Source organism: Acipenser ruthenus, chromosome 15 (genome assembly GCF_902713425.1).
Source record: "Acipenser ruthenus chromosome 15, fAciRut3.2 maternal haplotype, whole genome shotgun sequence".
NCBI classification, from domain to species: Eukaryota; Metazoa; Chordata; class Actinopteri; order Acipenseriformes; family Acipenseridae; genus Acipenser; species Acipenser ruthenus.
Genome location: NC_081203.1, coordinates 15904142 through 16022593, shown reverse-complemented (window position 1 = coordinate 16022593; position 118452 = coordinate 15904142). Strand labels below are relative to the sequence as shown.

General features: G+C 44.0%; 1 protein-coding gene across 3 annotated transcripts; it reads left to right on the top strand.

Annotated features, from left to right (window-relative positions):
* The first annotated feature begins 23209 nt into the window (after window positions 1-23209).
* Window positions 23210-99769, top strand: LOC117422225 (alpha-actinin-1). 3 transcript variants are annotated; one of them, XM_058987203.1, is made up of 22 exons: window positions 23210-23555; window positions 52851-52965; window positions 55522-55641; window positions 56669-56755; window positions 67854-67941; window positions 69139-69217; window positions 71665-71746; window positions 76500-76585; window positions 85827-85919; window positions 86318-86548; window positions 86680-86827; window positions 87639-87789; window positions 87893-88001; window positions 88461-88601; window positions 88989-89171; window positions 89401-89535; window positions 92000-92179; window positions 92739-92885; window positions 95342-95422; window positions 96041-96106; window positions 98359-98517; window positions 99326-99769. In XM_058987203.1, exons 1-22 carry the CDS (start codon window positions 23445-23447, stop codon window positions 99482-99484), a joined length of 2751 nt encoding a protein of 916 aa, XP_058843186.1. In that variant the 5' UTR covers window positions 23210-23444; the 3' UTR covers window positions 99485-99769. The 3 variants fall into 3 exon arrangements, with proteins under 3 accessions (XP_058843186.1, XP_058843185.1, XP_058843184.1); XM_058987202.1 differs by lacking the exon at window positions 95342-95422; XM_058987201.1 differs by lacking the exon at window positions 96041-96106 and having other exon boundaries at window positions 23212-23555.
* Window positions 99770-118452: the final 18683 nt, after the last annotated feature.

Genomic DNA, 118452 nt, shown 5'->3' with positions numbered 1-118452 from the left:
TGCCTTACTGTCAGGAAATCTGCTCCTGTTTCACTTCCTAGGGCAATAGCCTCGGCTATGACAGGATAGTTTAATATTCTACAGCAACGTGGCTCAATGTAAACATCTAATCAGGCTTTTATTTCCCGAAGTGAATTAAAGTGGGGTCAAAACGCATAGTAATACATGGGATAAATGAGGGCTCAACTTAACTCATTAATTGAGCAGTTGAAGACATGCCAAAGATTGGATGGTACTGAGACTGAACTGCTCTCTCGCCCCATAGAGAGCAGATGGTCCCTCCAGGGCAGGCTTGAGGCAGCACTTTGAAGGACAAAGTGGGGAAGATCCAAAGGCATACATTTGATAGCTACAGGAGAGTCAATGCTGAGTGTTAATAGAACAACACTGTAAGAGTCTGGTCAGATTACATGTATTATACTCCATTTCTGTTTCTGCTTAGAACATTATTTAACAAGCTTACTAACTAATGTCGAAATAGGGAACCAGGATGATTAATTGATCAATGACTGTTTAATTGAGACTTGCAAATCAATAATCAATTAATCAGTCAATTGTATCTCTAATGGTTTTCCATTTATGAACCAAAGTCACCACAATTTCAGAGAGATTACAGTGGCACCTCATTTCAGAAGTATAATCAGAAGCAGACCCAGTGCATGCATACATACATACAATTTAAAATTAATCTCTTTAATGATTGTGAAAGCAGCAGCAGCATTGTTAGAGAGATGTTTTGTTTGAGTGTGTTAGGTTTGCTCTTAGGTTTGCTTTCATTCCACAGCTGGTTGGTGATCCAGATGGAAGCAGAGTGAGTGATGATTATTATTATTATTATTTGTTTATTTAGAAGACACCTTTACCCAAGGCGACGTACAGAGACTAGGGTGTGTGAACTATGCATCAGCTGGAGAGTCACTTACAACTACGTCTCACCCGAAAGACGGAGCACAAGGAGGTTAAGTGGCCTGCTCAGGGTCACACAGTGAGTCAGTGGCTGAGGTGGGATTTGAACCGGGGACCTCCTGGTTACAAGCCCTTTTTCTTTAACCACTGGACCACACAGTGTAGCCTGTTTTACTCAGACCCCTTTCTTCTTCATCAGTCTCACGAGTGCAGCAGTACCCGCAATTATTATTGGTACTCAGGGAATGACTGGGGAGAGGGTCCGTGTTTCCATCCATGCTAAAGATTTAATGAGCTGATATTGAGAATAAATGGGTGATGGGGCATTTGTTATTTTTTCTGTAAAGGTGACATGTTGACCCATTCAGTTACTATTGTAGAAATGGCATAAAATGATAAATGATTTGTTCTGCATTTATTTATGTGTTCTGATACTTGATGGAAGAAAGCCTTTTAAAGGGTAGCATTCAAAGATAGTATCACCTCAATTGCAAGAACCCACACCTCCTATTTCCTCTCCAACAGGAGATGCAGGGTTAGAGTTTCTGTTAGATGTTATTGCTGGCTCCATGTGTTCCCTTACCTGACCATAGCCTGACTTTGACAAGGGTACTATGTTACATGTTCAGGCACATCTTACTATCAGTATTTTAAAAACGTGTTGTGTAATGAAACTCTGTTGAATGTCCAGTATACTAGATGGAATGCACCACAGGGTTAGAACAACATTGAACTGAAGGAAAAGTTAATTGCCTACAGTTATAATTGTTTTATATTTATTTTATTTGTTTGTCCAATTATTATTTTCCCCCTGATGTTCTCCCATTTTGGAATGCCCAATTGATTTTCCCCTCACTGCAACAATTCCCCACATGGCTCAGGAGACCTAAAGGTCCAGTGGGCATCATCTGATCCCAGGACCAAGACGCTTCCTTTTTCACCCAGAAACTGAAGCGCAGATGTTAGTGAGCTACCGACCTCTGGAGGACAACGGCCAGTCCTGCAGGTGTCTGCTTTGAGCTCACAGGGTGCCTGGCCAGCAGAGTTTGCTGTACTGTCCTACTTCAGGACGTGAACCTGCGCTGTAAAACTCAGAGCCCTCCGAGCCTCCGAGCTGGTTCGTTACTGACCGTAAAGAGGGCCTTGAAAGGGTAGGAACAATTTTCAACATGCACCACCAGACCACGGGTCGCTGGTGAGCGGTGAGTCGAGGACACCCTAGCCGACCTAGCCCTCCCTCCCCCTTGGCAGCGCTTGGCCAATTGAGCGCCGCCCCCTGGGAGCTCCCGTCCTCGATCGGCAAAGGAATAGCCTGGGCTCGAACCGGCGACATCCAGACTATAGGGCGCATCCTGCACTCCAAGCGGAGTGCCTTTACTGGATGCTGGGGTTCCCACCTCTGACTTACAAAAAAACGTGACACCAGAGTCATTTCGTACAAAAATAAATAAATGAATCATATACTTTGACATTTAATGTCCCGGGAAGTCTTACAAATTTCGCAGGACAGCTGCCTCAAAAAGAGAACAATCCAGGCAAAACCAGAACGGGTGGCAACCCTACTGGTTGCGCCACTCAGAGGCCCCACAATTTTCACCTTTAGACAAAAACAGACCTTGGTTTTTCTAATCTATTTTAATAATGTTGCTTCTTGATAATACGTGATGACTGACTGCATCATATATTCATCAGCTGCTTTGTCTTGTCTGTAGGAATGAGTATGAATGTGATCAGTCATTTCCATGCCCCAGTATGAATGAGGTGGATGTCTTTAATAAGCATGCTTCAGCTTGCCATTGGGCACAGTTAGAAAGGCTCTTATTTATTGTGACGTACCAGTCACGTCATACAGTCTGGCCCTCCCTTTTTTGTCCTGTCAGCTGAAGCTTTGTTCAGGTTTTTGTTTTGTGGTTATGGAATGAAGCAATTCCCATTGCTGCTGCTGAGCCTGTCCTGAGCGGAGCCATCAGTGAGTGATTCAGTCTGAGTGTCTGGTGACTACGTCTTGGCCTGGAAACGGGGCGATCACCTGACCACTTTCCATTACATATAATCAAATCCTTTAACTCACAGCATGCAGACAACTCACATGGAAAACCACAGCCACATACAATACAGAGCCAGGTGTCAAGAACCTTGGTAGTACATTATTCAGCATGTTACTGAGGATATCAGAATCTGGAGATACAGGAATGTCTGTCTGTCTGTCAATCTGTACGTCACACTTACATTTCTGCATATCTCTGGAGAACCGCTTATCCAATCCAATTCTCATGGAACTTGGTTGTAACATTACTAGCTGAAGGATTTTGGGGACATAGTTTGTATGTCACTTAAATGTGTTGCATTAATATGCTAATTTGTATTCTCTACTATTCTGTAATACTGTCATGGTCGCCACACTGATAGCTGTGATTTTGAATTCATGGCAATGGCAGTTGGCTTGTTTTCCAAAGGAGTTAAAAGCATGAGCCTATGATTCTTGACTGTCTGGCAGCAGTTGCAGTCTTTGATCCTGAATGTCTGGTCAGCCTTCGCTTTTACCAATTATATGGCCATTAACTAACAGCTAACTGTTCTAGACCTTTCACTCCACACTCCATACTTTCAGTTCGGAATTGTGGTCGATCGGATTTGTGTTTGTTTTTTTTCTCATTAAGCACTGTACTGGTATTTTCTATACAACACACCATACTTACTCAAGAAAGAAATGAAAGGTCAGTACTGCATATTTAACACAATTATATAAGTTTAAAACAACAATACGATTGACTACAGATAAAAACTGTACTGAAACAGTTTCAGAGTTTATAGTAGCAGGCTACATCACTCAAAATACAAATAAAAAAGGCCTAACATACAGTACAGAACACTAGAAAAACAACACTACAGCACCTACCTTGTTTTAATGTCCTTGGGTGAAAAAGTCCTTTATAGTCCTTTATAAGTACCATCTAAATTGTCATCAGACCTTATCCATTCATCGACTTCAGCCACATCAACATCATTTCCCACTACAAGTCTTGCTAAATCCACGAGGTTTTCACTGCCCTGAGGTGGATTCTTCTCCTCCTCATCATCATTCTCTGTAGCAGGTGCACTTAACATGTTCTTCCACGCGTTTGCCAGGCCTGTGGCTTTCACTTCACTCCATGCTGAAGCACAAGTGTAGACAACATCAAGTAAGGTAAAACAAGTTTTAAGTGCACTTTGTGAAATAGTGAAATTCTTTCTGGTGAACTGCTGTCTGGTGTGGGCTCTGATCCATTCAAAATGTGGTGCAGGAATTTGCATCTGTACAGGGTTTTCAAAGCTTGTAGGACTTCTTGATCCATTGGCTGAATTTTACTGGTTGTGTTCGAGGGAAGAAACATGCAGTGAATCTTCCCATCCCGTGAGTGAAGCTCCTTGGGATGTCCTGGGCAGTTACCTAGCAGCAGCACAGCTTTCTTTTCCAGTTTAAGTGAGTTTAGATGAACTCAGACTGCACACACAAAATCATTGTGAAGCCAGTCCTTAAAAAGTTCTTTATTCATCCACAAATTGTTTGGGCTGCATATCTCACGGGCAGGTTTTGCATGTTCACGTGTTTAAAACATCTAGGTGATTTGGATTTGCCTATCAACATCAGAGGCAGTCAATATGTTCCAGCAGCATTGGCACACTCCACCAAAGTAACACGATCCTTGCACTTTTTGTACCCCATGGCATGCTTTTCATTTCGGGATGCAAGCTTTTGTCAAAGTCCCACATAAAATATTAATACTCAAACTGAACGCAGTAGGGATTCAAGGAAATGCATGAACATGGATCAGGGAGTGGTTAACACAGGGATCAGTATTAGGTCCTCTGCTATTCCTCAACTACATTATTCATAATCTGCATTAATGATTTAGATTCCGGTATAGTAAACAAACTTGTTAAATTTGCAGACGACACAAAAATAGGAGGAGTGGCAAATACTCTTGCAGCAGCAAAGGTCATTCAAAATGATCTAGACAGCATTCAGAACTGGGCAGACACATGGCAAATTACATTTAATAGAGAAAAGTGTAAGGTACTGCACGCAGGAAATAAATGTGCATTATAAATATCATATGGGAGATACTGAAATTGAAGAAGAAATCTATGAAAAAGACCTAGGAGCTTATGTTGACTTGGAAATGTCTTCATCTAGACAATGTGGGGAAGCTATAAAAAAGGCCAACAAGATGCTTGAATATATTGTGAAAAGTGTTGAATTTAAATCAAGGGAAGTAATGTTAAAACTTTACAATGCATTAGTAAGACCTCATCTAGAATATTGTGTTCAGTTCTGGTCAAATCGTTAAAAAAAGGATATTGCTGCTCTAGAAAGAGTGCAAAGAAGAGCAACCAGAATTATCCCGGGTTTATGCAGACAGGCTAAAAGAATTGAATCTATTCAGTCTTGAACAAAGAAGACTGCAAGGTGATCTGATTCAAGCATTCAAAATTCAAAAAGGTATTGACAATGTCGACCTAGGGGACTTTTTCGACCTGAAACAAGAAACAAGGACCAGGGGTCACAAATGGAGATTAGATAAAGGGGCATTCAGAACAGAGAGAATTGTGAGGGTCTGGAACCAACTCCCCAGTAATGTTGTTGAAGCTGACACCCTGGGATCCTTCAAGAAGCTGCTTGATGAGATTCTGGGATCAATAAGCTACTAACAACCAAACGAGCAAGATGGGCCGCATGACCTCCTATTGTTTGTAAAAAAATTTATGTTCTAATGTCAGAAACTGTGCTTTTAACAATTCCGAAATCGTCCGCAATCTTGCTTTGACCGTCACCATGATCAGTTCTTTCAAGAATTGTCATTTTTCTTTGTGTTAGCTGAATTCTCTTTCATTTCGATGCAGCCATTGTAATTTAAACCTCGTTTTTATGAGCCTACTGTATATTAAAATACTTTGTTTACTGGCACCAAACTAAAGTAGCTTTACCTTTTGTAGTTAATACAGGTTTTGCGCATGTACACTACGTTTCCCGGGTAACCTCTGCAGTAACTAATCTCTGATTGGTTGAAGCTGCGTATAGGGCCTACATTACTACAAAATCTTGGGGGACATCAACGTTGTTCGGATTTTTGATCAGTCCGGATTGTCGACGTTTGGATTTGCAACGTTTTACTGTATTAAATTTTTAAAAAGCAGTGATAAAAACAAGTGGTATAAAACAGGATGATAACATTTTCTCTTCAAAATACATATGCCAAATTATAAAAATGTGTTTTCAATCTTAATTTAAAAGCAACAAGAGATGGTGCCTCCCTATAACAGAGATCGAATGATTCTTGGTGTTAGATCTCCCCCCGACCTGTGAGGGCGCTGTGTAAAGGGAACAGAGTACCTGGTACAAGTTGGATCGACAATTCATTCCCAGGTTTCAGTGGAAGTCGGCCATGTCGAAAGGGAGGGGCTGCGGTACACTAAACCATTGAGCTGGAAGGTTAACGGCGTGACATCCGCGGATTGGAGGAGCGGATGTGCTAGTTAACCAAGGGATCATGGTTGATGGTATAAATAGGGGACGTAGTGATGTGATCTGGTCCTTGTAATGGTTATGCTATTTGACCGAAAGGACCAGAGTGAGAAACTAACCATGAGTGTTTTTGTTCGTTTTGTCAGTCTGTCTAAAGTCTACTGTTTGTCTTGTTTGTTAGACTAGACGGCTAACATAGGAGAGGAGGCTGTGTGGTCTAGTGGTTAAAGAAAAGGGCTTGTAACCAGGAGGTCCCCGGTTCAAATCCCACCTCAGCCACTGACTCATTGTGTGACCCTGAGCAAGTCACTTAACCTCCTTGTGCTCCGTCTTTCGGGTGAGATGTAATTGTAAGTGACTCTGCAGCTGATGCATAGTTCACAAACATCTCTGTAAGTCGCCTTGGATAAAGGCGTCTGCTAAATAAAGAAATAATAATAATAAACATGATCCAGAACTGTCGCCCACGGCCAGCACAAAACCCGGTCAACAGAGCACTAACTGTTCACAAATATAATTGTAATTTCACCACCCGCACTGCAGCACTCACTGGGAGAGGTGACCGTGTTTGTGTTTGGTGTGTTTGGACTTTGTTATTATTTGCAGGACTGCAACCCTTCATAAATCCCTGTGCAATACACATCACTGTGTATTGCCAGTCCTCCTATTTGTCTTCTGTTTGGGTATCAGACCCCTGGATTAAAATGAACAGAACTCATTTTCACCCATACTTTGTTGTCTGTCTCTTCATTGTTGGATTACCACAATGCACCTCCACCTACACGTACCACTTACCACTGTGCCACACTCCCTTACAAATCGTGGCAGATCTGTGGGGCTCTAGAGCTGACCGCTCTGCCACCTACCTTCTTTCTCTGTATCCATGGAATAGTGAGTAGACCTTCATCCTGGGATTTCAGAGAGTGACATACTGTGTTTTACAGCATTTATAGAAATAAAGAATTATCGTTAATTTTTTATCTACGTGTAGTACTGTACGTTAAATTGAGTTTTACATAAATATGATTGGATATTGCTTGGATTAAAGGCAATTTGTATCGAATGCGAGTTAACTGTTAGTTGTATCGTGTAACAGGTCAAATCCCCCGCGGTGACGTCATAGGCAACACATTGCTACAATTTATGTTGCCAGTGCATTGACTCGTGTAACAAGAGCTTTAGAGTGTAGTTATCTGAGGTGGGCCCAGCCTGCAGGCCACACTCCATCTCCCACCTCCAGGCAACCCTACATTGGGCTCCCATGCTTCCAACACACAGCAGGCCTTCAGAATTCCATTCACCTTACCTGCTGTGCTTTATTTTGCAAATATGTAGAAAAACACCCGGTGCTTGATTAAAGAAGTTCTCAGCTTGCTTGCCTTGCCTTTCAGTAAGCCTATTGCTGTGTCACTTCCAACGTGTAACAGAGTAGGTTCACTTGGCACCACCTGTTGTGAAGAGAATCATAGAATGCAACTGTGTACTAACTATAATGGCCCTAGCAGGTGGTCTGTGTCATTGATATGACCAGATGATAAAGACACTAATCACACAAATAAAAGTATGAAAAATTGATTTAAAAACCTTCACACCTTAAAATGAAAAAAACCCTGTTTACTCACAACACTAAAAACCCTCTTTACTCACAACATTAAAAACCCTCTTTACTCACAACATTAAAAACCCTGTTTGCGGGGCTCCCTAGTGGTGCTTCCGGTAAAGGTGCTCTGTGTGGAGTGCAGGATGCGCCCTATAGCCTGGACGTCGCCGGTTCGAGTCCAGGCTATTCCACTGTCGACCGTGGACGGGAGCTCCCTAGGGGGCGGCGCACAATTGTCTGAGTAAAAATGGGGTAAAAATTAATTGGCGACTACTAAATAAAAAATTTAATTTTTTTTTTAAAAACTTGTTTATTCACTACATTAAAAGCCCTTCGCAGTGACTGATTGCGGCACCAGTGTGATCACAAGTCTTCCCATATATAGAAGTATAAAGAAAAGCGAGTTTCACAATGTTTAACCTGCATCAATACTCTTTTGTGGCTCTTGTTTAGCTGTATTGTTATTGAGCATCAGACAGGGTTTTGTTTTGACAATCCCCACACTCCCCACCACCTGGAGAGCTCTCCATGTTCATCACAGCAGACCTGAGATGGGTGCTGCACTAGTCCATGCTACCGTAGTTTAACAATGCAAGTACAGAATACACAAGCTTTCAATGGAACAAACAATGGGCCTGGCCCTGTTCACAAAGCTGAAACTCGCCCTGTAAAGGCTGTTTTCTTAAGGTTAGATTGTGCGTTTAGTATATTCCCATATGAGAATACTAGACGTCCTATACCCTGGCTGTGGAGATGCTCATGTCTGTATGTCACACTTCACAACTGTGCAGATAGAAACCTTTTGAAATATTGTGCAACTGTGACAAAACATGCTTCTGGCACAAGACATGAAAGAAGTTATTTACAAACCGCTAACCAAGATCATGCAACAGTCTCTTGACACAGGGGTTGTACCGACAGACTGGAAATTTGCAAACGTAATACCGATCCACAAAAAGGAAGACAAAACTGAACCAGCTAACTATAGACCAATAAGCCTGACTTCTATTATATGTAAACTTATGGAAACTATAATAAGATCCAAAATAGAAAATTACCTATATGGTATCAGTATCCTGGGAGGCAGTTGGCAAGGTTTTAGGAAAGGGAGATCGTGTCTAACTAACCTGCTTGATCTTTTTGAGGATGCAACATTGATGATGGATAATTGTAAAGTATACAACATGGTTTATTTAGATTTCCAGAAAGCTTTTGACAAAGTCCCGCATAAAAGATTAATTCATGGACTTTTTTGAGTTGATCAGTGGCAAAAACTCCTAATAAATCCATTTTGATTCCATGTTGTAACACAATAAAATGTGGAAAAGTCCAAGGGGGGTGAATACTTTTGAGAGCCACTGTAATGCATGACGTAAAAAAATGAAAAGTGTAATAAAATAAACATTTCAAAAGAAGATATTGTGTAAACAGATGTAAACTGCTGTATGTACATACAGAATTGTGAAAACGAAGTCATTATTTAACATAACATAAATTAATACATTAAATACATTAATACATTAAATTATTTTGATTCTGGTATAGTAAGCAAACTTGTTAAATTTGCAGACGACACAAAAATAGAAGGAGTGGCAAACATTGTTGCAGCAGCAAAGGTCATTCAAAATGATCTAGACAGCATTCAGAACTAGGCAGACACATGGCAAATTACATTTAATAGAGAACAGTGTAAGGTACTGCACGCAGGAAATAAATGTGCATTATAAATATCATATGGGAGATACTGAAATTGAAGAAGGAATCTATGAAAAAGACCTAGGAGTTTATGTTGACTCAGAAATGTCTTCATCTAGACAATGTGGGGAAGCTATAGAAAAGGCCAACAAGATGCTCGGATATATTGTGAAAAGTGTTGAATTTAAATCAAGAGAAGTAATGTTAAAACTTTACAATGCAGTAGCAAGACCTCACCTAGAATATCGTGTATCACTTTGTTTGTAATCCTCGGGTTTGACCTAAAACCAAAAACAAAGTCCTGTTCTTTCCTCACCCACACGTAACACAGAACACAAACATAGTGTTTATTTAGTGCATGAAACTAGTACTCATGGTGAAATGATGTTGTGAAACAGGGAAGTGCTGGTGTCCGGGTTTGTTGCTGGCCTGCGCCTGCAGCTCTGGATAGTGTTACAAACGATAAACAAACAGTTTACTTCAGACAATAACAAAACACAACACTCACATTTCAATCCCAGGTTCTCTTTTTAGGTTTGTTCTAACCATTTACAAAGGAACAGATCACTTTCACAATGACCCCTATTTATACCCTCGCTCATGACCCCAAGGTTAACGAGCGCATCCGCTCCTCCAATCCTCGGATGCCATGCCGTTTACCATCTGGGTCATTGAGTTTGGGTACCGTAGCTCCGCCCCCTTCCTAAATGACCGACTTCCACCTACCCTAAGGAATAAATTGTCATGCGTTTTAGTTAAGGGTACTCTGTTCCTTTTACACAGCGCCCTCACAGGTCAGGAGGGAGATCTAACACCAAGGATCATCCAATCTCTGTTACAGTTGCATGTAATGGGTTACTCCTGAACAGGTCGAGAGGGAGATCTAACACCAAGAATCATTCGATCTCTGTCACAGTTGCATGTAATGGGTTACTCCTGAACAGGTCGGGAGGGAGATCTAACACCAAGAATCATTCGATCTCTGTCATAGTTGCATGTAATGGGTTACTCCTGAACACTCATCATGCTCTAGGGATATATGATGTTAGCCTGTCTGTCTGACTGGCTTTTTGCATGTAGAAAGTCTAAAATCGCTACAAACCGTAAAATACGCCGAAACTCATTATATTTATAATATAGTAATTTCTCAAAATATAATATAAATCTCACAAAATTCGTTCCTTTGATTGTACTGTTCATCTAAATTACATTCGAATTTTTTCAAGTGGTTTTTATGATATAACAGTTTGTTTTTCAGACATGCGTCAGTCAATTTTGGAACTGTGTCACCGGCATTTTCAGTTTTGGTCTCCCTATTTTGACCTGGCCGCAAGCCCAACTTCATATTACACATACAAAATGCTTCTAAAACATCTTAATACCATTATGCACTGGCTGCAGACCTGATTGAAAGTAACTCCAGTAAGTAAAACATAAAATAAAATAAAAATGCATTTAAATATTTCGTGGCGGTATTTCGAAGCCGTAACCACCTACCAATCGACAAAAAATACATCCTTGGTTAGTGCAATGTGTCAGGAAGACATACCTCTTTGAGTTATTATCCTACCAGGTGTGGTTTTAGAAGATAAATGGGTTGGATTAAGTGAGTGTTAGAAGGCACCAAACAGTGGTACAGGGAAGCAGCATTCCTTTTTGTGCAGAATTAGACGTGTCATTATTAACACATGGGATGATGCATGAGATCTATACATTTGGCAGAAGTAGTAACGAGACAGCGATATGTAACTCTTGCAGTTTATAACATCTCAAATCATAACTTTAGTCTCCATGTTAGAAATGTGCAGCATGAACAGTATTTCAAATGCACTATATGCACATATATAAATAACATGATTAGTGTGTGTAGAAACTCCACTAAGAATACAAAAGATACATTTGAAAGGCACATTTTTACTTGACAATATATATATTGTGAACCGGCCGACACTCACGGTCGTTCGTTGCCCCTTTAAAAATACTGACCCAGACACAAGAGTAAAGTTTTCCAGCACGGTTGCGCAATTTTTTTTTTTAACTGACAAACACAATAAACAAAACAAAACACAAAATAAACACCTAGCTCTATACGAGCACTAACTAGACGCACAGGAACCTAACTAACACAGGACAGCTAGGCCGTTTACCTGTAACACAAAAAGCTTCAAGCAAACCACACAGGTTTACACTGCACACCCTTTTCTGTCGAATGCTCGGAAGCAGAGCACCTCTTCTGCCTCCTTCTACTCCGCAGTCGTGAGCAAACTAACTGCTTCTGTTTTATACCCTGCACCTGGCTCTAAGGTGCAGGGGATAATTAAACAATAAAACAATTAACAATTAGGCCAACAAAATGTGCCTACGCACATGTTTTTCTGCAGGGAGGATTTAACCCCCTCCCTGCTGTCTTACACATCCCCCCCCTTGTCTTTTCAAGACACCGGCCGTTCGACGGCCACCTCCCTCCACCCTTAAAAGACCACCCACCCTCAAGTCCGATTTCTTGGATCTTCGCCCTCTTCCACGGGCGGGCTTGAGGGTGGGTCGGTCTCTCCGGCGCTGCCAGGGAGGGACCATGACCCGACGACACTGGACCCCACCGGGATGACAGGACCGACTGCAGCGACGGCCAGGACACCGGAGACTGCAGCAGCGGGCAGAGGTCTTCACCTGGGGACCGGCGTAGTGATGTCCAATCACCCATGGGGAGAGAAGCAGCAAACAGGGGGAGGGTCAGCGATGTCTGGCAGCAGCCCAGCAATGTCTGGGTGATCGGGGAGAGCGGAGTGGGGAACCAGGTGTAGAGCTGTGGCCTCTGGTGCAGGCTCCTGGGTTCCAGGTCTAGTGCCGGGAAGTCTATGCAGACCGGCAGGGTGTCCAGGAGCAAGGGGTAAGGGACTGTACCCGGCAGCACCGGACTGGTTTCCAGGGGAGGTGGTCGGGGCTGTGGTGGAGGTACCTCCCTCACCTCCTTTGGCTCTCGGGACGGCCGCTCTACCCCCTCTGGCTCCCAGGACGGCAGCTCCACCCCCTCTGGCTCTTGGGACTGCAGCTCCACCTCCTCTGGCTCTCGGGACCGCAGCTCCACCCCCTCTGGCTCAGGAGACAGCAGCTCCACCCCCTCTGGCTCAGGAGACAGCAGCTCCACCCCCTCTGGCTCAGGAGACAGCAGCTCCACCCCCTCTGGCACTCGGGACCGCAGCTCCACCTCCTCTGGCTCCCGGGACCGCAGCTCCACCTCCTCTGGCTCAAGAGACAGCAGCTCCACCCCCTCCGGTTCTCGGGACCACAGCTCCACCCCTTCTGGCTCTCGGGACGGCAGCTCCACCACCTCTGGTTCTCGGGACGGCAGCTCCACCCCCTCTGGTTCTCGGGACGGCAGCTCCACCCCCTCTGGCTCTCGGGACGGCAGCTCCATTCCCTCTGGCTCTCCGGACCACAGCTCCATCCCCTCTGGCTCTCGGGACGGCAGCTCCACCCCCTCTGGCTCTTGGGACGGCAGCTCCACCCCCTCTGGCTCCCGGGACGGCAGCTCCACCCCCTCTGGCTCAGGAGACAGCGCTGCTTCTCCAGCCTGCTCCCCCTTTTGGAGCAGCAGCTCCAGCTCGGTCGGCTCCCGCGCCTGTCTCTTCACTGGGGCCAACCCCAGCTCTCTCCCCCATCTCTCCAACTGCTCTTTCTGAGCAACGGTATTCCCATTGATCCTTTCAATTAATTCTTTAAAATCCATTTCCTGGGTTATAGGGGCGCCCACTCTCGCTGCCACCATATGTGAACCGGCTGGCACTCACAGTCGTTCGTTGCCCCTTTAAAAATACTGACCCAGTGTGGCAATGCGCCCCGCCCCTGTGTGCATTTGTGTGTTATGTGTTGCGTGTTGCGTGTGTAAATGTTGGTGTATAGATTGGTACACGGGATATAAACGGGTCTGTGTTTCACGTGTGTTTAAAAAGTGTAGATTTGTATTTAGGCACGAGGAGAGCACAAATCACTTCACGTGCTGGTTAAATGTAATATGTGAGCACGGGGTGGCACAGAATTAATTCACGTGCTGGGATTCAAGTGAATAATTAATTAGTAATTGAATCCCAGCACAACAGTATATATAGAGACACGTAGCACTCAGTCGGGGGGTTGGTGTTCGGTGAGTGGAGAACGGGTTAGGAGACGGAGGGTATTGTAATAAGTAGTAAAAGAAGCTCACCGTGTTTGTCTGTGTAATCCGTTTTGTTTGTCTGTTTATTTTGGCTCAAGTGCCGTGTCCTGTGTTTTGTTTTTGTGCTGTTTGAAACCTTTTATTTTGTTAATAAACGCTGAGTGCAGCCATTGCACTCAGCTCATCACAACCATTGTCTGTGTCTGTGAATTCCTGCTTCTGGTCTGACGCCACCCACTCCGGCCGTCTTTGTGACACGTGGTGTCCTGCGTGGGATCGACAGCGCCTCCAGGACTCAGGCCAGAGCAGGAACCGCAGTTTTGGATTTAAAAAAAATATATAAAATAAAAAAAAATAAAAAAAATGGCAGAAGACGCCATCAAAGTGCGGGACTGGATGCTGGAAAATGCTGGGCTGGAGGCCCAGTCTATACCAGTAGTCGTCCAGTTCCTGCAGTTTATGGATAGGGAACGATGGGAGGCTTATGCAAGGGAGCAGACCGTAAGCACCTGGGAGGAAGGTGTGGGTTTGGTCCTCAGCTACCTGGAGGCAATTATAAGTGGAACAGCAGCCCAGGTAGCAGTCCCACCAGCAGAGGAAGAATGCCTGCTGTCCCCGTCTCCACCAGCAGAGGAAGAATTCCTGCTGGTTTTGCCTCCACAGCCCAAGCGGGAGGAGCCTGAGCGTCCACAGCCCAAGTGGGAGGAGCCTGAACGTCCTACGCCTGAGTGGGAGGAGCCCGAACGTCCTACGCCTGAGTGGGAGGAGCCCGAACGTCCTACGCCTGAGTGGGAGGAGCCCGAACGTCCTACGCCTGAGTGGGGGGAGCCCGAACGTCCACAGCCCAAAAGGGAGGAGTCGGTGCGTCCACAGCCCAACAGGGAGGAGTCGGTGCGTCCACAGCCCAACAGGGAGGAGTCGGTGCGTCCACAGCCCAACAGGGAGGAGTCGGGGCGTCCACAGCCCAAAAGGGAGGAGTCGGTGCGTCCACAGCCCGAAGAGAGGGAAGTCGGGGCTTCCACAGCCCTAGGACCCAAGCTGCCAGCAGAGGGTGAATACCTGCTGGTCCCACCTCCACCAGCAGAGGGTGAATGCCTGCTGGTTCCACCTCCACCGCAGTGGGAGGACTGCTTGCCCCTCCCACCTCCACCAGCAGAGGGTGAATACCTGCTGGTTCCACCTCCACCGCAGTGGGAGGACTGCTGGCCCCTCCCACCTCCACCAGCAGAGGGTGAATACCTGCTGGTTCCACCACCGCCAGGAGCAGAGGAGCTGGAGCTGCCTCTGCCTCCACCACCGCCAGGAGCAGAGGAGCTGGAGCTGCCTCTGCCTCCACCACCGCCAGGAGCAGAGGAGCTGGAGCTGCCTCTGCCTCCACCACCGCCAGGAGCAGAGGAGCTGGAGCTACCTCTGCCTCCACCACCGCCAGGAGCAGAGGAGCTGGAGCTGCCTCTGCCTCCGCCACCGCCCGGAGCAGAGGAGCAGGAGCTGCCTCTGCTGCCCGTACCTCCGCAGGGAGTACGGTGGCCGGAGCCCCAGAAAGGGGAGCTGCCGGCCACGAAGAAGGGGGAGGAGGTCTGGAGATCACCAACCCCAGCAGCAGTTGCGCTGCCGGAGATCGTGGGGGAGGTCCGGAGACCTGCTCCCACTGCAGCTTCTTCGCTGCCGGCAGTACTGAGGTCGGAGCCCCACCAAAGGGAGCTACCGGCTACAAAGACAGGGGGAGAGGTCAGGAGACCACTTTCCCCAGCAGCAGTTTCGCTGCAGGAGTGGACCAACAGGCTGTCAGCCGTGCCACTACCGGCAGGGGTGCTGACAGCATGGCCAGCCATGGGCCCACTAAAGCCTCCCTTCCCAGCCCGAGACTTTGTCATGGACTGCTGGATTTTTAAGGGGGGAGGTGGCCGTTGAGGCCATGTGTGCTGCGCACAAGGGGGGGTATATGTGGCAATGCGCCCCGCCCCTGTGTGCATTTGTGTGTTATGTGTTGCGTGTTGCGTGTGTAAATGTTGGTGTATAGATTGGTACACGGGATATAAACGGGTCTGTGTTTCACGTGTGTTTAAAAAGTGTAGATTTGTATTTAGGCACGAGGAGAGCACAAATCACTTCACGTGCTGGTTAAATGTAATATGTGAGCACGGGGTGGCACAGAATTAATTCACGTGCTGGGATTCAAGTGAATAATTAATTAGTAATTGAATCCCAGCACAACAGTATATATAGAGACACGTAGCACTCAGTCGGGGGGTTGGTGTTCGGTGAGTGGAGAACGGGTTAGGAGACGGAGGGTATTGTAATAAGTAGTAAAAGAAGCTCATCGTGTTTGTCTGTGTAATCCGTTTTGTTTGTCTGTTTATTTTGGCTCAAGTGCCGTGTCCTGTGTTTTGTTTTTGTACTGTTAAACCTTTTTATTTTGTTAATAAACGCTGAGTGCAGACATTGCACTCAGCTCATCATCAGCACCGTCTCTGTCTGTGTATTCCTGTCTGGTCTGACGCCACCCACTCTGGCCGTCTTTGTGACACCCAGACACAAGAGTAAAGTTTTCCAGCGCGGTTGCGCTATTTTAAATTTTTTAAATTGACAAACACAATAAACAAAACAAAACACAAAATAAACACCTAGCTCTATACGTCTAACTAGACGCACAGGAACCTAACTAACACAGGACAGCTAGGCCGTTTACCTGTAACACAAAAAGCTTCAAGCAAACCACAAAGGTTTACACTGCACACCCTTTTCTGTTAACTGCTTGGAAGCAGAGCACCTCTTCTGCCTCCTTCTACTCCGCAACCATGAGCAAACTAACTGCTTCTGTTTTATACCCTGCACCTGGCTCTAATTTAATAATAATAATCACCAGGGGCAGGGGATAATTAAACAATAAAACAATTAACAATTAGGCCAACAAAATGTGCCTACGCACATGTTTTTCTGCAAGGAGGATTTAACCCCCTCCCTGCTGTCTTACAATATATATATATTGGCCCTGTAAACCATTAAGCCTTGAATGGGATACTCCACTTTACTTGGCTAAATCAAGTATAAATCATGTCATAATTCAAATGTTGTCCCATACAAATAAATGACTAATATTTTGGTGTACCATTGCCTATTTGAGCCCTTGTCAGTATGAATGAATGTTTCTGTGCTAGTGTTAGTGTTTTCAGTGTGATGGCTCTTCAGAAAGCCTGCCCTGCGTGGAGCAGCACAGCTCTGAGGAATCCATTGTTTCAGCCCTCAGAAGGCAGTGGAATTCCTGCCCCTTTAAGAAAGCATTTCTCAGTGAGTTGTTGGCAGGCTTTCTGCTTATTCTGTGACATCATTTTCCCAAACTTCCCATGTTTGTCCATATAAGGAAGCGAGTGAGAGTTTCACCTTTCCCCTCAGCTAACGAGGCAGAACGCGAGACCGGCTCCCAATGAGCTTCCTTTACCTTAATAGGCAGGGAGACCTGGCTAGCGAGGGACTGTTTACATTGCAGCCCCTCTTACAGCTGCTTTCCTCACTACATACTTTAGAGAGTAATGCAGGGAATGGCAGAGGGGATGTACTAAATGGGAGAGGGAGAGGAAATCTAAGGAATGCTGGACATTTTGCAGAAGAGGAATTTCACCTGAACGTCTGTTTTTCAAAAGCAAACAAAAAGTAACAAAAACCTTTCAGCCGCATGCAGTGGAGGCTGTCTGTTGAAAAAACGAGACACTGGAGTAAACATTTCATAGCTCAGGAACTTCTCCATCTGCACCAATAAAACCCTGTAAAACCTCCCCTCGTTCCAGTATGAAACTGGGGCTTTCTGTCACCAGCTCCATCTGTAATTGCAAAAAGGACAGTGACCAGCCCTTCCTGAGTAACAATACTCGCTGACAGCTGTTTGCCCTACCTGCTTTTATGGGGTTTTACCACTGCACTTGTGAGATAGCTTGATTGTTAAATTCATTTGCATATGTTTTAAAAGAGGGCACAATTAGCTATTTAATTATACCAAGTTAGAAATACTAAAAGAAACTTAATCAATCCAATGTCAGCCATTTCAATTGATTTTTATGAAGTTTATTTCAGTGTTTCTAATTTCAGCACTATCAAGGGTTTATTATCTGTATCTATTTCTATATCTGTATATATATACGAGAATTCAAATCCAGAAAAGAGTACTACAGTATATCCAGAGAGAATCAGGATCCAACATGATACTTGTCAATCACTACAAATGCTTTGTGAAGAAGAAAAGTCATTGATAAACTGAAAACTCTCTCTATATTTTTTATTTAGTGTGTCCAACTATATTACCCCAGAATATCCAATAATTTCCCCCCTCACCATGGCAGACCTGAAGGTTCAGTGGACGTCCTCTGATCCCAGGACCAAGCCAGCTTCCTCTTTTCACCCATGAACTCGAGAGCGGATGTCAGCGAGCTACTGACTGCTAGAGGACAAGGGCCCACCCTGCAGGTGTCCATTTTTTAGTTCATTGGACACTGGCCAGTAGGGTTTGCTGTAGCACGATGAGGATAAACAGTCCTTGACGGTTTTGCTTTCCTAACACACCGGAGCGCCAGAGCCACTGTGACGCTTCCTTTCCCCAGCGAAGACCGGCGACTTCGAACAGCCAGGACGCGAACCTGATGTGCAGGGTGAGTCATACAGTGCAGGTTCATGTCCTGGCTGTGCAAAGTCACTGCAATTTGATTGGCTTGTGTAATGCTGAAGTGTGCATATCCCAATTACCCATAATTCTATAGGGCAGGCGGGGGGCTTGTGTCCTACTGCATCTAAACTACTTTCAGGAGTGTAAACATACAGTCAGAAAGGTCTGTATTCTGACGAGTGCACAGGTCAGACTCTGAAAGAATGCACATCATTATTTTGTCACTGTCAGCTGTGTACATCCCCTCACGCTCAAATTTTTTGCAGTGTTGTTTAATTGTTATGCACGGTTTAGGCATTTTAGAAACAAACATCTCTTCTCTTCTCTTCCATTACAGTTTGAATTCCCAAAAGTGGTGGGAATTATACATCTGCGCAAGTGCTAGTCAGAGCTTCTGTTTCCCTTCAGACCGTGTCCATGGTAACGACTGTGCCTTGACAACTATCATTGCAAGTATTTATTAAGTGTTATTTATATAAACCTCCCAATTTAAAAATGTCATTCTATGTTTGCTTTATAATGCTTTTTCGTTATATTTATTTTTATTTTTATGTGTTGCATTTCATTTTATTTGGTGTTATTTCGTATTTGATAAAAACACAAGGCTCTAATTATTAGGAACATGTTACTGATATACAGCATCCCATTCAGTATTTATCACTTTTAGATTTACAATTGATGTTTATTAACTTTAAAAAGTGACAAAAAGTCAACCTCTCCCTTATAAAAGATTGCCACCCTAAACAGACACAGTAATCTTGTAGTTTTCCTATGCTTTTTCCATGCGTGTACTAGGGTTACCATGCGTTCACTGGGCTTCATAACACGTTGCTGTGCTTTTACTATGGTACAGTTTTCTAAGGGCTAACACCTATCACTGTTTCAATGCTGAGAGAAGTCTGCTGTTTGCAGCCCCCCTGGTGCTTGTTTTATTGTTAAAGTGAGTCATAGACAACACAGTGAGGCCTGTGACCTGAAAACTCAAACCAACATTCACTTCTTATTTTTCATGGTTGGAAGTAGTTCCCTTTGTAGAGGGAGACATGATTCAACACTGCAGAGGGTAACAGATTGAAAAGCAGCTCATCTGATTCTATTGTTTGTGAATGCAAACCTTGTGAAGCTGGTGTCGTTAACCAGTATCAGTCAGTATCAGTACTCACGTTCAGTATCTGAAACAGACAGCCCAATGTTGCACTAAACATAAGAACATAAGAACATAAGAAAGTTTACAAATGAGAGGAGGCCATTCAGCCCATCTTGCTCGTTTGGTTGTTAGTAGCTTATTGATCTCAGAATCTCATCAAGCAGCTTCTTGAAGGATCCCAGGGTATCAGCTTCAACAACATTACTGGGTAGTTGGTTCCAGACCCTCACAATTCTCTGTGTAAAAAGAGTGCCTCCTATTTTCTGTTCTGAATGCCCCTTTATCTAATCTCCATTTGTGACCCTGGTTCTTGTTTCTTTTTTCAGGTCAAAAAAGTCCACTGGGTCGACATTGTCTATACCTTTTAGAATTTTGAATGTTTGAATCAGATCGCCGCATAGTCTTCTTTGTTCAAGACTGAATAGATTCAATTCTTTTAGCCTGTCTGCATACGACATGCCTTTTAAACCCAGGATAATTCTGGTTGCTCTTCTTTGCACTCTTTCTAGATCAGCAATATCCTTTTTGTAACGGGGTGACCAGAACTGAACACAATATTCTAGGTGAGGTCTTACTAATGCATTGTAAAGTTTTAACATTACTTTTTTAAATTCAACACTTCTCACAATATATCCGAGCATCTTGTTGGCCTTTTTTATAGCTTCCCCACATTGTTCCCCACAAATGTATATATTCTGAATGTAAAGTCATGACATTTCTTGGTGTGAATCTGTATTTTTACATTAGGGCCAAAATTTAGGTTCAAAATTCAGTAAACACCAGCCTATAGCTTTTATACAACTGGGGACATGTTTGGTAAATATCAGTGAGAACTAAGAATAAAGGGCCTTGAGTAAGTTACCTTGAGTTCCCATGATAAATATAGGAGAACCAGCTACACGAGTGTGTGTGTGTGTGTGTGTGTGTGTGTGTGTGTGCTTGTGGGTTAACAAATGGCCTTCCTGTAACTGTCACTGCGGTCTGACAAGGTGTCTTAATGTCATTTCAGTCATTACAATTTCAAAAGGGAAGTCATATCTACATATACTGCAACCGGGAACTGTGCAGAGCCAGGATGCAGACCTGTGTTTCTCAGTATTTAAACCCTTTATATCTTCAGTCTTTTTATTTATCAATTTACAAGAAACTTAATTAGATGTCATCAGTTTTTAGAGATGGAAGACATACCCTAAAGCTGTGGTATTGCAAGGTATTCAGTACATTTTATTATGCCCGAAGCATATAAACTGTGGTATTGCACAGTATTCAGTACATTTTGTCATGCCCTAAGCATATAAACTGTTCTCTTTCTTTTTCACTTCTTGTGTTACAGGTAACAGGAACCCACTTAAGTTAAGCTGAAAATGTGAAATAAGAAGACACTCTTCTACTTAGAGACAGAGTTAGCTAGACACATGAACTTATTACAAATCCTGTTTTAATGAAAAGAAAAGAGCACAACGCAGCAACAGTTTAATATACCATGTCTTTAGAATCATAGTCTACCATGCACAGCTCTTACAAGATGCAACACAATCTTCTCAAATCTGCCATTTTCATTGGCTGATAATGGCTTCATGATGTTTTTGAATACACCTAGAAAAGAAATGGTAAGGTAATTCCTATTTTTGTTTGTTTCTAATTATAAGTGTATAACTAATTATTATAACTAATTATAAGTTTTATCTTATAATTTTTGACTTGGCATTTTTAATTTCAATTTTAGTACCTAGTCCAACAAAAGTCAAAGAACTGTCCTTTGGCAGCCATGCTTTTCCTTGGTCATTTCACATGAAGAGTGGAATTGTCCCCATCCTTTCACTGGCTTCTTTACTGTCATTAACCAACCAGCTGCTTCCCTTATTGGCTGATTTACTTTCAGTCTATAACTTTTACTCAGAAGATACAGCTGAGCTGAAATGACTTAAGAATTGAAGCAGAAACCAACTTCCTGAGTCATGGCACCCGAGACGTTTTCTTTAACCCAGTGTAGTACCAGGTATCATGACTTCACATTTAAATCCATGTTTGCTGTAATATGTGTTTCTTTCTAAACTGCACATTTGAGACCACATGTAGCACATGGAAGATTTATGATTTATATTTGTATCACACTTTAAATTGTCCAAATAGGTTTCTTTATTTACCCCCAAAATAGTTGGTGAAAATGTTTAATGACTTTGCTGTATACCAGTATACAATAGTATATCATGTGGGATCTGAAATATTGGGGAGCATGTATCAGGGAGCAACAGCACCATACACAATTAAAGTGCAACATGTTCAGCTTGTAGCACAACAGAACCCAGATTGCGTCCGGACACGTCAGACACTTACAGTGGCTGTTAGCGAGCTACCGGGCCGTGGAGGAGAAAGGTGGAAGTGAGTGGGTGGCAGAAAGAGGTGAGGTGATGCGGAGCAGACAGGCATGAGGGGATCCGCAGGAGTGCCAGGCCAATGTGCCACCCCCTTTAGATCCTCGTTCAGCATCAGTAACTTTGCAGAGCCAGGATGCAGACCTGTGCTCCCTGCCTCACCCTGCACACCACGTGGTCATGCCTTTACAATGTGACCCCCCCTTTAGATCCTCGTTCAGCATCAGTAACTTTGCAGAGCCAGGATGCAGACCTGTGCTCCCTGCCTCACCCTGCACACCACGTGGTCATGCCTTTACAATGTGACTCCCCCTTTAGATCCTCGTTCAGCATCGGTAACCTTGCAGAGCCAGGATGCAGACCTCTGCTCCCTGCCACCTTTACCAAGTGGGCCACTTATGGATCCTCATGTTCTGTATTTTAACACAACAGCTTCACTAGCAGAGGTAAAGGTATGCAGGAGTTTGTGCAGCTCTAACAGTTTCCTGTGGTAACTGCCGACCCCCATAAGTGCACTTGTGTTGTATTTGTAGCCCTTGTTCTAATGAGCGATCGTAGTTTTTGACATTGTCAACAAGGATAGAACCAAGAAACACAACACAAGTTGTAACAACGTATGCGCTGGTTTGCACATAAAATAACACTACACCGGTATACAGGGAGATACAAAATGAGGGGGACAAGATGCGTGTCCTGATGCAACAACAAGATGTTATGAATGAGGTCATGTTTGAAACAAGGTGCTGTGCATTTACCGGTTACCTTAATAAATATCCAAGTGTACCTACGTGATGCAATAAAAAAAGAAGAAAATCATAATTTTGCAAAGCGTTTCCGATTACTTAATACACACACACTACCTTTTTATACAGTATACAATAATTAAAGATAAATGCTGTTATACACACAACACTACTGAGAGAGACGAGAGAGAGAGAGAGAGAGAGAGAGAGAGAGAGAGAGAGAGAGAGAGAGAGAGAGAGAGAGAGAGAGAGAGAGAGAGAGTGAGAGAGTGTAGAGGGAGGGGGTCACATGGCCAATGGCAGTCAACTACACTTAGATCTACGACAGACAGAGAAACCGGCCAATGAAAACCGAGCGAAGGCAGCGGCTGCTACTTTAATAGCTACCGACCACCAATCAGGCCGGATTTGCAAACATGGATTTTTTTTTTCTTATACGCAAAGATTTGGTTGAGTCTCTTTGCAGCTGCACAGCGGACTGCCTTTTTTTTGCAACAGTCGGAATAGGTGCGACGCTAAAGAAAGCTAGGGAGAGCGTATCGTGAGGAAAGGAGAGACCCACACAGATCTACCCTTGTTTGAGTGAGCCCATTGAATTTACATTGTAGCAATATTGTATTACACGGGACCCGGGGTGCACGACAACCAAATAAACGATCAACATGGAACAATATGACGGCGAGATCGGCGAGGACGGCATGTACATGCAACAGCAGGACGATTGGGATAGGGATATGCTACTGGATCCTGCATGGGAGAAACAGCAGAGGAAGGTAACGAATCCATGGATATTATTATCACAACAAAGTTGTGCTGATGGGTGGTGAGCTAAGCTGAACTGATCGTCTGTGTTCGTGCATTTCTGTGTGAAGCTGATGTGTGCAATGCTGTATGGACGGTTTTAGGTGGCAGGAAAAGGACAGTCTTGTGGGATTAAGCGCATTCTTTTACTATACCCCGTGTTGTTTACAGAACAAGACGAGAACGCACACAGTGCACTGAGTATGTTTGCGGCCGGAACTGTTGAATTGTGTTTGTATTTGTAGTGTCAAACGTGATACCCCCTCACAACCAAAACACCAGCCTAAATACGGCAGGGAGAATATTCTTGTTGAATCGTTTTTATAAAGCACTTCACTAATGTAATGACGTTGTGAGGATACGAATGTGATTGAACCACTGCAGTTAGATAGGTGGTGCCAATCAAGGAAATAAACTGTAGTCATAACTCACATAGGGTTAATGTTTCTAAATTAAATCCCCTCCATCCCCGCAAAAATATATGCTCCCACTAAAAGCGGTATGTGTGTGTGTGTGTATATGTATGTGTGTGTGTATATATATATATATATATATATATATATATATATATATATATATATATATATATATATATATATATATATATACATACAAATGTGTGTATGTGAGCCCTAGCACTTTAAATGTTTTACAGCTTGATTTAGCAGCACGTAATGGTTGTGGCGACCTACAGTGTTGAGAACGCATCTGCACAAATACATTCCTCTTCAAACAAAACGTCGCTGTTTTTTCTTGCTTTGTAGCCTCGCTAGAGTATAAAAGCACAGAGACGCTGTTCCAAACAGAGGGGTTTGTTCAGTAATTTTGTTCTGGCTAACTTACTTGCGGGGATTTGTTTTTCTTCTTTGGAGCAAGATGCCTAAAGCCCTGACTCTGAACTGGAACCACTCGGCCGCAGAGCGTACCCCGCTCCTTCCTCCAAACACCGAACCGGACACTTCACATCCATTTGGAGCCGAAAATAAAGGGGCTCAATTAATCTCTCGAATTTGTAAAATGAAAGAGTCTGTCTGCCTTGATGTTCAACTTGGTGTTAAGGTGTAGCTGTTGGAAAATGAATAGCGGCTTCTTGAAGTTTGTTGTTTTTTCGGCCGAGGTAGTCAGGGAAGGGTGTTGTTGGCCTGAAAGGTTTTGAACAGAAGCCCAGGTATCTGCTACAATATTGCATGGTTTTAACTGCTACTGCTAGTTAGATAACCATAGACAGAACGCTTATGTGTTATTGTTTGTAAACCTAAAGCGACACCGAATTTAATTTTATTTACAGTTTTTTTAAAACCCGCCAGTCATCTCTGCCCCGGGCTATACATTCTGCACGAGAGGAGTGCGCTTTCATTTCTTTCTTTCTCTTTCTTTCTTTCTTTCTTTCTTTCTTTCTTTCTTTCTTTCTTTCTAATGTTACTTTTTGTGAAGTGTCTTTTCCTGGCGAGGAGAGAAAGAAAGCACTATAGTTTTCGATACCGGCTGAAATGTGTTCTCACGCTGCAGTTCCGCTGTTTTACTCACTTTCTCTCTTTATGGAGAAGGAATTTAATTTTGATTTTGGAATCCGAGGAAGCGGTGTGGTTAGGGTTGGGCATGCTTGTGACAGACTTGCCCAAAAATGGTAATAATCTCTCTGAGTTAGGAAAACTTTTCAAAAAAAAAAAAAAAACCCTGGCTCTTGGTTTTCAATATGAGCTCATCGTCAACCAGCCACAGAGCGGGGTCGGGGTTTGCTGTTCAGGTGGGCGGGGTCAGAGGTCACAACGAAACGCCGATTACTGGACTTCTGTGTAGAATTACGCAGTTTGGTGACCTAGCCAAATAGAGATTAGTTTTTGATACTGTGTTTAATTGTGAAACCAAATACATATTACACCATAATTCATATTTGATTAAAACATAATTCTGGGGGAAAACATGCAATATAAAATATATGCCAAACTGAATAAAACAAAAATCCAAACTGGGCATTTAAAAGCACTTTAAAAAGGTAAACAAGCGAGCTGGGGTGGTCATGTTAGCATAAGGGTGACGGTTAGGTTTGAGCAACACAGACATGAAACGCATCTCCTGGAAGCAGATACAATTCCACATTGTGCCTTGCATTGGTGCAATATTACTCATGCTGGATCGACATTCTATTTTTTTTTTTTTTTTTTTTTTAAATCTTATTTTAGGTTTGGTAAACATGAACCAGGTTGATATGTTCTGTACAGGGCTAGGCATAGGTAAGAAAACAAATATATTGGCAGTGAAGAAAATTCATGTTTCACTGTTGTGGTGAGAGACTTATGATGCTTATTACACTTATATGTACATTCACTGCAGGCAAATTCAGTTGGGGGTCCCTATTATTTATATATATATATATATATATATATATATATATATATATATATATATATATATATATATATAAATTTTTGACTCATCAAAGTAGCCACCTTTTGCAGATATAACAGCCGAACACACTTGTGGCATTGTTTCTACAATGGAAATCAAATATTGTTCGGAAAGTTCTTCCCAACACTGTTGCAGAAGTTCCCACAAATGTGTTGCACTTGTAGGTTGCTTTGCTTTCACCCTTCTGTCCAGTTCATCCCAAACCAGCTCGATGGGGTTTAAGTCTGGAGACTGTGCTGGCCATTCCATGATTTGAAGCTTACCGTCTTGTTCTTTTCTTCTAAGGTAGTTCTGACATAGCCTGGAGGTATGTTTTGGGTCATTATCTTGCTGTAGGATGAACCCCTGACCAACTAGGCGTATACCAGAGGGTATTGCATGGCGCTGCAAAATGCTGTGGTAGCAGTTTTGGTTCAGGGTGCCACTAACTCTGTGCAAGTCGCCGACTCTGGATCCAGCAAAAGAGCCCCAGACCATCACGCTTCCTCCTCCATGTTTGACAGTTGGTGTCACACACCGAGGAACCATCCTTTCGCCTACTCGACGGCGTACAAAAACCCTGCGTGATGAACCAAAGATTTCAAATTTTGATTCATCGGTCCATAAGACCTTCTTCCAGTCTTCAGTAGTCCACTGGCGGTGCTTCATGGCCCAGGCAAGCCTCTTTTTCTTAATTTGCCATCTTAGCAATGGCTTTCTTACTGCCACTCGACCTGTCAAACCTGCAGCTCAAAGTCTTCTCTTCACAGTTGAAACTGAGACTTGCTTACTTCGACCAGTGTTAAGCTGTGCTTGAAGCTGTTGTCCTGTGAGCCGCCTATCACGCAAGCTGTTGACTCTCAGAAACTTGTCTTCTGATTCTGTTGTGGCTTTGGGTCTGCCAGACCCCTTCCTGTCAGAATTCCCTCCAGTTTCCAAGTGCCTTTTGATGGTGTAGGAAACTGTACTCACTGACACCTTGGCTTTCTTTGCAATTTCTCAAAAGGAAAGACCTACACTTTTAAGGGTTATAATGGTCTGTCTGTCTTCCTTTGTTAATTGCCTTTTTCTTGCCATTATGAGAGCAATATACTACTTCCTGCAGTAAAATACTGTCCAAATAATGCTTAAGAGGGTGTAGTAACACAGTCTGTTCCAACACTGCTTTTATACAGTCAGAGGGTTTGTAAGTAATCAACAAAAGTTGGGACACCTGTAGGAATTGTTAGCATCAACTTTCAAGGCTTAATTTACTTCCATTGTTGCAGAACAGCTGTAAGTTGTTAACCCATTACTTGTTCCCTGAAAAAGGCCTTTTTGTATAACTCTGAAATGTACATTTATTTTTCAGTTTTTGGTAACCTAAACTTTTTTCTTTAACCTCTGGCAGTTTACTGCTTACCTTTGTTCCATTTCAGGTTATTCACTGGACTTGAACTGCTTAAATTTCAATAAAAACTGGAAAAATGGGGGTGTTCTAAAACTTTTGATCGGTAGTGTATATATAATAGGGACCCCCAACTGAAAATTTGCCTGCAGTGAATGTACATGCAAGAGTAATAAGCATCATAAGTCTCTCACCACAACAGTCTTTACAGCCAATATATATTTGTTTTCTTTACAATATATATATAGCTGATATGTTTTACAAAATATATTTTCTTGGGGACCCCCTGAGTATCCTCAGTTCGAGAACCACGCCTGTGGATATAACAACACGGTGCCCATTTAAGTAATATATTTTATAAAAATAATAAAATGGCTAACTAAATTGCCCAGCTGTCTGTGGGTGCAGAGCTGAGGCCTGTGAGACTGTATGACCTGACTGTCTCTAGGTGCACTAGTTTGCTGCCTTGCTGTCAACTTCAGAGGTGCCAAGTGGTTAGAATTGAAGAATTTGGTACCGTTTTGGCCTAGTGGTCAGAGCTGAGAGGGTGGCTGGTTGACAAATTGAGCCGCAGACTCTGTGGAATGAGAGAGAGGGTGCTGGTGGACACAGACTCTGGAATGAGAGGGGGGGAGCAGCTGGTGGACACAGACTCTGGAATGAGAGGGGGGGAGCAGCTGGTGGACACAGACTCTGGAATGAGAGGGTGGAGCAGCTGGTGGACACAGACTCTGGAATGAGAGGGGGGAGCGGCTGGTGGACACAGACTCTGGAATGAGAGGGGGGGGCTGGTTGACACAGACTCTGGAATGAGACAGGGGGGCTGGTTGACACAGACTCTGGAATGAGAGGGGGGGCTGGTGGACCTAGACTCTGGAATGAGAGGGGGGGGCTGGTTGACAAAGACTCGGTGGAATGATATGGGGGAGCTGGTTAACACAGACTCTGTGGAATGGGGGTTGGGGAGGCTGGTTGACATATTGAGCCACAGACTCTGTGGAATGAAAGGGGGGGCTGGTGGACACACTCTGTAGAATGAGGGGGTGCTGGTTGACAGACTATGGAATGAGAGGGGGGCTGGTTGACACAGACTCTGTGGAATGAGAGGCGGGGCAGGTGGACACAGACTCTGGAATGAGGGGGGGCTGTTTGACAGACTATGGAATGAGAGGGGGGGCTGGTGGACACAGACTCTATGGAATGAGAGGGGGGGCTGGTGGACACAGACTCTGTGGAATGAGAGGGGGGGCTGGTGGACACAGACTCTGTGGAATGAGAGGGGGGGGCTGGTGGACACAGACTCTGTGGAATGAGAGGGGGGGCTGGTGGACACAGACTCTGTGGAATGAGAGGGGGGGGCTGGTGGACACAGACTCTGTGGAATGAGAGGGGGGGCTGGTGGACACAGACTCTGTGGAATGAGACGGGGGGGGGGGCTGGTTGACACAGACTCTGTGGAATGAGAGGGGGGGGCTGGTTGACACAGACTCTGTGGAATGAGAGGGGGGGGCTGGTTGACACAGACTCTGTGGAATGAGAGGGGGGGCTGGTGGACACAGACTCTGTGGAATGAGAGGGGGGGCTGGTGGACACAGACTCTGTGGAATGAGACGGGGGGCTGGTTGACACTGACTGTATGGAATGAGGGGGGGGAGGCTGGTGGACACAGACTCTGTGAAATGTTAAGTTTGCTTGTTTCAAAACCCAGCTCAGGGTTACTCATAGTAAGTTTGCTTTAATGTTAACAACAATGAACCCTCTTTAAAAGCCTAATTGGTGTTGATTACCAAGCAGAGCACACAGAGTAGGACCTGTATGAAACACTTTTTAAATCCATCTATGGAATAGTTTACCAGTTGAAGTTGGAACATCTACAACACTGGTACAATAAAACCGATTGAATATTGTCATGGGGCAGTGCAGTGCAGTACCACTGTGGGCTGAATTTTGTCCTCCTTGTGGCTAAATATATTTACTACCCCCCCCCCCTCCCAAACCGGGACGTTTTTATGGAAAGACTGTGAAAGGAGTCTGATTTTTAAACTGCTCCTCTTAAGAAATTGGTGGCTGATTGCAGCTCCATCCTTGTGAAATAGGTTTCCTGAACTGCAGAGCCAGATGTAACTCCCAGAGCAAAGCACCATTACCACAGCCCAACGCTGCTCACAAAGGCTATTGTGCTAATGGTACCATTTAAATGAATACACTATCAGTTCAACTTGACTTGTGGCTTTGTAAGTAGTTTATGTAAACTGCTAAACTGACACAGAATATATTTTTTTGCATTACTGAAGAGTGAATTACAATGGCAATTCAGGTTGCGCTTTATCTGTGTATGTCGCTCTGTAATATAATGAGCATTAGAACAGTCCATTCTTAGCTCAGGTACTGTCCCCATGCTATATAATGAGCATTAGAACCATCCATTCTCAGCTCAGACACTGTCCCCATGCTATATAATGAGCATTACAGTTCATTCTCAGCTCAGACACTGTCCCCATGCTATATAATGAGCATTACAGTTCATTCTCAGCTCAGGCACTGTCCCCATGCTATATAATGAGCATTACAGTCCATTCTCAGCTCAGGCACTGTCCCCATGCTATATAATGAGCATTACAGTCCATTCACAGCTCAGGCACTGTCCCAATGCTATATAGGCACTAAAACACTCAGTTCTCAGATCTCCAGCACACACACACACTGCAACCAGAGATTTTCTCGAGTGTGTTGGGGTGGGCCCATATCTCCACAGTGGTAATAATGAATGAATTAGAGCTAAATCATAATGAAAGTTTCCCTTCGAATCTTACCCCAGGGGAATTTCCTTGGCTTGCAGTTTGGAATCATAAATAAAATATAATGGTCATGGAAAATTGTAAAACAATTGTGTGTTTGTGTTACGAATAAGGCTGTAATAGTTGAATAGATTTAAAAACGTAACCCTTCTATCAAACACTCAATCATAAAATAAGTTCTTACTAGACCAACGCTTCTCATTTTAAACAGGATTTGATCCTGCCTTCCTTGGCGTTCCATGTTCCACCCGTCGAGCTGTCGTCCCACACTCTAATTGGCACTTCATCAAAAGCATACTCAGAGTGACTTTACTGCTCGTGTAACTGCGAAGTCTGAAGCTGGGCTGTAAACTTCCTCCGCTGTTCCATCGTCTCTCCGAGCTCGTAACTCAGCAGAGTGGTCTGCCTCGTTCAGGATGATCAATGGAGCGAATCCTGTAAGCTTCCTCCGCTGTTCCATCGTCTCTCCGAGCTCGTAACTCAGCAGAGTGGTCTGCCTCGTTCAGGTTGATCAATAGAGCGAATCCTGTAAGCTTCCTCCACTGTCCCATCATCTCTCCGAGCTCGTAACTCAGCAGAGTGGTCTGCCTAATTCAAGTTGATCAATGGAGCGAGTCCTGTGGAGCCAGAGCCACAGACCCCTCATATAATGATAGCAAGTCTGCTGTTGGCTTGCTAAACACACTTGGCCTATTCCATTCCCTTTGTCTTCCTTCATTAATGAGGACATTTCTTTGCAACTTCAAGTATGGCTTGTGTGTTTTTGTCTCTGGTGCTGTGATGGGAAGCTCAGACTTCCCTGGTTGTTGAAATTTAAATGTCCTATGCTTTCAAATAGTGCTGGGACAAATATTCGAATATTAGAACGAACTCTGGGAAATCTAATGGGTGGCAGAAATGCCCATGTTCATAGAACATAATTTATAAATGACTGTATGAGAGATATCATGCACAGGAAACCAATGCAAACATGCCTCCTGTAATAATTAACACCCATTCTGCTGTACATAGTGCTTCTCTTCTTTCTTAAATAGGCAATACACTGGCTTGATTTTACTCCTGAGAAATAACACTACTTCTATAGAAATTATATATTTGATTCTGGTCACTAGCCTCCATTCTTGGCTCTTTTCTTCCACCTTCTTCGTTTTAGCAAAACACCCTGCTTATTCAACTGCTTAGGATTCTTTATTTTGAGTCAGGAGAAGCAGGTTGTACCCTTGTGCCTCTGTACTGGATGCATATTCCATTAGAGTGGCTGAAGCTGCAGTGTTTGGAAGTTGTGACTGCCCTGTAGAGACCAGAGAATGTGAGTGGAGCGATGACAGTTCTGCTCGCTGCTCATAATATCACTCTGCTCGTCTCTTTCTTTCATTCCACTCCACTGCTTACGATTTGCGTTCTGCTCCCCCACTCCAGACAAAACAGGCCCGCTCCGCTCACATGGTATTAAAATAAAAATAAACTAGCCGTTTTGTCCCCCACTGTGTTGCCGATTGCAGATGTAGTGTACATTCAGAAAGCAATACTATTTCATTTTCCTTGTTATAATTGCATAGCTTGAACCCATTAAAAAAAATAAAAAAATGCCCAGCTATGATCAGCAAAGAAAAAAGCCTGAATAAAGTGCTCAGAGAAGTTATCTAATTCATTTCAAAGATGATTTCTCATTATTTATTGGTACTGAAAGAATGCGTACATTGAAAATAAACAAAGTCAGGAAATATCGTTCCTACGATATTGTGTACTCGCCTATTTCAAACTTTGCATAAGATTCAGATCAAATTAGCTTTATACTGGGCTTGTTTATATGTTAGTATCTCATAAGGAGCTCCAAGCAACCCACAAACACATATGAGAGTCTAACAACGGGGCTGACGGACCACCCTGTAGCGTATGAACTATCCTAGAGTGCAGAAAATATAAACCATCTTCACAGCGCTGTATTGGAGCATAACCATAGAACTGTATAAGAACAATATAGGTTATGTAATAACTGCAGACGGATGGGTACACTGATGTTTCTCACATTGTGTACAGGACAGCATGCTGGTTTATTTTGCTTGCCTCATCCACACACACTCCTCTGCTCTAGTTGTGTACAGGACAACATGTGTGCACTAAAGCCAGCTTGGTGGATTTGTCTAGTCAAATTCTAAGGAAATCGCTGCATGTGTTGGCAGTATTATCGTTAGCTTGGTGTCATTGTGCATTCAAGGTGGAGTCTGTGTTTTTATTTATTTTTTAGCCCCCCCTTTTTTTGGGCGGGGGCTTTCCTCTATTTTTGCATTCGGTGCCCATTTAATTTCTCTCTGCCTGCTGTGCTTTATCCATAAAAGAAGAAAACTGACAGAGGGTAGGGAACCCCTCTTTACACAGAGTGGTGAGGGGATGGAATGGGTTATCTAGCCATGTTTTGATTCTGAATAACTGGGATTCTTTAAGACCCAACTTGACAAAGTTCTGAGATCAGTTGGCGACTAGGAACCGGGTGAGCAAAGATGGGCCGAAATGCGTAGATTTCCCTATGTTCTGTAAAAATCCACAGCAAATGTTTAGATGCTGTCCAGTGATCCAGGACGGGAACACATGCAATGTTGATGTGTGCAAGTCCTAGTGCAACGATGGCCTTCCATAAAAAGTTTGCTGGCAGACCAAAGCTTACATTGTTGTCCCATGTAGTTGCAGAGGACAATGGTGGAGCCCAATTTGAATATGCTGTGTAATATTATTAATACATCCTTTTTTTTTTTTTTTTTTTCTTTTGCTGATACGGCATGGCTAGTGGCTGTCCTTCATTGAATGTCTGCTCTACTAGTGTTTTGCTAGGGAAAGCTAATCAATGAAACACCAGTCTATAGTGAGGGGGCTGACCAGGGGGACAGAGGCACTGTGTTTGCACAACAGAGGGATCGGTGAGGTTTTCAGGCTGATTTGAAAGGGGTCTCGCGTGCCCCAGATCAGTGCTTCCCAACCTTTTCTCTGCTGCGGCACACTTTGATATATACTTTTTTTTTTTTCCTCCAATGAAACCCTCTAATAAAAGCCTCTACGTTTTAAATCTCCTAAAAAACAATTCAAGCCGCCCTCAAAAGAATGTCTTATCAGTTTAAGCTGTTTACAGTGAAAGCTGTTCAATGCCACAGGCTACAAGTCAGAGCAATAGGTGATATTTTGCCTAGATACCGAATGTATTAAGATATTAAATGTTTTGAAATCCAATGGCCCAGTGTTTTGGATTTTTAATTATAAAAAGCTAATTGTGTAACAGCCTTACATTTCTTGTATTATTGAACAAAATAAGTTTCCATTTAAAGTTTCAACTGTAAGTAAAAAAGGTTATAAACTGTGAATATTCATAAAAAAAACAAGTTAGACCTGGTAAAAACAGTGGGATTAATTTTGAGGATTCGCTAGTAAAGCAGAGATGGCAGAGCAAAACGTAAGAGAGTAATAATGTGCGACACATGACCATTAATGTGAACCCTGGGCCTGCCTGAGGGAGCAGAGTCGCTTGATCCGGGGCGGAACTGAAGATAAGGCAGTTGGCTGGGCTACTGTACTGAAGAAACAGCTGCTTGGATATGTGTGGATTGCTGCTCTCACTTTGAATGGGACATTAGCCCCTTGCCTGATTGCCAGCATCCCTGTGTTCTGTGGAGAGCTCAATCTGAAGAGTAATCTTGAGCCAGCCTCATTGCAGCTCCACTGTACTTCACATTCTTATAAGAGACTAGAGATGTGACACATTGACTCTTTCGTAATCCTTTTCACTGTATGTAGTAACAAGTATCAAAATAAAAAAATAAAAAAAATGCTTAAACAATAATATGTGATTTTTTAGCAAGTTGCATTTGAACAGGACGTGTGGTTAAGAATCTATGCCTTTAACTTTCCCAAGTGTGCTGCTCTCACTGCAGCACTGCTGCTGGGTGGTTAAGATTGATGGGTTTAGATTTACACACTGGAACAGACTGTGATTCAAGTATTCAAATATGTGAAGGATTTTTTAAGGGAGAATGGTGCCAAGTGATATTTTCACCAGACAGTGCTTTTGAGGGGGATACATTTAAGTATAATGATAATGGAAGCATGACTGTGGTGGAAGTTACATGTTTTTTTTTGCCTCAGTGGACAGCAGGTTAAAGAGTGCCACACAGTTCAATGCTGTTTCTATGGGAGAGGCCCTGCAGTGATTTGCACTGGAATTGCAGCTTGTGTGTTTGTAGGAAGGTACAGGAGCAGCTGCAGCCACTGTGCCTGACTGGAGCCAGTGCTGGGGTTCCATGTCTTTCCATGAGCACCAGATCTATCAAACACACCTATTGAGGGCACTTCATTTATTCTTTCAATATGGACAGACACAGACGTTTAAAGCTAATATATTGGTTTGATGCCCCAGGGTAGCAGTGGACTGTTTGATGCCCCAGGGTAGCGGTGGACTGTTTGACTGATCCCATGTATCCGATATTCCTTTTTGTTTTGTTTTGAAGTTGTGGAGGAGCCCATCTAGGTGTCACACTTGCATGTTTTAGTTTAGTCTTGAGATACACAAATCCAGCTGGAATGGTACCACAACTTTAGCACAAAACTGGCCAACCATTTCGTTAGAGCCGTACCAATAAATATTGAGAGTTCTTAGAGCTATACAAAGGAAAAAAAACTGTGAACATATATCTGTAAATGAACCATGTTTCATGTCTAAACATTGCTCTGCAAATGAACCATGTTTGGCATGGAGCTGCAGGACCCCTGTATTGTGATGGGTGTTTGCTGTGTTGGTGTAGGGCATGGAGCTGCAGGACCCCTGTATTGTGATGGGTGTTTGCTGTGTTGGTGTAGGGCATGGAGCTCCAGGACCCCTGTATTGTGATGGGTGTTTGCTGTGTTGGTGTAGGACATGGAGTTTACAGGACCCCTGTATTGTGTTCATGACCTTGGCAGGGATATATTTATGTAGCGGACATGCCTTGTTATATCAGTATGCACAGGCGGTGAAGGCCATTAGCTGGGATCAGTGGGAGTTTTGAAGTGTGCCATTTAGAGCCAGATAAACACATCTGCTGGAGTTGTGTGTTCTGTCTGGATGTGCAGCAGATTTATTTGGATTGAAATAGAACCACATGCCATTTCATTTGTTTCACCCTTTTGCATGGTGCCAGTCTAAAACATTACAGTATGTTACAATTGATTTTTCAATATAAAAAAATATGACTATTACATTTTTTCACCTTTTCTGTTGCCTTTCTTAAGATAAGTAGTTCTGGGTCCTGTTGATTCAATATTGAGTTCTCATTTCTCTATCGGTGAGTGTGTCTGGGACTGTTTAGGACTGCACAGATGTCCTCATTCTAGATCATGTGACAAAAGCTCGGGGGGGTGGGAGAGTCTGTATACCATTTTTTGCGGTTTACCACAGTTTAGGTATTTACACAGTTCCTGTTACGCTGCACTGCAAACATCGTAATTCCGGTATACAACAGTTAATGCCATGGTGTTCCTATGAGCGACGTGATTTTCCCATGAACACCTCGGCACTGCTCAGCTGTGTCACCTGACTTCCTCTTGAACACTCCACCCACTTCTACCTTGCTGTCAATCATCACCATCATCATCGCCTTTGCATTTTTCTACAACACACCTGCTTCTGAACCAAGCAATGATACTTGCAGCCTTAGCAAAGTGTCTGAGGAATGTCTTTTTGTGATTACTGTAGATTTTGGTCATGGTTTTGAAGGAAACAGTCAATACAAGTTTCAGCGTCTCAATTAGAATTAGCAGACAAGCGACTGCAGCAGGATAGCCTACTTTATCCTCAAAGCAGTTTTGTTATTTACAGCATTCAAACTTCATTAGGAAAGTGAAGATTTTTTTTTTTTTTTTTTGTGCAAACTCCACTTGTGTAATAATCATTAACAGCACTGGAAGCTTGTGCAATGTCACGTGAACTGTAGATAGAAATCTATAACATATGCCTTGGTATAAAATATATTTAACTGCTGCTATACAGATTTTATTTACCCCGTGCTAAAAAATAACGTACTCTTCTCTGCTCTTAAATAATAACCCAGTGGTTCCCCTGCCATTCTACAGGCCCGGCGGCTGCCTTTTTTGACCCGGCATGCCGCTGGGCCTGTAGAATGGCAGGGGAACCACTGGGTTGGAAAAAGTGACATTTGGTGTTTTACGTCCTGTGAATAACCCTGTGGTTGTACTGAAACATGATTGGCTGTGAAATTACAGCCAATACAGGAAGTGGCCAATTATCGCGGAATTAGGTCAGACGGTCTGAAAGTAATTAATGCTCGTCTTGCTTTCATACCCTTCACATTCAGACCGTCACCCAAAAAGCGGACCGCCGAAGGTCAGTCAAATACCGTCCATTTTCTCCTCAATAGGGAGAGGGGAGCTCTGAGTTTTGAACACACTGAATCGGAGACCTCCTATTCCTCTGCACTGGGAGAGGGGAGCTCTGAGTTCTGAACACACTGAATCGGAGACCTCCTCCTCCTTCGCGCTGGGAGAGGGGAGCTCTGAGCTTGTGTTCCACTGACGCCCACACAAAGCTGTTTTTCCCTGTGTGGCAGGAACTGCAGTGTTTGAACTTGGCAGGTCTTTTTGTTCTCTACCACGTTCTAACCTCTGCGTTTCCTGGTGGAGGCAAGAAGAAACACATGAAGAGGTTGTAGCTACTGTAGCAAAGTAACTGCATGGATCTTGCCTCTTGCGAACTTTGGTTGACCTCTTGTTTTCAAATGTGCAGTTTTATAGCAAACCTATATTTTCATTGTAAAACATGACATCTGGTGCTGCACTTAAAGTTCTCAGTTTGGTTTGTGTACGACTGATGCAGTCTAAAGGTTTATTATCCAGCTCTTCAAAAACCAGCTCTTATTTCCTCTCTGTAGCATCATTATTCCCACAAACCTCTTGTGTTGCTGATGTTCCAGTTGGTTTGCTGACCCTATGCTATCAATACACACATACCAGTTCACAAAGCTTTAACTCCCTCAGTATGGAAAGATTGTTAGAAAAGGTTTAATCGACAAACATTTGATATGCATGATCCTTTTACAGTGCATAGTGGTCCAGTTCACTACCAAGCAGAACTGCAGAGTGGACCGACAGCATGTGTATGCGTGCGTGTGTGCTGTTTTATTGACATCTCACCCCCTTTGTGGAGGTCTGAAGGCTTGGCATGTGTCCACACATGTGGTTAGAAGGGTTTTTGTTCTGATAGTCGATGCTGGGAGTATAGGGCAGGGATGTCAAACTCATCTGGCAGCAAGGGCCATTTAAGTTAAGACTGTTGACTTGGTTGGCCGCACCGTAAAAAAATAAAATAAATAAATAATAAATAAAAAAATAATACATAATAATGTACCTGAAAATGTCTGTCTATAGAAATTGTATGTAGGCCAATATACTACTTTACACAAAACACATTCCCCCCACTGCACGATTCCTAGTCATCAACATATGCGGGCACGGTTTCAATCAGTTAATCAACGTATTACTTCATGTATTTTATAGTGCAAAAATAGGCAGATATAACTGGAAGCAGCTTTCCTAGAACACTGACAAAAGAACTCAATATCACAAATTTAATATCATGGAGGAAATGGAGTATTTTACTTTCAATGGAAATCTCAAACAGAACAAACAAAAAGTCAGCGTATATAATGCAAAGTAGCCTTGAGCTGCTGTTTGCACTGAAAATCAATCGGCACCATCTGATGATCTGGCGGGGCTGTTGTCACATTACAGGGAAATGGGTTTGCAAATAACTCAAAGATGTTTTGATGAAACTGGAAGTCTTGAAATCGACAATCAAATGATTTGATCAGGTTTGCTACTTTTTTCACGGCAGCGCTTGCAGTCATTCATCAAATGAATCTTTGTGTAGCTCTTGAATCTCTTGGCAGGCAGTGAAGTGAAAAAAAAAATTAATTTGAAACATGCTGCTGCCACAAATTCATCTTGGCTTTGAAAGCTCTCACCTCTTCTGAGATTACTGAGCTGCACAAGATGTTTTCCTCGTACCATGGGCAGCAGTGTGGAGTAGTGGTTAGGGCTCTGGACTCTTGACCGGAGGGTTGTGGGTTCAATCCCCAGTGGGGGACACTGCTGTTGTACCCTTGAGCAAGGTACTTTACCTAGATTGCTCCAGTAAAAACCCAACTGTATAAATGGGTAATTGTATGTAAAAATAATGTGATATCTGTATAATGTGAAAAAATGTATAATGTGATATCTTGTAACAATTGTAAGTCGCCCTGGATAAGGGCGTCTGCTAAGAAATAAATAATAATAATAATAATAATAATAATAATAATAATAATAATAATAATAACATCAAGTTCTGTATTTGACAGAACTGAAAGAACTGCTTCAGTACTGCCCTTGACTCGGCCATCGTACATGTGAAAATACAGTAAATCATCATACTGCAATTCCAACTCATTTAACAAGGCACAAAACTGTCGATGCTGCAAACCCCTGCTGTGAATGAAATTCACACACTTGATAACAAAGCTCCTTACGTGTTCGAATCCTGCAGCTTTTCCATGTAATGCCTGATGATGCAGAATGCAGTGCAAGAAACTTGGTACTTCTGCATTTCTTTCTTCCATTTTTCCCAGCACTCTGACAGCCAGCTCACTCTTTTACCCAGTCATATGGTGTCCCAGTTAGTTTCTTCCCAGGTAATGCTGCACTTTCCATGGCTTCTTGAAGTTTTTAAAAAATCCTTTCCTATGGTTGTGGTGTTCATGCTTAAACTTAAAGGCTCTTCAATAGCATTAAAGTTAATATTTTCTGCCATTTCAGTAATTTGCTAACAAATTTGCTAACAATAAAACTGGCCTCCACAGCACTTTCATTTTTTCTTATTTTCACTTTGTCAGCATGAGCCATGCTGTCAAATTCAGTGAAAAAATAATCTGTCCAATGATGAAGGAATCTTCTGTATTCCGCCTCCACCTTTCACTTCAGTGACATCTCCAACTACTTTTTGGCTACTGGTTTAAAATTTTACACAAGGTCAAATAAATAGTTTAAACAAGCCTTCGCTATCCTAATCAAAATCATGTGTGCTGTGCTGTTACACGTCTACGTGAGGAAACGGGTCCTATGCGCCATTTGATAGGCTATTTTACTACCTCTGTGATCTGTGATTGGCTAAATGGGAATGTCACTCCTACAATGCAGACTACACATGTTGAATACACATCATATATTAGAGGCAGGTTGTTTAAAAGATGAATTCCAAAATGATACAGTACATCAGTGCAATTTTAGAAACTTGGAAACTAAAAATTGCCCCCGGCCGTATGCTTGACACCCCTGGTCTAGGTGGATTGAATCCCCTTCCCACCCTATAAAGGTAAGACATTGAGTTTGGCTTCTAAATAAATCTAGATGCTAAACTTATTTGACAAATCCAGCATCTTTTAAAAAGCAAATGGAAGATATGAAAGCATGTTTGTTGTGAGGAGGATATACAGAAGGATTTTTTAAATGCTGCTCACTCGCTGGCCGTGCTCGCGATTCTTCTTTTCTGCCTGGCCACCTCATTAAACTGATTGTGTTTTGATCAGCTGAGGGGGAGAGCCGAATGGTTCAGCTGTCTTTGAAACTGCATAACGATAAGAATAGTCAAACCTGCAAGGAGTAGGAAAATAAAACATTAAAATCTCAAAAGAAAACTACCTTTTAATGAGAATATTCAGCATGACGTCTGGAGGACCAATGAGAATGTTGATAAGGATAATGGATTGTAAGCCTTATCTCTGGGTACCCTCCTATAGTGTTCAGCAGTACTGCTGTTCAGTGTGGCTGGACCTAGTTCTTAAGCAGGAACAAGGTTGTCAGGCTGGGTTGGTGTAGGAATGCATCATCCAGCCTGGAGCGCACGGTCACGTGGACAATTGGGAAGATTCCCCTGATAAACGGGGCCCTGTAGACATTCTGCTACTGTGTTGTGTTGCTGTCGCTTCGGGCCCAGCATGGGAGTGGTTAGAAAGGCGACTGCCATGATTGGTTTGGTGTCCTGTCTGTCATGGGATTTTAGGGTTGGCTGTACTGCTCTGTTCTCTGCAGACTCTTTGTTCGTCCCCCATCACCATTGTGGGTGTAGGTTTTTAAAAGGTGCTGTGACTTTAAAGCGATTTATCCACAAGGGTGAACCAAAACCTTTTATTTCCAATATTTGTTTGCTGCCGGATAAGCGGCGCAGTGCTCACACTGTGTTGAAGGTTGGCCTCTAATCCTCAGCCAGGACTGTTAAGCCAACATCCCCAGACACACCTTTCGGGTCACAGATCTGTCCTTCCTAAACTCAACCACTGCCTAGCTTTCAAACAGCCACTTCTGTTCTTGCACCCTTACTTTAAATGGGGATAGAAGGACATTACCGGAAACAATGTTGAATCTCGGTGAAAACACCAGTTTTAAAATCTGTCTTTCTGTCTTTCTTTCTGTCTTTCTGCCTTTCTTTCTGCCTTTCTTTCTTTCTGCTACTCTTCCTCTTCTCCCCTGTTCCTTCACCACCCTCTCCCCTCTCTCAGCTGCATTTTTGCTGCTTCTAGGCTGGGCTCTGCTGTTGCCGTGGCAACCAGTTCAGAGCACTGCAGAGCTCACAAGGGAGAGAGGATGTCTTTAGATTTAAATAGTCTAAACAGTTAAATAGGCTGCTGCATTAAATAGGCTGCTGCATTAAATAGTCTGCTGACCTATAAGAACCTGTAAAAGAGCAATAAACCATGTTGAACTGCTTCTATAATGTCCGTATATGATGTCTACCATACACTGTCTTCCTTCTTCCTGAGGCTGCACATCCCCAGTGGATATCGTGGAGTCACTGTACACATGTATGTCACACATACAGTTTCATAACTTGATATCCGCTGTGGAGGAACCTGGCAGTCTGTCTGTACGTCTGATCAAGTGTCACGCTTACATTTCAGCAGTATATATGATGGATGGGGAAATATGGCACTGAAATACGTAGTTGTAGTCAAAAGTTTACATACCCCAATGGAAATTTATAGAAATTTCCCCAAATCAGACAATTTTAGGAAAAATCTTGTGTAGCAAAAGTTTTGCTTTTGTGGATGAGGATGAGGAAGAAGTTAGAAGAAATAGATGTTTACAATTATTTATTTATCTATTTATTTATTTATTTATTTATTTTTGCAAAACTCCAAAAATGCTAATTCAGAAGTATTCATACCCTTTGATGCTATGATAGTATTGTCTACAATGTGCTAGACATTTCAATGTGATAATGCATAACCTAATTCTAGAAAATGCTGGATTGTAGGTGAACATTCTTAGAGTATAAAAGGGTTAGGCATAGGATGATTGCTGTCATTACCAATAAGTCAATATGGGAAAAAGGTAAAGAGCTATCTGAAGACCTTAGGAAGAAAATTATTTATCAAAGCTGGATAAGGGTACAAGAAGATTTCCAAGCATTTGAATGTCCCAATTTCAACTACTGTTTCTATTATCAAGAAGTACAGGACTCATGGTACTGTCACAACTTTCACCAAGAAAAAGTAGAAGAATTGTGAGGAAGGTTAATAAGAATCTGAGATTGACTGACTGCCAAAGATATTCAAAGTGAACTGGCTGCAAGTGGGACTGGGGTTTCCATTTCAACCATAAGTCGAGTATTGCATGGTGAAGGTCTCAATGGTTGCAGGCCAAGGAAAAAGCCACTCAAAGTCCCGATCTAAATCTGATTGAGAGTCTTTGGTATGAGTTGAAGGCTGTGCACAAGAGAAGACCTTGGAATTTGAATGAACTGGAACAATTTTGCATTGAAGAATGGTCCAAAATCACAAAAGAATCATGCCAAAAGCTCATTGACAAATAATTTAATAGGTTATTATTGCTAAAGGTGCCTCAAGTAGATTTTAATTTCGTTTTCCTTGTTAGGTTAGGAATACTGTTGAATTGGCATTTCTGGAGTTTTTCAAAAAAAAATTGCTGAAATAAGTAATTCTTGTAACTTTTTTTTTTTTTTTTTTTTTATCATCCACAAAAGCAAAACTTCTGTTTTTGGGAGATTTCTAGAAATTATTACAAACTCACTTTATACAGGAATGTCCCTCCCAACGTGAACACGGACTGAATGCCAACCTCTAACTGAAATACTTCCAGGGCTACTTTAAGTGGGACACCCTGTATCGTACAGACATGAAGTAGCTTGATGCACAGGATTGTAGAGATCATGAATTAAAAAAACAAAAGTACTGAGACGTGAAGGTGTGTTTACAGCACACAGGTTGTACAGCAGTACATACATTCTGTGATACAGATAAAAGTCTTTCTATCTAATGAACTGTCAATTGTGTTTTTTTTTGTTTTTTTTTTTTAAAGAAACTTCCCATTCATAAGTCCTTCACTTTTTAGTGCTATGCTGCACAATGCAGTTCTGTGACTAACTTTCTATTCAAATGATGACTGCACTTGTTGTATTACACTGCACTCGAGTATATTGAAATAGTGCCGCAGGGAATGAATTACGGTACGCTGAGAGGGTCAAGACAGGTGAGTAACACGTGTTTACAACATTAATCTAAAACAGCGGTTTTGTTCTGGAGCATTGTCTGGGGTTTGGTTTGTGTTACTATGGCTGGTGATTTTCTCTGTGTCCTTTTTACCTGTACTCTCACACTCTGTGTAAATATTGACACTTGCTGGTTTTGAAAGAGCATCTGCTTCCAGTGACAGGCTCTTTGGAAATGAAAGCATCATTGTGCACGGAAATTACCTTTTCAGCTGCTCACCGCTTGTTCAACAAAGACATTTAGAAAATATACACAGTATACAAAAACAATCACAAACTGAAACCAGCAGGTATTTGGTCTGTAGCGAGGCACCAAATTATAGGCAACAAGATGTCCTAGAGAGGTGGTGTAAAGGACAAGAAGTATTACACAAAGGCTTTAATATATCCAGTTGTCTCTGACTAAGAGAACACCCCTTGGGAAGCAAGCGGAGTGTTCACTTAGCTGAAGTGTTCTCTAAGATGGAGTTAGCAACCAGACACTATGAATCAATCAATCAATCAATAAATATGCTTGACTTGTCATGATGCACGTGCATCAACATATAAAATGAACTGAATAAGTAAGAGAAAAGCAATAGGCAAATGTATGTTAATAAATGTTAGTGCTGAGACGAACATTGAATTTCCATGTGCTGATATTCGTTCATGATTTAAACATCGTGGATATTCGTTCATTTTCTAAACTTTATCAAAGCCATTACATTTAATACTGTAATAAAGCTGAAAAATATCCCTGATGTAAGAAAGGCCTTACTTTAGCCTTGTGAATGTAACTACAAAACAAAGAAAGCAATGCAGTAGTTAAATCTTGTGTGTTTCAAGTAGAAACAAAGTAGACCACGCATTATTAAATAGTTCCTGCCATTGTTGTGTCTTCACAATAAACAAAGTGGCCATAGACACGTTTTCATCAAGTAATAACATTCGTTTTTAACTTGAATAAACACTTCAAATAAAATAATCAGGGAAAAAGCAGGCGTTTGTACAATGAAAAAAAGCATTTACTTTGTTTTATTTCTCTTTTTTGCATTCCACTTACAAAAACTAGGAATGCATTATTAAAGAAAATGAAAACGTTGATTACTTTGAGTCATTTCTTTTGCAAGTATGACCTGTATCCAATTGCAGACAGAAATGGACCTGATTTGACTTGGAATCTATATTTTATTATTTATTTTCTTTATTTATGTATTGGCATTTATTTATCAAATAATGAACAGCAACACTCACCCAGAGTGTGGGGCTGATCTTAGCTGACATTCGGACGCCCCAGGAGAACACGCCCCTACTGCTCCACGCCTGCCAATGGGGTGCTGGCAGGAAACACCCCCACTCGCAGCAGCAGCAGTGACAATGGCAAGCAGGTGACAAGCAAGGGAAAGCGAACAGCGGTTTCAGCAGAGTAAATCTTGCCGCTGGCCTTTGCGATAATATATAGAAAATCTCTAACGGATCAAATAATTTCTGACGGATACACTTTTTTTTTTTTTTTTTTTTTTTTCTGCCTTTTGAATACATGTAAAAAAAATAAAATAATAATTTGAATATTTTTCCCTGCACTAATAAACTATAATTATAAAGAAACAAACTAATGTTAATAAATTCTGTCTCTCTCTGTCTGTCTGTCTGTCTGTCTGTCTGTGTGTCTCGCACCCCCCGATTGAGACACACGGCTGACAAATCTACATGCTGTATTGTACAACTACTTGGAGGTTGTGCTTCTTCACATTTTCCTTTTACTTTCTCTAGTTCCTGACAACACACACTATCTCTGGCAGACTTCATGTTCTGGCAATTACCACAGCAACACCTGCCAGTTCAAGAGTTTTATTTCGAAATGAAGGGAGCATAGGCGAAGTGGTTTCGTACCAGTATATTCTAGAAGATCTTCCCTTAAGCCACTACTGTCTGAGGAAATGGCATCGGACTTGGAATCGGAGCTGCTTCCAGTCTTGAAGCCACATTTACTTGTGACTGACCTGACACAATCACTAAGTGGACAACACTCGTCCTTCAGCGTGTTCCCTTCGTGACGTCACGAGTCCAACGTCACGGTACCTGCTCAGCTATGAAACAATCTGCTTTTACATCGTGGTGTTCCCCAGTTTTGAGTTACAGGATTTTTTTTTTTTTTTTTTTACGTAATTGTTTGAAGTGTTAAAGAACACATTTCACGTGTTTCTGGCATTTATAAATTGGGCTGTGGTTCCCCTTTAAACTGGGCTGTGGTTCCCCTGCCAGTGAGCGAGACCTGGCATGTCTGCTGCAGTTCAATGAGGGATGTTTATTTCCCCTTGACTAGGTGACTTTGTAATCCGCCTGCTTGAAAAGTATAACTGATGCAGCTTCCGTGTTTAATTGCAGTAAAGGAAGGACTTTGCAATGAAAATGAACTAAGCTCTGCTGAAGCAAATGAATGACATACTGATTTCATTCAGTGGCTGATGTCTTGGGGTTTAGTTGGGAGTCTAAACGTTTACGTGTGCGTGTGTTTGTGTATTGTGCACAAACGTGACACCCTCCACTCACCAATAGAACTACATCGGTCACCTATTGTGCTTGGGACTCATAATTTGGACTCATTTGTGGCAGTGCTACAGTAGTCACAAATTGGGAGTCGAGTCTTGGACATGCCAAGCTCGAGTCAAGGCACAGAGTTTGCTCAAGTAGAGTCATTAGTTCTGACAGTTCAAGACGGCTTATTAATTGGATTCATTTTACAAGAGATTAGCAATATACAAGTAAAGAAAATAATTTCAATTAAATGCTAAATTGAGATGCACAATAATGTGGTCACACTTGCCCCACTGATGTTCACTATGAAAGGTCCACGGTTTCTGCCTTGTGTTTTGTCTCCATTTCAGTGAATTCACAATTCCTTGGCCTATTTATAGCAGGTTTTGTTATTGACCATACAGAGGCCCTTTTACCTGTGCTCGGTTGGGTTGGATGTACAGTAATGGATACCACAAAACAAGAATGCATTTAACGACTTATTTACAAGTTTACTGATGGCGGCCTGAGTTTTTCACCTTTTCTCAACAGTAAAACTCCCTGACAGTTGTGTGTGTGGTTTTTTTTTTTTTTTTTTTTCCCAGATACCTTAACTATATGAGAAAATGTTGTGGCATTTAATTTGAACATAGCAGCTACAAAGGAAAACAGTCCAAGTAAATGCAACTGAGGCGAAATCAGAGTTTTAAAACCATTGCATACTCGCATATATGTGTGCTCCAGTTCAAAATCAATGAACTCAACTGAATTTTCTTATTATAGAAAGAAATGTCTGTTGAAAGGCTAAGAGTTTAGCATAATAATGTGTGTTACAAAATACCGGTAAGTAATTTTCGTTATTTTCAGATAAAGGGTTGTTTCATTAATGCACTTAAAAAAATAAATAAATAAAAATAAATACTGAAAATATTTCACACAGAACGCATCGCACCATAAACCCTTTAACAATATACTTGGCACAATAAAATCCCAGTTTGTCTAAATAAAATCACCAGTGTAGTTAAAATGCGCAAATGTACAGTAATACTAAGAGGTCAATTGTATTTTGAATAACCCTACTAACGTAAAAGCCTGGTATTGTAGCTGCTGTTTTCATAAACACATGCAAAGTACTCCAGCAGCACAAATGAACATTTTTTTTATTTTTATTTTTTTTTAACCAGTGTAGTAATTGATCTGTTTACCCGATACGACAAAATCCAGCCCATCATGCTCGTTTTGGTTGTTAGAAATCTTGCAAAGAAAGTAAATTAGACAAAAGACAACCACTAGGGCTACTAAAATAAACTGTAAGTACTTTTTATTGCTTTCATGCTGACCCTGTAACTGTCTGCATTGGCAGACTTTTGCAGTGTGACTGAAGCAGGGTTGCCAGATTTCTGACCAGAAAAATAGCAACCTCATTCTTCAAAACAAGCACAACCCATGTTTAGAGTGTGGCCGTTGTTTATGTAAATTCCAACCTGCGACTCAAGTTCCAGCCGTGACTCTCAAAAAACAGACCCAGTCCCTGTTATAAGTGGACTTGGCACCTCTGCTCGGAGGCGTTGTGTGCTTTCCTCTGATCCCGCAGTGTTCAGGAAACTGATCTGCTAGCAGTGAAGTCTCTGTTCATTCTGGTCTTTCCACCACTCATGCATGCAAGTAAAAACACAGCAGTCTCACAGCAACACATTACACAAAATACGGATTAACACAAAATCCAAAAAAATATAAGAACATTGCTAACATTTGACATGTGGTAGAGTTTTAATGACACATGTCGGCAAATTTTATATTTTTGCACTTTATAGCAAATGCACTGTGACGAAATAAACAAGTATCAATGAACTCTCTTTTGATCAGCTTCTAGCGCGTTCCTGTTATGTGTTGCCTTTGCTGTGACTTATAAAAAAAAGTAATGTGCACTGGGATTCACTTACACCAAAAGAGCAGAAGAAACTACAGCCAAAATAAACTTCAGCAAAGAGATCGTGGTGGCGATCTCAAAGACGTTCAATAAATTGATGGGGTTTCCTCCCATTTATTTTACTTATTTTAAAACACTTTTGACATTTTGACTGTCCGTTCAACCAGATTGCTGTTGTCATCTGGCTGAAATCCAAAATAGTTTCACACCAAGCTTCTCTCTCCGGCATTCGCCATGACTGCTGCATTCTCAGAAAGCGCAAGGAAAAAGCAGAAATGAGTCGGCTTCGTTCATATTGTTTTTAAAGCACACAATTTAGTTTTTTTTGTTTTTAAAAGCTTAAAAAAAACTCAGTAGTGATATCGAAAAACCATGATACTTTGATCTTTATTTTACCCCGATATTGGGTATCGTAGGATTTTGGTATCATGATATACCGGTCACAAATGGAGATTAGATAAAGGGGCATTCAGAACAGAAAATAGGAGGCACTCATTTACACAGAATTGTGATGGTCTGGAACCAACTCCCCAGTAATGTTGTTGAAGCTGACACCCTGGGATCCTTCAAGAAGCTGCGTGATGAGATTCTGGGATCAATAAGCTACTAACAGCCAAACAAGCAAGATGGGCCAAATGGCCTCCTCTCATTTTTGTAAACTTTCTTTTCTTTGTGTTCTTATATATGGGCATTATTACCCTATAGTGCATATACTTTAAAAAGGGATTGATTTGTAGACGTAGTCTGGGGCAGTGCCGTGACTGCGGGCTTCACAAAGATGCACATTTGAAAGTTAAAAAACAATGCCTGGGCCCAGTTTCAAAGCTGTAATATAGTAGAAATTGGCCTGACTCCTGAAAGCTGCTTTCCTTTGTCAGATATCTGGCTGCCTTCTTCCAAGTGTCTGATGTGGGAAGGGAGGAGAGATCTTCCTAGTGTGTGTGGAAGGGGAGGAGAGCAGAGATCTTCCCAGTGTGTGTGTGGAATGGGAGGAGAGGAGCGGAGAGATCTTCCGTGTGTGTGTGTGTGTGGAAGGGGAGGAGAGGAGAGGAAAGATGTGTGTGTGTGTGGAAGGGGAGGAGAGGAGAGATCTTCCCTGTGTGTGTGTGGAAGGGGAGGAGAGGAGAGATCTTCCCTGTGTGTGTGTGTGTGTGGAAGGGGAGGAGAGGAGAGATCTTCCCTGTGTGTGGGTGTGTGGAAGGGAAGGAGAGGAGAGATCTTTCCTGTGTGTGTGTGTGTGTGGAAGGAAAGGAGAGGAGAGGAGAGATCTTCCGTGTGTGTGTGTGTGGAAGGAGAGGAGAGGAGAGATCTTCCGTGTGTGTGTGTGTGTGTGTGTGTGTGGAATGGGAGGAGAGATCTTCCCTGTGTGTGTGGAAGGAGAGGAGAGATCTTCCCTGTGTGTGTGTGTGTGTGTGTGTGTGTGGAAGGGGAGGAGAGGAGAGATCTTCCCTGTGTGTGTGTGTGTGTGTGTGGAAGGGGAGGAAAGGAGAGATCTTCCCTGTGTGTGTGTGGAAGGGGAGGAAAGGAGAGATCTTCCCTGTGTGTGTGTGGAAGGGGAGGAGAGGAGAGATCTTCCCTGTGTGTGTGTGGAAGGAAAGGAGAGGAGAGGAGAGATCTTCTGTGTGTGTGTGTGTGTGGAAAGGAAGGAGAGGAGAGGAGAGATCTTCCCTGTGTGTGTGTGTGGAAGGGGAGGAGAGGAGAGATCTTCCCTGTGTGTGTGTGGAAGGGGAGGAGAGGAGAGATCTTCCCTGTGTGTGTGTGGAAGGGGAGGAGAGGAGAGATCTTCCCTGTGTGTGTGTGGAAGGGGAGGAGAGGAGAGATCTTCCCTGTGTGTGTGTGGAAGGAAAGGAGAGGAGAGTAGAGATCTTCCGTGTGTGTGTGTGTGTGGAAAGGAAGGAGAGGAGAGGAGAGATCTTCCGTGTGTGTGTGTGTGTGTGGAAAGGAAGGAGAGGAGAGATCTTCCGTGTGTGTGTGTGTGTGTGTGTGGAAGGGAAGGAGAGGAGGAGAGGAGAGGAGAGATCTTCCGTGTGTGTGTGTGTGTGGAAGGGAAGGAGAGGAGAGGAGAGATCTTCCCTGTGTGTGTGTGGAAGGGGAGGAGAGGAGAGATCTTCCCTGTGTGTGTGTGTGGAAGGAAAGGAGAGGAGAGATCTTCCATGTGTGTGTGGAAGGGAAGGAGAGGAGGGGATAGATCTTCCGTGTGTGTGGAAGGGAAGGAGAGGAGAGATCTTCCGTGTGTGTGTGTGTGGAAGGGGAGGAGAGGAGAGATCTTCCCTGTGTGTGTGTGGAAGGAAATGAGAGGAGAGGAGAGATCTTCCCTGTGTGTGTGTGTGTGTGTGTGTGTGTGTGTGTGTGTGTGTGTGGAAGGGGAGGAGAGGAGAGATCTTCCGTGTGTGTGTGTGTGTGGAAGGGGAGGAGAGGAGAGATCTTCCGTGTGTGTGTGGAAGGGGAGGAGAGGAGAGATCTTCCCTGTGTGTGTGTGGAAGGGGAGGAGAGGAGAGATCTTCCATGTGTGTGGAGGGAGGGTGAGGGGCAGCCCTTGGACACTGGACAGTTTTTGAGAGGAGCTGGCGGTGCAGCAGGAAGTGATTTTGGGAGTCCAGTTGATTGTGAAACTGGGAGAGGGGCAGCTCACTGCACAAAGGAAGAGAAACGCCATGGTTTCCTTCAGATATTTACACACCCATTTTATTACATCTTTCCCGAATTAATTTTTTGTGAATTCTTCTGGCCGCCTGTGGTAACCATGTAGAACTAGTTGATACCGTTTATCGTATCAGCATGTAGTACTCCATATACAGTGCCCCCCTGTCTATTTCACTGTGTGACTCGCGCACTGATATTCAGTGCCCCCCAGTCTATTTCACGAAGTGACGCTCACTGATATACAGTGCCCAGTCTATTTCACGGTGTGACTCACACACCCAAAAAAGGTGAACTATTGAAATCCATGAATTGGTTAAGGGCCCTTATACAGGACAATACAAAACTTGTAAAACCTCCTGTCAACATGCCTGCCTAATAGTGAACTAACCAAATGAGTGAATTCTCGAGGGAGTGTACAAGCTTTAAGGCCCTATAGGTTATGGATTTGAGGAACTTTTTTGTGACCAAAATGAAGAAATGCCACATGTTTTTCCCTGTGTTGTCCTTAAACCCCAGAGAGCTGTACTCATGGCAGGTCTTGCAGCGTGCTTCATTGGAGCCGATTTCAGTTCAATCGGAAGTTAAAGGTAGAATAAATAAAAACCATTCTCCCGCCTCCCTGTGCCATGGTCTTTAGTTTCGTATTCTTTTGTTTCAGAAAATTGCTATGTGGTTCATAGCAATTTTCTTTACTAAAGACCATGACAAGATTCTTCTAGTTTTTGCAACATTAAGGGAGACTAAAGGTAAGAGTGAGACTGGTTGGATTATTGGCCTCATTGTATGTTAGCAGTGACTCTGCCAGTGCATCACAACGCACAGGGGTTGAAGGTGAGGCTCAAAATCGAATTAGTCTCACTGTCTCTCAAGTCAGACATTGATGCAAAAGCCCTTGTGATGAATTTTGTAAGTGTGTTTAGTAGATATTACTATTAACCTTGCTGATCTCCTGCTTTAAAAATAAGGATGTAATGAAGAACATAAACTAAGAATTGAAAACCAGAAGTTCTATATTTTAAGGTGTTCTCACAGCCCACGGCTGGTCAAGGTAGGGGTAGCAGTTTGTAGCCTGCAAATATAATAGTCTTGGCTCTGTAAAACCTGTTCATGCTTCCTAAACAAAGAAAATAGTTGAAATATTACTCGGTGCTGGTCTAAGCCCCCATTACTGTGTGAGCCCTTATGAGTCTGAAACTAAGGGGCTGATCTGGTAAAATCGCAGCCGCGTGGGGTGCAGGGCGAGTCCTACAGTGCAGGTTCGCATCCTGGCTGTGTGGGTTCGGAAGGCAAAACCGTCTGACTGTTTGTTTCTCCTCATCATGCTACAGCGAACCCTGCTTGCAATGTGCCCAGTGAGTTCAAAGTCAGACACCTGCAGTCTGGCCTTTGTCCTCCAGAGGTCGGTAGCTCACTGACATCCGCTCTCGAGTTCCTGGGTGTAAAAGAGAAAGCTGGATCGATCGTGGGATCTGAGGACGCGCACTGAACCTTCAGTTCTCCTGAGCTGTGTGGGGAATTGCTGTGGTGAGGGGAAAACATTATTGGACATTACAAATTGGGTAGAAAATTGGGGGTAAAATAATTGTGCACAATAAGTGTGTGTGTGTGTGTGTGTGTGTGTGTGTGTGTGTGTGTGTGTGTGTATATATGTGTGTGTGTGTATATATATGTGTGTGTGTGTGTGTATATATATGTGTATATATATATATATATATATATATATATATATATATATATATATATATATATATATATAAATAAATAAAGGGGGGACTGATTTTGATTGGCCCCTGCCCACCTAACTGTGTGTCTGTGGTCTGGCACAGAGAGTTGGAAAAGAGGGGAGGGGGCAGAAGGGATGCTGACAGTTCCAGGAAAAAAGCATATTTAAATAAATACGCAGCCAAAAATAGCTTTAACTGCCTTGCAGGGGATTTCTATTCCTGGCCATGGAGATATAGAATGTGACACTTTTTCACTTTTTTCTGTGTAGCCAGAGCAGCGCATTAGACCAGTGTAGCACACTTCAGTACAAGCTGCTGGGGCTTCGACACGTACAGATATGGGAACTGTTTCCACTTCCCACGCTTCAAGATTGTGCCAAATTCACAATGAACAGTCCAAAGACCAGCTCATGAAAAAAGCTCAGAAATGGTGTGATCAAACTCGCCGTGGCTTAGTCTCCCTGTTTTATTATTTATTTTTCTTAGCAGATGTTATTAGAAGGATCAAACTTGGCGTGGCTCAGGTAGTCGACCTGTTTTTTATTAGACAGTCTCCCTGTTTATTAGAAGGATCAATCTTGGCGTGGCTCAGATAGTTGATCTGTTTTTATTTGACAGTCGCCCTGTTTTTTAGAGGTCAGCAGCTGTTCATCTTTTCTATGTTACTGCTCCCTTGCACTCCTTGTGAGTGCTTCCACTGCAGTTACTGTCCTTAATCTTTTTTTTTTTCCTCTCTGTGTTGGGTGTTTTCTGCTGAGTTCAGTAGCTGCTCTTCAGGTCGAGTTGTCTGACGTAGATATATTTAACATAGGCTAGATCAGCCAAGATATCTTTGTTTGTTAGTGGCGGCACCATCTGGGGGCGGGGGGGTGTTCTGGACCTTCGAAGGTCAAAGTGTACCCTTCGCTGCAGCCCTACTGTTAGGACGGATGGACCTGAGACTGCTTTTCTTACATAAGAAAAAAAAAGTGGCTTGTGAAAACCGAGCATTACAGAATCAGAACCTAGGGATGGTTTTACATGCATAGTGGGGGTGTAGGTCATGATAACCCTTTTTCATTATACTTTAATTGTGTATTTACAGTATATTTGAAATGATTTGTTATTGGCAATGCTTCTCTTGTTGTCTGAGAGACAGACCATGTAAATTCATACTTTGCAGATTCCTGCGTTGTGCATCCCAGAGCAGCCTGTCTGATTAGTGGTGGATGTGTGCTTGTGTTGAAGCCTGTTTCAGTGGTGGATGAGTGCTTGTGTTGCAGCCTGAGTGGTGGATGTGTGCTTGTGTTGCAGCCTGTCTGATCGTGGTGTGCTTGTGTTGCAGACGTTTACAGCCTGGTGTAACTCTCACCTGAGGAAAGCTGGGACTCAGATCGAGAACATTGAAGAGGACTTCAGGGATGGCCTCAAACTCATGTTGCTGCTGGAGGTCATATCAGGTACCTCCGCCCCCTCGTCTGTCTGTCTGTCTGTCTGTCTGTCTGTCTGTCTGTCTGTCTGTCCAAGATTTACCCATGGCTGGAGTTTTAATAATGATAGTGGTCTGCAGTCTCTATACAACTGTAACATTTGCCGGTCACTGTTACAAAAGCTCTACATTGAGACGTTCCAGTGCTTTGAAAAATAAACTCCAAGTAGAAGTTTCTCGTCAGGCGATGGAGAGGGCAGGTAAATGGGTTAGTAGAGACATGCAGGGGAAGCTTCACGTCAGGCGATGGAGAGGGCAGGTAAACGGGTTAGTAGAGACCATGCAGAGGAAGCTTCACGTCAGGCGATGGAGAGGGCAGGTAAATGGGTTAGTAGAGACTATGCAGACAGAGGAAGCTTCACGTCAGGCGATGGAGAGGGCAGGTAAATGGGTTAGTAGAGACCATGCAGAGGAAGCTTCACATCAGGCGATGGAGAGGGCAGGTAAATGGGTTAGTAGAGACTATGCAGACAGAGGAAGCTTCACGTCATGCGATGGAGAGGGCAGGTAAATGGGTTAGTAGAGACATGCAGAGGAAGCTTATCGTCAGGCGATGGAGAGGGCAGGTAAATGGATTAGTAGAGACCATGCAGAGGTTTTGTTGAGTAGGTTTAAGTCACTGATAACAAAAAAGGAGGTACGCCAGTCATATAGGTGAGGTGCAGGTTAACGAAAACAAGTCATTTCAAAAAGAAAAGATGAAAACCGCACACTCGAGTGCAATCCAGAAATAATTGATTAAAAGCAAAAAGAAAAGCCGACATTTCGCCAACCGAGTGTCTTCATCGGTAAAAGTGTGTACAAAACAGATCTAGTTAAAGGGTTCAAGTAAAAAATCACAGGTGAAGAGAAGTCATTGCATTCACGTGAAAATTCAATAATTAGTATGAGATCAATCAAGGAAGATTTAACAAAGTCAATTACCAATTTAGAGTTACATAGCTAAATTGTTCTATTCGTTTGACAAAACCAATTTTAAATTGAGAAACAAACTAATGTATACAATTTTCACAAGAAGCGCTTATCAATTACCATATAGTTGCTGTACAAAAGTATAGACAATCTAGAAATATTATAAAGAAATATACAATTGTTTAGAAGGCACATTACTTGAATAAAAAATGCAAATCTATATAATCATATGAAACATTTTTTAGATTAATTAAGTCAATTGCCAATTAATGTCTCATGATTTAAGATACATAGTTCAAGTGTTCTATCCGAGTATAAAGTAAACCATTTAAAATCGAGTAACAGATGTTTTATATAGTTTTCACAAGAAGCACTTCAAATCAAATTCCACATTCATACCATGGGGGGTTAATGTTCTCAAAAAATCAATCCAAAACAATTCTCTTTGTAAAAGCAAATTATCACCTCAAATTTAACCTTTTCAATTCCTAAGTAACGAACAGAGGAGCTAGGATGTTGCGCCTCAGTAAAGTGAGCAGCTACAGGATACACTGTATTTCAACATCTAATAGTACTACGATGTTCAGTCGTTCTGGACTTAAGAGAACGAGTAGTTTTGACAATGTATGCTTTACCGCATGAACAAGATATCCTAGAGATTACACAGTCGTTTTACATGCTATTACTCCTTTTATAGGAATGGCTTTACCAGTAAGTGGATGTGCAAAGAAGTGTGACTTTTAAATGTGCTGTTACATTGAGCACAGGAGCCACATGTGTAATTCCCATCTGATAGGGGGGGCAGAAGGGTCTGTTTTGATGCAGGGGGTAAATGTGCCCTAATTAGGGTATCTCTTAAATTACACCCTTGTCTAAAAGTTAGACGGACTGGGTCTAAAAATGATTTTGATATTGTAAGATCAGATTGTAAAATATGCCAGTGTCTATTGATTATACCTTCTATTTTTTCTCGCCATTTGGAATATTTAGTAATCAACGTGACTGGATTTGAGTTGGTGTTTAAAAAATCCTGGAGATGATATTCCACGTTAAAGACATTTTAGACACAGCAGCATTGAGGCACTTGGTTTTATATCCTCTATTTTCAAAGCTGGCCCTCCTATCAGATTTTGTTTGATCCTACAAAATTGACTGTATGGTAAACTATTCTTTAAAGGTAAGGAATGGCAACTGTCTGCCCTTAACAGTGTGTTACGATCAGTAGGTTTATGATAAAGATTAGTGTACAAGCAATTCCCATCTGTGACAATCCACAAATCCAGAAAGTTAATACATTTATGATCAAATTGAGATGTAAATTTGAGATGTTCATTACAAGAATTCAGGAAGTGGTGAAATTGTTCAAGCTCCTGAACATTACCTTTCCATAAAACAAAAACATAATCAGTGTATCTTTTCCAAGTCCCTATATGTTTTAAGAAATGGTTAATCTTGGGATTCAAAATTAATCATTCTTCCAAATATCCAACATATAGATTTGCATAATTAGGGGCTAACGGAGCACCCATAGCAGTACATTTAGTTTGAAGATAAAAATCTGATTGAAAAGCAAAATAATTTTTAGTTAATACTAATCTCCTCTCTCTCTCTCCAGGCGAGCGCCTGGCCAAGCCAGAGCGAGGAAAGATGCGGGTTCACAAGATCTCCAATGTGAACAAGGCCCTGGACTACATCGCCAGTAAAGGGGTGAGGCTGGTGTCCATCGGGGCTGAAGGTGAGAAATGAACTTCCTGTGTAATCCTTGTACCAACCACAGGGGGTTCAGCACACAGCAGTGGCTACATTCATCTAAACACATGGAGGTGATGAGGTCTTCAATGATGCACGTGATTCTACATCAGCAACATGACTAGATAGCCCATTCCATCCCCTCACCACTCTGTGTGAACTGCTGTCTACTACCCTCAGGTCTTAGTTTACTTTAGAAGGGACCAAGCAGGCACTGTGATGGCTGTGTCTATGCTTGTGTGGGTGTTCTTGAGGCCCATGCTGTGTGTGACAGTCTGTGTGTGAAAGTGGAGGGGGAAGATGTGTTCGTTTGTTAAGGTGTGTGAGAGTGGAGGGGGAGATGTGTGTGTTTGTTTGTTAAGGTGTGTGAGAGTGGAGGGGGAGATGTGTTCGTTTGTTAAGGTGTGTGGGGGTGGGGGTGGGGGTGGTGGTGGTGGTGGGGGGGGGGGGGTCTGGTTGATTCATCTCTTGCCCCAGTCAGTTATTGTATACAGCTGATACAGTTATTGTGTAATCAGCTATATGATTTATAATTGAGACAGACAAATCCCATCTGAGATATCGCTCTTTTCCCAACCCAGTTCTCAGTTGTCCTCTTTAACAGCCGGTTGTGCTGAATTGTCCTCTCTGTGCTGCAGCTCTGCAGAGGCACTGAAAGCAGGCATAGCTCTGACAGAGCACAAACGGGAATGGGGCTGAATGCATCTCTTTAAGCAAAGTGAGTTTGGATGGAGCAGATGAATCCATGCAGAACCGAGCGGGTGAAACATTTACACTGTAAACACAAATACAAATAAAAACTACATTGGATTTTACTAAGTTACCTGAAAATGTTCTCTTTCTTATTAGGATGTTGCATTCCTTTTTTCCCAGCGTGTTTCCTCAGTTTGTATCTTGATGCATTGTAAGCCACTTTGATTGAATTGTGAATGTGCAAATCAGTGTGAGAATGTGATCAATACAATCGAAGAAACGGGGCTCCCCTTTCTGAATGCCTGCCTGTGTGTCCACAGAGATCGTGGATGGCAACGCGAAGATGACCCTGGGAATGATCTGGACCATCATCCTCCGCTTCGCTATTCAGGACATCTCCGTCGAGGGTAGGTCTGATTCTCCCCAGCTTTCCAATATCTCTGCTTCAGAACATAACCCAATTTACTGCACAATCAAGGGGACGCCATCTGGGGCTTGTTTGTTTTCCAGGCACTTACTAAATGCCGTAATAAATCATTCACCTGTTCATTGTACCATAGGTTTGGCCCCTTTCAGTTTAGGAGTGGTTTGGGCCCAGCTGAGCTGATGATAGTCAGTGACAGAGTGGGGCGCCGGACCGGCATTCAAAACAACAGGAAAGCATTCAGATGGGCCCGGCACGCGCTCTGTTTTCAGATGGGCCCGGCACGCGCTCTGTTTTCAGATGGGCCCGGCACGCGCTCTGTTTGTGTTTCTTTTGTAAAATATTTCTCGTGCTCATTCATAGGCTGCTAGCTCTTTTGACGAAGTCCTTGAAATTGGGCAGAGACTGTGCTGGATGGAGATGGCAGTTCTGCTGTAGGGAACACAGACCCATACCTGCTGTCAGGACTGCAGAGCCCAGTATAAAGCTGCCTGAGGTCAATCGGGAAGCAGCTTCATTCCAAGTAATCCCTGTAATGGACTGAGACAGCTTTTAGTTGCAGAAAGACATTTTTTAAGTGAAGGTCCTTGAAAGACATTTTGTAAATAGGGTGATGTGTTCTTGTTGAGGTTGTAAGCTGTATGATGCAGTCGCTCTCTGATGCATACATGTGGATGTGCTGCAGTTGTGGAGGCACAGTACTAGGTGCTCTAAAAAGTGTTGCTATTAAAACTTACAGATTTAGGTTGAAATGTAGGTCTCTGTGGCAAAGTGGTGAGTGAATACAGGTGAGTGCAGTGCAGAGCGAATATAAGACAGACAATGATTTCCAGGTGCATGGGTGTTTATTGATTTAATTAACAATGTCCAGAGCCTTATGGCAAACACCTGTAAATAATAATGTTGGAGTGATACAGCGGCGTGTATCACTCGGTATTTGTAATTCCCCGGGTTTGACCCGTAACCAAAAAGTCCAGTTTTACACACCAACACAAAACACAAACACAGTTCTTAGGGATAGTGAATATGTGTAAGTGGTGTAATACAGTTCTCCGTGAAATGCAGGGGTGAAAGTGATGTCCGGGTTTATGCTGGCTTTCGCTACAGCTCCAGATCGTCCAACTGGTAGTCTATTAAAAACAGACGACAGTTAACAAAACACTAACAAACACAAGACAAAACTCACGGTTCACGAAACAGCACACAGACTCCTTGTAGGTTTTTAGCTCTAACCATTTACCAAGGAACAGATCACGTTAGCTATGACCCCTATTTATATCCTCGCTCATGACCCCTAGTTTAACGAGCGCATCCGCTCCTCCAATCCTCAGATGCCACATCGTTTAACGTCTGGGTCACTGAGATACCGTAGCTGCGCCCCTTTCCTAAATGACCAACTTCCACCTACACTACGGAATAAATTGTCGTGCCATTTAGTTAAGGGTACTCTGTTCCCGTTACACAGTGCCCTCACAGGTCGAGAGGGAGTTCGAACACCAAGCACCATTCGATCTCTGTCACATATCCCACCGCTCCGAGTGGAGCCGAAGGAACACTCGGCTAAATCTACCTTTCCCATTACTCCCCCCTCTCGGGGGGGGGGGGGGGGGGGGGGAATAATACGCATTTTGGTGGTCTTTCCCCGCACGGTGTACCATGTGGTACATGAAGGGCTGCAATGCCAGATACCACCAAGTTATCTGGGCATTGCTGTCCTTAATTGTGCTTAACCACTTGAGTGGGGCGTGGTCAGTGACGAGATCAAATGAGTGCCCCAGCAGGTAGTATCTCAATGAGTGAGTAGCCCATTTGATGGCCAAACACTTTTTTTCGACAACGGAGTAGTTGCGCTATCGACAGAGCATTTACTTATATACAGAATGGGATGTTCTACTCCATCTACCATTTGGGACAGGACTGCACCCAAACCAACATCCGAAGCATCGGTATGGAGGATGAATCTCTTGGTGAAGTCTGGAGTGATGAGAGCGGAGGCCTGGCAAAGTCTCTGCTTAACAATATCAAACGCCCCCTGACATTCTTCTGACCACTTAATTGAATTTGGTGTGCTCTTCCTGGTGAGGTCAACAAAAGGATTAACCACTGTGGCATACTCAGGGATAAAGCGGCGGTAATAACCGGCTAACCCCAGTAGAGACCTGACCAGAGTCTTGTTTTTGGGGATTGCCGCGTCCACCAAGGCCTGGACCTTGGTGACAACGGGTTTCACCCTGCCATTCCCCATTATAAATCCAAGTATTGTGTCTCTCTTTTTGGCAAATGCACATTTTCGCAAGTTAGCTGTCAGCCGGGCTTCCCTTCGAGACTGAAGGACGGCTGTGATCCTAGCCAAATGCTCTCGCCAGGTGGAGCTGTAAATCACCACATCATCAATATACACTGCTGCATATTCACGATGTGGATGTAAAACCTGGTACATCAGTCTCTGGAAGGCAGCGGGCGCACCATGTAGCCCAAACGGCATGGTTGTGAAATGAAACAGCCTTTCTGGTGTTGAAAATGCGGTTTTCTCTCTAGAACTATGAGTTAAAGGGATCTGCCAATATCCCTAAGTCAGATCCAGAGTGGAAATAAACCTTGCCGTCCCCAGTCTATCTAGAAGCTCGTAGACCTGAGGCATGGGATACGCATCAAACTTGGCAATAGCGTTTACCTTGCGGAAATCAACGCAGAAGCGGTTGGTGCCTTCCTTTTTGGCCACTATCACAATTGGACTGCACCACTCACTCCTGGAACGCTCAACCACCCCAAATTCGAGCATGTCCCATACCTCTTTGCGAACGCCACCTTGTCGACTTTCCGGGATCCGATACGGTCTCTCTCGCACTGTGACACCTGGGGGAGAGACAATGGCATATTCAAAAAGGTTAGTTCTACCGGGCACGTCAGAAAAAACGTCGTTGAATTCCTCAATTAACATACGCAGCTCCTGTTGCTGATCAGCAAGTAACTGTTCCCCCATCGAAATGTCCTTTGTGCTAGAGGTCTCTAGCTCGGGGCCCAAATCATCCTCTATATTGCCTGGGGCTATAAATAAGGCCTCCCTTGCCTGCCAGGGCTTTAAAAAATTTATATGATAAATTTCTTTTTCATTACGGCGATCGGGCTGTCTAATTTCATAATTCACCTTTCCGATAGCCCGAATCACTTCATATGGCCCCTGCCATTTAGCACATAGTTTTGATTCTGAGGAGGGAAGCAGCAGCATTACCTTGTCTCCAGGTCGAAAGGTTCGATTTAATGCATTTTGATTGTAATGCTGCTGAGCCGATTTGAGATTGTCCTGGGCCAAACGACCGACCAAATCTAGGCGATCTCTAAGTAGGAGCACATGCTGCACTACATTTTTGGACGAGCCTTTGTGCTCTTCCCACCCCTCTCTCGACAGATCGAGGATACCGCAAGGCTGTCGGCCGTACAAGAGCTCGAAGGGGGAGAACCCTGTTGAACTCTGCGGCACCTCTCTCACTGCAAAAAGGAGGTAGGGGAGAAGTGTTGCCCAATGTTTTTGCTCCTGATTCACAAATCGTCTCGGCATCGCCTTCAAGGTCTGATTAAACCGTTCCACCAAACCGTCCATCTGTGGATGATAAACAGACGTCCTGATGGGACGTATTTTTTAATATTTTGTATACTTGCTGTAACGTATTAGACAGGAAGTTGGTTCCATGATCAGTCAAGATATCCTTGGGGATCCCTACTCTAGCCATAATCTGCACTGTGGCTATTGCAGCGGCACTAGTGGACCTCAATGGAACTGCCTCTGGATATCGCGCTGCATAATCTACCACCACTAATATATGCATATACCCAGAGTCAGAAGGTAGCAAAGGGCCCGCTATGTCCATTGTAATGCGTTCAAAGGGAGTGGAAATAATTGGCAGTGGGACCAAAGGGAGCTGGCAGTCTGGGCATGTGGCTACATATTTCGACACATCTTTATGAAGTCCTACCCAATAAAATCGAGCCAATATTCGCTCCCTTGTCTTGTCAGCTCAGAGGTGCCCCACAAAAGGGATATCATGCACCAGCCTCATGACCTCGGTCCGACAAGACGGGGGAACCAATAATTGTGTTACAGGCTGTCCTGTGCCTGTGACAAGGTTTACCCTGTACAGTAACTGCCCCTTGATAATGAAATGTGGAAATCCTAGTGCCCCAGCGCCTTCAACATCCTTAACTTCAATAGACCGAACCTGTCCCCAAGTGTGCACTAGTGAGGGGTCGTTATTTTGGCCCCACACTATGTCCGCGCTTGAGTGCCACATGTCCGGTATACTGAGAGGGGCGGGAGTAACATCTGCCCTTGATGGCCCAGTAACCTCGCCCTCAGGGTCACACTGCGTTCCGACCCCCTTTGACTGGCGTTTGTTACAATTGTAGCAGGCTCCCACCAGCCCCCTCATTAATGCCTTGTCTCATTAATGCTCCCTCCCATTTCCGCATCCTTCTCTCTTTATTTGTTTTTCTTGGGCGGAACAGGGGAGAACATTTCAGTTTGAAAGGGAAACACATTACCAATCATTTCCATTTAGTCTTTCTCTGCCACGTTCACGTGTGCGGTCAGGACTGCCATTAATTTCACCAATTCTTTATAGTTTGGCCAGTTTCGACCCAGAATAATTGGGTGTGGTAACCTTTCCGCCACCCCCACTATCGAGTGATGTTTTATCGGACCGACCGATTAAATATACTTTGACTGTGGGGTATGTTGCCGTGTCTCCATGGATACAGGAGATAGCCACCTGACCTTGTGGCTGCCACAACACACCGCCCAAGAGAGATGTTCTAATTAAGGTCTGACCACACCCTGTGTCCACTAATGCATGGGTTTTCACATTTCCCAAAATTGCATTAACAGTACAAGGCCCCTCCCGACCATTTTTCTCTCGCTTACCCGCTTCTGATGCCAGATTGCATGTGGCCACGTCACACTCTATCGCAGATGGGCATGACTTGGCCTGATGACCCGGCTGGTGGCACCTAAAACAGGTAGGGGGAAAGGAGGGCACAGAGGTTACATATCTGTCTCGCTGCTGGTATGGCAACGGGGCGGGGGCAGCACCTTTACCCCAGCTGGGGGTCAACCTTGGTCTACATAGAGGAGAGGCAAGGTTGCCCATTGGGGCCGGCGGTCTAGAAGGTCGTTGAGCCAGTCCCGGTGGTGGGGGTGGAGGTGCAGAGACAGGGGGTGGCGCTCGGATGCTCCGCAGTGTTGGAGCGGTGAGTAGCCCGGACTGGGCTGACACATGGAGTGTTGGGGGTGTTGGGGTTGTGGCACCGTATCCACGCCTGGGTCTCGGTGCCGACCACATGGCAAAACTGCTCGATAACAATGGCCTCACCCATCCGCGCACTTGTTTTCAGTACCGGGGTGAGCCAGTGTACCATGTGGTCACAGAGCTGTTGCGCCACCACCCTGGGGGCGTGTATTTGGGGACCTCTTGTACTCCCTGAGCCTCACTCGGTGGGTTTCCTCTGTAATATCACTATGTAACACAATTTCTGTTCCTGGGTAGTAAGTGTTATTTCCTAATTGCTTATGCCTCAAAAGTATAGAAAATGGCTATTATTCCCCACAAACTTTGCTTTTGTGACCAGGACAGTGATATTTTGAAATTTACCTATTTCCAATGAGAAAACTGGCGAATTTGTGTCTTTTCGTTCACATAGTCAGAAAAAAACAACATATGAATCCAAATTAACATGTATTTATACTAAAGTAATACAAAAATGACTACAAAAGATTTAGAAGTGAGTAGTTTTTCGAGATTTACGATTATACTGTAAATCACTTTCACGAATCAGCCCCCAAATGTAGTCTCCCATCATGTTCTCGTTATACTGTCCTTGGTAGCGGCGTTCAAAGTCCAGTATATCCTGGTAGAAGCGCTCGCCTTGCTCCTCCGAGTACGCTCCCATGTTCTCCTTGAATTTATCAAGATGAGCATCAAGGATATGGACTTTGAGGGACATCCTACAGCCCATTGTGCCGTAGTTCTTCACCAGAGTCTCAACCAGCTCCACATAGTTTTCGGCCTTGTGATTGCCCAGGAAGCCCGAACCACTGCGACAAAGCTGTTCCAAGCCGCTTTCTCCTTACTAGTGAACTTCTTGGGGAATTCATTGCACTCCAGGATCTTCTTTTATCTGTGGTCCGAAGACACCGGCTTTGACCTTTGCCTCAGACAGCTTAGGGAAGAAGTCTTGAAGGTACTTGAAGGCTGCCGACTCCTTTTCTAGAGCTCTGACAAATTGTTTCATAAGGCCCAATTTGATGTGCAGTGGTGGCATCAGCACCTTCCGGGGGTCCACCAGTGGCTCCCACTTGACGTTGTTCCTCCCCACAGAGAACTCGGTCCGCTGTGGCCAGTCCCACCTGTGGTAGTGCGCCTTGGTGTCCCTGCTGTCCCAAAGGCAAAGATAGCAGGGAAACTTGGTAAAACCGCCTTGGAGACCCATCAGGAATGCCACCATTTTGAAGTCTCCTATGACCTCCCAGCCGTACTCATCATACTTCAAGGCGTCCAGCAAGGTCTTGATGCTGTTGTAATCCTCTTTGAGGTGCACCGAGTGAGCCAGGGGAAGAGACGGGTACTTGTTACCATTATGGAGCAGCACGGCTTTGAGGCTCCTGGATGAGCTGTCAATGAAGAGGCGCCACTCATTCTGGTTACAGGCAATTCCGATTGCCTCGAACAGACTGGTCACATTGTGGCAGAAGCAGAGCCCATCTTGAAGGGTGAAGAAGCTGGAAAAAGGTTGGTGACGCTTCCTCTGATCTGCGACTTGCACACTTTCATCCGACAAGTTCCACTGCTTGAGCCTAGACGTCAAAAGCTCGGCATTGGACTTGGTGAGACCAAGATCTCTAATCAAGTCGTTGAGGTCTTTTTGATTGGGGTAGTATGGGTTTCTCTCCTCAGCTCCACCTCTGAAATTGTCATCTGGATCTACAACGTCTTCCTCGCTCTCTGACTTGCTGCTCTCTTCTAAAGACGGCTGCTCTCTCTCCGGAGGAGTGGGTACGGGGAGCTCATGGCAGTGTGGCACCGGGGCGATGGATAAAGGAAGGTCCGGATACGTGATAGCAGGTGCATTCTTGCCAGTCCGACGTTTGGAAAGGTCCACCATGCAGAAGTAGCAGTTGCTTGAGTGGTCAGTGGGTTCCCGCCAAATTCTTGGGATAGCGAACTTCATGGCTCTCTTTTCCCCTCTGTACCATCCTATAAAAATACATTTATTTCACCCATGACTAATGTGTAAGAGATTCTCGCAACATTTTTCATATATGATATATTTTTTCAATAACATTGAAAATTGTAAAACATTTTAAAATTAAAAACTTTTACAATTTTAAAAATTAACAAATTTTATAACATAAAATTCCGAGCAACAATTGTCCATCTTACCTTCCAGAGTTTTTTTGCAGTGCTCGCAGGTGAAATGAGGTGCCCAGGGTTTGTCTTGATCCCCGACAGGCATGCCGAAATATGCCTTGTAGGCCTCACACATCTTAGCAGATGCTTCCACGGAGTACTTTTTCGCTCTTGTCTTGATAAATTGGCCGCAGACATAGCAAAATGCGTCTGCTGGATGCTTGCAGCCTCTTGATGCCATCTCAGAAAAATGCAGATATGTATCCACTTAGGCAGCTGGAACTAAATTGAACTGGTGGGCTTAAGGCCCCTGTATTTATACTACTATTTATATTACTGGAAAATTCTAGAAAGTTCTAGAAGTTACTCCAAGTTTACTCAGCACTGAATCTATCTGGAATGTTCTGGAAAATAGGTAAATTTCAAAATATCACTGTCCTGGTCACAAAAGCAAAGTTTGTGGGGAATAATAGCCATTTTCTATACTTTTGAGGCATAAGCAATTAGGAAATAACACTTACTACCCAGGAACAAAAAAAAAACAAAAATTTGTTACACGGTGTATTCAGACGGCGGAGGATGGCTAGCTTCACCAGGTCATACTGAGCGGCGTCATCATCCGACATAACCTGGTAAGCTGCCTGTGCCTCTCCAATCAGGCAGGGACCCAGTTGGCTTGCCCAGAACTCTCGGGGCCATGACGCAGTGTTAGCCAACCGCTCAAATGCCACCAAGTAGGCTTCTGGGTCATCCTCCACCGTCATTTTGTGAGTCCTCGCCTTTGGGGCCGTCATGACGGGTACCGCTGCTGTCTTTGCTCCCAGTCCGACCCTCTCAATTAGCACCGCGTACCTCTCCTCTCTCCGTCTTTCCTCGGCAGCATGTCTGCTGTCCAGCTGCTCCAGCAGCGCCGACAGTGCTGCGTAGTCCATCCCACTCTGACACCACGTGTGGCAAAGTGGTGAGTGAATACAGGTGAGTGCAGTGCAGAGCGAATATAAAACAGACAATGATTTCCAGGTGCAAGAGTGTTTATTGATTTAATTAACAATGTCCAGAGCCTTATGGCAAACACCTGTAAATAATAATGTTGGAGTGATACAGTGGCGTGTATCACTCGGTATTTGTAATTCCCCGGGTTTGACCCGTAACCAAAAAGTTCAGTTTTACACACCAACACTAAACACAAAACACAAACACAGTTCTTGGGGATAATGAATACGTGCAAGTGGTGTACAGTTCTCCGTGAAATGCAGGGGTGAAAGTGAAGTCCGGGTTTATGCTGGCTTTCACGACAACTCTGGATCGTGCAACTGGTAGTCTATTAAAAACAGACGACAGTTAACAAAACACAAGACAAAACTCACGGTTCACGAAACAACAGACTCCTTGTAGGTTTTCAACACTAACCATTTACCAAGGAACAGATCACGTATGCCAAGTCCCCTATTTATATCCTCGCTCATGACCCCTAGGTTAACGAGCGCATCCGCTCCTCCAATCCTCAGATGCCACACCGTTTACCGTCTGGGTCACTGAGTTTGGATACCTTAGCTGCGCCCCTTTCCTAAATGACCAACTTCCACCTACCCTACGGAATAAATTGTCGTGCCATTTAGTTAAGGGTACTCTGTTCCCGTTACACAGTGCCCTCGCAGGTCGAGAGGGAGATCTAACACCAAGCACCATTCGATCTCTGTCACAGTCTCACAGACTGGACCATTTCTCCTTTTCTTTTTTTTTTTCTTTCTGTGTTAATCAGTTAACAAGCTTAAAAGTGTAATTTATTATTATTATTATTATTATTATTATTATTATTATTATTATTATTATTATTATTTCAATTCCATTATGTGTGGTTTTTTTTTTTTTACTCAGTTATGAACCTGTTCTCAATATTGAACAAGAAATGCTAAATATTTCCAGGACTCTAGTTCCTGCTGCAGTCTACTGGCAATTTCTATCTGAACGTTAATCACTGAACACTCTTTTTATAGTGCTGTTGTTGTTTAATTGGTTAAGCATAAAATTGTAAAATCTAGAAAACTGTTTTAAACATAAATGTTGTCTGAATCTTTTAACCTACAGACATACATCACATTGTTTTAATAACACTTTTTATGACCTACCGTTAAATTCATTCATATAATAGACTCTTTTTGTTATTATCAATTATCGTTTAATCATAGTGGCCAACTTTACCTTCACTACCCTTTTTACAAAGGCTTATTTCTGAAAAACAACTAATGCTGTTTTGGTCCTTTTATTGAATTGACTACAAGCCTCCCATTTTGAAAGTCAGAAATTCACATGCCAGTATAGGAGATATCACCAAAACAAGAGTGACAGATTAAGAACCTGTGTGCCAGTGGATATCTCCAGTTCATTACTGTGTTCTGTCCATAGTGAAAGTCGCCCTCCTGAATTCATGATGCTGTACACACACTGTGCTACACCATATCTATTTAACCTTTTAAATTTCACCAAATAGCCCTGGGTGGAACAGTCCACCAGTACTGCACTAAGTACTATACTGGATTGGATTTAGACATTTTTGAGGTATCTGACATTGTGACCAAATCTCTGTCTGTCTGTGTGCTTGTTCACTGTTTTGTGTAACATATATAACTGTAGCTGGCTTTTCTTCTGGCTGACTGTACGAATGTAGCACCCCCACATGCAAGACAGTCGCAGATCCACATTGATGTTGATATACATAGAATCGTGGGTTATGGATGGAGAGTTCGGGTTTACCCAGTGGAAGTGGGTTGTCGAGGATTTGTGGCACACTCTACAACCCGGTTTCTCAGAGACGTCGGATTCAGTGGCCAAGAGTTGCGTCGCACAGTGAAGAACTTATCTGAAGCAGCAGAAAGGAGCAGCAACTGGCTGTGGTTGAGACGGAAAGATTCTGGCTGGGGACAGGTAAGTAAGCTGGGCTGAGTTGAGTGGGGGACGGAGGGGGGTGATGCTGGGACGCCAGAATCACCGTCGAGCCCTCTTGAGGTGTCGTGGGCTAGTCGACGAAACACTGAGGATGGAAGGTGCCCACTTGAAAACCCCAGAGATGTACCCTACTTAGCTCAATCCAGACGGTTGTCATGCTGATGCGCTGGGGAGGCCGCACTTTGGTTGATCCCCGGAGCCAGCATCGCAGCCGTTGTGTGTGCTGATGCGCCAGGGAGGCAAAATAAGCTGATCCCTGGAGCCAGCATTACACTTCAGCCATTAACACCAGACAGAAGGATATCTACATCATCATATGGAAGGAAACGTAAATGGATGGAGACACATATGGATCACATTAGTTTACTGTAAAGCTACGTCTTAGTTGGTGCTTATCTTGGCGAGAGCCGAGTTCAAATCAGCATGAAGTTTTAACATCTACTCTCGTGTAATGGAAATCTTGTGGTTCTGACTGAGAGATCACATATCTGTACAGATTAGCTATCGGCTAAATAGAGACTGGACTACGTTTTGCAAAGACGTAGACTTGATGAGAATGGAGAGCATGTTGGGGAGGATGAGTGTAACATTTTCCACCATCACAGTGGGAACAAAAGCTGTTTTTTTCCAGATCTGTGTAAACCGTGAACCTTTGTGCATTACTGTTAATTGATCAAGCTGTGGTTTGTTACTGTTAATTTGGTCTCACCCAGTCCTCTTTCCCCCTCCACCCAGAGACCTCAGCCAAAGAAGGCCTGCTGCTGTGGTGCCAGCGAAAGACAGCGCCCTACAAGAATGTCAACATACAGAACTTCCATATAAGGTAAAAGGACCACAGTAACCGCATGCCTTATTAATGCCAGCCAAGTGTGGTGTGTCTATCTCTGTGTGTGTTGGGGTGGGGGGGGGGGGGGTTGTCTGTCTGCATGTTTGTGTGGGGAGGGGTGGTGGGGTTGTCTGTCGACGTGTGTGTGTGTGTGGGGGGGGGGGTGGTTTGTGTGTGTGTATGGGGGGTGGTGTGTGTGTGTGTATGGGGGGGTTGTGTGTGTGTGTGTGTGTGTGTGTGTGTGTGGGGGGGGGGGGTGGTTTGTGTGTGTGTATGGGGGGGTTGTGTGTGTGTGTATGGGGGGGTTGTGTGTGTGTGTGGGGGGTGGTTTGTGTGTGTGTGTATGGGGGGTGGTGTGTGTGTGTATGGGGGGTGGTGTGTGTGTGTGTATGGGGGGGTTGTGTGTGTGTGTGTGTTTGTCTGGGGGGTGGGTGAGTGTCGGCCTGTTAATGCAAGTGTGTGGTATAGCACACTCAAGGGGGCATTTTCTTATCTCTTTATGGAAGACATTCCCACAAACTTGAAGAGCCTACTGTGGGGTAACATTTCCATGGCTTCCTACAAAATTAAACTAAAAGTGGAAAAATTAAATGTTTGGGAAGAAATTTAGGTCCAACTAAATCTGTCTAGGGATAACCATTGATTTAATGAAAACTCTTATGCCAAGTAGGGTTAGTTTTTGGTAAAGGAGTAAAGTTGAAAAATATTGATCTGGGTTTCTAGGGAAGTAAAAAATGCCTCGTACACTAGGAGGTGCTGTGGTGATACTGCTGGGTGAGAGTGAGGTGCATCTTTCTGTGAATTGATTTGATGTTCAGCAGTGTGGAGTAGTGGTTAGGGCTCTGGACTCTTGACCAGAGGGTTGTGGGTTCAATCCCCAGTGGGGGACACTGCTGTTGTACCCTTGAGCAAGGTACTTTACCTAGATTGCTCCAGTAAAAACCCAACTGTATAAATGGGTAATTGTATGTAAAAATAATGTGAAATAATGCATAATGTGATATCTTGTAACAATTGTAAGTCGCCCTGGATAAGGGCGTCTGCTAAGAAATAAATAATAATAATAATAATCTTCCCAGTCTCAGGGACTTGATTTGTATTTGCAGTAAACAGAATCCTTGCTGTCTCAAGTTTTCAATTCTCTCTCTCTCTCTCTCTCTCTCTCTCTCTCTTTCTCTTTCTCTTCCCCCCCAGCTGGAAGGATGGCCTGGGATTCTGTGCTCTCATTCACAGACACCGCCCAGAGCTCATAGACTATGGCAAACTGCGCAAGGTAAGGGCCAGGACCCAGACCTGGAGAGCTTTACCTGAATCTCGTGTCTGTCTTCTGTTCACCTGCCCATATAGAGGTGGATAGGATACCGGTGAACGCTTCTTAAACTGGTGCTTGCTGATTCAATAATTCCATGCCTCACTCAAATATCTCACATGCAATTTTGAAAGACATAGCCCTATATTCTCATTAAAGAAAAAATAATCCAGTGGGGAAGCAGAAAGCTCACTGTTTTACATGCCTTACTTTCAGGTAGACTGTTTCACTTCCTAGATAACTTCTCCTCAGCTGTCTTCGGCTTCAAAGCATGTCACTTGCTGCCAAGCATGTCACTCATCCATGTACATACTGGGGGGGGGGGGCTGCTGGAGATCTTGTCACACTGAGAGCTTGAATTTTAGATTTACATCACTGATGGGGGAATGTACACTTGTTTATATTTCATTTCATTCCTGTCCTAATATGAATCCGGCCCAGCTGTGCTCAGAGTTTTTCCCTCCGAGTGCAAGTGCTCTCACAGGCCGTTGCATGCCAACTCTCCCTCCCTCCCTCAACACTACAGTTTAATAACAGGTTTGTGTGCTGATCTGAATCCACAGGGAAAAGCAGCATCTTTCATAGAGGTGTGCTGAGAAGGAATCAGCAAATATAACACAGAACAGCTACTGACTCGAAGGCAGAACTGCCAAGAACAAAGGCAATATTAAAGGGGTTCTATGTAAGAATCATTCTAGAGCTCTCCCCAGTCCTGCTCATCCGTTCCACATGTGCACATGTTGGCGCAAATATTTAAAAAGTACAATTTGGCTAGCATCTTCCTTTCCAGGCCTGTGCCATTTTTTACTTCCTGTGTTTTAGAATCCTATGATATTGTGACCTTTCAACTGTCGACCCCACCTACTTCACATTGAAGTGTGGGACTCAGCAGATCAGAGTTCACATTAGCCTGGGTCATTGTCCCTCCCCACGATTCTCAAACGCCAAACCATTTTTTTGCTTCATTGTTTCAAGTTGCTGTCTTAAACTGGCAGAAGGAGCGGCTCGGGCAGATTGCAATCTGACCCCTCTAGCTGGGCCTGTCCTTGATACCTGACCCCTCTAGCTGGGCCTGTCCTTGATACCTGACCCCTCTAGCTGGGCCTGTCCTTGATACCTGACCCCTCTAGCAGGGCCTGTCCTTGATACCTGACCCCTCTAGCAGGGCCTGTCCTTGATACCTGACCCCTCTAGCTGGGCCTGTCCTTGATACCTGACCCCTCTAGCTGGGCCTGTCCTTGATACCTGACCCCTCTAGCTGGGCCTGTCCTTGATACCTGACCCTGACCCCGATCCCTCTAGCAGGGCCTGTCCTTGATACCTGACCCCTCTAGCAGGGCCTGTCCTTGATACCTGACCCTTACCCTGACCCCTCTAGCTGGGCCTGTCCTTGATACTTGACCCTGACCCTGACCCCTCTAGCTGGGCCTGTCCTTGATACCTGACCCCTCTAGCTGGGCCTGTCCTTGATATACCTGACCCCTCTAGCAGGGCCTGTCCTTGATACCTGACCCCTCTAGCAGGGCCTGTCCTTGATACCTGACTTAACTGCTGATCTTATTAATTCTCAGTTTTCAGTGTTGTTGTGTTTTTTTTTTTAGTTGGTGTAACTTTTTTCTTTCATGAGAACCTCTAGAACTGTATTTTATGGGCACTTTTTAGTTTATTAACTGTGATTCTAGCTTGTAACATCCTAGTCAATCATAGCAGTGGCATAGGTTTTCATTTGTTCAACAGTAGTTTTAATGATAACAGAATTGAATAGTTCACAAGAATAGATTGATTCATGAACTAACCATGAACAAAAAATAAACCAGTAAACTAGCTGTAAACAGTTAAACAAAAGTGACCACTGAAAAAGCATCAGACCAACTGTTCTGTATCGGAAGAGTAGCGGTTGTTCAATATAGTGTGCTAAAGCATGGCCTTCAAAGCACATATTAAAGCCCTGGAGCTATAACTTGCAAACATGCCTTCTCTCTAAGGTCTGCTGGTAAGCCAGAGCTTAACTATTAACCTGGCCCCCTGCAATACTCTGCCCCCAGTGGATGTAAGAAATATTACTTGGAACTATTGCTGTTGCTTGCATCCACTGTAACACTCTGTACGTAGAGGGAAGACATGTTTTGAGACCACAGGGGCGTTTTGAAATTCAGACTTTTTTAAAGTCAATAGAATGTAATGAATGAAATGGAGAAATGCTATTGAACCCCTGCAGTAGAACAAGGCTATTGAATCAATGCATTGGTAAAGATAACTGTGATATTCCACACCCGTACCTAGTTGCTTTTCAAATTTCAAGAAAATCTTAAATGAAAAAAACAAAAGGTAACATAGTTGTGATCTCTGCTGGATATTTGTGCTGATTCAGTGACCTCTGACCCCCCCCCCCCCCCCCCGTATCTCTCCAGGATGACCCCATGACCAACCTGAACACAGCCTTCGATGTTGCTGAGAAGTACCTGGACATTCCTAAGATGTTGGATGCTGAGGGTAAGAGAGTGACCAGGGTTTTCCCTGCCTTTACAATAAACTTTAGTCACTGGAGAAATTCAGTCGTCGCTACTGGTACAAAACTCCAGTCCGGGGTGGTGGGGGCGGACGACGACTAATATATTTTGCCAGTCCACTTTTCTGCTCTGTGTATGCACTGTTATTCTGTGTTTTGTTATGCTTTGGCATTCAAACGGTTTAAAATGAAATTAGTGACTCAAATGCCTTCATCTAGACAATGTGGGGAAGCTATAAAAAAAGGCCAACAGGATGCTCGGATATGTAGTGAATTTAAATCAAGGGAAGTAATGTTAAAACTTTACAATGCATTAGTAAGACCTCATCTAGAATATTGTGTTCAATTCTGGTCACCTCGCTACAAAAAGGATATTGCTGCTCTAGAAAGAGTGCAAAGAAGAGCGACCAGAATTATCCTGGGTTTAAAAGGCATGTCGTATGCAGACAGGCTAAAATAATTGAATCTATTCAGTCTTGAACAAAGAAGACTACGCGGTGATCTGATTCAAGCATTCAGAATTCTAAAAGGTATTGACAATGTTGACCCAGGGGACTTTTTCGACCTGAAAAAAGGGTCTGGAACCAACTCCCCAGTAATGTTGTTGAAGCTGACACTCTGGGATCCTTCAAGATCCTTCTGCTTGATGTAATTCTGGGATCAAACCATGGGAATCAAGATTTCCAGTATGTCAAGCATTGCTGTTTCGTTTCTTTTGTCCAACGCATTTCAACTTTTTTTTTTTTTTTTTTCTGCGTTGGGTTGCATTGCCCCTGTAATTCCAAGTCTGCATATTTTTAGGTTCTTGAACATGATCACTGGCACACTTAAGAGTAATTTTTTAGAAAGTGCGAACTGTCTGCCTCATAATTTGACTGTCTACTGAGCGTGTTTCCCGAGACAGAGAGAAAAAAGAAACCACTGAGATCTACGGAGCGCTGGTAGTAACATTTTAAATTCTTCCATTTGAGATTTAATACAAAAATAAAAAAAATCCCTTGAAAATAAAAAGCATCATTATGTAACTGTGTTTAAGCTACAAACGGATTATGCATATTTTTAAAAAATGAAACAAACTAACATTCAAACAGAAGCAGTCGTAACTAGTGACTACTGGACTAATTTTTTTTTCGTCACTTTCAAAAAAACATTCATAATTGACGAGCGACAGCGAAAACGCTGAGCGTGACGGCAGAGCGGTCCATATTTGAGGAATATTTGAAAGAGAAGCCACAGTTTACCGAGGGGTGGTGCTGCTGGGTATCCATCTACCCTGAACATTCTAAACTGCTGATAAGAGGCAGCGACATCTAGTTTTATACCTGTGCATTGCGAGCAATGCAAAAAGAAGCGTCGTACCGGTGTCACAGGAAACCGGTAGACCGGGAAACAAGTCGATCTCGCCTTTTCCTACGCATGCTCAGGTTTCTGAATTGAAAGGGAGGTTTCGCCGAGTCGCTTTGCTATCAAGACTTTTTATCACCCAGTCTGTATCGATTTGTGGATAATTGCTGGTTTTGTTTTAATATTGCTTAGATAAAATTGTAAAAAGTATTAAACTGCAGAATGCAGACAGGGTGAGCACTATGTGTAAGCATGCTGACAGGGTGAGCACTATGTGTAAACATGCTGACTGGGTGTGCAGTAGGTGCAGCATGCTGACGGGGTGAGCAGTAGGTGCAGCATGCGGACGGGGTGAGCAGTAGGTGCAGCATGCTGACGGGGTGAGCAGTAGGTGCAGCATGCTGACGGGGTGAGCAGTAGGTGCAGCATGCTGACGGGGTGAGCAGTAGGGTTCATTATAAAATCTATTAAACTGCAGAATGCTGACAGCTTTTTATATGTGCGACATGGAGATGCTTAACAGAGTATGTTTTAATTAGAATTAAAACAATTTTAATGTGACAGTATTACATTTAATGCCAATAATATCTGTTGAATATATCTTTATTGTGCTCATTTAATCATTTTAGTTACCTTGCCACCTGTTTGCAAAACAGAAGTGGTAAACTCTTGCACCACAGTTTAGTAATACAACAAACAAAGCGTGGTGAAAACGTTCAAAAGAATGAAAACAATCGTTAGAAGCAGAGTGCATTGTGGGACCTAAAGAATTTTAGGAAAAATCTTTTGTAGCAAAAGTTTTACTTTTGTGGTGAGGAAAAAAAGTTAGATGTCTACAATTATTTCAGCAATTTTTTTGCTAAACTCCAAAAATGCTAATTCAAAAGTATTCATACCCTGACATGTAACATTAATATCTAGTTGAGGCACCTTTAGCAATAGCAACCTCTTTTAAATGATTAGGGTGTTTGTCAGTGAGCTTTTTGCTTGATTCTTTAGTGATTTATTTTTTTATTTTAATTTTTTTTAACCGTTCAATGGAAAATTGTTCCAGTTCATTCAAATTCCAAGGACTTCTCTTATGCACAGCCTTCAGCTCATACCAAAGATTCTCAATCGGATTTAGACCGGGACTGTGAACAGGCTGGCTGTAGGGGTGACGTCAGGCCAGAAAGAATCGCACACACAGACAGTACTGGAGTTGAGACTGAGACGCAATGGCTGCGCTCACTGTTTTAATGAAGCAAATAAAAAATTGAAACAAAAACAGCACACGGCACTTGACGCCAAAATGAACAGACACTAACACACAGGGACGACGTAGCAATTGCTGCTTCTTCTTCTTCCTCTTCCTCTTCCTCTTCCTATTATTACCTCCTCACTCTCTCCCGTTCCTTCACCCTGAACACACAACCCCCGAGTGAGTAAAACGTGCATCTATATATGCTGTTGTGCCAGGATTCAATTACTAATTACTTATTCACTTGAATCCCAGCACGTGAACTGATTTGTGCAATAACACGCTCACATGTTACATACTTTATCTGCATATGAAGTGATTGTGCAATCCCTGTGCCTAAATACAACTATATATTTTAAATCACTCGTGCTACACAGACCCATTTATATCCCGTGCACCAATATCTATACACTAACATTAACACACCACACGCAGCATATAACACAGAAATGCACACAGGGGCGAGGCACATTACCACAGGGACTCATCCACAAAAGCAAAACTTTTGCTACAAAATTTTCTAGAAATTATAAATTTCCATTGGGTATGTGAACTTTTGACCACACCTCTATTTATATCACTTGCTTTAAACTTAGTCTAAGAGTAAAAATACATATTTTTATTTGCTTTATTGACCACAAACAAAATGATTGACAGGTAGGCTGTGTTGAGGGGGACAGCGCTGAAGAATCCAGTCGCTTATTCACCAACACAAACACTCATTGCAAGTGGATTCAACCGTACGGGTTTTTTTTTTTTATAAATGAAAACCCAAACTTATTGGTCCGTGTTTCTGGCAGTCCCAGATCCGTTCTTAAACGAAGTTCAAGAAGCTTGATAACATGCAAACTCAAGCTGTGCAGCAAAATTGCAATGAGTATTCTTTACACTTTACATGTAAATAGCATGCGTAATTCAGATTAGAATTGCCCAGAATGCAGTTCATGTTGTTTCTGTGTATAATCACCCAGAATGCATCTTATTTGCAGCACTGCACAGTATGACAGGAATGATATTGTTTTTTGGTTTTTAAGAGGAAGTGTTTGTCATACTGGCAATAATGTGTTCCTGTTTTCAACCACATAGCTATTCCAGATCTAAATGAGAACCCCCAGCACCCAATCTGCTTTTTCTTATACCTCAAGCTTACCACTGGATATTTGCACAGTCATTTTGCAGCTTTCCTGTGGTTTTTCATCTGGTTATACTAAGCGTTTTTATGTTGGTTTATTATACTTGTTGATTTATACTTGTTGTAAAACACAATGCTATGCATATTCAAATAGTAATTTTGAATAATTTTTTGGTTTTGAAAATAACTAACAGCGCTTTGGTTCTGCAGTCTTCATTCATTTCCCAATGAACCCTCCCTTTTTAAATGGAGAAATGCTCTCATGTGCTATCTAATGGTGCTATCTACCAATCTCCTGTGACCCCAATGCTCGCTCTTCTAAAGAGACACTTCGGCAATTAGAACAGAAGAGCAGCTCCTCGGCCCCAAGTCGCTCACCTGGTAACGGCACAGCTGTGTGCAGAGCCGGGGAGTCATACAGCCGGCGGAGCGTCACCTGGTAACAGCACAGCTGTGTGCAGAGCCGGGGAGTCATACAGCCAGGGGAGTGTCACCTGGTAACAGCACAGCTGTGTGCAGAGCCGGGGAGTCATACAGCCAGAGGAGCACGTTCTGCAATGGCTGTGGCGCTCCCGTGGAGTATTGGCGCACAAAACCGGTAGGGACAGCTTTTCCTGACCCTGCTACAGTGGCCAGATGCTGAGTGACCTCAAGCGGACACCTGCAGGGCTGGCCTTTGTACTTCAGGGGCCGGCAGCTCGCCAACATCAACTAACAAGCTTGTGGGTGTAGGGAGGCAATAGGCTTGGTGTGGGATCGGAGGACACCCACTGACCTGCAGTTCTGAGCTGCTGTGGGGAATTACTGCAGTGAGGGCGCGTAATGGTGGATTCTAAATTGGGAGGGAGGACATTTATAATAGAAAGGCAAAACTCTGGTGAAAGACCATCATATAAAGTGGTGGAGAAACAACAAACAAAATAAATATGAACATGTCATTTGAAACTACAGCACTTCCTCCTCAGTACCTTATTGGGGTCTTATTGTCCCCTTTTAACCTGCCGCCTCTTTCTCTTGACAGACATCGTTGGCACGGTCCGCCCAGACGAGAAGGCTATCATGACCTACGTCTCCAGCTTCTACCACGCCTTCTCCGGCGCCCAGAAGGTATCCAAGATGCTCTGCCCTCTCCCAGCAGCCCCTTTCTCTCTTATTCTTGCTCTGTCTCTCCCTTTCTCTATTGATTTTTAATGGTCTCGTTCCTCCCTCCAGCTTTGAATTCCTTCCCTACAGGGCTCTCAGAGTGGGCCTTTCTGCCAGCTGCATGATGGGAAAAGTCTACTTCCTCTAGACTGGGAAAAGCAGTCTCCAGTTTCACTGCCCTGCCCCCACCATCCACCCATAACCAGCAAACCAAGCTTTAGGCAGGAGCGTATATTCATGTGTACAGTATCTGTGAGGATGTGAAGGATTCATTGATGGCCCGTTCCTTCTGTAGGTATGAGATTGTTGGGTTTGAAGAGAAGTAATGTCATGCAAACGCTGGTTTTGGTTTAAACAATTTGGATGTAATATGATGTTTTCAGCATGAAACAGCAATCATTTCCTTACTTAGTCTAAGAGTTTGGACAGAAAGTTGCATACAGTAGCAAGTAGTTTAGCTCACTCTAAATCAAGTATTTTGTTGATAAAGCAAAGTTGCTGTATTAAAGGTTTTTGTGCTCGGAAAGAGAGAGAGAGAGAGAGAGATTTGAAGTGCTGAGAATGCCTTATCTTTTGGTGTCTAATTGCAAAGCTGAAATAAAAAAAAAAAAACTGCTTTTACAATATTGGGGGGGGAAATAATACACAAGTTTGTATGGCAGGAAATACTCCCATTGTATAGCAGTTTCAGCCATTCCAGAGTGCAACATTTTTTTCACAAAAAAAGGATAATCCAGGGCATGTTTTTAAAGTGTTTTGTTCCAGTGTTTGATCATCTTTTTAATGAACTTCTATTTTTTTTGGAAAGGAGAAAAAGAGCTGTTAATTTCACCAAGATAAAATATTGTAATGATCTGAACCTGGGGATCCCAAGCTGGGGGCCGAAGAATGGTTTCAGTTCTCATGACCCTGACAAAGCAATGCACCCTAGACCAGGGCTCGGTCATCCCATAATATGTATGTATGACCCAGACCAGGGCTCGGTCATTCCGTAATGTGCATGTGTGACCCTGACAAAGCAATGCTCCCCAGACCAGGCCTCAGTCATCCCATAGTGTGTGTGTGTGTGTGACCCAGACCAGGGCTCAGTCATTCCGTAATGTACATGCATGACCCACACCAGGGCTCAGTCATTCCGTAATGTACACGCATGACCCACACCAGGGCTCAGTCATCCTTTTAATGCAGGGTTTCCCAATCCTGGTCCTGGGGACCCCCTGTGGCTGCTGGTTTTCATCCCAACTGAGCTCTCAATTACTTAATTGAACCCTTAATTGAACTATTCATAGCTTAATTAGACCTTTTTAAATTGTTTTCAGCTTTTAAACAGTTGGAGATTTCAAGTTTAATGATACAATTTTATAAGTAACTTGAAATCGGCAACTTTTTAGGAGCTGAGAACAATTAAAGGTCTAATGAAGTAATAATGAGCTTAATTAGACCTTTAATTGTTCTTCGGATTATTTCCAGCGCAACGTTGACTTCAGCATTATGTACCATTATAGAACAAAAGGGAGAATAAAGTAGACAGTTATATGAATGCGCTTAATTATTACAACATACATTTTTTAAATTAAAAATAATAAATGCAGGATTTCTGCCAATGTGTTTATTTTTGGGGTAAAATTTTTATTTTCTCCCAATAACCCACACTGCCCCCGCTTACCTTTACAGGCAGGTTTATGTTTTTTACAATTAAAACCACTTCTTTTCAATCGCTTGTTGCTGTTTTCAAAATATTCTTCATTAGACTTTTTGGTCTAATGGTTGGCTTTTTTGTGTATGTGACCTGCCTTGGGATCCTTATATAATGTATTATTGTGATTTGGCTTTGTATTGTACAGTGCTTTGTATGAAAGGCATTATATAAATTACATTTGATTAGATGTTGCATTTGCAGTCAGCCAGTGTACAACTGAGTACAGTAGTAATGGAGCGGTTTCTCAAATGTCCTGGGCTCTATTAATCCAGCAGGGAGCTTGCATTGACTCTTATTAACATCACATGTCTACACAAATGTACAATGAGGTCAAACGAAGTTAAAAAGGTTGAATGTGCTTCTCTGTGTTATTGTTTGAGCAATCCTAAGGTTAATGGTGTAGCACATCCCTGATTTATTTATTTTTTGTTTGTTTTTTGTTTCCAGAATCATTTCACTCCCCTCAACTCTTACTCTGAGAACATTGTAACAATAATCTATTCTAGAGTGATTTTTAAACCAAGATAATGGCTTTGGTTTAGCTGCATGGAGTTGTTGTAGTGAAAGTTAGTAAGCTTTGATTCTCTGTAAAGGACAGTTTATTACTAGTTTGGGCGATTTTACTAGTTGTTGTCCATGTGTGTTTTTAAATGTCATAGTTACATTTATAAATGATACAAATCGTGGCAACTTCAGATTGGTTTTAAAAATATGGAGTGAATTAAATGCTAATTTCTATTTTAATGCTGTGCAAGGTTTAGTTTGTAAGACGCTTAGTTTGTAAGACACCCTCCCCTCTGCTCCCTCCCCAGTGACACTTGTACCAGGAGACTGGAGACTGGTTCATCCCCCTCTGCTCCCTCCTCCTTGCTTGTTGTTCTCTAGACTGGTTCACCCCCTCTGCTCCCTCCTCCATGCGTGTTGTTCTCTAGACTGGTTCACCCCCTCTGCTCCCTCCTCCATGCGTGTTGTTCTCTAGACTGGTTCACCCCCTCTGCTCCCTCCTCCATGCTTGTTGTTGTACTATCTTTCTGACCTCACTATTACTCTATGTATTTTCCTCCCCCTCCTGGTCACAGATATTATTAGCACACTGCACGCTGATGAGAAGGCCCTCATGACCTATGTCTCTTGTTACTGCCACGCCTTCTCTGGTGCGCAGAAGGTAAGGTTCCCCTTCCTTAGGGCTACACAGAGCCAGGCACAGATGCAGAGAGATGGACACGTACACACAGATAAGAACATAAGAACGTTTACAAACCAGAGGAGGCCATTCGGCCCATCTTGCTCGTTTGGTTGATAGTAGCTTACTGATCCCAGAATCTCATCAAGCAGCTTCTTGAAGGATCCCAGGGTGTCGGCTTCAACAACATTTACTGGGATACTTGCAATGTCAAGACCTCCCACATATTTCACGTTTTGAGATGTCAGAGTTGCTTACAGATCCCCCCCTGTATGAATGCATGAGATTACAACGCATGTGGGTCAGGCGTTCCCCTGGTAAATGCTTAGTATAACCAGAGGGGGAAAAACTGCAAATATACAGCGAAACAATACTGTGGTAAAAAAAAATGTGCCCATTGGGAAAATGTAGGCCAATTTCATTTAATCTCTCTGCCTGAATGTGAAATGGTGTGCGAGAGGGTTCGGGTTAGGAATGGCGTGAGATAGGGTTAGGGTTAGGAATAGTGTGTTTGTTACACTGAGTCAGATGGACTAATGACATGACTGAGTGTCACACGGCTGGCTGAGTGATTACGTCAGACCCAGGAAAGGAAACACACACAGGACGGTGAAATGATGAAGGCACTTGCTTGCGCCGGTTTATTGCAAATAAAAAGGTTGAACAAAACAGAAAAACACAGACTGAACAAACAAAACTGCGCGTTGGCCAAAATAAATAGATGAACAAAACGATAAAACAGTAAACGGACACACAAACACGGTGAGTAGGAATAAACAAACAAGTATCGTGCCTCTTGCACGCAATAGCAATTGTTGATATTTCACTTTACTTTCCTCCTCTCTCCCCCGTTCTCTACTCACCGAACACCCAACCCCGAGTGAGTGAAACATGCACCTATATATACTGTTGTGCCGGGATTCAATTACTAATTAATTATTCACTTGAATCCCAGCATGTGAATTAATTATGTGCAACCTCGTGCTCGCATATTAATTACTTTAAATGCTTGTGAAGTGATGTGCAATCCTCGTGCTTAAATACAATTATACATTTTTAAACACACGTGAAACACAGACCCGTTTATATCCCGTGTACCAATGCCTATACACCAACATTAACACAGCACACCTAACATACAACACAGAAATGCACACAGGGGCGGGGCACATTGCCACACTGAGCAGCAGGGTTCAGTGTTACACTGAGTCAGATAGACTAATGGCATGACTGAGCAGCATATATTATACATACATATACATACATATACTATATTATACATACATACTATATTATACATACATATACATACATAAACATTAGGAACACCTTCCTAATATTGAGTTGCACCCGCTTTTGCCCTCAGAACAGCCTCAATTCGTCTGGGCATGGGGCATGGACTACAAGGTGTCGAAAGCGTTCCACAGGGATGCTGGCCCATGTTGACCCCAATGCTTCCCACAGTTGTCAAGTTGGCTGGTAGTGGATCTCTACTCCGAATAGCTCGTTCCATCTCATCCCACAGATGCTCAATTGGATTGAGATCTGGTGACTGGGCAGGCAACTGCAGTAAGCTGAATTCACTGCCATGTTCGTGGAACCATTCCTGGACAATCCTAGCCTTGTGGTATGGGGCATTATCCTGCTGAAAAATCCATTAGCAGATGGATACACTGCTGCCAAGAAGGGATGCACCTGATTGGCAATGATGTTCAGATATCCTGTGGCATTCAAACGTTGCTCCACTTTTATCAAGGGGCCCAATGTGCTGTCTGAGTCGAAGACATTTTAGATTGCTGTATCACATGACTATCAGGGTGTACTACTGTGTGTGTGTGTGTGTGTGTGTGTGTTATATGATCACATTTTACAGTAAATTAAAAATGGAACTAAAATTGACGCCAGGGTTGGCTGTTTCCTCTATACCTCTAGTATTATAGAGCTCTGAGCCCTCATCCCTGACTCTCCCCACCTCGGGTCAGCCTCGACCTCCTCTACGCCTCTCTTCTCATGTGAGTGTGGAGGGTCTGTCTGCTTGTGTGTGTTTCTCTTCTACACTATTGCCTGGCACGCAGTTTGGTTGCTTCTGTCCGCACTGCACCCCCCTCAGCTCCTCTCTACTCCTGCACTGCCTGGATTGGTCTTCTCACTGGAAGCTCTTGTATGTGTTTGGGATGCTGTTTTAGGAAGCGCTTTCACTGAAGAGGACGTAGCTTCAAATGTCCGTCTCTTATTTAGTTACTGTTTTAGCATTGATGATGCTCACATGATGACCAGTTCCTGTTTTACAGACACTAATGTTGATGCTTTCACTATGAGTTGAGGCACGGCTCTAATGTTCTGTTTGTCTGCCATTGACCTATGCCATGTTGTCTTTATATTGGTGCAGCACCATCTATTGCACAGATTGTGTATTTCCACCAAATCAAAAGGAAACTTGAGTTAAAGTGGCAGATCACTGGATGGTGCCGGCTCTCATCACTTCTATAAGACACTTCAGCTGTTCTAGCTACATTACCAATATCTATGGCAGGCAACCTGAAGTGAAGGGAGCTGCCCCAGCTCAGATGAGAGCATCTTCAGTATTCAAGTAATTGCAATAAGAAGCCTCTGATTGCAAACATCATAAAGGTGAAGGGAACAGAAACTCCATTCAGAAAATGACATTTGAAGCTGCGCACTCTTTCGAATCATTTCTGCTGAATGGATTTTATTATACATAGTAGTAGTTTTAGTTATAGCAGTTCTAATAATTTTAATCAGAAATTGAACTTCTGTATATATTTAATGAAATATACATGCCTTTCTTAGTTAAGCTTTCATTTAATTGTGTTCTGAGAAATAGAATATTTCCATAGATTCTATTTTAAATGTCTTTCCTCTAACTTCTAAAACTGAAATGAACACCCATCAAAGTAAAAATTACTTGACAGACATAATTCAAATACTAAACCGTAAATCAATATTGTCATCCTTCAAAAAAAAAGTGTGTGTGTTTATATACAGTGCCTTGCGAAAGTATTCGGCCCCCTTGAACTTTGCGACCTTTTGCCACATTTCAGGCTTCAAACATAAAGATATGAAACTGTAATTTTTTGTGAAGAATCAACAACAAGTGGGACACAATCATGAAGTGGAACGAAATTTATTGGATATTTCAAACTTTTTTAACAAATAAAAAACTGAAAAATTGGGCGTGCAAAATTATTCAGCCCCCTTAAGTTAATACTTTGTAGCGCCACCTTTTGCTGCGATTACAGCTGTAAGTCGCTTGGGGTATGTCTCTATCAGTTTTGCACATCGAGAGACTGAAATTTTTGCCCATTCCTCCTTGCAAAACAGCTCAAGCTCAGTGAGGTTGGATGGAGAGCATTTGTGAACAGCAGTTTTCAGTTCTTTCCACAGATTCTCGATTGGATTCAGGTCTGGACTTTGACTTGGCCATTCTAACACCTGGATATGTTTATTTGTGAACCATTCCATTGTAGATTTTGCTTTATGTTTTGGATCATTGTCTTGTTGGAAGACAAATCTCCGTCCCAGTCTCAGGTCTTTTGCAGACTCCATCAGGTTTTCTTCCAGAATGGTCCTGTATTTGGCTCCATCCATCTTCCCATCAATTTTAACCATCTTCCCTGTCCCTGCTGAAGAAAAGCAGGCCCAAACCATGATGCTGCCACCACCATGTTTGACAGTGGGGATGGTGTGTTCAGGGTGATGAGCTGTGTTGCTTTTACGCCAAACATAACGTTTTGCATTGTTGCCAAAAAGTTTGATTTTGGTTTCATCTGACCAGAGCACCTTCTTCCACATGTTTGGTGTGTCTCCCAGGTGGCTTGTGGCAAACTGTAAACGACACTTTTTATGGATATCTTTAAGAAATGGCTTTCTTCTTGCCACTCTTCCATAAAGGCCAGATTTGTGCAGTATACGACTGATTGTTGTCCTATGGACAGAGTCTCCCACCTCAGCTGTAGATCTCTGCAGTTCATCCAGAGTGATCATGGGCCTCTTGGCTGCATCTCTGATCAGTCTTCTCCTTGTATGAGCTGAAAGTTTAGAGGGATGGCCAGGTCTTGGTAGATTTGCAGTGGTCTGATACTCCTTCCATTTCAATATTATCGCTTGCACAGTGCTCCTTGGGATGTTTAAAGCTTGGGAAATCTTTTTGTATCCAAATCCGGCTTTAAACTTCTCCACAACAGTATCTCGGACCTGCCTGGTGTGTTCCTTGTTCTTCATGATGCTCTCTGCGCTTTAAACGGACCTCTGAGACTATCACAGTGCAGGTGCATTTATACGGAGACTTGATTACACACAGGTGGATTCTATTTATCATCATTAGTCATTTAGGTCAACATTGGATCATTCAGAGATCCTCACTGAACTTCTGGAGAGAGTTTGCTGCACTGAAAGTAAAGGGGCTGAATAATTTTGCACGCCCAATTTTTCAGTTTTTTATTTGTTAAAGTTTGAAATATCCAATAAATTTCGTTCCACTTCATGATTGTGTCCCACTTGTTGTTGATTCTTCACAAAAAATTACAGTTTCATATCTTTATGTTTGAAGCCTGAAATGTGGCAAAAGGTCGCAAAGTTCAAGGGGGCCGAATACTTTCGCAAGGCACTGTGTGTGTATATATATATATATATAATATATATATATATATATATAATTTTTTTCATAGTAATAAGGCATAACAATTAAAAGCAATGTCATTGACTTTCTTAATCTAGTTTCATTTGATGATGATTTATAGAGGTGGTAATCTGGCCGTCCTTGCAGAAAGCTATATATAAAGCATTGCTCAAGATGACAGCAAGGTGCCCTACATTCAGAACATCTCATGCAGGAATCTCAGGTACCACAAACTGAAACCATGTCACAGAAAGGGATCCCTGGAAGGGGCTAATGAGCAGGGAGTTCATGCAGAGCCATACATGAAGTAACGAGGAAGAACAGCATCAAAGAAGGTCAGCTTTAATGAAACTCAATAGCTGACTAAATCCTACCATTTTTAAAAAGGGAGATTAGGTTTAACAACACTGCTAGTGACCCAGCGTCTGTGGAATGTTTGACAGCATTCTGATTGCACTTCAAACCCATGAAGAGAGCCATGCCTGAGGTGGTCCTCTTCTAAATCAACAGTCATTGAGGGGCTCAGTCAGTCCATCCACTGGACAGCCCTGATTTACAAAACTAAAAGGACTTGAAATCCTGAATATCAGCAGCTGGGGATGCATGGAGGTGCTTGTCTCCTATGTACGGTACATATGAGCTCATCGTTTCATTTTGTAACTGCAGCTGTGGCAGCAGGAATTACCGATACAGAGTAAATGAATGTCAGATAGGCTACCTTAGCAGACAGTCAGTGTTATCATGCTTGAGGGATGGCTTAGTACACATAGAGTGTTATCATGCTTAAGGGATGGCCATTTCAATGTGATGGACCATGGTACACTGGTCTGTAGGTGAGTATTGCACACAATGTAAATCTCCCCGGTGTTCTAGTGGGTACAGCCAGTATCAGTGTTGCACCGTGTTTCCCTGTCGTACTAAATATTCCAGAAGTGTGCTGTGCTGTGTTTTTTATGGAAGGATGACAATAACAACAGGATTGTGTCTTGATTGTGGCATGTTCTGGTAAGGTGAGGTTTGAACAAACAGGAATGCTGCTTTGCAGTTTGGTATCAGCCCCTTATTTGTTCCCAATGTTTTATTTTTCGCTAGCTCGTTTTTCTTGCCACAACAAAGGTAAATGTTACAGGTAAAAGGACCCCACCTGAGCCTCACTAAAAACTGCGAGGTCCCCCGGGGCCCTGTTTCCAGTGGCACAGGAAGTGAATGTGGAATGGCAGGTTGTTGTGGTGGGATAGCAAAAAACCATGTAGAAATACTGACAGAAACTTTAGTTCAGCGAGTCACAGAGTATAGCACTGTGTTGAGTCTTTATAGTTAACAGATAACCAAAACTATGCACAACACATGAGACTTGCGAAGAAGCAGTTCTGCTCCTGAGAGTTAAGGATGTTTTGAATGTTTGCATTTCCTTTAGGGAGACCCTGCATTGGGGGGTTCATCTTCTGTTGTATACTGTACAATAAACACACACGTCAAACATATTCACAAATCTTGATCTTTAAGTCAAGCTAGACAACTGTTAGGAGTTGAATTTCAATGTGTTCATCTTACTTGCTACCACGCCTATTGAAATAATCCTGTTTCATGCATAGGTACAATATACCATAAGGTTGGTGAAACACTGCCTAATAAAGCCATTGCTTTGAGCTGTAGTTGACCCCTGTGTTGGTCCCGTTCACAGGCAGAGACGGCAGCTAATCGGATCTGCAAGGTGCTGGCTGTCAACCAGGAGAACGAGCAGCTTATGGAGGACTATGAGAAGCTGGCCAGCGATGTGAGTGCAACTGTCCAGATTGGGGTCCCACATATATCCCACATACTGTAAATACGTAGACTAGTTTTTCTCATTGTCTTCACTGGAGATTAAGATTTTATTATTATTATTTTTTTTTTTTACTGAATACTACCCTGCATAATTTCTGTGGTAAACGTTTAAAAGGATACTTGCTGCCATTAATACTTTTCTAACTGTACTATATTGTACATTCTGTCCTCTGCCTACATGGTTATACTTGGTGATATAATTGACCTTTTTACTTTAGGAGTAGAACTATACTGTGAAGACATTGAGAGATAGTTGACAGACATTTTGAATACATGTATTAGTATTCCTCCTATTACACCACTGAGTGTTGTACAGTAATGAATGGCCAGTCTCACTCGTCTCTGTAGCTGCTGGAGTGGATCCGTCGCACTGTCCCCTGGCTGGAGAACCGTGCCCCAGAGAACACCATGCAGGCCATGCAGCAGAAACTGGAGGACTTCCGTGACTACCGGCGCATGCACAAGCCCCCCAAGGTGCAGGAGAAGTGTCAGCTGGAGATCAACTTCAACACCCTGCAGACCAAGCTGAGGCTGAGCAACCGGCCCGCCTTCATGCCCTCCGAGGGGAGGATGGTCTCGGTAAGAGGAGGCCTCGCAGCCTGCAGTCAGTCTGTCTGTCACACTGCTCGCCCATTCCACAGCGCGACTTGCTGAGGAATTTCAATCTAGGCTGTCTGTCACACCTTCCCCCTTCTCTCGCTCTCTCTCAGGACATCAACAATGCATGGGGCGGGCTGGAGCATGCAGAGAAGGGCTACGAGGAGTGGCTGCTGAACGAGATCCGCAGACTCGAGAGACTCGACCACCTGGCCGAGAAATTTAGACAGAAAGCCGCCATCCACGAGGCCTGGACTGCGGGTAAGGGACACATACACAATCTATGAGGCCTGGACTGAGGGAGGGGAGAGGAGAGGTGAGGTGAGGGAAAGCCTGGACAGAGCAGAGAATGGCCTCCCAGAGGAATATTTGCCATTTTATGTACCATTTATATTTCTGAATGTAGAAGACCAAATTGAGATACTTACTACAGCTGTGTTCTGTTCAAGTTCAGAGTTGGTATTCTGCTATGTTCTGTTCAAGTTCAGTTGTGGGTATTGTGCAAGAACAATGGAGAATCATCATTTGTGGTGTTGACCTTGACCACACCCCTAATCTGAAGGTCATGTGGTTTTTAGGTTTCCTGTTTATGTAGACCTCAGTAATTTCAGATATTAGCTTCAAGTTGTCCTGGGGAATCAATTCTCAAATCGGTTCTACAGATTTCTTGCCGTATATGCCCCACTGAATGTGATGGTGGGATGAAATATGTATTGATTTATTTATTGTATAGAACAGTGGAATGGTTTTATCTTGGTCATCAAGCAAAAAGCAGACCAAGAAAAAGGTGAGTGAGGGGGAAAGAAATGACTAACTAGGAAGGAAGTCATAATTAATGAGTTAAAATAGGAGACTGGTAAATATTGTAATCGCAGGACTGAAATAGCATTTCTCTCCAACCCTGCTGGTGACCATACTCTATTATATTGGCCAGTAAGGTTCAGTAAGAGAAGGGCTACTGGGGTGGGGGGTTACTGGTGGTCTGCTGTGATTTGCACTTGAGAAACACTATTCTGTTGCTGCAACTTGTGGTTAACGTCTGTACCGGCTGTGCCCTCTGGCTCCCCCGCAGGCAAGGAGGGGATGCTGCAAGAGAAGGACTTTGAGACGGCCTCCCTGTCAGAGATCAAAGCCCTGCTGAAGAAACACGAGGCCTTCGAGAGCGACCTGGCAGCGCACCAGGACAGAGTGGAGCAGATCGCAGCCATCGCCCAGGAGCTCAAGTGAGGGAGAGGGAGAGGGAGAGACGGGAAGGTTTAGAGGAGTCACACTGCTGCCCCAGTGTTTCCACGAGTCAGTCCCTGACTCTGTCTGTTGTGTTCACAGTGAGCTGGATTACTACGACTCCCCCAGTGTGAACGCACGCTGCCAGTGCATCTGTGACCAGTGGGACGCCCTGGGAGCTCTAACACAGAAACGCAGTGAGGCCCTGGAGGTACGAAACCACACCCCCTTCACTGAAAATCAGAACATCCGCATCAGAGATGCTGCAGGAATGCACAGAAATCTGTCAACACACAATACTGCACTGTATGGAACACTCAATCATAAACTAGAGCAAGTCAGGCAGGCAAACGCTTCATCTAATGCCTTCAGCAGTCACTATGGGAATTGGCTGAAACGTTTGTTATTTGACCTCATTTATTTGACATCTTGTCTCAGATTGAGTATTTTCAGTTATGGATGACACAATTAGATACAATTGTCAGTCTAATTGAGAGGCCAGGTGTTCAGTTTATGATTGATGTTAAGTTGTTCACTTACAGCACTGATTAGGATATTATCTGAAACTTTGTCCAACTTGACTTGGTTTGAAATGTAATTGTGACCCCTTCGAGCTTACATTCGTTTAAATAAAAGCCTGAGTCAGTGTTTGTGCTTGTCTGTATTTCAGAGAACCGAGAAGCTGCTGGAGACCATCGACCAGCTGTACTTGGAGTTCGCCAAGAGGGCGGCGCCCTTCAACAACTGGATGGAGGGGGCGATGGAGGACCTGCAGGACACCTTCATTGTCCACACCATCGAGGAGATCCAGGTACTGCAGAAACACACGGACAAGGAGACTGGACAGGGGAGTCCGCAGTGCAAAGGCAACTTTGCACATTATAGGTTTGCTGTAACATATATATTGTTCTTCCAAAACTGAAAAATACCAAAAAGAAACAGATACAAACTTTGACGAAGTGTTTTACAAGGTCTTCAAAATGGGACGTTTTGGGATCTGTGTGCTAAAGATTTTGTTTTCTACAATTCCTTTAATCCAAAAGTTTGTCCGACCTATAGGAGGATTGATAAGAGGTTCAGGTTAATACAGGAGCCCTGTTCTCTCCATGGTATTTGAGGCTCCAGTGCTGTGATACATGTATAGAAATAGACTGTCCCTGCTGGGTTTTAATGTGTGTGGTTTTGTTCCACTGTGTAGGGGCTGAGCACGGCTCACGAGCAGTTCAAGGCTACCCTCCCCGAGGCAGACAAGGAGCGACAAGCCATCCTGGGCATCCACAACGAGATCACCAAGATCGTGCAGACCTACCACGTGAACATGGTCGGGACCAACCCCTACACCACCATCAACCCCCAGGAGATCAACGGCAAGTGGGACAAGGTACGACTCGTCCTAGCATTACAGAAAGCAAAGTAAAAAAACAACAGCGAGATAAACGGAGAATCTGTGAAAATAACTCACTGTTACCAGAAACGGAGGATGATTTACATACACCGATTCAGCACTTTGGCCTACTTAAAACAACATTTCTAATTTGAAGCGTGTGTGTGTGTGTGTGTGTGTGTGTGTGTGTCTGTGAGAGAGTCCCTGATGCGTTTGCTCTCTCCAGGTCAGGCAGTTGGTGCCCCAGAGAGACCAGGCCCTGATGGAGGAGCATGCCAGGCAGCAGAACAACGAGCGGCTCCGGAAACAGTTTGCAGGCCAGGCCAACATCATCGGACCCTGGATACAGACCAAGATGGAGGTGAGAGGATGGGGTGGGGGGGCGCCACCCTAACTGGAAGAGACCGTGCATTTTAGTGCTGCTTTTCTGTCCACATGCACCCAAATTAAGGCTCAAGTGCAGGGCTCCAGATAAACTTTTTGCCTTAGTAGCCAGTGGCTTCTGGGCCAAAAAAAATTGGTTGCAAAATAATAATTGTTGGGTGCCACTTTAGGAGCAAGTTGGTTGCTACCATATTCAACTGCTTAAAATGCACCAACTTCCTAAGACACTAAAGTGAAACTAAAACAGTAACTTATACCCCTTTCACACACACATGCCGCTACTGAGCCGTCTTAGAAACGTTTAAAAAAAATTCACACAGCACGAAATTGCACAATCCATGCGGGTATAATACTGTCGCAATCCTTTCACACAGCCAAAGGGGTGATGCGAGTTCAACTTTCAAACGTGTCAGTCAACAGATCGCTTTCATGGCAATAGAAACCAAACAAAATGGCACGTCGTTTTGCCGAAGTAAATTTGGCTGCATTTTGTTTGCTTTTAATGTTCAGTTATATTATACAATATAACAACATGTTAAGTGTTACATTGCAGGAGCTTCAGGCACAATGTAGGTTGTGTGTTTTTATTGCAAAGGCGGCGATACAATATATTTAAAAGAGAGTCCAGCTCTTCAGGCAAAAGCAGAGAGTGAAATTACGGTGGATGCTGGTATTGTATTTGCTGTATGTAAAGCATGCTCGTGTGAACGCTCCACTTGGGTAATGGAACGCCAGCCTGGTGATGTATTTTGGAACCAAACACACCCAACACGTCTGGTATACATGCAGTCACGTGGGATGTTGACTTTCTGTACCGGCATAGCATTTCACACAGGAGTTGAGACGGTTGTGATGGCTCTGTGATGGTATAGGCAATTCACACAGACCAAAATAGTGCATCAGTGCTGGTTCTGAGCCGTCATCAGTCGTCTGTGTGAAAGGGGTACTAGTTTGTACTTGCATGTTTGTTGCCTCATTTTGCTGAAATGGTTTATCTATGCAGCTGATGACTGCAATGAACTCAAGTTTGTGTTTTAGACATTATGAAAGCACATTTGTCATATTTCAGATATTTAGACCATTATTTTTCATTAGCAGTGAATGGCAGATTTTCTACTGCAGTAAAGTAGGTGGCATTAAGAATTGTAATTCCCCAAATGTTTTTTTTCTCAGCAGTTACTTCAGTAGCACATTGCTGTGGCTACCGGTGACACGGAAGATGTTCACTTCCTGATTACACTCCCAAGTATTTCTATGTTTTCTGCTTTCACTGGTCTTCAAACTGTTAACTCCCGTTTCCCTACAACAGCTGACCCTGCTTTAGTACAAAACTCATCATCTAATAAGGGAAGCTGTTGCGCAATTAAATCATCCTCAAACTCCTGAGGGTAAACAATGTAACCGAATCTATCCTCTGGGATAGGATGTAGCTGTTGAAGATGCAACAGATTTAAAAAAAAAAAAAAAAAAAAAAAAAGTTTGTGTTGACTCAAACCCTTAATCAGACACCCTACGATTTGAGTGGTGAAAAACAGCATTGGTTTACTGGATTAGAGAGCGACTCGCACAGGTTTGGTTTATTGGATTCGAGAGCGACTCGCACAGGTTTGGTTTATTGGATTCACAAGAGCGACTCTCACAGATTTGGTTTATTGGATTAGAGGGCGACTCACACAGGTTTGGTTTATTGGATTCACAAGAGCGACTCGCACAGGTTAGGTCACCATCACTCCCCTTGCATGAAATCTTAACTTCCCTCATGTTCTGCTGGTGATAATGCAGCACCTCTGCACTTCCACACATTGTATTCAATCAGATTGTTACCGTCCTTCTCGCACTGGAGTTCTTTTTTTAAATGTATTTACAGACCATTCATAAATATCCACGCATGTTTAACTCCAGTGCTTCAGTAACAGGGGGAGAGAAGAGGACCATTTAGTGTGTGGATCCAGTCTGGATCCCTCAAGTGGGATGAATTGATGCACTTAAATATGTCCTTTTACATTTGCTAGCTAATGTCATAATTCCATACATATGACTGTCGTGCACTTCCATTTGCTATGCAGGTCATATTAAAGAAACGGTATCTGGTACTGTAGTGGTATTTGACTACAGAAAGCACTTGGCTTGCATGCCTATTATACTTTCACTTCCTAGGCATGAAGGGGTGGGGCAATTTCACTCTGCAGGTGAAAGGGCCAATGAAGGACTACCTGGAAGACTTGCATGCAAACAGATTTCTTTAACCTTTCTCAAATCATTCGTTATGTAAGGAACTCCAGATCCGAAGACCACACTTTGTAAAAGACTTCTAGAAATTCCGTTCAATTCTCACCTGTATCGGATGGACCTTCGTGTCGTCTTTAGAGCACATTTCTTGAACTGGTGGTCCACTTGTGTTCATTGTCTGTGTGTCTGACGCCCCCTGCTGTTTTGTGCAGGAAATTGGCCGCATTTCCATCGAGATGCACGGCACCCTGGAGGACCAGCTGACTCACCTGCGGCAGTACGAGAAGAGCATCGTCCACTACAAGCCAAAGATTGATCAGCTGGAGGTGGACCACCAGCTCATCCAGGAGGAGCTCATCTTCGACAACAAGCACACCAACTACACCATGGAGGTATATGTATAATATATTTATATAAAAATATTGTGTGTGTGTGTGTCTATATACAGACACACACACACACACACACTCACCCTCCCCTGCTTCAGCAAGCACACGCTACACCTTGGAGGTGAGGAGGAGACCTAAACTAGACTTTAAATGTGTAGAATTATGGTTATTATTTAACCAATGTCAAGCTGTAGTGCTTATGCAGCAGTGTGTTCCTGTACTGTAAACATATCAATGTTGTGCACTTGCAGTCTGATCCACATTGATGTTGTAGTACATTTTTAAAAGTAACAGCACTCTAATCGGAAGGCTTCTCATGATGACTTTTCCAAATGTTAGTTTAAATGTTTTAAAGGCGTTTAATACTAAAGTTTAAACAAAATCGAACATTGCTAAACTAACACTATACACTCCCTACCAACCTCCCTGTGCTTAAGCAAGCATACAAACTGCACCATGCAGGTGAGAGAATAACTGAATTACATATGTAGACACAAACACACTCCCCCGCATATCACACCCCTCACCCTCCTCTCTCTCTCTCTGTCTACCCTCCCCCCAGCACATCCGTGTGGGCTGGGAGCAGCTCCTCACCACCATCGCCAGGACCATCAACGAGATTGAGAACCAGGTCCTGACCAGAGACGCCAAGGGCATCAGCCAGGACCAGATGAACGAGTTCCGAGCCTCTTTCAACCACTTCGACAGGGTGAGGGGGCAGTGTGTGTGATTGGACTGTACCATGTGTGTCTGTCCTTGAGAGAGCAGTGTATGTCTCTGTCCTTGAGAGAGAGAGCAGTGTATGTCTCTGTCCTTGAGAGAGAGCATCGTGTGCGTGTCTGTCCTTGAGAGAGAGCAGCGTGCGTGTCTGTCCTTGAGAGAGAGCAGCGTGCGTGTCTGTCCTTGAGAGAGAGAGCAGCGTGCGTGTCTGTCCTTGAGAGAGAGAGAGCAGCGTGCGTGTCTGTCCTTGAGAGAGCAGCGTGCGTGTCTGTCCTTGAGAGAGCAGCGTGCGTGTCTGTCCTTGAGAGAGAGCAGCGTGCGTGTCTGTCCTTGAGAGAGAGCAGCGTGCGTGTCTGTCCTTGAGAGAGAGCAGCGTGCGTGTCTGTCCTTGAGAGAGAGCAGCGTGCGTGTCTGTCCTTGAGAGAGAGCAGCGTGCGTGTCTGTGCTTGAGAGAGACCAGCGTGCGTGTCTGTCCTTGAGAGAGAGCAGCGTGCGTGTCTGTCCTTGAGAGAGAGAGAGCAGCGTGCGTGTCTGTCCTTGAGAGAGAGAGAGCAGCGTGCGTGTCTGTCCTTGAGAGAGAGAGAGCAGCGTGCGTGTCTGTCCTTGAGAGAGAGAGAGAGCAGCGTGCGTGTCTGTCCTTGAGAGAGCAGCGTGCGTGTCTGTCCTTGAGAGAGAGAGAGCAGCGTGCGTGTCTGTCCTTGAGAGAGAGCAGCGTGCGTGTCTGTCCTTGAGAGAGAGCAGCGTGCGTGTCTGTCCTTGAGAGAGAGCAGCGTGCGTGTCTGTCCTTGAGAGAGAGAGCAGCGTGCGTGTCTGTCCTTGAGAGAGAGAGCAGCGTGCGTGTCTGTCCTTGAGAGAGAGAGCAGCGTGCGTGTCTGTCCTTGAGAGAGAGAGCAGCGTGCGTGTCTGTCCTTGAGAGAGAGAGCAGCGTGCGTGTCTGTCCTTGAGAGAGTAGCGTGCGTGTCTGTCCTTGAGAGAGCAGCATGTGCGAGACTGGACTACACCATGTGTGTCTGATCCTTACAAGTGTGTGTATAATCTGTGCTTTGTATTGGAGGGAGGGTGTGTGTGTGTGCTGGAGGACAACACAGATCTGAATGGCTCCATTGCAGACCCGCAGGCGCCCTATCAGCCACATGGTTCACTGGTGCGCGGTGAACCGTGGATTGACCTGCCGACCAAAGCCCTCCCTACCCGGGCGGTGCTCGGCCAATTGTGCGGCACCCCCTAGAAACCCCCGGTCACGGTTGGCAATGATATAGCCTGGATTCGAACCTGCAATCTCCAGGCTATAGGGCTCATCCTGCACTCCATGCGGAGCGCCTTTACTGGATGCACCACTCGGGAGCCCCCACCACTCCAATTATAAGCCTTCTGTTAACCACAAGCAATTGTTAGGTACTGGTTTGTTTCAAAAGGAGGACTTCACAACACTGAATTGCCTGTAAGTGAAGTATGCATAGTCAAGTCACACAACTCTGGGTCCACTTCCTCCTGAGACTGTGTCGCTGTGCTTCAAATAGAAAACCGCGTGGGTCAGGAGCCTCCTGTTCATTGCAACACAGGCAATGAATGCAGAAAGGACTTTAATAACAGGGGCTCAGTCAAATGAGAGATTGAGTTTGTTTACAAAAAAATGTAAACTACTTTATACTTGGACACTTCTACATTGTGCCAAACTCACAAAGGTACAATGAAAAAGTGCTGAGTTTTGAGAGTCCCCTAGAAATCTGTTCGAGGAATGTGCTGGGCTATCATAAAGGCTAAGGGAGGCCACGTCAGCTAATCCCTTCTAGAACTGCATTATGCAAGGCTGTGCTGATTTCCACTTGCTAGCTTACTTGCATTCAAACCATTCCACACACAGTGTTTACACAAGCTTCACTTTAATAAAAACACACCCAGTGTAAAATGGAAACTGTTCACAATGTACATCCTGTATGTACAAGCCAGTTGAACATTGCTGTTGCCTAGGTTTCTACTAAACCTCACCTTGCTATCAAAGGCAAGCCTCGGGTTACTTGCCCCTCATTCTTTAATTGCTGTTTTGCTTTCCCAATGTTATTTAGCCCCTACTCACAGAGCTAGTTTCTGCACTCTATATAGTGCCCTACACTGGAAGAATGTAGTAAAAATACACCATTGTATTGTATTGTATTGTATTGTATTGTGAAACTGGTGGTTTTAAACCAGAACGTATTAACTATGCACACAGTCCTTCCTGCTAGTCACGGCATTGATTAACTCAGTAATAGACCTCACCATGGTATGACAGCACAGATTTGTATGTCCTTTGACAGTGTGCCAAGCCTAATGATTGTGCACTTTGTTTTGTTGTCTCTGCCCCTTGTGCATGCCCCTGTTCCCCTGTCCCTCTCTGCATGATGCACCCCCCTGCATGCTGGCCTCGTGACCCGACGGCACCTCTTCACTGCACCGCGTGGCCAGGATCACTCCGGGAAGATGGGGGCTGAAGAGTTCAAAGCCTGCCTCATCAGCCTGGGCTTCGATATCGCCAACGACGCACAGGTACTGCAGCGCCAGGCACTCACATTAAACTGCCTTCTCTTCTTTTTTTGTTTTTCGTGTTGTCTGTTTTACCCTCTCGTGTGACCCTCCCTTCCTCCCATGTACGGCTGGGTGTCCATTTTTATACCATTCATTCCCTCGTCGATCGCAAACCTGCATTTCTTGCGATGCTTTCTTGCCCTCTTGTACTCCATTCTCATGTATCTTCTTTTTTCATTCTTACCATTATTTTTTCCTTTTCTTGTGTTCTTTCAATTATTCTTTTCCCCTTCATTATTTTCTTCCCCTTTTTTATATTTTCTTTCCTTTTAAACATGTTTCCTCTTGTAAATATGGTTGTGTGGTGCTTTCTGTACCCTTAAAAACCTTCTTCAATTCATAAATCATTCCCATCTTCCTCCCTCATTCACACATTTTCCCTCCTGTCTCCCATCTTCCCTTCCTGAATCCTCTTGTACTTTTTCTAAACTCCTCTGACTCTCTCCTTTTCTGTGGTTTTACCTGCCTGCCTCCCCACCTCCCCCCTCTCAATGGTCTAATATCCCCTTTATGTTGTGGTTGGTACATTCCCTACCCCCGCCCGCCCCCCTCTCTTGTCTGTGGCTCCCCCCCGCGTAGAAGAGAACAGGTATGATGGATGCTGAAGATTTCCGAACCTGCCTCATCTCCATGGGTTACAACATGGTAAAGTGCTGCCCTTCTTGTTCCTGTCTCTGAAGCTGTCCTCAGACACGTTGCCATTAGGGCTGGGTTGAAAGTATACTTCATAGCAGTTGTACATGACTGGGGCTCCAGCAGCATGCTCCCCTTGGTTTGTTAGGTTCCTTGTAAAACTAACAAATTGTCTAGAGCTGGAAGCAAGACACAGCAGACAGAGTTATTTCTGGTAATTCTTACCAGGAGCCCAATTCTGCCATGTAGCCACCTGCACAATGAAACTAGTCTCTTAAACTCCATCTGCTCTCGTTCCAATATAAAACTGGGTCTGCCACTGGTCCCCTCTGCAGATCCAATCTGCAACCAGACAGAGCACCTGTATGTATCACATTTGTGTACAATTTTCTAATCAAACACAGCCCTCATTTTGCTTCTGCAGTCTGTTAGTATTTCAAACCCTTCGCACTGGACTCTCAGATAATATCCACATCAGCGGGAGTTGGAAATACATAAGAAAGTTTACAAACAAGATGAGGCCATTCGGCCTATCTTGCTCGTTTGGTTGTTAGTAGCTTATTGATACCAGAATCTCATCAAGCAGCTTCTTGAAGGATCCTAGGGTGTCAGCTTCAACAACATTACTGGGGAGTTGCCACCCTGCAATCCTAGTCTGGTTTCAAATCCTGTTCAAACGGCACGAGACAATCCTAATATTAAAGTAAAATAAAAGTGTACATCTGAATAATGAAAACATGAAATGGTACGCATCAGCCAGCCTCTCCGATCACAGGTATACACACTTTGATGCTTGTTTTACCAATGAGAATAACATTCTTGTTATAATTCACCTACATATAACATGTGGTGAGGTAGGAACACATGAACATGTTTCAGTACTTCGGGACAACATTAGTGTTACAAAGTACACAATACCGATAAAATACTGGACTGAAGGTCACAATAAAACATAGGCACACTTACACATTTTATAGAATTTAGAAGCAACTTGAAAGTGGTGTTATTGACCCTACACAGGTCTGCTGTGCTTTAAACTGTTAGGGTTCATTTATATACCATAATGTTGCGTTCCACTGTAATGATGTATACTGATCCCCAATGCTTTCTGATGAAACACTCCTCGCTGCTCATTTATAACAAACAGTACTAGGAGATTTGTTATGACTAATTAATCCCCCCCAGAAAAAAACATTTTTCATAGCTAAAAAAACTGAAAGGTTGTGAAATGTATCGGTGGTACCTACTGCTGCTGCTAGCTGGCACTAGAGTAGTGCATAAACACTATCTGTAGCGGCCGTACAACTATCTATGAGCCGTACAACCTCAAATAAGTACAATTATAATATGACTTTAAATTAAACACAGATTGGCTGAACAAGATCACATGCCCATGCAGTAAGAATTGTCTTATGCACAGTTAAGGGAGAATCACCTCTGAAGATCAATCCATTTCCTTGAATTTATTTTCTTTAAAATCTCAATCTCGTCGGCCACGGCAGTACCTGTCAAGTTCCGGGCTGAAGTACCAAATTCCGCCAGACTGCAGGATCTAAAATCGGGTGGAGATGGGTTGCGCTGGATCTTAATGTGACGGCGTATAAAAAGTGAATTCCATTGTGGCAATTGCAGACATGGGTGTGTATTATCATGCAGTGGTTGATGTGTCTGACGTGACGTTCTGCATGACGGCCTCACTGACTGTCTGGAGATTCGGGAGAAGAGACGTAGGCCGTGCATTTGGAGGAATATAAAAGTGCAGAGTGCGATTTACTGTACTCGAGGAAACCGTGATTTCAGACATCAACTACACTTACCAAAGGGCATAACACATGGAAATAAACTGTTATTATATTATTTTTTTATGAATAAGGGTGGAGAGTCGAGAATGGGCGCTATTTCGGGCATATACGGTACCTGACAATAAGTAAGAGTGCAAGGATCGGTACACCCCCAGTGACTGCACCCTGAGGAAAACTTTAGCCTAAAAGTGGAGGCTTCACGTAAAGATAATGTGTAAAAGGATGAAGATAATCTACATCCATCTCAATTGCAGAGTAATCTATACAACACAAGCTAAGCAATGACATCACAGCAAGAATCCCAGGAAAAATAGTGCCAGCAATGAGATCAGGACCTAGCTTAGTGCTCCTGCACTGCCCACTGCAGCAGTCGGCATTGACAGAGAAAGAAGCCAAGTGTGTCCGTGCAGGGAGAGGCTGAGGGAGACACTGGGTGCTGAAGTGAGTTGGTGGTTTTTGCAGGGAGAGGCTGAGTTTTCACGCATCATGAGCATCGTGGACCCGAACCGGCTTGGCGTGGTCACATTCCAGGCCTTCATCGACTTCATGTCCCGGGAGACAGCCGACACCGATACAGCAGACCAGGTCATGGCCTCCTTCAAAGTGCTGGCAGGAGACAAGGTACACCTCCAGGGGAGGAGGGGCTTGATAGTGTGTGAGAGGAGAAGGGGTTTTAGGAATGAGGGTGGGGTTAGGGATGGAGAGGAGGGGTTCTGGTAATGCGGGTGGGGTTAGGGATGTAGAGGAGAGGTTCTGGTAATGTGGGTGAGGTTAGGGATGGAGAGGAGGGGTTCTGGTAATGTGGGTGGGGTTAGGGGTGGAGAGGAGGGGTTCTGGCAATGTGTGTGGGGTTAGGGATGGAGAGGAGGGGTTCTGGTAATGTGGGTGGGGTTAGGGTGGAGAGGAGGGGTTCTGGTAATGTGGGTGAGGTTAGGGGTGGAGAGGAGGGGTTCTGGTAATGTGGGTGAGGTTAGGGGTGGAGAAGAGGGGTTCTGGTAATGTGGGTGGGGTTAGGGTGGAGAGGAGGGGTTCTGGTAATGTGGGTGAGGTTAGGGGTGGAGAGGAGGGGTTCTGGTAATGTGGGTGAGGTTAGGGGTGGAGAGGAGGGGTTTTGCTAATGTAATGGAGAAGTTGGGCACGAGAGGCTGATGCTTGGTGGGGGTCTGAAGTCAGTGGCATGGTTAACCTTTGAGGCACTAGACAATACACTGCATGTAAACTGGTTGCCATTTAGACCAGGAATGTAACTTCAATGTTGGTGTCCACCAGCTTTAAGGGATGATTAAACAGGTAAATGAGAGCACAGTCACAGAGAGTAGTGTCCTTTGTAACTGATGATGATGATGATGAGGATGAGGATGAGGATGATGAGGAGGAGGAGGAGGAGGAGGAGGAGGAGGAGGATGATCATCCCTTTCTCTTTCTGCAGAATTACATCCTGGCTGACGAGCTTCGTCGTGAGCTGCCTCCGGACCAGGCTGAGTACTGTATCGCCCGCATGGCTCCGTACTACGGCCCTGACGCTGTGCCTGGAGCCCTGGACTACATGTCCTTCTCCACGGCACTGTATGGAGAAAGTGACCTTTAAACCCTGACCCCCGCAAAGCCGGCACCTGTTTTTGTACGCAGCCAGCCTCCGCGCCCCCCCTCCCTCAGCACCTCCTGTCTGTCAGCCCTGTCATTACTGGCTTTGCACGCAGGAGTCCCCCGCCAGGCAGCCTGCTATCCCCGTTTACAAAAGGGGAAATTATTTTTTTTGTTTTTTGTTTTTCTTCATTAAAAAAAAAAAAAACATATTTTATTATACAGAACAAAAGGTATTTTTCTCCACCTGATTTAAAGAAAGAAAAAATAAAGAAAAAATTGCACCAAATAGTATTTAATTAAATTTGTTTAATTTTGTGTGTTTTTATTTTATTTATTTATTTATATTTTCAGACACATGAAATGAAAAAAGAAAATAGAAATGAGCCCCATATTAAGCTGGTAATCTTTTTTTTCTTCTTTTTTTTTTTTATGTTTTGACATGAGTTTAGTATCGGCTTTCAAAATATATTGCTCATTGGCCCAGGCCTTTCACTTCTGGGACCCATGGTTGAATCTCAATTTCAAAGACCACAGCTGAATTCAGTTTAGTGGTCTCTAGCTAGCACCACAGCACAAAACTACCATACAATGAGGCATACCTAGCTAGAGAGAGATCCAAGACACCTCTCTCTCTCTCTCTCTCTCTCTCTCTCTCTCTCTCTCTCTCTCTCTCTCTCTCTCTCTCTCTCTCTCTCTCTCTCTCTCTCTCTCTCTCTCTCTCTCTCTCTCTCTCTCTCTCTCTCTCTCTCTCTCTGCCCTTCACCTTATTTTAAAAAAGCATTGACAGAACAGTATATGGTACATATCACAGATTGTTTCCAGTCTTGTACACACATACCTCTGTTTGAAAGAAAGAAACACACACACATGTATATCTCGGTCAAATCCATCTCCTTTGAGCTGTAACAGCTTTACCTCTTGAGTGAAGGTCATTTTCAGAGTCTTCTGTTTACTTTAGTGTTGCGACTCAGCCAGCTAGAGGAGAAATATTCCACCCTGTAGCCAGTTTCCTTTGAATTGCCAGACAGTTGAATGAGTCGGGAGACTAGAACGGTCGCTTCAATGAACTGTGCACCAGCCTTTCATGTACACTCCGCAGAACCACTTGGTCAGGTCAGAAGGCAATTATTGCTTGTTTCTCGCTCACTACATTGGTATCCCTGAAATACACTGTAAACTAATGTAAATCTCCATTTAGATTTGTATCCCTGAAACACATTGTAAACTAATGTAAACCTCCAAGTACAGACAGTGTTTTGACAGTACTCATTTACAAATAGATTCTCTGCATCACTGTGTAAAAAGCATTGTGATTGGTGTTTTATAAAGAAACGTCACCAAATCAACCAATCGCAATGCTTTTAAGTCAACCTCAAACATTCCAACTGACGAAACCATCAATCAATATCTTGCAATAATAATATAATAGTGCCACTCCGCTCACTCCTCCACATTAGAAATATTAGAATGTGAGAAACTAAATCAAGAATGGGTTGAGAGAGGCAGACAGAAGGGCTCTATTATAATGATCTTAACTGTGGATGATCTGTTTTACTGCCAATATGAAATTTACCAGCCTGGTTTGGCAGCTGGATTAATGCAGAGGTAAAGGGTGACAGTATTTCGATCTGCTGCTGTTTAGACCAGGGCTGTCCAGTAGAATGCTCGTGAGACATGGTTAAACGAACTTGAGTATGACTCTCTTGATTTCGTGGTTAAGGGACATGTTTTCAAGGCATTTACTCCAGTCTTTAATTAACTCCTGTTTTTTTAAGAGGTAAAAACTGGAACCAAACAACTAAAATATACATTTCAAGTCTTCTAATGCTTTCTCAATGTGTTTTGTGTTTCATTTTGTTACATTAATATGATTTTTTTTTTATCCGTTTAAAAAGCAAGAGTAAACGACTGGAGGAGCCGCTTGTGTCTTCAGTCTTGTGTTAAAGAATGCAGAAGTGAACGTGTAACTTGCAAAATGTTTAAGAAGCACATTAATACTGAAACCGTGTCTTAGTTTAGTCTCCATTCCCATTCCCATGTATTCACTTCTCAAGTCCTCTTCACAGCACATTGGTCTGCGTGGCTTATTCACACTAAAAGGGTTCGCTCGTTTTATTCACCCCAAAGTTAGAAACCATTCACTACCTCTGGGAATTGTTTTCTCTGTTAAAGTGATCAACTCTGAGACAGATCTTCCACTTCTGGATTTACAATTATATAAATCTCGAAAGGAAGGGTAGTTCCTCGTGACAGCGAAGCACGAGAGCCGACAGTGACTATACAGCACAGATACTTCACGTGTTTTCAGGGTATTGGCGCAGCGGTATTGCCATGGCAAGAGTAAATCAGCCAAAAGCACCATTCCACTTTTAATTTGTAGTTCTCAATACTTGCGTGAAATTTAGAAAAAAAAAGTAAATACCTGCCATACAGTAAGAGAAATAAGTGGCCAAAGGAAGGTAGAAATCCTTTTTTGCAGATTTCTGCAGACCGCAGGCACTTTCATCCACGCATATGTATATTACATGACAACGTATTTGTCAACATGAAAATATACCAGGGAACGCATTTATTGTGATGTCTATATCATTTATATTAAATGATTTATTTCTGTTTTAAAATGGAACATTTGCCTGCAAAAAAATATATATTTCTTTATATAAATAAATAAAAAGGTCTAATACACATGGGATTTGAACCTACAACCTTCAGTTTGCAAGCATGTTGTGTTAACTGTCAGTGCTATGTGATCAGCCATCAGCCATCAGCCACCATCATCCTCATTCTGAGATTGAGCTGGAGCTCTGATATTTGGTGTCCTGTGAGTGTAACATTCATTGTGGTCCCTATTGGCACAAGGAAGTACAATTTCCTCTCACTATATTGGTCGATGAGAGTAACGCTATTTGTGGTCCCTGCTGGGTAAAAAAAGGAACATAATTTCTGTGAATTAGCTATGATGAAGGATCGCCTATATATTTGGTAAAACATAAATAAATACATTAATACAAATATTGAAATAAATGAATAGGTAAATGAATACATAGACATTTATTTATTTTGATATTTATTTTTCACTATCATATAAACAATGACATTTAATACAAAATAAATATTCAACAGTTCTTGTTCAATTGTATATTAGTAAAGATTTTTGTATATAATGGTCGTCATACTTTCAAATTAAAAAATACATTGTAACAACCCAGACAATTGCTTTGTTGCAGGACTTGTCTGTTCAGTTAGTCTCGTCTCATTTATATATGTTACATGTATTGTAAGGGGAATGGATCACGCTGTTAGCATGGGAAGGGGGAGTGAGTGAATGAGTGGGGAATGTGTTGTTGTTTAGGAGGTTGCAGAGCATTTTGAGAATTCAACACCGTCTCCCTGAGTTAGGGTTGCCACCAGTCCGGGTTTGACCGAACAGTCCTGGAATTGGCATCTGTGTCCATGTGGCAGGAATTTACAAGCCCGGACATCCTAATGTCTTCCTATAATATTTTTCTTTGACATACATTAGTTGCTTAAACGAGTTCCACTATCTTATTTAGAAAAAGGTATTGTTTAGTACTGGTCTGTACATTCTACTTTGTCCCCAGCATCTGAATAATGCTGAAGACAACAAACATATCCACGTGATGTAAACAATTCCAGTGAGGGGTTGCAGTCACGTGACCCCAGCAGCCTACATACTGTCGGTATTTTGCAACCACAGTATTTTTCTTCTACCTTCAGTCACAGGAATTAGAAAGATATAATTTATGATGTGCCAGGTACTTGTAAACCATGTACAATTAAAACAATGTATATGACATATTTGGTATAAGAGTATCATAATTTTGTACGAGGATTAAAAAAAAAAAAAACTTGTTCTACGAAGTGTCAGTAACATTAGGTTACTTACCGTAACCCTGGTTCCCTGAAAGAGAAGACGACCACTAAAGACAATACGTATGGGATATGCCTGCCCATTGGGTAGGTATCGCTGATAGGCCCCTTCCTTGGATGATGCACTTGGTCCTGCCCATCGAGGGGATAAAACTGCCATCCAAAGGAAGCCATTTCTCTTTTGACGTTGAACCCGTGAGGGCGTCCAATGCGACCCCGTGGTTGGTGGTCGTCTTCTCTTTCAGGGAACCAGGGTTACGGTAAGTAACCTAATGTTCCTTTTCAATTCGAAGGCGACCACCAAAGACATTACGTATGGGATCATGTATACCAGAGCCATTGCGAGGGAGAAGGAACGGCAACATATGAGGGACTCACAAGCACTGTCTAACCCAGAGTTTAGCGGTGTGAAGTTACACCCTGAAGGACCCTTGTGCCTACAGAAGGCAAGGCAGGGTCTACCGCATTAAGACGGTAGGTATGCGGCGTAGCCCAGCTAGCCGCAGTACAAATATCAGACATCGAGGCACCTCTGAAGAGGGCCCAAGATGTAGCCAACCCTCTAGTGGGTGTGCGGCTACCCTACCAGGTGGGGGCAAGCCAGCACTATATGAAGTCGAGACTGTATCCACACTCCAGTGTGACAGACGCTGCTTAGAGAGGGGCTGTCCTAGGGTCTGTGTCCTGTGACAGACGTAGAGCTGGTCAGATTGACGCAGAGCTCTTGTCCTATGCACGGAGCATCTCAATTAATGCACTGGGCAGAGGAAATTTAATCTCTCATCCTCCGTTGAAGCAAACAGAGGTGGATGGAAGGACTCCAGTTCCACAGACTGATTAACGTGGAAGGCTGTGATCACCTTGGGGAGGAAAGCAGGGTTGGTGCGCAGAGACACACTGCTGCCATCTTCCCAATACGCATGCAGGAGCTGTGCACAGACAGCGCCTGCAGCTCACTGATCCGCTTAGCGGAGGTGATAGCCAAGAGGAAGACTGTCTTCATAGACAGGTACTTCAACTCTATGGAGTGTATGGGCTCAAACAGGGCCTTTATGAGAGCCTCCATTTGGGGAGAACGGTTCTCCTAGGAGGGCGTAATCGCTAAGCGTCTTTAAGAAAATGGGTAGCCAAAAAATGCGCACCCGGAGACAGAATCTACGGGTCATGGCAAGCAGAGATAGCCGCTAAATACACCTTCAAGGTGGAAGGTGACCTAACAGCATCAAGCAGTTCTTGCAGAAACTGTAAGATGACTGGCATAGGGCAAGATATGGGGCCATGGCTTCTAGCCAGACACCAAGCCTGGAAATGCCTCCACTTATAGGTATACAAGGACCTAGTGGAGTCTGTCCTAGCGCTCTGCAATGTACCCACAACCGCATTTCAGGGGCCAGACCCATAGCCGGAACCTGCCTGGTTCCGGGTGCCAAGGAGAGCCTGTCGCCTGACTGAGGAGATCCATATGAAGTGGAATCTCCCAGGGCTGGCACAGACTCAACTGGGCCACTTGGGGGCCACTAGGAGAACTGACGCTTTCTCTAACCTGACTTTTTTGAGCCGGGAGTAGCGGTAAGGCAGGAAAGCGTACAAAAAAGCTTTGGGCCATTCGTGCGCTAGGGCGTCTATGCCGAGTGGACTGCCTAAACGGTGGAGGGAGTACCACAGGGGGCAATGTGTCGTCTCTGCCGAGGCAAAGAGATCGACCTGCGCCTTTCCAAACCATTCCCAAATGCGCTCCACTACCTGAGGGTGGAGTCGCCACTCTGACGGATGCGGATCGCTCCTGGAGAGGAGGTCCGCTGCCCAGTTCACTGCTCCGGGAATGTGCGTCGCCCGTAGGGACAGCAAGTTCCTCTGAGCCCATATCAATAGCCTGAAGGCTATGCGATGCAACCCCGGGGACCGTAGGCCACCCTGGTGGTTGACATACACCACCATTGTCGTGTTGGCCGTCCGGATCAACACATGCGTGCCACTCAGCACTGGGAGAAAGTGGTGGAGAGAAAGTGGTGGAGATCAAGTGATACCGCTTGCAACTCTGCATACCCGCGTACTCCTCTGCCTTCCCAGACCGCTCCCCAACCCAAGTTGGAGGGGTCTGTCGTCACCACTTGGCGGTTCAACACTACTCCTATTCGCACACCTTCGCGCAGGTAAGAAAAAGTCCTCCACCAGCGTAGGGCTGCCGAGCACGCGTGAGACACAGTCAGCCGATGGTGTCTGTCGTGTTTGGTATTGTAGCGGACGTATGCGAAGCAGACCGAGCTGAATGGCTGATGTGGCTGCGGCCATCAGACCCAATAGTTTCTGGCACAATAGGAGGGTGACCTGCAATCCCTGGGAGAGGCAACCTTGGATAGCTGCAACTCTGTCGTCCGACAGGTATGCGCACATCGTAGTGGAGTCCAGCCGGATCCCCAAGTACGTAGTGTACTGCACCGGTGTAAGCCAACTCTTTGCATCGTTGATGGTGAGGCCCAGCCTCGCCAGATATTCTGTCAGAACTGCCGTGTGGGCCACTGCTCCCTCCAGCGACTGGGAACAGATCAACCAGTCGTCGAGCCAGGATAGCGTCCACACACTTTGAGAACGTATGAGGAGCTAGGGAATGGCAGCACAGCAAACTCATAAATGCTTCCCTGAAAGAAAAAGCAGAGATACTTTCTGTGCTCTGGATGAATGGGAACGTGAAAGTACGCGTCCCGTAAGTCCACGGTGGTAAACCAGTCGCCCGGCCGGATGGCCTGGAGGATGTGATAGTGCGTCAGCACTTGGAACCTCCTTTCTTTTAAGAACCCATTGAGGAGCCTCAGGTCTAAGATGGGGCGAAACCTGTCATCCTTCTTGGGTACCAGAAAATACCTAGAGTAGTACCCATCTCCGTGGGAGGAGGGGTGTATGAGACGAATGGCTCGCTTGCACAGCAAGGTCAGCCACTTCCTTCTGAAGTACTGAGGCCTGGAGGGGGTCTGTCACAAAAGTATTTGTGATGCCTCAAAAGGGAGGAGGTCCCAAGCGGAACTGAAGCGTGTAACAGTTTAGCCAAGAGCTCTAAGACCTGGGCCATCTGGGACTTAAGGTCCATAATATCCCTTGCCTGCTTGGAACACTTCACCCTTCTTGCTCGTGGCGATGGGGGAGGGACTGCAGGCGGCCTGCACATCAGAGATGTCTAGCAGGGGGTCCTGTGACATGTCATGGAGGAAGGGCTCTGGGGCTCCAAGAGTCGCCGACGGTCTGGACATAGAGGATGCGGAGCTCGCCCTCGTGGCCCTCCCCAAACAAGCTTTTTTCACCCGGGGCTAGAAAGCCTCACAGATGTTACAGGCCACCTCCCTCTTGAGGGCCAAGGTGGCATGTTGAACGCCCAAGCATCGCACACAGAGGGTATGCTTGTCCTCTTGCGGGATATTGGCGTTGCAGGCCATGCAGGGGTGGAACCCCGACTTGCCTTACATGGGCCTTGTGTTTTGCATGGGCCTTGCAGAAAACACCACTTGCACTGCGGTCAAGCACTGGTTAAATTTGAACGCCGTGCGCTCACCCACTAGCGCTGTAGCAGAGGGTACCTAACACTGCACACCGCACACTGAGTACAGTGGGCATGTTGTGCACCGCGTACCGTGCGGCACCGTATGCCCGTGCAGCAGTGTAGTACCTTACACAGCGTGCAGCATGTGTGGTGAGCCCGTGCACCCCGAGCAGCATACAGCACTGTGAGTGTGGTCAACACACCTGGTCAGTGCGTAGCTTGTACCAGGGGGACACAAGGCTGAAACCGAGGAGGGTGGGCCTACGCAGCCAGCAGGGTCTACTCGACAGCGTGGATGCGGCAAGGCATATCCCATACGTAGTGTCTTTGGTGGCCGTCTTCGAATTGAAAGGGAACTAGAATCTGTATGTTTCCTGTAAAATCAGCTTTAGCGAGTGACAACTGAATGGTTAAGCTGATGAGACTGTACCATCACCCGCCGAGTCAGACAGCCCCGCACCGGACAAGTGGGAGAGAGCGCAGTTGGGGGTGTGGTGCCAGGAGAAGCCGTGGCGCTCAGAGAGGGAGTGGAATGAGGTCATCCAGGTGGCCGTCGAGTCGCTGCCGGTGAGAGTGCAGTCAGAGAGGGAGAGTACCTCATGCCGCCAAGGAGGGAGTGTCCTATGCTGTCAGCGCCAGAGCCCCAGAGAGAGAGCCCAGCATCGCCAGAGTGCCCAGCGCTACTACCTGAGAAAGAGAACCCCGCATCGCAGCTACCGCCAGAGAGCTCTACTCCACAACTGCTGTCTGAGAGAGAGTGTCCTGCACCGCCCAGGAGAGAGTGTCCCATGCCGCCTAAAAGAAAGTGCCCCACACTGCCAGTGAGAGCAACTGCCGGGACTAGGTCAGTGCTTCCTGAAGCATTTGAGTGGGTGGCAGTGTAGCGGTGGGTCTGGACACTGGGGTGGGTACAGGAATGTTAGTATCAGTGTATTGCTATGAGTAGAAGCGTGTTTTGTATCTAGTGCACTGCCTGGGGTGTCATGTGCACAGTGCAGCTGTATGTAGATGGGGTGTGTGTTGGCTGCACTGTGATTTGTGCTTGGTTCTGCCAACCACCTGTTTGCGAGGGACCGAGGGTGTAAGCGATTGGACCATGTGTATATAAATGTACCCCTCTGTGTGTGTGAGCCGATAGGGCTCGGGGGGATCACTATTTAGTAGCTGCCTGCGTGCAGCTCGGGCCGTGTTGTGCTTTTCATGTAGCTGTGTGTCCTGGAGCTGTCTACTGCACTAAACCATTTAATAAGAGAGCGTCCATTTGCCTGCTGTTCCAACACTTCAATATAAAATGTGAAAATGCAGTAAAAACCAAGTGAACGCCTGTGTGCAGTATCTTACACTTTTCTCTATTAAATTGTCACGAAATCCGCGTGTTCAGATTTCTTTACGTACTCTTTTTATTTGCTCAGCATACACTCTTATCTCAGGGGAGACGTTAGGAGGACAGAGATGTTATTACTCCTAGTGGGATATATTTCGTGCTCTGGACCCGCAGTATACCCAGATGACTAATATAGAACTCAAGAAATTGACAGACTCATGTATTTAAAGTTTTTTACGAATCGGAGTATGATCAGTACTCGTTCGGTTTATTAACGGATAAATATTGGATAGAGTAGCTACAGGCTATGTCGTATCCCCAGCTGAAAGACACACTGGGCAGTCCAGTGTCTTAACAGATATCAACATTAACACTTTAATACATGTATATATGTGTTAATCAAGGCCGACAAGCAGGCCAAGAACACATCATCTAAAGTACCCAATGGTCTATTTCAGCACATTCAACAAAACTCTCTCTTATTTCTAAAACATAGCGTGAGTCCCTTATGGCAATACATGCAATACATGTGAGATAAAATAATAATAATAATTGCTTAATGCTTACCCTTTAATATAAATCGTAAAAGGATATGGCTGTCTTCACCAGGCAAATGAAACTGAATTCAATCAGCTCAATTGTGTAGGTTTGCAAAAGATGGACCACCTTGCCCTGTCTGGGATGAGTGTGGTACTCCATTGAAATTACTCTGGAGTTTTATAGGTTTTTCGTCTCATTGGAATACATGGGACGCCTCAATTAAATCCAATCATTAATCAGGTGGGACAGTTCTTATCCATTTTACAAATAATAGTTTTCAAAAGATCCAGACTAACTTTTCAGAATTAATAGGTGTCATGTACTCAATAAATTCAATATCTCATTTCTAACTCCAAACATATGATCTCATTGATAGATATATATATATAATGTGTGTGTGTGTATAGAACTCACAAATGAAAAAGAGACAAATGGTTGTTGACCCTCATAAATCAGGCAATGGGTACAAAACAATAGCTCAAAAACTAAATATACCACTTACCATTATTAGGGCAATAATTAAGAAGTTCAAAATCACTGGAACAGTGGTAAACTTGCCTGGTAGAGGACGCAAGTGTATCTTGCCCCCACGCACAGTGAGGCAGATGGTTCGGGAGGCAAAGGGAAATCTAAGGGCACCAGTTGGAGAATTACAGAACTTGGTTGCATCTTGGGGTCACCAAGTCTCCAAAGATACAATTAGACACCACCTCCGTGCCAATAGGTTATTTGGAAGGGTTGCCAGAAAAAAAGTCTTTATTGAGAGCAACCAACAAACACAAGCACCTGGAGTTTGCTACATGGCATTGGCATTTCGATTGGAACCGGGTGCTATGGTCAGATGAGATGAAATTAGAGCTCTTTGGCCACGCACACCAGCGGTGGGTTTGGGGTCGAAAGAAGGATGTGTGTGCAGAGAAGAACCTTATACCTACTGTAAAATATGGTGGATCTTTGATGTTATGGGGCTGTTTTGCTTCCACTGGTCCTGGGGCCCTTGTTAAAGTTAACAGCATCTTGAACTCTACCCAGTACCAGTACCAGGACATTTTAGCCAAAAACCTGGTTGCCTCTGCCAGGAGGCTGAAACTTGGCTGCAAGTGGATCTTCCAGCAAGACAATGACCCCAAGCACACATCAAAATCCACACAGAAATGGTTAATTGACCACAAAATCAACATTTTGCAATGGCCATCTCAGTCTCCGGACTTGAACCCCATTGAAAACCTGTGGTTTCAATTGAAGAGGGCAGTTCATAAGCACAGACCGAAGGATATCAAGGATCTGGAAAGATTCTGTATGAAGGAATGGTCTAAGATCCCTCCCAATGTGTTCTCCAATCTCATTAAACATTATAGAAAAAGACTCAGTACCGTTATCCTGTACAAAGTACTGAAAACAAGGGTGCCAATAATTGTGACAAATATATTCCACATGTTGGAAAATTACAATATAGCTCAATACTTATTATTTATTTTTTGCTCATCTTTATCAAGGGTGCCAATAATTTTGGAGGTGACTGTATATGGCAGGATTTGAGCCCTAACTAGTCATACTTTCACTCCAACTACATAATAGAAACAGAGACTAACTGAAGTAGATTGGAGTAAAATAGGGAAAACATCCACAAAAGAAGGATGGCTGTTTTTTTAAAAATGTAGTGCGCACAACAATTACATCCCAAAAGTAAACAAATCTAAACCAAAATGGCCAAAATGGAATGGAATGGAAAAAAGGCACCAAAAACAAAGTACACAGAAAGAGTACTTGGAACTGCAAACGCAGGTCAAAAAGGAAGTTAGACAGGCCATGAGAGAGATAGAAATGAACATTGCTAAGGGGGCTAAAACCAATTCTAAAATGTTTACCAATACTATAACAGCAAGAGAACATTCAAAGAGGAGGTTAAATGTCTAAGAGATACAAATGGCAAAAATCATAGACGAAGAAAAAAATATATATTAAATGTTACTTTTCACAGGTTTTTACAAAGGAGGACACGGACAACATGCCCCACATGTCGACCTGTTCCTATCCAGTTTTAAATAACTTTAGCATAACAGAGGCAGAAGTGTTAAAGAGACTAGGAGCTCTTAAAATAAACAAATCCACTAGGCCGGATGAGATCCTCCCAATAGTACTCAAAGAAATGAAAGAAGTTATTTACAAACCGCTAACCAAGATCATGCAGTAGTCTCTTGACACAGGGGTTGTACTGACAGACTGGAGAATTGCAAACGTAATACCGATCCACAAAAAGGGAGACAAAACCGAACCAGGTAACTACAGACCAATTAGCCTGGCTTCTATTATATGTAAACTTATGGAAACTATAATAAGATCCTGTGGCAGTCTGGCTGGCAGTGGTGAGTGTGATGACGTCACGGACCAGGAAGTTACTGACACAAAAACAGTGGATGGGCGGGTGAAGCTGAATGCTCGTGCACTCAGCGTATTTAATAAACAAAACAAAAACAAGATTTAAACAAAACAACAAAACAAAAGGGCACGAGCGCCAAACGAATGAACAAACAAACAAGTAAGTGATGTGCTGGGTAATCCAGCACGTTTTAGCAATTGTTTTTTTAAATGTTACTCGCTCTCTCCGCTCCCCGTACTCTCCTCTGTACACCCAACCACAAGTGCAGAGAGCTGCAGGTTTATATACTCTGGCCGAGGGATTAACTAGTTGGTAATTATCTTATTATCCCTCGGCCAGAGTCTGCACGCATTTGGTAAGGATGCATGACTGTCAGCTAGTTAAATAATCAGTAGCTGATCAGCCATGCATCCTCACAGGGTTTTTAAATATAATAATAAAAGATGCGGCGCTTTTACCCGCGCCGCAAACAAAAATACAAATAATAATAAATAGGGGCGGGACACTCCGCCACACATGCCCCCCCTTGTGCGCAGCACACATGGCCTTTTCGGCCACCTCTCCCCTTAGTCCCCAAAGTCCCGGTTAGCAGTCCCGGCGCAGGAACAGGGGTAGCAACGGACCAAAGGTGGCGGCCACGGTGGGATGTCCTCCTCCCACCCAAACAGCCGTAGCGTTCCAATGGCACGCGCACCGGCCGGCTCCTGTGGCCAAAAAATTTTTGGGGGTGGTCTCCAGACCTGCCCCCCCTTCTTCATGGCCGGCAGCTCCCCTCCGTGGGGCTCCGGCCACCCTTTTTCCTGCAGCAAAATTGCTGCGGGGGAAGCTGGTCTCCTGACCTCCCCCACTTCTTCATGGCTGGCAGCTGCCCTTCACGGGGCTCCAGCCACAGTATTTCCTGCCGCGAAAGTGCGGCTGGGGGAGCTGGTCTCCTGACCTCCCCCCCCTTTTCCGTGGCCGGCAGCTCCCCTTCATGGGGCTCCAGCCACAGTATTTCCTGCCGCATGGCAGGACTGGTAGTGACCCCAGGCAAAGCAGGATCCCTGGCGACCCCAGGTGAAGCAGGATCCCTGGCGACCCCAGGCGACGGCAGCGGACCCTCGGGAGGCGACGGCAGTGGCAGCGGACCCTCGGGAGGCGACGGCAGCAGACCCTCGGGAGGTGAATTCGGGAGGGGAGCCCCTGGCCATGGAGGCCGCAGCGGGAGCTGCACTTCTCCCTCGTTCCCTGTAGCTGGTGGCTCTCCAGGCAATGTGGAGCAACAGGCAGCCCCAGGTGATGCGGAGCAACAGGCAGCCCCAGGCGATGCGGAGCAACAGGCAGCCCCAGGTGATGCGGAGCAACAGGCAGCCCCAGGCGATGCGGAGCAACAGGCAGCCCCAGGCGATGCGAGGCAGGCATCCCTGAGTGGTGCGAGGCAGGGCAGGAGCAGTCCTTACGGTGGTGGAGGCAGAGGCAGCGCCTGCTGCTCTGACGGTGGATGTGGAACCAGCAGGTATTCACCCTCTGCTGGTGGAGGTGGGAGGGGAAAGCAGTCCTCCCACAGCGACTGAGACGGAACCAGCAGGTATTCACCCTCTGCTGGTGGAGCTGGGAGTGGCAAGCAGTCCTCCCACGGCGGTTGAGGCAGAACCAGCAGACATTCACCCTCTGCTGGTGGAGGTGGGAGGGGCAAGCAGTCCTCCCACGACGGTTGAGGCGGAACCAGCAGGCATTCACCCTCTGCTGGTGGAGGTGGCGGAGGCAGAGGCAGCTCTTGCTGCTCTGCTCCTGGTGATGGTGGAGACAGAAGCAGCTCCTGCTGCTCTGCTCCTGGTGGTGGTGGAGACAGAGGCAGCTCCTGCTGCTCTGCTTCTGGTGGTGGTGGAGACAGAGGCAGCTCCTGCTGCTCTGCTCCTGGTGGTGGTGGAGGCAGAGGCGATGGGGCGGATGCTGGCCACTCAGAGGGAGGCTGTGGCGGTGCTGGCTCCCTCCTGGGCTGGTGTGTGCCATGCTCCCTTCAGCAGCATAAATAGAAGCTGCTGGGGAACACCAGCATCCTGCCCTTCTCCCCCCCAGAAAAATTCAGGGGGTTGAGCCTGTAACTCCTCCCTTTCTGGCTCTTGGGACTGCAGCTTGGGTCCTAGGGCTGTGGAAGCCCCGACTTCCCTCTCTTCGGGCCGTGGACGCACCGACTCCTCCCTTTTGGGCTGTGGACGCACCGACTCCTCCCTTTTGGGCTGTGGACGCACCGACTCCTCCCTTTTGGGCTGTGGACGCACCGACTCCCCCTTCTTGGGCTTAGGACGTTCTGGCTCCTCCCACTCAGGCGTAGGACGTTCGGGCTCCTCCCACTCAGGCGCAGGACGTTCTGGCTCCTCCCACTCAGGCGCAGGACGTGCGGGCTCATCATCCCCTGGCTCCTGCTCTGGGGAGTCCTCGTCCTCATGCCCATAGGCAATGCACATGGTGCACCACCTTGGCTCCCTCTGCTTCTTCCTCACTTTTCCCCCTCTCTGCCTCCTTCTCCTCACCTTCCTCATTTGGGCTGGTTCCTCCTCCTCTTTGAGGCAGGTGAGGCAGGTTTCCTGATCCACCTGCGGCGATGGTATGGCCTTCAGGTGGATAAACTCCTCTGCAGTCTCCACCTCACCTCGATCAAAGGCCTGCACAAAGAGGGAGTCTTCATATGGGCACACCTCAGGGAGGTGCCCATACTCCAGGCAGGCGAGGCACCATGTAGCCCCTCCTTCCTTTAACTCCCTCTGATGCGCATGCCACCTTTTTTTTTTTTTTTCAAACACAAAAAAACACTATTTGAAAAAAACGAACACAAAAAAAAACTTCCTTTGCTGTTCCTGGTCCGGCTGTTGGAGGCGTTATTTGTCCCACGCAGGACACCATATGTGGCAGTCTGGCTGGCAGTGGTGAGTGTGATGACGTCACGGACCAGGAAGTTACTGACACAAAAACAGTGGATGGGCGGGTGAAGCTGAATGCTCGTGCACTCAGCGTATTTAATAAACAAAACAAAAACAAGATTTAAACAAAACAACAAAACAAAAGGTCACGAGGGCCAAACGAATGAACAAACAAACAAGTAAGTGATGTGCTGGGTAATCCAGCACGTTTTAGCAATTGTTTTTTTTTTTAAATGTTACTCGCTCTCTCCGCTCCCCGTACTCTCCTCTGTACACCCAACCACAAGTGCAGAGAGCTGCAGGTTTATATACTCTGGCCGAGGGATTAACTAGTTGGTAGTTATCTTATTATCCCTCGGCCAGAGTCTGCACGCGTTTGGTAAGGATGCATTACTGTCAGCTAGTTAAATAATCAGTAGCTGATCAGCCATGCATCCTCACGAGGTTTTTAAATATAATAATAATAATAATAATAATAATAATAATAATAATAAAAGACGCGGCGCTTTTACCCGCGCCGCAAACAAAAATACAAATAATAATAAATAGGGGCGGGACACTCCGCCACAGATCCAAAATGGAAAATGACCTATATGGTAACAATATCCTGGGAGGCAGTCAGCATGGTTTTAGGAAAGGGAGATGGTGTCTAACTAACCTGCTTTTTTTTTTTGAGGATGCAACATCAACAATGGATAATTACAAAGCATACAACATGGTTTATTTAGATTTCCAGAAAGCTTTTGACAAAGTCCCACATAAAAGATTAATTCTCAAACTGAACGAAGTAGGGATTCAAGGAAATGCATGCACATGGATTAGGGAGTGGTTAACATGTAGAAAACAGAAAGTACTGATTAGAGGATGTGGAAGGGTGGTAGGATATTCACTGACACAAGGAGACAGTACTTTATTTGTAACGCTGCTCAAGGCGCACTGATTTATTTTGTACAGTAGATGGCGCTGTTGTCCGCAGACTGGATACTGACAACAGTAACCAGAACCACAGTGTTTACCAATACAGGTACAGGCACAACAAGTGCTCGTAAATAATAATGAAAACCAAAGGCAAAAGAAAAAGGGAAAATAAAACACAGTAATAAAACTACAAACAAAAGTGCTGCTTATGCCGTGCCCCCACTGCCGCTAAGCCGGTCAGAACGGGCCTCCGTCCTACGCTCAGTTACCCTATACACTGGGATGGCCGGAGTTCCCCGTACGACTAAACACGTCCCCTCGGGTACGTGATGATTTCTGTTATTTATTTCCTCTTTAAATTATTTTAAGGCCGGCTGTTTTCCCCTACCAGGTTTGCCTCTTTTTGTTTTACACTGATGCCTTCTGTCAGTGTCACTATGTGTTCCCAAACACGGCCACCTGAGTGCACACCAAGCGCAGTTCTTAAGGGCCGAGCAATCTCCCAAGGCTCGCCTCTCAGTCACTCAGAGAGAGGGAAAGCCAACACACCCTCTTCCCCACCTCTCCGTGCCATTGCCATGACCGACAGGCGGATCCCATGAGTCTGCTGCCCTCCACCCGCAGTAATACGGATGTGCCAGAGGAGAAACCTCAAAATGGAGCGAGGTAACCAGTGGTGTACCACAGGGATCAGTATTAGGCCCTCTGCTATTCCTAATCTACATTAATGATTTAGATTCTGGTATAGTAAGCAAACTTGCTAAATTTGCAGACGACACAAAAATAGGAGGAGTGGCAAACACTGTTGCAGCAGCAAAGGTCATTCAAAATGATCTAGACAGCATTCAGAACTGGGCAGACACATGGCAAAAGCAATTTAATAGAGAAAAGTGTAAAGTATTGCATGCGGGCAATAAAAATGTGCATTATAAATATATGGGAGATACTGAAATTGAAGAAGGGATCTATGAAAAGACCTGGGAGTTTATGTTGACTCAGAAATGTCTTCATCTAGACAAGGAAGCTATAAAAAAGGCCAACAAGATGCTCAGATATAATGTGAGAAGTGTTGAATTTAAATCAAGGGAAGTAATGTTAACACTTTACAATACATTAGTAAGACCTCACCTAGAATATTGTATTCAGTTCTGGTCACCTCGTTACAAAAAGGATATTGCTGCTCTAGAAAGAGTGCAAAGAAGAGCAACCAGAATTATCCCAGGTTTAAAAGGCATGTCGTATGCAGACAGGCTCAAAGAATTGAATCTGTTCAGTCTTGAACAAAGTAGACTATGCGGTGATCTGATTCAAGCATTCAAAATTCTAAAAGGTATTGATAATGTCGACCCAGGGGACTTTTTTGACTTGAAAAAAGAAACAAAGACCAGGAGTCACAAATGGAGATTAGATAAAGGGGCATTCAGAACAGAAAATAGGAGGCATTTTTTTACACAGAGAATTGTGAGGGTATGGAACCAACTCCCCTTAAGAAGCTGCTTGATGAGATTCTGGGATGAGCAAGTGAGCAAGATGGGCCAAATGGACTGCTCTCATTTGTAAACCTTCTTATGTTCTTAAGTCCAGAGATTGCACAGTACCACGAGAAATACATCTATCTAACTCTAAAAAAATAGTCACAAATTGCTTCACATGTCATTTAACTCTCTTAGATATGAAATGCGGAATCCCTTTGTTTATGTTAGCCTTATCTAATAATATCTTCCCAAATGAAAATTAAATATGCAACTTTTTTCTCCTGCTATAATGCAACACGAAAGAAAACATAATGGGTCATTAGGGGAGATCCATTTATATGCTTCCTCTGGGTGGTCATTTTATAAATACCTGAGAAGTAAAGATCCATGATACTTTTTATGAATTTACAAGAAAAACAATATTACATTGAATTCTATTGAGGAAAAAAAAATTAAATTGTGCTTAAAAGTGCAGGGCCAGTGGCTGTCCAAATCATGCCTGCTTTTAATTTCAAACCGATGTATGCGCCAGCGAACCAATACATGTGTAAACAAAATTCAATATATGCGTCAGCATTTCAATATAGTTGTGGATACAATGAATGATTTTTTTCCTGAACGGCACCTCGTACAATGGCATGCAGAGCACGTCTACAAAAAGGTGCCTGCTGCTGTCACGTGCAAGAACACAGTGGAAAGAGGTGAGAGTGGAAAGAGGTGAGAGTGGAAAGAGATGAGAGTGGAAAGAGATGAGAGTTGATGAGAGGGAGACAGGTGTGTTGTAATGTTTGTGAACATTATTTACATTTATCTTAAACAAATATCGAGTCAGAATCATGTATTGATAGCTGAAAAAGAATTAGGTTTATGTGTATATAAGAACGTTATATGGTTCATCCCTTACAAAAAAAATATTACTATAAGATCCTATAGGATTTGTATAGTATTTCTTTTTGTACTACTTCGTTCTGTTGTGTTGTATAATATTTACTATAGAATTATATAGTATGTCCCAATTAACTAAATTGTACTATAAGATTCCTATAGCAAAACTAAGAATTCTTGTCATAAGGGATTATACGTTCATTTATTTTCCCCAAATTCTCATTTTCTGTGTTTTCTCAACACTTGATCACATTAGTTTTTGGAGATTACTCAAAATTACATTCATGTTTTTATTACAGGAAACCTGGAAACATCAGAACAGTACCATGTTGATAATGCGATCAATAAGCACAAAAAAGTCCTCAAGTAAAGTCTGAGTAATAACAGACATTCAAAAGGTTTTAAGTAAATTATCAAGCAGTATTTATGTATTGCTAGGGGTACAGCATACCAAAAGTTTTCATTCAAATTAAGTTTCGCTATAAAGCAAATTTATTTTCTCTGTCCCTTTTGCATGGGGAAGAAAAATACTGTACTTTAAAAAAGCAATAGTGTTCCAATGCAAGGTCTGTTGCTTTTTTAAATACAGGGAGAGTATCATAAATGAAAAGGTGAGATATTTATCTAATAACAAAACAAAGTCGCCTCGATTAAGAAAGTCATTACTAAATGAAAAACAAAATCCATATTTATTTTGTTTTTTTCTGAGGCTTCTGTCTCTTTTGAGCAGAGAATTCGCCTTTCTTATCTGACGCTTTCATTTTGACTGTAGTGTGGATATCAGCTCCCTTTCCTTCTGCAGCGGGAGAGGCGGGCACTGCACTGCAACGTCTAAAACCTAGACAAAACGCATCACTTCCCGTTGATCTGCATACATTGTAATATGCAAAAGTCATTTGCATAGACAGCTAGCTGACTAATGTCTAAATGTTTGAAAATCACGCCCTTCTCTTGACGTCTAACTCCGATGATAACCTGTGAGAGAGGCTGGGCGTCGATGCCACAAATAGGAAACTCAAACGTCGCCGAATCTCATTCATCAAAGTCATTTTTGAAAATCTCGACGCAGATGTAGTCGTCTAAGAAGACGTGTAACTTATGACGTTTGACTAAACTTTTGTCAC

Coding starts and splice junctions, on each gene's coding strand:
- LOC117422225 (XM_058987203.1), top strand. CDS start 23,445: ATGGAACAATATGACGGCGAGATCGGCGAGGACGGCATGTACATGCAA. Junction 55,642..56,668: donor GGTGTCCATCGGGGCTGAAG/GTGAGAAATGAA, acceptor GTGTGTCCACAG/AGATCGTGGATGGCAACGCG. Junction 89,536..91,999: donor GGATACAGACCAAGATGGAG/GTGAGAGGATGG, acceptor TGTTTTGTGCAG/GAAATTGGCCGCATTTCCAT.